The sequence below is a fragment of the Micropterus salmoides genome, unplaced genomic scaffold, assembly GCF_014851395.1.
Source record: "Micropterus salmoides isolate LMB-PRFRI ecotype aquatic unplaced genomic scaffold, ASM1485139v1 Ms_hic_scaffold_1, whole genome shotgun sequence".
NCBI lineage: Eukaryota > Metazoa > Chordata > Actinopteri > Centrarchiformes > Centrarchidae > Micropterus > Micropterus salmoides.
In genome coordinates, this window is record NW_024040040.1 from 34,309,891 (window position 1) to 34,421,719 (window position 111,829).

The 111,829-nt window shown below is 39.5% G+C and overlaps 1 protein-coding gene across 7 annotated transcripts; it reads left to right on the plus strand.

Moving 5' to 3' along the window:
* Positions 1–979: 979 nt before the first annotated feature.
* col11a1a (collagen, type XI, alpha 1a) lies at positions 980–86,473 on the plus strand. 7 transcript variants are annotated; one of them, XM_038725001.1, is made up of 67 exons: positions 980–1,355; positions 6,352–6,516; positions 7,043–7,256; positions 9,528–9,690; positions 17,635–17,760; positions 20,185–20,277; positions 21,577–21,675; positions 23,592–23,861; positions 25,479–25,544; positions 25,877–25,918; positions 26,043–26,105; positions 27,993–28,067; positions 28,218–28,301; positions 29,285–29,341; positions 30,559–30,612; positions 30,731–30,784; positions 32,063–32,116; positions 32,256–32,309; positions 33,732–33,785; positions 34,223–34,267; positions 34,406–34,459; positions 34,558–34,602; positions 35,539–35,592; positions 36,402–36,446; positions 37,023–37,076; positions 38,614–38,658; positions 39,113–39,166; positions 39,316–39,360; positions 40,980–41,033; positions 41,153–41,260; positions 41,372–41,425; positions 45,353–45,406; positions 46,261–46,305; positions 46,505–46,558; positions 46,685–46,729; positions 49,935–49,988; positions 50,615–50,668; positions 53,693–53,746; positions 54,212–54,319; positions 58,695–58,784; positions 59,964–60,017; positions 62,559–62,666; positions 62,797–62,904; positions 63,430–63,483; positions 63,695–63,748; positions 63,887–63,994; positions 68,031–68,084; positions 68,166–68,219; positions 68,437–68,490; positions 69,057–69,110; positions 71,251–71,358; positions 71,759–71,812; positions 71,952–72,005; positions 73,013–73,066; positions 75,652–75,705; positions 77,150–77,257; positions 77,588–77,641; positions 78,099–78,152; positions 79,005–79,112; positions 80,137–80,190; positions 80,281–80,316; positions 80,409–80,462; positions 80,579–80,822; positions 81,547–81,659; positions 82,120–82,188; positions 84,075–84,308; positions 84,961–86,473. In XM_038725001.1, the coding sequence occupies exons 1-67, from the start codon at positions 1,241–1,243 to the stop codon at positions 85,105–85,107; spliced, it is 5,418 nt and encodes a 1,805-aa protein (XP_038580929.1). In that variant the 5' UTR covers positions 980–1,240; the 3' UTR covers positions 85,108–86,473. The 7 variants fall into 7 exon arrangements, with proteins under 7 accessions (XP_038580929.1, XP_038580946.1, XP_038580938.1 ...); XM_038725018.1 differs by having other exon boundaries at positions 20,215–20,277; XM_038725010.1 differs by having other exon boundaries at positions 6,355–6,516.
* Positions 86,474–111,829: the final 25,356 nt, after the last annotated feature.

A 111,829-nucleotide genomic window follows, 5' to 3' on the forward strand; every position in this document is an offset into this window, starting at 1 on the left:
TTACATGACAGGCTGATAGAAGGTGAAAATATGTGGAATATACATTCTATACATTATTAATATATCTCCAGTTCATATACTGGTGACAAACTAAAGGAAAAACCAGCATGGTGTGTCTTAGTAAAGGTTTTTGTTCACCAAAGGTCACAAGAAAATTGCCATGAGATTCTGCAAATCTCTGAAACTCAACTGGAGGGATGAAAACATTTCTTCCAAAGGATATTCCCTCAATTGGTTTTGTTATGATGGTGGTGGAAATCATTTATTCAGGTGTCTCCTTTAATTTGCTACCCGAGACCCTGTAAGATCAAAAAACTGCTTTCTATGTTCTTTCTTATTTCTGTGTATTTTTGTATTTTTTTGTATTTTGCCATTGTATTTGTTTTTGGAATAATGGCAGTTTTACTTTTAATACAAGTTATCAGCCACCTGGACTATAGCTGTCTGCCAAGTGATACACCACTGAACTGCACTGATTCCATACTACCGACATGCTAATAAAACTCATCACTGTGTTTGTTACTTGTTTACCACTTTGTTTATGTTTTGCATCAATATGTGTGGTTGTGATATTATAACCTAATTTTTTACATTTTAAAGTATATGTTTTGTTGCCAAGGAGGATTCGCGGGAGTGTAGGCCTATTATGGTAGAAATGTTCTAACAATCATTTTGCTCACTAAATACTGTATTCATGCTGCAAATAGCAGTTATCTGCACTTGCTCAAGTGGTGTAAGACTATTGGCCTGAGTCTATTATCAGTATTATAGAGAGACCCTGCATGTACAAATCCGTAATTTCATCCTTCCCAGGTCGTTCCCAACTTTGTCACAGTTTAATTTTTTCTCCTCTTTCGGGGCTCATTACAAAGCTAATGGGTGGACCCGAAGGAGAATTTCCAGCCCCGTGATTTGCTAATCGGGGGCTGGTTCACTTGTTTTTTCCCTGTAATCGTGGCTCCGGTTTGTGGAGCTTGCCCAGCCCTCCCGTCCGTGGACGCACCAAGTGTACCGACTGCACTCTGTGCGTTTTGGTTAAAGCCCGACTACCTTCACTGTGAAGGCTGGGCACTTGGAAGGAGGATCGGGGGCCTCGGTGTGGCTGAGAGAAGAGGCTAAACTCCTCACTTATGGCTTTTTTGTAGGACAGTTTCCATCATCACTCAGGATTGTGGAAGGGACGTCGTTAAAAATCACCTGAAGTCGCCCAAAAGTTTTGTTCACTTGTGGGTGCCCGGCCATGGAGATGCAAAGGTGGTCCACAAGGTGGAAAACGAAAAGGTGGCTTATGGATTCCACTATAACCGCATTCATCACTTTAATCCTGGCTCTACAGGCTACCAATGTCAGAGCAGGTAAGATTGTTAGGGACCAAACGTCTCTACTGAACTTTATGTGACCGAAAGGGGACGGAGCGGCGACCGCCTGGGAAACTCGGTAACTGATGATGGAGATTGTGGGATTAACAGATTTACCTGGACACAGCGGCGTCATGTTTGCTTTCTTTCTGATTTTCCCCGTTCCACAAACAAAGTAGTCACAAGTATATGGGGTAATGTCGCTTTACTGTAGGATTGAGCGCTGTGTGGAAGCCACCAAACAACAAGCTGCTCACTACTGTAGTGAAGTGGACAGTTAAACCCTGTTCTACAGGCAGCTTACAGTAGCTACATGCAATGGGTAATTGCTTGAGGTGCACATATTTTGTTGGCCAAAAGCACTATATTCATTAAGACAAAATTTGCCGCGGGCTACTTTTACGCATCAGTGGGAAGCGTCTGCCCAGAACATGAAACACCTTGCTTAATTAAATTCATCCTAAACCCCTGGTATGTGATTGTAGAGAATCAGGAAAACAGAGCAGCGCTCCTTGCTTTTTAAGATTCACTTAGGCAGAAAGAAAGGTCTTTGTTTGAACTGTGGTCCGCTAGGTGGATGTGGACACGGTTAGCAGGGTGGATTTCCCCTGCCTGATGACTCCGGACAGTTGTCAGTGCATGGACTTTTTATGTTACTTACAAATTCCCAATTGCACTGGACCCATCTATCCTACTCACTAACAAGTAATCATATATTTCTTGTCAGCCTGATGGGATATTGAGATGTGTGGTTTTAAAGAGTGCTGTGATTATGTTTTTTGTATGTTGACCTGATTGTCAGTATACTCCACAAGAATCCACCTCTCATAAATTAATTCAGTGGATGTAATCCTTCCATGTGAAGAGGAGCACAGACTACACAGGATGGATGGCTAATTGAAGGTTATGAGACAACCAATAATCTTTGCAGATACAATGACATTTTGTCAGCTTATACGATTGGTATGCTATTAAATATGTAGTATCCTAGTGACAAGCATTTTTACAAAGGCCTCAGTGGATCTGTCAATGCAAAGCCCCTCTGGGTATGCAGGGGGCTAAGTGGTCAGGCAGGTTCACCCTATCTCCACACTGCCCTGGTCCACACTGAAGCCCAAGAGTTGTCTTGTGCAACGCCCCCCTCCCCCCCACCCTTCCCCTTGGTGCCCAGCTCTTCCCCTCAACTTTGCACTTAGATGTTTGGTCGGCTGCAGTACAAGGCTGTGTTGTGTTGGTGGGAATGCTTCCCCTCTAAGTGCTGAGCATTCATTTGATGACGGTCCTTGTTGCACTTCCCTATGATTTCAGAGCCTTCAAAGAGCAGCCCTGCATATGGGCCTAGCCTGGAGCCACAATGGCCACAAGTCACAGGGTTCAGGATTACATAGGCCTCACACCTTGGCCTATTGACAACTTTGTGAGCATTTATTGTTGCACAGAGATTAGGGTAGAGATGCCTCTTGTATCTCCATAATGACAAATTCAGCCTTGTTTTAGTTTACGCTATGGGTTTTGGAACAGTTTCATAAACACATAGGTGTTTGGATGTCTCAACCTTTTTATCTAATGACTAGTGACGTTAAAGCAAGAAATAAAAGTGTGTCAATCTGGTGTTATTGTACAATTTATCTTTATTTTAATCCATTTCCAGCTTTAAATTTCCTCCTTTTACAGTCATTTGTTTATACCCTTATAGTTCAGATTTGAATTGTACTTCAGATTAAAACATCTCACTTTTCCAGTCTCATCAACTCTTGCCTCTTTTTTTAAAATCCTAAATATTCTGCTGCAGGCTCTGTGTTCAGCTCAGTCAGTCGAAGCAGTTTCTGCAGGGTGCCCTCTCCATCTAGCAGTGTACAGACACGTTTTCTTAGCCCCCGGGGCTCAGGCTCAGATGTGCATTCCATCAGACAAAGCTAGGATTTTCAGAGTCCTCTCCCTAACGTGGTCAACCCAGAACATCAGCTAACCAGCTCTTTGTCTTGTGTAGTTGTCACATATTTATAATCGTTGCTGGATCACACGTTTGTCTTCCTCCACACAAAACTAGAAATTGTGCTATTGCTGGGAATTCAAAACTCAGAAATAGGGATGATCACAGTGGCTTTCAAGAAATTACATCACCTGGTGTGATTTAGGAAAAAGATTCAAACACTACATGATAACATGCTCTGAAATTCATAAGGAGGCATACAGTAGAAGGAGTTAATGAGAGGAAAAGCAAGGCGGGAAGAGTGGAAGGAAAAATGCTTTGAAACACTGCATAGGTCATAAGTTTTCTGCATAAGTTTCTTTGGAATGACACCAGCATAAAGCTGTCTTGTTTTAGCCGACAGCATGGTGGAAGTTGAAGGAAGGAGAGAGTGGGGAGGGGATTGGGGGGCATTCTGGCTGAAGATATTATTAGAGTCTCAGGGAGCTGCAGGTGAAAAGGTCCTCCTCCGTTTACCAGCCAATTTCACCTTTCTGTAAAGATGTAAGGGCTGGAAATGACACAGCAGGAGGGGGATTTATGAGATCACTATGCTCAAGTCTTGCATATGATGTGGTAAAGGATGAGCTGAGACAGACTTCTTTTGGCCTCAGCCCGAAGAATGGTGTGATGTTATCTCTTGTAACACACTGTTTACATCGATTTACACCTGTGAACATGATGGAGATGATATATTTCTTATGGTAATGTGTCACACTGCCCCTCCCTTCCCCACATGCTTTCGCATAATGATGTTCGGATGATCCAACAATTGAGCAGCAGAGGCTGTTTTGCCTGGTCTTGGGGCTGGCTTGAATTGTCTCTCTTCTCCAGACTAAGGGAGGTTCGTCCCTCCATGCCACCTGAGTTCTCCCTGGTAGCTATATGGCCTGTTTGCTCAGCCTCAAGGGCAAACTCACACCAGCCCATCAGATGCACTCTTTTAAAACCTGTGCATACTCATTTGGCCACCTTAATGGATTGGCCAGTATTGACGTTTTCTCAGCACCCCTGTGTGAGGGTCGTAGCCTGGCCAAACTGCCACATCTGGAACATATGAGTCGTGGAGTTTGAACTGAAAGCAACCCTACAGGAACTCACAATGAGGTCCTCAGTTCACTGTCCAAAGTAAGTAGCTGGTTCATCCTCACAAGCTCCAAAAAAAGGCCAAGATGTTCTTAGAGATGGCATTCCTTCAGAGTAACAGTTTGCTGGTTTTGCTCTCGACTTGGAGGAGTGAGTTGGATTGTGGCAGGTAGACAGGGAGGACACTCAAGTACTCTTACTGAGCTCAATCATCCAACCCAAACTTCTCATACAGGGATAATTTCTGCCTCCAGTTTCAGGTTGCTTTTGAGCGAATAAAAGTGGTGTGCTTTTTTTGGACAGTGTACAGTTTACAGGTTTGTACTATGGACTGGAGCAGACCAGCTCTCTTTGCCATCATCATGATGGTCATCTGGTCAATCACAGGTGTTGTGCAAGGTGCCAGATGTAGAAAATACCTTCAGCATAATAAGGTGGCAGCTGAGAAAACTTAAAGATTTAATATTTATGGAAGGCAAGCAGCAAAACACATTGAATGAATAATTTGATAAGGATCAGATCACAGCAATGGGATGATTTTTGTCTAGGTCTCAATGGTGTGCTCAAATAGCAGTGTAATCAGCATTGATTATCTGGTGATCTTGGACAAACCATCTGTACAAGCAAATGCTTGCAGGACCTACCTATTCAGTCAAAATAGATTCATTTTGAAACAGGGACTTGTCCCCAAACCACATGCTTTTCTGAACAGAATGAAACAGGCTCTTAATTAGCTTTTCCTTGCCACTGCAGGAATGTTGACCAAAAAGTGTTGAAAGCAACATTTTTTTAAAGATCCCCCTGCATCAAGACGTTAAAGAAACTTTCAGAGTGATTAGACCTCTACATGCCAACCAAAACAGTGGCTTTAGAGCTGTCAGAAAAGGCTTGCTGATACTTTCAGACACCTTGGCATGCTTATTTACCCCACTAAAACGGATTAGTGTTATTACATTTAACAATCTTGCATTGTGTTTCCTGTTTTAGAGGTCTGCTCAGCTCTGTAGAGTGAAGTGAGTGACCATTTTTATTTTAATATATGGATTTCAAGCTTTCATGTGGGGCTTTATTCATAATTCCCACTTACTATGTGTATTAAACTCTTTTAGCAAAATGTCATGTAAAACAATAGAATAACATTTGCATTGTTAAGTTTGGATTGTACTGTTATGAAGTGAGGTGTGTAGATAATGTTTATGGTCTCGTTTGTGACATGAATTTGACTTTTTCTTGGACCTTGCAGAGTAAAACATCTCCCAGGAACAGGTACAACTGTCCCACCTAACAAAGGGTCAATATACTGCAGCACTTCAGTCTCTCCCCTAAAATTTTCCCAAAGCTAATGTTTTATACTGATAGGGTGTTTTGATGAAGAGGCATAATTATAAGGCTTTCCCATTGGCACCATCAGGCCACACAGGCTCCTTTATGTTAAGTGCATCAGATTGAAGAGAATGGAAAACCGGAGAGCTTCTGGTGACCCTTATCAGAGTAAACCTATCCAGGTGTTATAGAACCAGATCTCTGCACATTGTTCATTATGCTCTTTGGTTGGCCTTGACCAAGACATTTCCTGTCAGATGAGCCGGTAGAGCCACAGGAATGCAGCATTTCCTACCATAACTATTTAGACATGTTAACTGGGGGTGTTTATCACTGAGTAAATGTTATTTAAGTTAATCATAGATACTATGACAATTGTGCATAGTGCCATTTTTATTATAGGGAAACACATATCATTACTGGTATGGGTTGGTCATGATGAGGGACTCATCCACAGACTAGGCTGGGTTAATCTTTTTTTCATCTGAATCGCAAACCATATAACCAACTGAAAATAATATACGTTATGTATTACGATATGTATTTGATGAACCAAGCACACAAAAACCATTGCTATGATCTAACTGATGTTTTATTTGCTCCCCTGATCAGCAGAGCCAGTGGATGTGCTAAAAGTATTAGAATTTCAAAATTACCCCGAAGGAGTGACGAAAACATCAGGATTTTGCACAAACCGAAGAGCATCAAAGCCGGACTCAGCTTACAGAGTTGCCAAGCAGGTCCAGATTAGTGCCCCTACTACACAGTTATTCCCTGGTAAGATTTCTCTAACTTTATCCTCTTTCAACTATCATGGGTGAACTGGTGATTGTCTCGGCTCTGTGACTGCTCTGATTATTAAATAAGAGGCAAGGCTGCCTCCCCAATATCTTTTAGATAAAAATCTAGCCTATACATGCAAAGAACTGAACCTCTGTGCATGCAGCTGATCCCTGTAGCTCTAAACTAGACTCATAATTTAGATGATGCATGTTGTGCCTCACACAGAGAACAAAATTAAAAGTATGTCTCAAAATTTGCCAATGTTAAAATGAAAAAAACATTTTTATTAAGTGGCTGTAGGTCACATCAGTATTGTGTTATATATCAGTGATACAGTGTGATACAACAACAAAAAATCATTGATTATTACTTATATGAGAAAACTGAAGCTGAGGCCTCGAAATACTATATAACAAATTATATAGTTTTTAATTATTCAGTCATGTTGGAAGTGCTCTCTGTCACAATAACGCTAACTCATTCACCTATCTTTTCCACTCCTCCTCCTTTGGCCTTGTAGAAGGTGTTTTTCCGGAGGACTTCTCCATCCTGACCACAGTGCGCCCCAAATTCGGCCTCCAGTCCTTCTTGCTGTCCATTTACAACAGTCAGGGAGTCCAGCAGCTGGGCGTGGAAATGGGACGCTCGCCTGTCTTCCTGTATGAGGATCAGACTGGCAAGCCAGACCCGGAGGACTACCCTCTGTTCCGTAACCTCAACCTTGCTGACGGAAAGTATGTCAAATCTCAAACATCATTATTTTATTTTGTCATGTGATTGTCTCTGTAAACGCGGGATAGATTGTTGTGTATTTTGACTAAATTTCTCATTAGTATACATGAATATGCATTATTATTAGAGGTGGGGAGATTTCAGTGTCATTTTGATCATCTTAAAACTAGTTTAATTACCAAATCTAAAACATTCCTACACTAAACTGCTTTCCCCTGACTTGTTCTTCTTGATAAAAGCGAGAAAACAACCCAGATCTTCCCATTGTTGCACCACAGGTGCTCATGACTGGATTATCCATCCCATCAGGGGCCTGTGGGCACAGAGACAGGTCAGAGACAGGGAGACACTGGATTATTGGGGCACAGCAGGGACTGCTATGGGCAACCTGACCTCATCTATGAACTCACTGCCTCTGTTATTTTAGAGAGGGGAAAGGGGCAGTCCTAAACTTCCTCTTTACCCCCTTGGATTACCTCACCAAACCAGAAACAACGCTCCTAACCTTTTAGAATAAACCTGATTATCTGCTCCCAAGTTCAGAAATCCCAGAGTTCTCACTCAGAGCTTCAGCTAAGATGACATGAGCCTGTGTGCAGGGGCATCGGGGGGATAAATAAACAGATACGCAGCTGGGAAAAGTCATAATTTGAAATAGTAGTCCTCCTCTGTGTTATTAAACTTTTTTTCATTTGCTGAACATGCTATGTGAGGATCATTTATTATTTATAGCTTTTAAAAGAACTCATAACCTGGTCACAATATTTTTGTAACCCAAACTGGCTTAAAAGGAGATCTAGAATGTGCACAGTTATCGTGATAGAAGGGAAGCTTGGTAAATCATTCAAGAGTCTCATGTCAATAATAACTCTGCTTTGTATGCAGGTTGCAACAAAGCCAGCTTTGTGGTAGTCTCGTAGGGCTGTTTTATCCAGTATGAAGTTTTTGTGACCCACTGTCTAAGGAGCAATGTTCTCTCTAGAGGATTTTTAACTCTTGTTGGTCTGGGTGCATTCCAGCTGCAGGCCTTGTCTAAACCTTCAGTGACTACAGCTCAGGCTGCGTACGGTACGCGATCCCTGTGGATGCATTCATTGTTCCTGAGAAGCATATGCCAAGCTTGAAAAGAGAGGCACAATGATGATATTAATGAGGTGAAAAAGAGCATTATCTTTTTATTTAAAGGGAAGGTGAATGGGAGGATTTCTATTCAGTCACACCTTACTGTCAGTTTTATCTTAGTTAAGCTCTTTAAACATGCTTTTCAAAAGACTGCGTTTTCCAATACTATGTTACTCTTCTCCTTATAATAATGTACCTATTGAAATCAACATTTACCTCTCTGCCATATAAAGAGTCATACAAGTAATCCTTCTTGCTGTACTGCTAAGCTCAGAGACTGTTGCACATTTATTTTCCTCTAAGCCCCGTCGCCTGCCCTGGAATAAGTCTCTATGGTCAAAAAGGAACTGGTCATCTATCGTCTTCTGATAACAAGATTTACCAAACAGATATATAATATAATATCAGATATACATCTGTATCTGTGATAAACGCTTCTTATATTCATCTTGAGCTACAGTGGTGCCAAGTCTCATCTTCCACCTCAGAACAATGTTTTGACTGTGTGTCTCCTGCTCTGGCAAGGCAGGCCTTCCTGGATCCTGACACACACTTTCCACAATGTTCACCATGTCTGTCATGCCGAGTAACCCAGAAGGAGGATTAAGTTTGGAGTTTAATGAGTGTAATCCCGTGTTAAACAAGGCCAGAGTGTGGGGGCAAGAATGTGGTCCACCGCTGCCTGGTATGCAATAGCCCTTAAGTGCAGAGGCAAATGGACCAGAGGCGAGGGAGGGGTCAGACTCACGTGTGACCTCGGTTAACCCTTTGCATCTATGGGTGTTGTCGATGGAAATATACATGACTCTGAAGTTCATGGTTCTTAGAGCATTAAGCTTCTGTAATGCATCACACCGTACAACGGAGCATTCTGAGTTTCTTTCTCCTTGAGGTGTGTTGTGATGGATAAACTGCAGATTATAATCCTATTAGAAGTGCTGTTAAGGTTTCCATAAAATGTAATCAGTTCTCAATGTTGTCATTTTTGCATGTTTATTTTACATCATTCACTGATTTCAGTAGTTATCATACATTCACAATAAGCAGATACAATGGCTTAAGATGCCCTGTGGCATTGAGAATGATTTAATAACAGTTATTGGCCGTGGCTTCATTTATTTCTCACCTCTCCTCATTGTGTCCTTGACCAGGTGGCACCGCGTGGCCATCAGCGTGGAGAAGAAGACGGTCACCATCATCGTAGACTGTAAAAAGAAGATCACCAAACAACTCCTCAGGAGTGACCATGCTTCCATCAGCACCAATGGCATCACCGTGTTCGGCACCAGGATCCTGGATGAGGAGGTTTTCCAGGTAAAGTTTTCAGTGTGATGGACTGTGTGAACACGTCTTCTATGATTGAAAAGCTTAAGCTGCGCCATTGCTTGTTACTTATTGGCATATTGATCAGAAATGACGCAACAACCATCTTTGACTGAAACGTTGGTAGGGGTATTTACTGTGACCAGATTTCAAACGTTGCTTGAAGTGCTTTGCCTAAGGGGGTTTTAGTTTAAGTCCCATGAAGGCAGCCCTGGACCCCTTTGATGCTACCGAATGGAATGTGGAGATGATTGAAACCAGGGTGGATCTGGAGGGCTGCAATTGTTTTGATTTTATGAGGAAGTTCATATGGCTATCACAGCTATCTCTGAGATATCTGAGGCCTTTTATTTAGGCTGCTGATGCTTGAGTGTAGATTGAAAACAGTTCAGAAGAGTCCTAAAAGAAGTGTTTAGCTTTTGTTTTTGATCTACTACTTGACAACATGAGTAACTTGATCAATGAAGCTCAGGTTATATGTAGTGGTCCATAAAGCACGTTGTACAGTAGTTTTTGCTCCTTGAGCAGCCTTTCAAAATCCCACTCAACATACGTAGATTGCAAGCAAGCACAAATATGTAAAATAGTATATGATATATTACTGTACAGCTAAATAGTTCATAAAAATGAAATAATATAGAATGTGCTATTGGGATTTGGATGACTGTGAGGTTTATTTGTGACAAATGTTACTTACCTGACAAGCTCATCCACACATCAGCTGTCCATCTACACAAAAAGTTCCAGCAGGGACTAACTGTAAATAGATGGTTATAAAATGTCTTCTGAGTTTACTTCTGTTATTCATAGTTTTTTTTGTACATGATCATTGCAAGCTTTTAGTAAATTTCTCACACTTCTCAAATTCCTTTGTTAAAGCTGTAACAAAATAACTGGCCTTGTTGAAATGTTTTCTTGGATTGACTTTAATCTGATTTTATATGATGTGATCTGATTCGAATTGACTTGGAGTGAAGTGGTTGAATTAAACTAGCAATTAATGGATTTCTTGATTAGATTAATGGCAGGATGGCAGCCATGATAGTATCGAATTAATTGCACTAAACCAAGTTTTTCAATCCTCAGCTTTGGCAAAAACGGTGTCCTGTTATTTTCAAGTGGTATGTGTAATAGTAGGTATGTTGTTTTTATACTTTTTATTTTTTGAAATGTATAACACATATTGGTTGGAAAATTGACGCAATCTGACATTGTTTTTTTAAGAATAAGTGGAACTGGATTGTTAGCATGAGCACCAATAACCAATAACATACAGACCTACATCTTTCACCATCAAACTTTAAATTAATAATGCGCAACTCTCTGAGATCTGAGGTACGTTACCGCTGCACATCCTTAGTCAGTGATTAGAACCTTTTGCTTTGAGGCACAGTTCATCCAAAGGTGGAAGCTGGCATGGGGTCAGGCGAATGTAAATAATGACAGACAATGGCTGAATTGTCATGGCACTTGTGGTCTTCTCTGGTGGGAAGTAAAGGTCACTATAAGGCTGCATGGGGGCTGTGTTTGCTTGTGAGAGAGTGCTGGTATGTTTATGGGCAGCAGGAATAACTGGTCATTATTCGGATGCCGCGTTTGAATGATTGATGCTGCTCCTCTTGTTTTAAGCCTTTTTATTAGCATGCCTTGTCATCGCCGTGGGGACAGAGAGCCTTGAACGTTTTGTGTATGTGCACAAAGATTTAACATTTTTCACTCTCTGTGTTGCTCATTAAATTGTTCTTTGGACTTTTGTCTGACCTGGTGCTGCACTGAGTTCATTTGGATTATGACATGCAAGTGTTCGCTGATTTAAAAGACAAGATTATCACAAGTCAGATGACTAAATAAAATATAAATTATATTTAATAGAAAAGCATTGATAATTGTTTTAAAGGTGCTGCCATTATATAGTGCATATACGTTATATCAGTTTGATGATAGTATGATAATAAGAATATTATTTTAGTCACTTTTTTTTACCTTCATTAGGAAAAATATTAAATCTGTTTGCAGTATGGATGTTACTCAAATGTGACATTATTGTTTCATGTTACTCAGCAAAGACGTTCTAGGGACTTTTTTTAGGTGCAACTTTGCTTTCATATCTCCTCAGTTTTGAGTAGATTTATGAGAGGGCACTGAAGCCAGCATTTGTATGAAACAGTGTGTCCAGTCAGAGGGTGGCCGGTGGAGGGGCTGAAAATAGGAGCCATAAGTCAGTTAACAGGGTCTTCTCTGTGTGGTTTTTGGAACAGGTCTGCTGTCTGTTCTCTGTCCCTGCTCTCCTCAGAGATCCACAGGGCCCGATGCGTGCTGGGATATACAGGGGAAGGAAATACTTTGGCATTTAAGTCAGTGGTTATAATGAGAAAACAAAGGTGTTGGTAAAATCAGTTTTGCTCAAAGGAATGCCCAGGAAATGCTGTACCATAGCAGATTCTCCGCAGACCTCACTATATTTGATTTAATTACAGTATAACTTATGTATAAGAATGGAGGAATGTACGAAATGCAGTGACTATTTTTTACAGTTTCTCCCAAAGTTAAGTTTTTAGTCCCCTTTTGTAACCACTGTGGTTGGCCAGTTTTTTTTTCCAGGGGTAATATTTAATACATTCAATAATAATAAAACATTTGCTCCCTTTTTCAAACTCTGAAATTTGTTTTCACAAGCTGACCTGCATTTTTCATAAACGTCTATTCATGCCATACCTGCCCCAGGTTGGAGGCGACCACCGTCGCAAAGGGATCTAATTTAGATGAATGGGAGTCTTTCATTGCCCCGTTAGGCCTTCCCCATTTCCTCATCGCCTCCCCTCCCTGCATATTCTCCTCTGCTCACCACCTCCTCCCCAACTTGAGGCCTCTCTACCGTGCCAGAGCCATGAGACCGTCTATTCATGCCTGGCTGACAGTACCTGTCTTAATCGAGCTCACTCACATATGCCTCTATTTTTGGATAACAAACACTCGGCGTGTCTCACCTTTAGTTCTAGATAGGTCTGGTGTTCTATATCTCGATGCCACACCACCAGCCAGAAGATGCATCTTGTCTACAAAAAAACATATTGGTTTGTGGTGGATATTGCTATCAAAATGCTAGCCTAGATAGCTAATAACAAACCTAGAATCAATGAGGAGGGCATTCTTTTTGTGTTCTTCTCTTTTGATGGAATATGACATGGAGTTTCAGAATTTCTTTTTATCGCTGTAAACAGATTATAGTAACACAAAACAATCCAGCTGCTTTAAAGCTCTCTTAGCTGTTATATTTTAAATTAGCTTCGATCTGTCATTATCTTTTAATGTCATGTTTTGGGGAGTTGACCACCAACTGTCTGGTGTGGAAATTCCTTTTGCCTTTACTTGGTTTCTTAATTCTCGTTTCTTCTAAGGGAAACTGTACTGTATAGTCTTTGGCTAAGTGGTTAATTATTGTATGGGGATGTCTAATTACAGTTAGCTCTGGTTGGACTAAATGTATGTTGCCCTGGGCAAAGGTATGTCAAAAGGACCAATGGTGACTACTACCTGTGTTTTGATTTGGTCAGTAATGCCCTGCACCCACCCTGTAATTACAACATGTAATTGTATTTTAGTAGAGAAAATGCAAAAAAAGCTGTATCACAGCAAAACCAAACACTGCTGTATAATGACTATGCAACATGGAGGTTGTCTTCATGCAGCGCCTCTGTGGGAATCAAACATTTTCACTGTGCACTGATGTAACCTTTGACCCCTTTCATGTGTATTTATATCCCATGGTCCCCTGTGCTTAGGATGAGGTTAAGAATAGAAAAAGATGCTGTATGACGTCATGAGCTCGGTACCGTCATACCATTTATTTCTGTGCTGAAAACTGACTTTGTGGCTGTACTGGTGTATTTTAGCTGTGATGAACATCAGTAAAATTGAAAGAATTCTGTTCAGTCATTTCAGATTTAGTAGTGATGATGATTTAAGACTTCTGATTCTAAACAGACAGCAACCACTGGACCACTCAAAGCAGCTCTTTGAGTGGTCAAGCAGCTGTCAGCAGTCAAAAACTGAGAGATTCAGAAATCTCCCAAAAAATCATTTAGTTCAAAATAATGTTATAATAGACACATATTATACATTTTCACTGTGTATGCTGCGCCTCTCTTTTAGCCCCTCCCTTTTAGCCCCTCCCTTTTTTCTCGTTGGCCTCAGCTATTAACCCACAGCCTCGTGGGCCTGTCTGTTTCTCTGTGCTATGCTGTAGCCAGAAGTGGCATATTTTGGAGCTCTGGCTTTGCTCCAAGTTGCCAGGGGCTTTTATCACAGCCGTCCACAATGGAAGACAGACCCAGAGCCTCGGCATAACTCTCCCCAGGTGTTTCCAAACACAAAACATCTTTTACCATCCCAGCTGCTCTCTCTAAATCCCAGCCCGTCTGTCTCTGAATCCCACTTGGCGTTCCCTTCCTCAGTTTCTCACTTGCCTTGTCTTGGTTTTGTTAGTTGGCTCTTGTTTGTTAGGTGACTCGGCTGCAAGCTTATTTTCTGTTCTTTTTTAAAAGATTTTGTTTGGGCTTTTTGCCTTTATTTCAGATAGGACAGGTGAAGAGAGACAGGGAATGAGGGAGTGAGAGAGAGGGGAGGGCATGCATTTCTACTGGAAAGACAGTTTAATGCCCCGTTAAGCGAAGAAACTTGTACACAGAAACACCATTTATACAAGAAAAGGATTATTACTGTTAATAATAAAAAATTATGGCAACAGTAAAGAGGAGTATATGATATATATCATGCAGTAAATGATCATTTTGTCTTTTCGTGTTTCCATGTGCATTTATTATTGAATATGCCTATGTCATGTTGCTCATGTCCTCCCACGATACAGTCAGAAGTTTCCCACTTATGCTGATCTGGTCTGGGGGTTGAACACCATGTCTCCGCAGCCTATTTGTGTGCAGACGGGTGGCTCTCAGACATGGACTAATTAGAGCTGACTCTAGGCAGGGTTCAAGCATTCACTGTTGGTCTTAGGGTGACACATGAGGTAATACATGTCAACTTGACTCAGGGAAAGGCTTGATCTCTCTTTCTCTGTCAGGCCTTCCCAAGCACACACACACACACACACACACACACACACACACACACCTCACCTGAGGCCTTTCTCAGACTTGGCACCTAGGTTAGGGTTGGAAATTAGCATCAGCCACCAGCCAAATGCAGGTAGATTTCAGACACAAAATAATGATTTACTATTGAGTGGCTGGTGGATTTGAACATTTATCTGTCAGTGACTGGTAGATGGTCACATTTATAAAGGCTAATTTCCCACTCAGTGTCCCATGCCATCTTGGCAGGTCAGTTTAGTTTTTTCATTGTCAGTGTACTAAATGTGTTCAGTGGCTAACACAGAAGTTAGGTTATATTTTCATATTCTCATATCTTCCTGAAATGCTATATTTGTCTCCAAGACTTAAATGAATAAATGACCAATTACAGAGTGGTATTGATGAGAGGATTAAAATCCACTCTTGTATCTGTGTGGTAAATGTGATGCTGGAGCCATTAATTGTAAGGATTAATCAAGCCGTATATGACGTGTTAATCAGTGAGCTTTTAAGGTGCTGGTGTGTGAATTGTGTTACCATTTGACAGAGCCAGGCTAGCCCTCCAGTTTCCAGCCTTCATATTAAGCTCAGCTGCTGGCTTCATTTTTACCACACAGACTTGTGAGTGGTATTGATTTTCTCATCTAACTCTTAGCAAGAAAGCGAGTAAGCACTTTGCTGGACCTCCTTTTGGTCTTAACATGAGTGCAAGTGCAAAAATATTAGGCATTTCAACAGAAAATGGATCTGAGATGTTTTAGACAGCAGAAGTGAGATGATGCCCTGGTTACACTGCATTAACAAGGATTGTAGCTTTAAAAATGTAATACCTGCTGTAAAATTCCTTGGTATGTGCAGAAGTAGTGTTAATGACCCACTAAACTAGAAGGCTGGCATAACACTATGAAAGATCAGGTATTTGGTAAACTGAGGAATGGGCCAAAAACCCTTGAATTGTTATCCTGTTTTAAATTTGGTGTGCAGATGCAGTGTATAGCCTACACTTGTATTGTTAGAGATGCGTTCAACCAGTGAGAGAAATTAAGTAAAAGTAGCATTCCACCCCCTCAGAGGAACACAGGGACGAATCTCTGGACTGTCAAACTGAAGCTGTGCAACAAGATGTTGATGTTTACTCAGAGAAAGTTTCAAGGAGAACTGCTTTCCCATGAGACAAGCCTTAGCACACTGATGTTTATACTAAGGTACATGTTAAGGATCCATATGTTTTAACACAGTGAGCTACAAATACACATACACACACACACACACACCCACACACACACACCCACACACATTCTCTTGACAAGTTGCAGCCTGCCTCATTTCTCTTTTGTTTCACTGCCAGTCGTCCATTCTTCAACTTATAGTGTCCCTGCTGGCACAAGTGCATCAGGATTTTACCTCTGGGCTCAGGCATCAGTGTGTGCTCAGCTGCCAAACATCCTAATCAAAGACATGCCTCTTAACCTGCGCCCCCCCCCCCCCCCCCCCCCACCACCACCACCACCACCACCACCACCACCCACACAACCACCCCACGCTGTCTTTGCAATGTGTATAAAGGCTCAAAAACCAGCCTCCAGGATCTTGGTTCAAGCAATTACAGACTCAAAAGAAAAACCAGACCAGTGTTCACTGTCTTGCGGTGAGCTGTGTGCTTTTGGCTGTAGGACTGAAAACAAGGCGAGACAGTGCTGGAGTGGTCTCAAGCATCGTAGTGTCCCGTCCCAACCAGAGAGAGAACATTGTGGTTTGACTGACTTTCCCAAACCATGTCTGAGAGTTTCAAAGTTTACTCTTTTCCTGTGTGCTGTTTTAATGGTTTCCAGACAAAGCCATTGTGCATTGTTGTTTTTTAAATATAAATATAATGGATTTTCTTTTCTTTCAATTCAAATATTGAAACTCCATGTCAAGTGACATTTTTAGAGATGGCTTCATTTTAGCACAGTCCCTTTGACACTCAGTGCTCCAGACACCATTGGTAACCATGTGGTCTTGTGGGCTAAGTTTTCAAATTATAAGCTGTTAACAACCGTGTTTGGTTCAGAGTGATTGTGGGGCCAGTAACCATGTTTTAATTTTACAGAACTTTTTTTGCAAGGATTCATAAAATTGTTTGTTTAAGAGTTCAACAAAGTTATGTACTGTGGCAGGATCATTTACAGTTGAACTAAAACTTAAACATAATAAGAGGACTGCAACAGTAGATATTATATACAATAAATGTTTAATTTAATTATAATTAAGTACTGATTATTACAAAATAAAATAACACTTAAAGTAAAATGCAGTATAGGTAATTCATGTAGTATAGTTTCGAGTACATACAATAATATGAGCTCATATGCTGTACTAGTAGTACTACCATAGCACGTAGCCATGCCAGGTGTTGTTTGTCTCTTGATGATACATGTTTATATGATTTCTTGAGTTAAACCCTGGTGCTGATAATAATAATTTTCCTAGTGTCTGAACTTAGTTTCCTCCATGCACCACGTGAGTGTGGACTATGTGGCGTGTGTGCCAAGCTGTTTAATCATACAAAGGTGGGATTTACTCTGCCAGACTCAATAAGTGTATAAGAGATCACATCTGCATTTTAAGATTTACATTTGTGCCACTTTACCCGGTGTGTTAGTATGAGCAAGATGAGACATGAACTTCTTGTCAGTTTGTCTGTACAGTCCTGTCTTGTCTGTTGCTAGTGTCTAATTCAAAATAGTGATTTTTGTTTTATCTGAACTACTACTATGTTTTTTTTGCCTGTCACAGAAGATCACATGTGGGCAGTTTTGTTCCTGTGTGAACTGACTCGAGTTTCTTTTTCTGTTTTCTGCAGGGTGACATCCAGCAACTTCTGATTGTGGCTGATCCTAAAGCAGCATATGACTACTGTGAACATTACAGCGCTGACTGTGACACTCCCCACAGGCATTCCCTGCAGGCCCAGGAGCCAGAGGAAGAGGTCAGCCAACCACGGGTGGTGGGGAGATTCTACTAAGAGCCTTGAGGGTCCTGATTAATTTTAGTTTTTTAAGAGGAGCAATTGAAGAGCTTCACTATAACCTGTGTACTGCTTATTGCTCATATCCATGGCCTCTTGATGACTTATATTGTACACACAATGAACCACAGTTGTTTTATTTACACATGATAAATCTGTGTCTTCGGAGGCAGAGAGCCTTAACGAGCTTTACAGCCTTAATGACATTATTATTTAGTTGTTCAAAAGGTGTTTAATGTTGTCATTAATTAATGTAGTATTTTGATGGGTGATAAATCCCCTCCAGGGATAAATGAAGTGCGTTGATAGTTGCCTGTGTGTCTCCGTCTACACTGGCGAGGCTTTTGCCTTGTTCTGTGGATGCGTTTAACGGCTCCACTTCATTGTGTGGCTAAGCACACAATGAAGTGCACACATTTCAACAGATATCTAGAGAGTTGACACGCGTAAAACTACAGATGCAGAGTTGTTGAAATATAACATTTTTAGGAGAATTACCATACAATAGGTCATGTACTGTAACTGCTGATGTCAATGATTAAATCAGTAAAGTACTGATCATTCACTCTGTCTACACAAGTGATGGCAAAACAGTTACACAGACAAGCATCATCTATATAGATTTATTAATTTGATCCAATTATGCACAATTCATTTTATTTCAGTGGACTACAAATGTATTCAGCCAACACAACCAAGAAACGTCCTGTAGTAGCACTTACAACAGTATTTCACTTTTTTCATGTTTACACATTGGGAGACATACTATTGCACCATCTGGGTAAATATACCCTCAATCAATGGTTGAAACAAGGCATGCTGCACGTCTGGCCACACCCCTATCAGTGATGTCATAGCGGGTGTCTTCTGTCAGCTGTCAAAGGTAATATGCCTTGCTGTGTCCCTGATTGGAGGGGTGGCAGGATGTGCACCTTGCATGAACATTTTAACAGATGGTAAGCAGCAGCTGTTGTCTGACCTGTGATATTTAATGCATATTTACTATTTAACCTATCAATATAATGACAGGGTAATTTACTTATTAGAGTGCAAATGCTGAGGCGTTCAATCGGCAATGGAAAGCACCTGATTGGGCTATCTATTCTGTCTCTCTGATATTTTTCTCTGTCCCTCAGTTGTCTTTTTCAAACTTAACGATGCAGCATATAAAAGCCTATTAACACCGTTTACTTATACTTCTTATTCCTGTGAGTAAGATTTGAAAACCAGACGAAGCAGCAGCCAAGGACACCGCGCAAAATGTGTATCTATTTGTTAGTCAATAGATATTTGTAAATTGCTATTTTACCTACTCACACACTAAAATCTGCCTCAGACTTAAGTGCAACAATTTAACCAGCCTTTAATATTTGCCGATTAATAATTAATGTGATTATGAAGGGCAGGGTGAAACAATCTTGGACACTGACCAGCTATAAGATTTCCACGTGGAGCCTGAACCTAAGTCAGTGCCAGCTTTACCCCAGAGAGCAACCTATGTTTGATTAATTTGATTATTGGAAATACACATGCTACCAAACACCGTAACCTGTATTTTTTCAGGTAAGCATGGTATCATCATGTTCAGACTTCACTACCATGTTAGTGTGTGACGTGTGATGAACCTTTATTGCCAGAAGTCAGGGTTTTCCCCTTGCACTTGAGAATTATTATGTTGTATCGTTTTGATTCTGCCTCCTTGATAAGAAACTGCTAGAGGACTATAAAGATTGTGCACTTTTAAAAAAAATCTGTCCCCTTTAATCTTGCTGAATACAGAATGCCCAAAGCGTATAATTTACATGCTTGCAGTGAGAAAGTTCCATTACGATTTCCTTGAAATGCAGCTGGTACTTTTGTCTTTAAGGTTTCCACGTTGTTTTCCTTTTGTTTTATGAGCTTTTAAATGTCCCATCTGCTTACATGTTTGTAGGCTAAGACCCACATGTTTGTTCACCATATTAAGACCATTATCTAATTTAGTAACACTTGGTTTATATTATTCAAAAGTGATGATGACATTTGAATTATTAGTAGACCTCAATTGTAATGTGTTCATATGTTATAATTAATGTATTATAATACTTTGTAGTATTACACTGTGTGCCTTGTAAAATTCCATATGATGCTGTGTTTAACGCACTCGTAGTGTTCACCCTCTAACCATTTTTCAGTGCAGTCACTTGTCACGAATAATTATTAAGATTATTTGGCTTTTAAAGTTTAAACATGTAGCATGCTCAGGAGGATATGTACTATACATATCATCTTGCTGAAAGAGCGCTCTGCATTCTTGATGCTAATGCTAACCCTTAGACTTCTCTTCGCCCCCCCCCCCCCCCCCCCCCTCTCTCTTTCTCTTTCTCTTTCTCTCAACCTCTCTAGTACACTACTGATGATTTATATTACTCTCAGTTCTATGATTACTCTGAGGGAGCCACAGACATCATTCCAACCGATGAATATTCGGAACCACAGGTAAATGGAGAAAAAGGAAAAGAAATGTGTTTCCTATAATGTCTCTTTTTGTCAGTCAACCATCCCGTCCCTAATTTTGTCTTGTGTGTTGTCTGTGTGTCTCAATGTCATGTGTATGTGCACACTAATAGTCCAGTAACTGGGAGTAATCAATTATGATAATATTTTGATTAGATGTTTCTCCAAAAGTATCAGTCGTGATTTGCCCCATGTAATTGAAAGATTGATCAATAATCTAGGTGTCCTGACCTGGTAATGCCTACCCTGAGTGTGACCTTATAGTAAGGCAGTGTGCATGTAAACATATTCAGTGTGTCAGTCCTCCCTGTGTCTGTTTTATGAGGCTGCTGCCTTCTCTCACTCGGGAAATGCCATCTGCTTTGAGTATTTTCTTTTTTTGCGTTCCAGCATGTCTTTAAAACTATTTTGTACATTTTGGGATTTCAACATTTTACTTTACTTTTGCAGCAAAAGCAACTTTATCACTGAGGCTATTTTATTGTTGTAATAGCTCTAAACAGTTGCAAAAAGGCATATAGTTTTGTGTTTTGTTCTTGCATCTATCCCAGATAGATACTTAATAGGACCCAAAATTCTCATGTGTTACATGAAAGGCCCAGTCCTCGATTGTTGTACAGCACCCTTTCTGCCCACTGTCATATAATCTTAAGGTAGCATTAACATGGTCAGTGTTTTAATTTCAGCCCTTGTAGTATGTTGACCACGCAGACCAACTACTGTACATGGGCTGCTGCTGGAAAGTGGAGCACATGGGGTCTGACATCTGTATTGGGAAAGACTCTGTACAACAGTTGTGGATTGTGTCTTTACATCATTTCCACTTTTAAATGTTCCATGTTTGTCTTGGTGTTCTTTGTCGCCGCCACCTCTTCCAGAGAAAGAAACGTAGTGTCTCCATGAAAAAGAAGAGGACCAGAAAGTCCCTCATTAAAACTAAGGCCAAGCCCTTAAACGTCTTGGCTGCCAAAAAATCATCGGCTAAAAAGTTTGCCGCTAAGAAGACGCGACCGATGCCTGGCTACCAGGCCACAGCGCCAGCACGACCCAGAGGCAATTTTAGGGTAAACGCTCATGTAAAGAAACAACCAAATCCCATCAAGATCTTCCTGCCTTGAAGGGAAAATCTATGATGGCAGACGTAGAGCTCCATAACCTCTTCTGTGTAGAAGTAGCAGAGTCGGTAGCCAGCTTGAAAGGACCCCTTGCAAATAACCTCTGGTCTGAGCCTTTGTGTTAACCCTCGCTCTATATTTCTTTCCTTTTTTCAACATGACTCAGCCAAACAATGTAGAAGGAGATTACAATACAGACATTGACTACGGAACTGTAGATGGTACTCAAACTCAGTCGTCTTTTGCCACGAACGGACCCAATGAGGTAATTTTCATCTTCATTCTCACCTACTTTGAAAGACTAGTTTTAGGTTGTTTGGGAAATGTGAGCGATTTTATCCAAGGAAGTACCTGGTATGGAATGACAAAGACACAACCATTCGAAATGAATGGATGTGTCTTTTCACTTACTAAGAATTTGTGTGTGGCAGAGCCGATGGACAGGGGGAAGTTCTTTAATATTTCAAAGCTACACCATGTGGATTCTAAAGATGCTTTTCTTGCATGCTTATAAAATAATGCGGTTGACATTGTGGAGGTCATTTGAGGCTTTATGTCATGTCATACACTTTTTGGCTAAGGCTGCAGATTTTGTTCATTCTCAGCAAGTGAACACATTAGACCTAGTGACACTGCATGTTAACCTGTGGTACATGGAAGTAAATGTGACTTTAAAGTATTAGACACTATGAGCTGTGTGGATAATAGAAATTAACAAGTATAGTATGTCATACTTACTGTAGTGTATGATAATATTACGATTAGAAATAAGTATTTGTTCTATATAATATAGACACCACTCAGACTTTTAGTGAAGTAACATGTGCCCCTTTACCAAGAGCTAAAAATATGTTTTTTGATATTTAGAGACAGTGCTCTTGGCTAAGCATTGTGGTCTCAGTCACACTGGCTTGTCTGCTTTAATTGCCCACACAAAGAGTGGAGCGTTGACAAGACTTGCAGCCTTATCCAGGATTAAAAGAAGTTGATGATGGCGGAGCCTCCGTCAGCCATTGCCACTTGCAGTAAACGATACTGGAGATTATCTGTTTGACAATATATGCCCTGTCCATCACATCATGAGCTTGGTTTTGATCACTGGTTCTGCTAATTACCCTGAAAAAGAACTATGATCAACAAGGCTAAAATCTCCCCACAGCCAGCTATGAATGTGTATTGTCTACCGCAGTGTTTAACAAAATGGAAGTGATTTTACAGGCAATTTTAAATATATAATTTGGCAAGGCATACTGCCAATAGGAACCCTGTAATTGTGTCCATTTTGTTGCTCTGCAAAGCTAAATCCACAGGGATCACAGTTCAGAAGAAAAAAATGGTGCCAAGTGATTGTGGTTGTTGTACCAAATACAGGGTGTACCAGGGTAAACTCCTAGGTGGCTCAAAGCATCAAAATGGACTTCTTGACCAACAAATTTCAATTTTATTTGTATGTATCTTGATGCACTCTGTATATCTGCACAGCTACTAAAATCTGAAGATTCATTAGATGTTCATGCAAATTGCTGCTAGTGTCAAGTCAGACATCTATTTCAGCCTTTCCTTACTGTCTGTATCAGTAATATACATGTATGGTTATGTGATGAGAAAGAAAAGAAGGCTGAGATAACATCACGTCTGTCTTGACATGTATGGTTAACAAACGTGATAATGATTTTATTCAGTCATTATGGTAACATTTTATTTATTCCTTTGTATCATCCCATCTATTTACTGAACTGGGGTACGCTGTAGTGATCACTGCACTGCTGTATTTCATGAATGTGTGATTTAACAACGCAGCAGTACAGAATTTGTAACATATTCATCTTGAAAGAGGTTACTCAGTTGTTCTAGGATTGTTAATGCAGATACTTAATGGGTACACAATTAGTAACATGATTCAATAATTAAGTATAGTTTAGATTTTAGCCCCTTGTTTTTGGACCTGTGCTCAGTAACAGCCAGAAAAATTTGATTCCTCCATGATAACTTAAGATAAAGACTTGGAATAAATAAGGTGTTACCATAGCTATTTGTTTTTCTGCATATCATGCCAAATTCATTTTCTGCTTTAATAACATCTAAAAGTAGAGTATTTGCCTTAATTGCTTAACTAACATTCTTATCTCCTTGATTGCCCACCATTACTTCCTCCTTCTTCGCTTGGGTAACACCTGAAAGGCTGTGGAGGAGGATGTTGTCGGTGCGTATGTCACCGAAGCCACTCCCATTGCTCCGGAGCCCACCGTTGTCACAGAAACAGTGGACAACTTGGACACTGGAGCGGAAGCATATGACTTTAAGGAGTATGACTTGGGCGAGGTTGACAACAGGTTGTATGAATACGGGGCGTATGATGAGTATGGCACGGCTCCGTCCAAACCCACGGCAACTTACGAGGATGAGGTGGGGCCTGGGGTTGCTGCTGAAACCGACATTACTGAGAGCACCGTAAGTACCACACCCCGACGTGACTGAGGGGGTGTGTGCATGAACGGCACACGTTAGGGACTCTTTGTGTGTTATGGACTCACTCTGTCTTCCAGTGCACGCCTTTCTAGTTGGTTGCTTGGCAATGTGTCATTGACATGTTGAGTGTGGAGTCTGCTGTCTCACCGGTGTGGTTGGTGATGTAGTGATTGACAGCTATGACAGGGACAATGCATGCATCTGTGTTTCCATAGAAAGGATGTCACTGATCACTTCTTTACTTAGTTGTTCTCATTCCGACATACTGTATATACTGTGTGTGCACAAGCACAGACTTTATTCACACTCACACATTCTTTTATTCTTTCTTCCAACTTCATCTCTCTCTACACACAGTCTTCAGTCTGTGTATGTCAGCCAAACCTGCATCCCATCCATACATACCCACCAAGCAATACCGCTCCCTCCCCACCCGCTCATCTCTCAGCAGTCGGACCTTATCCCTCCCTCTCCTCCTCTGCCATTTTAGCAAGCTGCCTGTCTGCGACATATCCCTCTCTGTATGCACAGCAATTAGCCCATAACTCATAGGCAGCTGTCTGCACAGTGCACACAAATACACACACACACACACACACACACACACACACACACACACACACAATTGTAAGCAAGATGTTATGGATTCCTTTAACTTCTCTTCTTGCCCAAACTTTTGAACTCTGCCCTCAACAACCAACAGTAACAGCTTGTCACATTTTGTCTTCTGGTTAGTATCAATATTTAACATATATCCTTCCCTTGACTTCATGTTTAGCCTCAGAGCTGTTTAAATTTACCCACTGTCAGAACATCACCAAACACAATTTTGAGTTTGTGTGCCTTTGGATATTGTTACCATGCGAGGGCAAGGACTTTATTGGTCTTGTACTTGTTCTTTTTATTACCTCTGTATGCACACACAGGCACTCACACACAAACACCTCCTAATCCTTCCCATTTCACCACCTTTCTCCACCTTGCCTCCAAAACATACATACACACACACACACAACGCAGCAGAATGAATTCACTACCACTAATGAAATCATCAGCTGTGTTCAGCTGTTTATTTAGATTTAGTCATTTGCATTGGTGCCCAAAGATTAAAAAAGAAGACACTTAACTTAAATGTGAAAGTGTACATTGTAGGGCAATGTCTCTTATTGTCTCTGTCTATATGTATGTATCTCTGCTTGTGTAATTTTTTGAGGTTTGCATGACAGCAATAACCTGTTGGTGTTAAGCAATGTCTTCTTTGGTCACCATTAGCCACACTACACAATGGCAATGCAACGACAGCATTGCTCCATTTCAAGCACATAGAGGTCCGTTCTTGCTCATTGTGACTAACATTTTGCCTGATTTGTTCCATATTGTCATCTGACTTTGTGTTGTTCTTGATTCACTCTCTGCCTCTGACATAGCTACAGTAGGTGCAACTGAGTATACGGTATTCATTGATTGTGTAAACTTTGTTCAACCACTAACACACATCCCGTTTACTGGTTGAACTTGCTCATCATTGCTATTCATTCACCTGTGGATTATAGCTGCTGTGTGAAGAATGTCCCCTCTGTGCTTGCTTTGCAACTACAGGTTGCTGGTACTGGAGGAGCCTTCGGTCAGAAGGGAGAAAAGGGCGAGCCAGCTGTCATTGAACCTGTAAGGCCCAGAAAGTCACTGCTGATGTACTAAATTGACATGATCATGTCGTAGTTTAAATTATTCCTTTTACAGAGTGAGCTGTCAAATGTTTCTCAAACTTTTATTATAAATTGCAAATAATCTAAAACCAAGTGGAATTAAGTCAGCTCCTGAACCAAAGTAGTTGGTTGTTTAACTGTTTTAGAGCCTTTATAAAGCACTGGTCAAACACCCAACACTTGCAGCTGAATGTGCGCACACGTCTGTCGACTCATCCTGAACTTTTCTGTAGTTCTGCTGTTGCACGGGACAGCGTTCATGGTGTGAAACAATGTGTTTGTTTTTTAAAGGGCATGCTGATTGAAGGGCCACCAGGACCCCCTGGCCCAGCTGTGAGTATATTGTTAAAAAAGAAATATGTCAGTGTTTTGCACCTAAGCACAATTATACACCATTGTTGAAGAATTTAATGTGCTTGCCTGCTGGTTGTTTGCTGACTTAGCTTTGTCTTTTTAGGGTCTTCCAGGTCCTTCAGGCCTACAAGGACCCCCAGGCCCTGCTGGAGATCCTGGTGACAGGGTGAGTTGCCATTTATGTCCCTAAGCCAGCCACAGTTTTAAATGTGTGTGTACTATAATTATAATGTATACTACTTTCACTAGTAAGGACCACAATCAACAGATACGATTGAATGATTTATTGATAAACAAACAGAAGATGCATGATACTTGCAGTTGCTGAATAGACATTCGAAAGTGTTGTGGGGAAGCTACAATAGGGAAATCTGCCGTAGCGACCGGACACAACGGACCCCGATATAACCCTATGGAGAGGAATAGGAGATAAGGAGACTGGACAGAGAAAGGGGTGGGCGGGAGGGGTGTGGAATGCGAGAGCGAAGAAGAGGACGTGTGTTGTGTGGGAATTTATGGAAATGCCGGGAGTGATGTCATTGATTTGTGGTCCTACTCCTGCTGGTAGCACCACTAAAAGCCATTTCAGATGATGGTGCAGGGATGTCTTAATAGGCACTCATTTGACATTAGCTAGCTAGCTAGCTTAGTTATTGGACACAAATTCGGACTAGTCAATAAAGATCAAGCTATATCAAAAATTTAAGGCATACACCAACCCATTGTTTTGCTTATCTGTTAATTTGCTTATCTGTTTAGTCATAAAACATAAACACCTAAAATCAAACCAAAGTGCAACTGGTAGATCATTGACTCGGAATGATAATTGTGTAAGTCATATGTAAAAGTTTACTGAGCTCCTACTCAAAACTCCTTTACTTTGCTGTTGTTTTAAATTATTATGACGTTCTAGTATTGCTACAGTCAATATTTTCTGTCTATTGGGATCATGCTAATAGCTAATTACTGTCAAGTGTTAGCAAGCAACATCACAGCCAATAGTCTAATAGGCAAAACTGGATGATTTGAGTGTATGTGTATTTATCACTTAACTGGTAAGATGGTCTTCAAAATGTGATCTGTAGTCTTTTCTAAACAAAAATCAAAAGATTGGTATTGGGCCAGTATGTGTTACATATAGTCATCGTTTGCTGCTGCTGCATAGAGAACTTTTTACCATGATCATGTTAAATTGTATAGTGGGACTCCTCAAATATCACTTAACAGTTCATCCATCACTGTGAATCACATTGGCATTGAATCAACATTAGCAACAATATTTATGCTTTCCATGATGGGTGAAATTGAAGTAACCATGGGTTAAAATGACTACAAACAAACTCTGGGAAGTAGATGTCAGTTTTGCAACCTCCCATTAAGCACAATAATGCATTCCAAGGTGTCTCAATATAGAACAGAGGGGGGTCAAGGAGTTTTAACTTACAGTCAGTTATTGTGGTCAAACTCTTGCAGATTAAAAGATGGGGAATGATATTTGTCATGGGTTTTCCCTGGTAAAAGGTATCCATATTTAACGCCTTACTCTTCAGACTCTCTTCCAGAGACATGCAACACAGTCACACACAGACACACACACAAACATACGCACCAGAATTCGTAGAAAAGGATGTTGGTTTTGGACTGGAGACAGCAGTGTGGTTTACAGATGGATAGGCCTAGTCTATGTGTGCTGGAGGAGGAGGAGCACATGTTAATCAAACTAACAAACAGCACACATCCAGCAGTTACTGCTCCATCTGTGTGTCTGCTTGTGTGTGGTTGTGTTTGCGTTTCCTTCCATATTACTGCCACTGTTCACAGTGTATGTAATGGCACAGTTTAAGAATGTTATGACACAATTTACGAGTCAAACCCAAAAGAACTCAGGATCAGGTACAATTTTCAAAGCAATATCACAGCATATTTATGCAAGTGCTTCTGCGTGTTATAATTTTTGTCTACACTTTGTTGTACTTTAATACAACACATGTAACAGTTAATCTTATAAAGCTGATTATTTTATTATTCTGGTGTTGTCTCTTCTGTATTGCAGGGTCCTCCTGGTCGTTCTGGTCTGCCTGGTGCTGATGGTTTGGCAGGCCCCCCTGGTACTATGCTGATGCTGCCTGTAAGTGTTCAGAATAACGCAACAGAAGTACATGCCAGCCACCTTTTATCATATAATTCCGTAACCAGGCTAATTTCTAGGGTACTGAATAGTGATGACAAACATTTTGTTCAATGCTGGTGTGTGTGTGTGTGTGTGTGTGTTCAACAGTTCCGTTTTGGTGGGGATGGTGAGAAGGGTCCAGTGGTGTCGGCCCAAGAAGCCCAAGCCCAGGCCATTCTCTCCCAGGCCAGAGTAAGTAGAAAGGGACATTTGAAAAGCCACCGGGAAGCCAAAAGGCTGTGGACAAACACCCGCCCCCGCCCTGCTCCCTACACACAGCTGTAGGGTAAAAGGAGGGGAAGGATGAAGGAGACAGTATTTTAGTGGGGAGGGGAGAGGGGAACACTGCATTTCGTTGGTCTTGCAAGGCTAAAAGGGGACATGCCGAGCAGGCTGAAGAGCACCAACATAAAAAGGCCACTTCGAACAGATGGACAGACAGGAGGGACTGTTAAAAATACCCACCTGAGTGTGGGCTAAACCAACAGGTGTAGAAAATGTCTTTGTGTATGTGTGGGAATTGGCCAGTAAGAGGAATAGAGAAAATCTGGACTTGGTATTTATGAGTCTCGTTTGATTCTGCTAGTTAACTTACCATAAAACAACACAAAAAGAAAGCAATTGGAGGAAGACCCCAAATGTGTACAGTATGGAAATGGACCCAAAAGCATCATATACATTATAATGAGATGTGGTGAAATTATGAAGTGATTGTCTTTGCTGTGAATGGTTTCTTATATGTATATATAGTATGTAAGCAGAATGAGCAAGATAAGCACAGAAATTCAGATATATTCACTTACAAAATGATGGACACACCACCAAATTAAAATAATGACAACATATAATAGTAATCATACATTTTGTTGATTTGATTGTATTTTGTCATAAAAACAGTACATATCACACTGAATATATATATGAATCCAAGAAAAAAAAAAGTTTCAATCAGCATCAAGCATGAACATGCAAGGACAAACATATAATAAAAATAGCTAATATATAGCATGTAACACAAACTAGGTGTGGAGTATAAAATTAATGCCTGACAGCAGGATGAAAACAATCAAAGTGTGAAGAAATATACAAAAAGAAAATGGATTTACTGTACAGTTTTTGAATGGATTTTGTACTGAGTGGAATTTGACCTTCTTGTCTGTGTGTGTGCCCTACAGCTGGCTATGAGGGGACCCCCAGGGCCAATGGGTTTGACAGGAAGATCAGGGCCAGTGGTGAGTCTCTGCTTTTGTGCGTTTGTTTTTTTGTGGCTGTTTGTAGGAGTTTGGCTCTTTTCTTTGGCAACAAAACTTGTTTATTATTTAACCAACGTAAGTGCAGTTGTCTCATTCACACATGATATCCATTCAGACACTTTACTCAAAGCTTGATGCAAAATAGCTTTTTTGGAATTCAAATCTTAAAATCAGTGAATTTGCACTCTCATCAGTCCTGCATTGTCTAATGAAAATATCTTTTATATGTTGTTTGTATTTTTTCATATTTTAAGTACACAGGAGAAACTTGTTTTGTTACTTTTCATGTTTACATTTGTTACTTTGTTACTGTTACTTTTGTTACTTATTTTGAAATCTTGTTGCATAAGCACTTGGTGGCTCACCGCTATCATCCCCCTCTGGGGCTTGTTGATACATGATCCACTATTTATCTGTAGGAAAAGGCCCTACAAAAGACACAGAGATTTACCCTCCAAATTTGCTCTTCTAAAGGCTAAGCATATGTATGAAATGATACGGCGATAAGTAATTACAAAGAGCAGTAGCGCAATGGCTTTTATTGGCCAAATATTTTTTGATTGATTACATGTTTAAAACCCAGCTTTTCAGAAAAATCCCAGCTATATTATGTGTCTAAAATGTCTGTAATTGTCAAATCACCAGTTTTGAATCCATACTTTTCTACAGATTACAGATTACAGTAAATGCCCCCAGATCTCTGCCTAGACCAACAATTTAGCTTTGCATTTTTAGACTTAAGTATACGCCAAACGACCCCCAGTTGTGTTAATGTGCCCACATGTCTTTTAATGTTAGGCCTCAGATGTTCATTTTGAGCTATCAAGATAATTCCACATACTGTTTTAGGCTGATGCTAGTAATCGATACGCTAAAACAAACCCAAACAGAAGCGTTTGTGCCAGGTGCACATAATAAATCATTACTATTAAGAAAATCAAAAAAATCATAGTAGAGTGGGCGAGTAGATACAGTGAATAGAGTGTGTGTTCCCATGTAGTTCATGCATCTGTGGTAAAAAAAAAAGAATGTGTTGCTTCATTTGTCTTCAGATGAAGAATGTGCATATTTAGCTCAACATCACCATCTGCTGTTTACTTTGCACTTTTTTTTTACCCCTCTGTCTTGTAGCAAACTGCACGTGTCACAGTTTGAATGAAAAACTTTTAAGTTTGGTTTGTGTCCTCTCTCTTTAGGGTCTACCTGGTAATTCTGGGCTCAAAGGTGAAAGTGGAGACCCTGGTCCTCAGGTAAGTAAGAAATGATGATGTTAATAATGCGTAAAAATATCCCTCACCAGCAACTAAATGCCACTTCCCAGGTTATTAGTCCTGTTGGTCACTAAGTGGTCCTAATGTGTCTGTACAGGGCCCCCGTGGCGTCCAAGGGCCTCCAGGACAACCTGGCAAACCTGGCAAGAGGGTGAGTGAACTCAGTGACACGGTCCACTCTCACTGTGCTGTGTATGTGCTCACATGCCTCTGCGTTTGTTGTTGTGTGGTTGTTTGTACTCGTCGTGTACTCACTGCTGAGAGGCTTATTTCCAGTCCAACAAACAATTGCTTGATATGTGCTTAAAGGCCTGCGCTGCCTCTAATCCTCGGATCAATGGTTGGACAGTTAATCTGTCTGAAAATGCCAAAATGGGAAAACTTGCTATGGATGTGGGCTCGCAAATAGTGTCACAGTGCAGTCAAATGTCTTGACCTAATTAGTTTCTAATAATATAAACCAGTCATAGACAAATGAGTAATACAAGCTTGATTCATGGGTCAACCGTGTGCCATTAGCTGATTTTAATGTCACAAAATGTGAGAAAAGGTATGTTTATGTGAGTGTTAATATGTGGTTTAATGGACTACATGTTTCTTGCATCCCCTTCTCTGTCACTTCAAATAGTCCTAAAAAACAACAAGGAGAAGAGGAAATAGTTTCAAAAAAGGATTGGATAAACATCACTGCTACAGAAAATTGGAGTAGCATGAGAAAAAGACACATATTTCAGATTTGTCATTTTTTGCGTGTTCTTCTTCTTCTCCTCCACTGTTGTAAACAGCTTTGTAGATGATTCCAGTCCTTAGTTCCACCTCTTGAATGCTTAATTAATTTATTTTCTTTTTTGGATATTGCTGTTTCATATTTTGTCGTCCAGTGATTTGTGTTGGTCAGCATTATTTTTGCTCTACCTCTTGCTCTTTGGTGCCAACACATTCGACTGCTTCAGGCTGCGTACTCAGTTCTTTACTGATAAGAAAAATGAAATATTTTAAATTCTTTTGAATTACTGTCAAGACGTTGCCTAATCCGACAAACCACCTGGACCCCGGGAAGAGTAGCTGTTGCTCTGGCAACAGCTAATGGGGATCCAAGTCAATAAAGGAACAAATAAACCTGCAGGACACAGCAGTTGTATTTAAATGTGACCACAGCGGAGTCATGTCCAAAATAAAGGGCACTGTTATAAACTTTTCAGCAGTTTTCTAGACAAAGTTACAAAGTGCTTTACAGTAATACATAAAAAAGAGAGAGAATAATAGAATAACAAGAAAGTAGATGACACATAAAACAACAAAACAACAAAAATGTCTAATTATCTTAAACATAAATTTCTAGAATGCCAGGGGCGTTTTTGTTAAGTTATCTATGACCGCGGCAGTGAGTCTTATCTAGATGTATAATTTCTCTGCTGCTGTTTTCAAGGGCCGTTCCGGAGCTGACGGGGCCCGTGGAATGCCCGGAGAGCCAGGCACCAAGGTACCATTATGCCATCACGCAACCTCTCATGTTCAATGTGTATTGTTTTCATAAAGCATTGCTACGAGCATACTGCATCGCATGATGCGTTTGATGTGTGATGATGTGTGGTGACATCTCCTGCTGTGTTTCTATACAGGGTGACAGGGGCTTTGATGGACTCCCCGGACTGCCTGGTGAAAAGGGACACAGGGTGAGTACAGTATGGTGGTTGTCACAAGTTCATGTGTCAAAATGTGTGTGTGTGTGTGTGTGCGCACATACAGCGTTATAGTCTTTTTCTGTTGCAGATTCCACTTGTTGTTGGATACTTGTGAGATTTGTCTACTGAGATTAATAATGAACCAGATTTTGAAGAAATCCTGATGAACAGAGTATTGTTTTGCCTGAAAAAAACATCTGTAGATGTTTTTGAGCTTATGAGCAAAGTACTGTTTCTTCGTTTTTGCTCAGATTAGCCTATGCGTCGGCTTCTGTGGTGCTGCCACATTGTAGATCAGTATAGAGCAATAGCATCCAGTGTACCATAATAAATAAACATTTCATGAAGAACTACCATGTTGAAATTACTATAAAGACCAAAAGAGTAAATTACAATACAAAAGTGGCTGCGGATCAACTAAGTGATGGTTTCTGTTGATCTGCCCAATTTTATCTAATAGCTTGATATAGGGGAAGTTGGGTAGAGTTGGATGTGAGTGGAAGTTGAGTAGCTGTAGTTGGGGAGGAAACTTGCTATATATATGTATATATATATTTAGAGTCTGCTAGATTCCATAGTGAGATAGTCACAATATTCATCGTCAAACTAGTCACAAAACTGCCATTAAAACAAAATCCTTTAGTTATTGGGGATTATCGTCTCAGATCACTGTGATTTGCCAAAGGGTTGGGTACATTTTAGATGGCAAACACTTTGCACGAAAAGAAATATATTTGGCTGCAGTCACCAGTCATGTTTGGAATTTCAAGTTGTAATTTGTTGAATTCCTCTAATGTACCTGCCTTAATAAGACTGACATGGGAGAATTTACAGTAAGGACAGTCTTACACTGAGGCCATATTTGATGTACTTCAAGTTTGTAGAATGAACCACAATTTATGGAACAGACTGGAAAAGAGAGATTACTTCATTGTGTAGGGCTATGAAAATGTATCTGTCTTATAGTTTCAAATATGTCTCTCACCCCAATTTAATGAACACCCATACCTAAAAAAAATAGATGCCTCTAGATATCAGAACATCATAATAAAGGAAAAAATAATTAAGTGATAGATTAGAATGAAGAAACAACCAATAATTTCCACATGAGTAGAACTCATGGGAATGTGTTAGGCATGCAATACAGCATAAAGGGCAAAGTAAGTGAAAATATATTTTAGAAAAACTGAAAGAAAAACTATCACACATGTAATAAGCCTATAGCTGATTGGTCCCAATCAGCAAGGATTGAAACAAGAAGCTGTTCAGTGCACCTCTCTCTTATTTTCTTCCTTTCTTACTCTCAATTCAATTCAGTTCAATTAAAATGCTTTATTGGCATGAATGTTTAGGTTAAACAATGTTGCCAAAGCAGGTTGCAGCAAAATCACAGTCTCTCTCTCTTTATCACAGGGAGAGCCAGGGCCAATGGGGCCCACAGGTGCCCCTGGAGAGGATGGGCAGAGAGTAAGTACTTCCTCTTTTCCTCTTTTAAGACAATTGCACTCATCTGAGGTGAACCACCAACATAATCAGTTACATCAGCTGTGGTCCACCAGCTCAGCCCTCAGGCAGCGGCAGCTGGGCGGAGACTATGAACTGGGGACGAGGAAGGTTTGTGTTTAACCTCTCCTCCCCCCTTAAACTACTACCCCACCTCCACCCGCAGGCAGTCACTACATTCAACGGTGTTTGGTTAGGCTGAGATTAAGCCCTGGCTAATATAGGCTTTCGAGAGCTTACGATTATAGTTGCTGACAGCTGATGTTTAATGTTTCAAAACAAGATGCCAGCATTTACTTCATATTTTATTTGTTGAATTTAGAAAGCATGAAACACTGAACCTTTCCAATGAAGACCAATTCAATACATTTAGTCTGAATTTTCTCTTTTTCTTCCATTAGGGTGAGGATGGAGAGATCGGGCCCAGAGGATTAGCTGGCGAGAGTGTAAGTCTTGTTTTACCAGGCTATCCCACACATATGAGATTCCAACATGTTACAACAAGATCCTCTTTAAGCTTGCTCTTGAAGTTATTTCTGATGTGTATTGGGTATATAACAGTCATTGCTTCTCATTCTTCATAGGGTCCTAGAGGTTTGCTTGGACCTCGTGGTTCTCCAGGACCCCCTGGATCTCCTGTACGTACCATCGCCTTTACCACCCTTTCTTCTGATATCGCTTTTTTTGTAATTAATTTGAGGTGTATATGAGTGTTTTCTGACTTGTCCTTCTTTAGGGTGTTGCTGGAGTTGACGGGCCTCCAGGTCCCAAAGGCAACATGGTATGAACACAACTTGATCTCACTAAACTGATTAAAATGTTGTGTTTCCTTCATTGTGTAGCATTTCACTGTGTTGTCTGAGCTGTATTACTGTTCATGAGTGTGCACTGTCTACAGTGTAGGTTAGCCTGTTAAAACGCCTTTAGGATGCACAACTGCAAAGTCAAAGGTCATTCCTATGCTTCAGAGGACCTGAGAAGGAGAGGACTCTGTTTGAATGCTGCACAGGATCATATGATATGGTTCTGCCTTTTTGTGCATATTACAAGTACTGTATAATGACAGGCTAGGTGTGAAACTGAAAAACAGAGCCATACATTTGTACACTGGCAGCTGCCTAGGTAGACCACGATCCAAAGCAACTACATCATATGTGAGGAAGGGTTGCTTTTTCTTAACAATAGAATACATTAGGTTCATAGCCCTCGTTAGTTAAGAGACAATCTCAGAGGTATTTATATTGGAGTAGATGAGGGAGGGTAGTGGACAGATACACCAATAAGTACACTATAACTGCTTAATCAATTAACTTGTGTAAAGAGTTGATCCTCAAACAGCTTGTTGATGTCAGCTAGAGTAAGAAGATGCATTGCTGGACTTTATCCAAAGATATCATGTCTAACCACTTGTTTTACATAATGTATGTAGAATTATAGAAATATATTTTAAAAAGTTGCCAAGTGGATGGATAATTACTAATTGAATTAGTTATTCATATCAGTCTGTGACATATCTTCTACAAATGGAAACAGCTAAAATAAAACTTGTTTTGGGGCCATTGTACTTCATGCTGCTGATAAGCAGAAGGTTGGATGGAACCTACTGGATTGCTGACACTGAAATTGATGTGTAATTCAAGTGGCAGTATTCGGGATGGATGATTACTCTGGGACAAGTGTTTAGTGTCTAGTTTTGACAGCCTCCATCTTTTTTCAGGGACCACAAGGAGAACCAGGCCCACCCGGGCAGCAGGGAATCCCCGGAACACAGGTAAACGAATCAATCATACAACCATGACACCCATAACAAAAGCAAAGACAAAGTGCAGTGTGCACCATGATTTGTAAATACAATGAAGAGGCTTGTGTTGGTCTCCATTGCTGTCTGTGTCTTCCTCCCCAAACTCCTCACATGCAAAGAAAAGCAGCTTTACTGTGGATTCACCGTCGACAGCTTGTGAGCTCAGAGATCTATTTGCTGAATTAAACACACAGTTGGACAGCTGCATACTTACAACACGGTGGGATGTTGTTTATCTTTCCAGGTGTAAAATTAAGTTAACTTCGAGGGAACAAAATCAGAAGTTGAACTGTCAAAACAGATGATCATCTTGATTTTGATTTGGCTGCCCCTCTCTTCTGCCCACCCTTCCACTAATTCACCCAGCTCTCCCTGGAGACATAAAAAGTACACATAGCCTACACACACACACTTCCTGTACACATTTTTCTTAAATATTTTTCAGGGGTTTATCTTGGGACAGGGAATGTTTCAAGGTGGATCCATTTGAAAGCATGTTATTCATGTTGGTGGAATTCCTGCAAAGATGCCACACCTGTTGGAGCAAGCCTCAGTGCCTCAAATTACCCTGCCACACACACACACACACACAATCTTAACATTACTTCACTAACTATTTACAGCTCCAGCAAACTTCTGTTTGTCCAGCTTTTGCGTGTACGTGTATGTGTGTGTGTGTGTGTGTGTGTGTGTGTGTGTGTGTGTGTGTGTGTTTGGGCGTGCTTGCTGCTGCTATAGCAACAGCCTCTCATTTCTATCTGTGTGTCACTGTCTCATAGGGTCTTCCTGGTCCTCAAGGCCCCATCGGACCACCTGGTGAAAAAGTATGTAACCTTTTGCTGTTTTTCTGTGAAAGTGTATATTAAAAAATTGAAGATCAGTGAGAATGGCATCAAATATAAGCCCAGCTTGTGGTTTCCGTTCCAGAAACCATGGTCAACTGCAAGAACGGATTGATTAGCCAAAGATAATCAGTAACATATATTAAACAGTGTTTTCAGTATGCACCAACATGTTTAATTGCTCCACCGATAGTTATTAGTAAGGCAAGTCAGTTGTATTTGTAAAGCACAAAATTTATGATTAGTCTGAATCCTATCTATTCGAGCAGACCCAGCTGGCCATTGTGTTTTTTACAGAGTATCTTGCCTTTTAGCTTAAACTGAACATGCGTAGTTAAACACATTTAATTATTCCTGTTTAATCAGAGACATACTGCTCTCTTGAATTCAACTCCAGGTAGCAAATTGAAGGTCATAAAATGTTTTATGTTTGGCTTTTTGGAACCTGCAGACACTCTGAATGAACTCTGCACTGTGGCCTAGACAACAGAGAATTCGGAAACTTGTTTCTAACCTCTAATCTTTAACCGTTTTTGTCTTTTCCTTTGACTCATACAGGGACCTCAGGGCAGGTCGGGATTGCCTGGATTACCTGGAGCTGACGGGCCTCCTGTGCGTGCTCTTATCACCTTTATACGTACATACAGTATATCAGTATTACTAATGCACACAAGCAGAAATATGACACCACTTTACTGTTATACCACCCAATCCTCAGACACTATCATTGCTGAAACTCACTTCAGTCCAGTTCAGTTTTGCTTTATTGGCATGAGTGTCAAAAAACAATATTGCCAAAGAAAATCTCTCTGGCACTAAAAGATGTAGCTGTTTGGCAGTACATACACATGTATTTTCCTGCAGCTGTACAGAATATGGTATAAAAGCAGTAAATAATTAATGTGGTGGATGTAGAGGTGATTATATTTCGAGCAACACAAGCGCCTGTAACACAGAGCTGACCTGTGTATGACCCTTTTATACCAGATCTGATGACCTGTGAGATCCTCATCAAACCCAATATATGGGCATGCAATGTAGGTCAGGTTCTATGTGACATTGTTTACTCTGCAGCCAGTCGGTTCAGTCCATTCCCAGCATGCAAGTCGCTGAACACACCAGCTTATAGAACAGCCATGTTTATAAAAACAAAATAAAAAAATTACATTTACAAGATGCTGAAATCAATAGAAATCCCCATAACTTTAGCAGATAAATATTAATGTAATTTAAAAAAAATCTTCTTAAAGACAAACTGTACGTGTGTTTTAGATGGGCTTACCCTTTTGGTGTATGACAAGCAGTGATCCTTCTTATGAAACACTGCAGAACGGTGCCTCAGAAATATCTCAAGGCATTTCTCATGAGCAGAAATATGATAATGTGCCTTTCAGTTTTGTTATTCTAGACCTGTAGTCGGTCGTGTCATTGCTCCAACTTCAAGACGCAGTCAGCCCTTAATTGCCCTCAGGGCCCAGAGCCTGGTGATTTACAGCCTTCTGCCCCAGCCTCACACCTCAAGTTAAAAGTGCAAGTGCAGGTGTTCACAGCTATAAGTTTCCCTATGTGTGTGTATCGAGCCGTTTGTATGGGCATGTCTACCTGCCCCATCACTCTTACTCCACCACTGACCACCACAGCTATTAATCTGCCTCAAGTACTACTAAGAAAATCAGTTTACTGACAAACACAACATCGCTTGGTCTTAGTTTTCCTTGTGTGTTGCCCCAATATTCCCACAAATAGGCAAAGATGTGTCAGGTGCATTTGTGAGACCACACAACATTTTTTCACTTTCCCTTTTTCACAAGTTTTTGATTGTGTTAATGGTTTCAACACTGCTCAGCTTTGGTTTGAAAGGGCGCATACAGGTTATTCTGTGTGAGTTCATTCCTTTGCTCTCATTGTCAGGTCTGCATATGTGATGTTTTGCCATGCCATCTATATTATCTAGTAGGACAACAAAAAGGTCTCTTTTTCCTGTAGATAATACACTTCTTGTTTGCAAAGAGGCCTCACAACTATAAATTGTTGCTTCAATTAGATGAATAACAAACATTTCACACCATTCACAGTGTTGAAGGTTTAGTTTAAAAACAACCTTTTTAACAACATTTTTTTAAACACATTGTGACTTTGTATTTTATAGGGTCATCCTGGTAAGGAGGGTCCACCTGGAGAGAAAGGATCCCAGGTAGGTGTATTTAAGAAGGAATTGAGTCTTCTGTGGTGAAAAGACTACCAAAATGTCTTAGTTGAAGTACTAAGGCACTGTTTAAAAAAATATAAAATTAAAATGTACAGTAACTCATTTTAAATGTACTCCAAAGATAAGTATTAGGCATGTAAGCATGTAAGGAAACAGGATAGCCTTACATTTGTTTAAATTGACACATGAATTTGATCATTTATTTATATTACTCACATTAAATAACACAATCAGTTATTATTATTCATTACATTATTAAGAAGCACTACTTTTAGTCCTGCTCAACCAACCAGATGGTAAATTAAAAAACTAGCATGAATACAAAAAACAAATGATTATAGTGTTGTTAGAAAAAAAAAAAGCGTCATCTGATAGTCATTTTAACAAACCTTTCATACAACATATAAAACATATTTTTATATATTTTTCTTCTCTCCAGGGTCCAGCAGGTCCACAGGGTCCTATTGGTTATCCTGGCCCTCGTGGTGTCAAGGTACGGTTTCAGTTCATGCGGACATTTGTTGACCAGCTGCATTTATGCCTCACCGGTTAAGAAAGACCTCCCTTATATTCCATTGTGCACAGTTGTATTGTGTCTCTTATGTTTGTAAGGCTTATTAATCTCTCTTTCCTGTCCAATAGGGTGCCGATGGTGTCCGTGGTCTCAAGGGGTCAAAGGGAGAGAAGGTATAAACTTCTTAAAATGCTAAATTGTTTCATTTCCCATTTTACCACCCATGTTGCAAAAAAAACAGCTTATGAATCACACTGTACAGTGTATGTTAATGTAATTACAAAATAATTGATGCAGATTTCTTCAGTTTTGTCACCAAAGATAATTACAAGTAAATATTCTGACCCACGACGACACTGGAAATAATTTATTTCAAAGTCTGTACTAATGCAGCAGAGATATGCAAAATTTGATTCTCCCAACCTACAACATCAGAGTGATCCCACTAAGATTTCTACCTTATGTTGGAAGTTAAGCTAATAAATCACTTGCCAAGCTGAATCAACAGACTAAAGTCCGGCTAAATTCAGTGGGTTTATTTCTGTCAAAGACAAAGTTTCACCATTCTGTCCACATTGGCATGCCACATGTCAAGGAGTTTGGCTAAACTTTGTGATAAAGGCGAAGACAGCAAGGTAAAGTTTGGGAACAGCCTGTACATGTATTCATGTCACAGATATTCTGTCTGTAACTGAGGCTGTGCACCTGCCCTCCCAACTTTGTTTGGACTCTTTTGAGCTGGAGTGGACGGCTGCTGCAGCCTTAAAGTATCCTGTGGACAGTCGATAGCCGTCTTCAGTGGAGAGATTGTTTTGAGTGACCCTCAATCAGTTGTTGAATGTAAAGCTGTCATGCTCAAGGCTTTGGGTTTCTAAGGACATTGCAATCCATCTCAAGCACTTCTGAAGTGTTCAACTGTGTGTGGCACCATGTAGAATTTAAACTAAGCTAACTTATATGCATGACATTTATTTAAGATCGATACAGTTATGCTGCTATATAAAATCCATTATCTGACGGAGGGGTGTTGTTCTCTCTACAGTGCAAGGTATTCATATCATTTTTTTTATTGAATTATTTATTACCAAGATATTCAAAAGCCAAACCTTGAGGAGAGCGGGTTTGTTATGAATAAAGGATGTGCTTTACCTCAGGTGTATGTGAGTGTGTGTGTGTAGTTGTGTGTGTGGTTTTGTGTATATGTATCTGTGGGTGTGGTCTTTGTGATGCGAGTTGCTGGCAACAGACATGCTCAGTGCTGCATTATGCATCAGATAGGGATGAAAACATGGACAGGTGACAGACTAGAGCAGAGAAAGTGTCAAAGAACAGACAGAGGTTTGGCTGAAGTGAACAGTCTCCTTCCGCATCCACTTGATTTGGTTTCATTGTACAAAATCCTCATTGAGTGTACTGTGAATAAATTGTTATATCTGAGAATCAGATGTATATTAAATTAATGTGTTCATTTCATCAATATATCACAAATGCCTAAAATCAGTTGGTGCAGGTGCTAAACCTAGAGGAAACCGAGCTAAACGTATGGAAATCAAGCACACCTCATCTACCAACAGCTTCCTTGCTTGTGCTGTTCCACCATCTGGCCAGCAGATGGCAACATCAATCCTGTGATCCACAGAGTGGACATGAGCGAGCTGAGTAGTCAGTGAAATAAAGAAAATAGTCCATTTCAAAGTCTCTTAGTGGGAAATAAATAAATGCGTTAAACAAAAATATAATGTAATAACCAAAGATTTACTGCAATGCAATAACTTCTTTTGTCTAATTTTAGGGTGAGGATGGTTTCCCAGGATTCAAGGGAGACATGGGAATCAAAGGAGACCGGGTAAGGAGTTTTCTGTCACACAGAAAAACTTCCTACATGTCCATTCTGATCTTGATTCTTTACATTGAGGCAATTAATGTACACCTCTGTGACATTATCTGTATGTGTTTGTGTTATAGGGGGAGATTGGCATGATTGGGTCCCGTGGAGAGGATGGTCCTGAGGGTCCTAAAGGCCGAGCTGGCCCCAACGGAGAGCAAGGTCCAATTGGCCTGGCTGGAGAAAAGGTAACAGGACAGCTGATGCAAGAATCATACCTAGCTATGTTTTTATATCAGTTGCTTTTTTGTTGTGCTAACTTGTGTTGCTGGGCTGACCACTGGGCTGTTGTCTCTCAGGGTAAACTGGGCGTTCCAGGATTGCCAGGTTATCCAGGAAGACAAGGGCCTAAGGTAAGTTAGCGTCACTCTCACCACGATAAGGGATGTTTATTTTTGTTATTTCTGACTATATATGCACCAGTCTGCTGTGTTATTGGGTGTTAATGCTGCAATTTCGTTTTATTCTTCCATCACATTTTTTGGACCGTAACTAGTCCCACAGCTTTTGACGTAGAAACTCCGTTCAAAATCCAAGTTGTCCGGTTCAATGAGGAATGGGGTGCTATTACTTTTGTCATTGATACCTTTAATACTTTCCAAAATATTCAAGGTTTTCCAGGAAAATTTTCCCATTCTAAGTGAATGGAGAGACTGTCGAAATTCTCCTCATACCTACTCCACTTTGAAAGCTCACCAGTTCAGCATACTTTCAGCTACAGACTTGATTTAAACTGTAAATTGGTCACAAGAAGTTAATCTATTAATGATGTATTCAGTGTTTCGACATATTTTATGGTTTTTTCACAAGTTTTATGCTTTTTTGAGCTGCATAAGTTAGAGTGGGTTACATCATCACTGCAGTGTAGCAGGCTTGTAAAATCGTCTTAAACCTTTCTATTTAACTCGCTGGCTTGACCACAATTTTAACTCTTCATGCATAATTTTACACCAGAAAGGTAGTAAATTTTGTTGTGGTTCCTCACGTGGGCTTTTTAAATCCCTTGGACCATTGGAAGCCATTATAAGTTTGTGTCAAAATTTCTGGAGCAGAGCAGAACGTACCAGTTTTTTAACTCGCTGAAGAGCTCACTTCTTTTTATTTTATCCACACAAAAAATATATCACATCGTTCACAAATGCCTTCTGCCACTGCTGGTCACTCATTTCGCCAATATGACCTATAGTTTAGTCTCTATGGAGGTTTGTTTGACAGAAAGTTTTCCTGTCTCTATTATAGAGCTGGTTACCTTGGTGACGTAGCTTATGAAAGATCAAAGTACTGGGTCCTCTGTTCTGATTGGTGGACGGAAGTTAAGCTATTTTCTGAACACCTTGTCTGTGTCCTCTTCACTGAACACACACATACACAGTATGACATAGCACACACACACACGCACACCCCCACACACATTAAGACACTGACAGACACAATATACACACATACACATACAGAGAGTCCTCAAAACATGGAGCTTTAAACTTGAATGGGGGAACACATGTAAGCATAACTGCATGTCCCAGCAGGCGCGCATGCACATACACACACACACACACACACACATTAAAGGAGACTTCCTTTAATGTGTGTGTGTCAATAATCAACAATGTTAACAATGTCAGATGTTCATGTTAAACATGGCCAAAGCTCTACTCTTGGCTCTTAATGATGTCATACAGAGCCGGTTTTCCATATATGGTAATTTGCCTACAACCTCAAGATTGTCCAGCTGCAAACTGTTGCACCTCTCAAACCACGGCCCTCGCTCACACCACGCCCCCTGAGCTACTCACACCGCAATTTCTCCAGTCTAGTTATTATTATTATTATTATTATTATTATTATTATTATTATTATTACTGCAGAAGCAGTACAGCGTGAAATACGTGTTTTACACCCTGCCTTGACATATTTTTAAAGTGACAGCTCCTGGAAAGGAAGCTTGCCTAATATTATTTTTAAAGGCGGTACCTGTAGAAATGTTGGTCCAACTTCCTTTATTAAAGGATTATATATAATTTAATGCTTTATAGATTATTAATAATCCATTACTAAGAACAACTTTGGAGTTGCCAGGTTTGCATGGCTTTGACCTATGTTTACACTCCTCCTGTCTGACACTTGTTTTGTCTTTTCAGCTCTCTAATTTCCATTATCAGACAGATTCCTGCAATGGCCTGTTAGACCACCCTCTGGGAAGACTGCAGATCATTTTGATCAAAATACATTTGTTAACAGCATATTAATACCGTTAAACTGCAGACTTTATGGCTTCTTAGAAAGTGAGACACCTACAAGTGTTCCCAAGATTTATTACTCCATTATTACCAAATAAAAAGCATAAACAACAGGTTGGGATATTTTACAACCTGGCAACGCAAAACTTCATCTTATTAATGCCTTATAGCTGATCTGTGAATCACTAGTAAATAATGTATTAACCCTTCTTTAGTAAATAGTTATTATTTCTTAATAAAGATACAGACACTTTTAATATCGATCACTGTCATTTCATTTTTGCACAATTACAATGGCACATACATTGTAAACTAATAAGATTCTCAATCCAAAGAATTTGCTCTTGTGTTTATCAAAATGAAGGCAAGGCAAGGCAAGTTTATTTGTATAGCATATTTCAACAACAAGGTAATTCAAAGTGCTTTACATAAAACATAAAAGCAACAGGGAAATATAAAAAAAAGTTTTAAAGTTAAATAGAATATAAAAACAGGCAGGTCTCTCACCTTTGATTATTTTACTCCTTTGACAAATCCCATAAACACTCTATGTATCTGCCATTCCCCTCCCCACAAATATAGCTGTGCTGGAAAAACAGTGGCCTCTTCTGTTTTGTTTTTTTTGCTGTAGAGCTGTTTCCTGCAAAATCTGGCACACACTGAAAAATGTGTATTGGAGGCTGACAATGGTTGACCGTCATGGTCTCATTTGTTCTCTTTCAGAAGTAAATCCAAGGATTCATACCAATGTCTTACAGTTCATGCTGAAGTGATTTATTATGACCACACAACATTCTTTTTGGTTTCTTTTAAAATGTTTAACATTCTGTTAAAAGCGGTCTTTCATTCTCTGAAATTGTAAGCAGAATTGACCAGAACATAGAATTAATTAAATAATTCAGATTGCCGTAACAGCTTATTCATGCGGATGTGGATTCAAACTTACCCATATGTCTGACGATCATGTATAACCAGCTTCAGTGAGCACCTGTCAAAGTTATCATGTGTTGATGTTGAGAGATGCTGCCAGCTTGGATTCTGATTCTGAAATTCTGAAGAATTTCCCATGGGACTCACAGCCTCAGTGTACTGTGTTATTATTGCAGGGGGTTTGTACTTAATCACAATTATGCAAAGAGAAGTGTTCACACTGCTTGTTTATTTTTATGCTGATGACATGACTCTAATGTCAGCGGTTGGTAGACATGTAAAAGGGCCCAAAATCAGTATTTTATGAATGAACGAAAGGAAGACAAACTTTCAAGGGTTTTTTTTGTGGATCAGACAGCCTAAGGGTGCCAATTGCCTATTAGACATAACTGATCTGTAGTGATATGTGGAAATCCTACATTTGGATGAAGTCAAGGCTTGTCATTGATTCATTTCTATTGTTGTCCCAAATGCAATGCCTGATGAGGTGCTGCAGAATGGGTAAGCTGCTTTATAATCCCCTGGTCACAGAGTTTGACTATGGAAACCTTGTCAGCTTGTCTTGTGTTTACAGGGGTCTTGTGCTTAGCCTTTTGTTTTAAAGTCCTTCTCTCTTTCCGTATGTGTGTATGTGAGTGTGTGTGTGTGTGTGTGTGTGTGTGTGTGTGTACTGATCCTAAACTTCCTATGTTCTGCCAGTTTGATAAACATTATAGAGATAACAGACAGGAATTTGTGAAGGCAGGAATTGTTAGGTTATTTTTGTGTAAATCGTTCATGTCACAGGAATAGGTGTAAATATTTTCATTATTATTATTAAATAATAATAATTCACGCCAACTGAAGTAGAGACACTTAAAAAATAACAAACAAATTAACAAATTAACAGTAATAACAGACATGGAAGTATCAGTTTTATATTTCAAAACTTATTCTAAATTCATGGAAAAGGGCTGTGGTGTTAACCTTGTGAAACTACAATGTGCAACTGAAAATGATATCCAGCAATAATGCAAATAAATACAAGATGAGCCTTCATTATCATGCATGCCCTAACCCACCCAGCCTCTCTTTCTCTTGTTTCTCTCCTGATATCTCCTCTCTTATTGACAGGGCTCGAGTGGTTTCCCTGGGTTCCCTGGAGCTAACGGCGAGAAAGGAGCCAGGGTAAGAAAAAACACACACACACACACACATACACAGACAAACACACACACACATACACACTCATTGAATACACACACTGTGCCTATTTGTGTATGAAAATCATCATGCCATCATATCCCAGCACAAAAGAAAGTTGATTCCTATTATAGAGGCATCTCTACGGTGACTTGGCACAAAAAATAACAGCCACAAAATCAATGTTGGGGAGAGAACAAAAGGTGTAGAAACAATTGTGCTTTTATTGAGCCCCTCTCCCCATTTCTAGGCTTTAAAAAATAAGAAGAAATTATGAAATTACCTGGCTTATCTAGATTTACCTTAATAAAACTGTTGATTCATGAAGGTAATGATAGAAAAAGTATCCATTCCAAATGAAGAAATTAGCTATTTCCTTTGTTGAGTACATCAGACTAATTTAATGGACACTTTGAAGTACATTATCTCACTCTGGCCACCTGCCAAAATGAAACACTCAATACTTTTTTTCATAAAATCAAATTTTGTCCAGTGTTGACTTAAAGCCAGAAAGCCATTTCCAGCTATTGTAGAAATATTTTCGCTGCATTTGTTGGCAGGCTGTTTCTGCTGCTTTTATTCAGCCACCCAGTAGAAATAACATTACTTAGCAAATTGCTGTTGTCATTCAAAAAGTGCATATTGTCCCTATAAACAACCAACTCCAGTACTTTGGGTTTTTTTGAGAACTTACTTTTCTTGACAAAGATATTAGTGATGATGGTTCAAAGCTCACTTTTTTTCTCTCCAAGATTTCATGCAAGTAATATGTGTATTGAATAATGACAGGAAGTATGTATGAGTGCCTACATTTTTTTTTGCCTTTGATTATCTAACAGGGCATTGCAGGCAAACCTGGCCAAAGAGGGCAAAGAGGTCCAACGGTATGTATTTTTATTCTATGTTTTCCATGATTCATAAATCTAATTAAATAGTGTCAAATCTTGTATCGATCTTAATTAGATGCATTTTGACAGTTTCAGGATACATAATTTACATAATTCAGACTGTAGTAACTTGTACACTAGTATTAGTATTACTAGACTTCCGGGTTGACTCTTGAGTTTTATTTACTCTCTGTAGGGTCCTCGTGGGGCTCGAGGAGCCAGAGGTCCAACAGGAAAACCAGGTCCCAAGGTACACCAACATTATTAATCACAACCAACCATAACACTCACACTGATTTTACCGGGTAGTACATCACTGTATGTAAAATAAAAATGAAACCTATTAAAAGATGATAATTTGTTGTTGTGGTTGCAGGGCACAGCAGGCAACGATGGTCCTCCAGGGCCGCCCGGTGAGAGAGTAAGTCCATACACACTGAGTCTGGGATGGCTTTAAAACACATAAATATAAACAAGCGTCATATCTTTGTATCATTTTGTCAATATTGTCTTTGCATTGTGCTTAGGCCATATAGTGTCATCCACTTAGACATGTTGTAAACTGTAAGGACTTAATGGGAAATGATTCTAATTGTTTAATCTAATAGTTGGTCAGTATTGACCCTTAAGTCTTGTCAAACTGGTAAAAATGATCCACGGTTCTAAGAATAATGATAAGATAAGGATTTGGGGGGAAAAAATCTACATAGATTACATACTTGACCACCACGAGGTCTGACTGGCTACTACAGAAGAGGACAGTGTTTTACTTGCAAAAAACGTTTGCTAGAAGGACAAGAAAATCAGTAAGATTTAACTGTAAATAATGAAGAAATGATAGATTCAAATCTATGACCCTTTAAGGGTAAGGCTTTTGACTTAATGTGTGCTTATGTATTCCATTTTATCAACGTAAAATTAATAATAATAAAGTAATAAAGTAATCTGGTTAGGGCAACATAGACAACACACTGTACACATACGGCCATGTCACGGCTTATTTGAGGTGTTGTCATTACCATGTTCCTGTTCCTACCTTCATCTAACATACAGCAGTATTTCTGCTTTTTTATCTTGCCATTGATTCTCAGAGTTATAATAGTACATTTTCAAATCATCAATGTGAGCAACTCACTCTCATTGTGCACCCCTGTCCTAGAATCAACTTGAATCAATCACATTTTCAGTTTGGGATTTGGGTGTCAGCGGTTAAATTTAAAGGAACAACTCCAATGACTCAGTGTTCTCTACTGTTAAATATTAATTACAGATCTAATCAACGGTCTGAAGCAGATGTTGATGGGTGGCTCTGGACTTTCGAAACACATATACAATCCTGAGAGGTTCAAAGTTGTGAAGTTCCAGCTAGACAAATTGTAATATTGTGAACCCTGTCTTTATTGCTTAACAGCTTCGCCAGTCCATTTTTCTTTCAATAAAAAATATTTCAAAATCAAAATCAAAATGAGATATCTTAACCAGCCCCTAGACAGGGCAAGTAAGCTAAAGTAAACCCAAATCTGATGTATGGATATGATTTAACGATAAACTGAAATGTCAGCTAAGAAGCATGTTAAATCCCAAGCACTTATGTTTCCTCAATATACTGTAAAGTAGCTTTCCAAAAACCAATTTCCACTTCATCAATATATTTCACTGTAACAAACTTGAACACACATCTTTTGAACATGCTGCACATCTCTGTCAGTCACGTTCTCTAAGTGGCACACTTAGAAAAAAAAAAAAAAAAAAAAGATGCTGATCAGACAGACAACATGGGTACTGCACAGGTGTGCCTTAGGGCCCGTGTCCACCAACAAGTTTTTTTCTGACGCCAGCGTCTATTTTCAATTCATTGCAATGGGAGTGCTGCGTTTTTACTAGCTGGTAAAAACGGCAGGAGCGTGATGAGGCGCTGAGCATCTTTTCCGCGTTGGGCGCTGAGTGTTTTTTTTCCGGTCACAGAGAGTTGAAAAATGAAGGGCGGGACTACTCGCCGAGGTGTTTCCTCGCCTGCAAAATCTCATGAATCCACGTACGGACAGTCTGTGCTCTCATGTTTCAGCTTTCTCTTCATGCAGAGCAAGGGCCAGAGCAAGTTGGCCAACATACTTTGTGGTGACATTTTTACATTCACTAAAATTAAGTAGGCTACCCTACTTGCAGCACATCACCTCCACGTAAATTATGTATCATAGCAACCACAGCGTCTTGAAAAAAAAACACTGCGCTCCGTTTTCAGAACAGCAGGTGACGTTTTCAGCTGACAAAAAACGCTTTGGTGGACACGGGCCCTTAGGCTGGCCACAATAAATGGATGCTGAGAGGTGGCGCTTGGAAGGTCTAGGTCTCTCTCCAGAGGTGGTGTGCACCATCCAAGGGTCGAGAGCTGCCTCAACTCAGTCATCTTACTCCTCCAAATGGCCGGCGATCCTACGCTGGTGTTTGGACCAGAGGTTGGACCCGGTGGCCTGTCTGCTGCCTGATGGACAGAGGTCTGTCATTCAGTACAGTTAAGACCTACGCTGCCGCCATCTCGTCCTGTCATGAAGGGTTCGGTGATAGGACGGTGTTCGCTCACCCGTGGATGTAGTGTTTCCTAAAGGGGTGCTAAGGCAGAGATGCTCAAAAGTCTTTGAGCTAGAGTCCAAGTCAAGTCTCTCGTGGTTATTACGAATGTTGTATCGTCTGCTGCGTTCAATCCAGGTTGCTAATAAACCTTCATAGCTAAAAAAATTTAAAAAAATAAAAATAAAATAAAATAAGTGGCACACTGACGGATGTGTGTCTGATTTTTTTTCTTCAGTGTTTGCAGCTGTGGGTCGAATCATACTTTCCTGTCTTTATTTGTCTCATTTTTTAAAATTTCTGCTATCAACCTGTTGGTTAATATACCAATCAAATATATATGCAGTTCAACTGTAGGGGGTACATACACTTAATAAAATATATAATAAAATATTAATTAAACATCTAATTGATAGTCTCGAGACACTTGTCACAACCAGTTTTGTTCCTCCGGATAAGGGAAACTATATGCTCGTTCATCTAATGGCTTCAGCTAAAGTAATACAAACAGTAAAAACACTTCCCTATCTTATAAAAGTATTACTACCCTTTTCCCTGTGAAGACTGTTTGATATTTGACAGGAATCTTACTTATTCTACCATGTTTAAGCACTTACCCAGAATCTATATTTTATTTAGAATATATATATATCACCCCAGAAATGCTCCCTTTCAAGAAATATCACTACTCAAACCTTAGATTACATTCTAAGATTTAGACTAGTCGGACTACTAAAAAGTCAGAGCACCATGTAATACCACACTCACTAGTTTTCTCTTTGGCTGGATAATGGAGGGTGACCAAAGGCTTTTTTTAAGGATTTTGCCACTCAAATGTGCACGCTACAATGCACGCGTGAACAATGGCTCGCCTGCCAGGGATAATTTTTTGATATTGATGCTTTCTCAAGCTGCTCTGGAAAAAGGTTTATGTCCACATGATATCCTTCCAAATTGTTATTGTTTTGTTTTTCCTTTTGCATAATGCAGTGAGCCACCTTATAAATTTGTTCTTTGTGCATCTCTTATCAACCTGACTGTTTGTTTGTCTACTGCAGGGGCCTCAAGGACCTCAGGGACCAGTTGGCTTCCCTGGACCAAAGGGCCCCCCTGTAAGTATTTCACTTTCCTGGACACTTGAGGCGCTTGACAGCTCAACATGCTGTTAAACCTACAGTACGTTTACATGGTTTGCAGCGAGATCCTGAGGTTCACTGTCTCATCCTTTCCTCTTCTACTGTCTCAATGGCAAATTAGCTCAGTTTGCAAACATTATAAGTCACAATTGATTCGATTTGAGGAGTTCATGGGGTGCAGTAATACATAGCAATATCCCTAATTCCGTGCAGGGGTCATTAGTCTAACTGTTATTGAAGCAGAACCCATTTTCTCACTCCCCAGTCTGGGCAGGAGACAAGTGGTAATTTCCACCTATCGATTCAGGTTTTATTCATAGCTGGCTCTTAGCCCTCAGCCAGTGATGTTGTTCTTTTCAATAAAAGATAGATGTTATTTTTTCATTATTGTTCCAGTAGTCTAACTTGGACTTTGCCAGTCTGAAAATGATCTCTGTCTTTTGTTCCTACAACGCATTTGCACTATACTGCAACAAGAAGTATCTTTCATTCCAGCAATAGAGCCAGTTTTGTAGTGCCACTATTCACAACACATATGAATGTGATGATGATGAATGTACTAGGTTACCTAGTTAGTGTTTGTCTTGATTTCTTCCTAACAGGGACCAGCTGGAAAGGATGGCCTGCCCGGACACCCTGGTCAGCGTGGAGAGACGGTGAGTCCTAAAGATGTGATATCCTGTTTGAGCTTTTCAGACCTGAGTGGCTCCGTTTAGACTATGACTTCCTGCTGAGCGTAGAAGCAGAAGATCTCACATCGAGCTGGAACTCTGGAAAAGACAACTTTCGAGATTTGGAGTATTTCTACTGCAAGAGCTAATGCAAGAGTATGGCTTCTCATAACCTTTTCAGTTTTTCAGAAATGTTTCATCAGGAATCTCCTCTCAGATCTCAGTCCAATCTTGTTTTAATCCAGCTAGAATTAGTTTTGTTGCACGTTTGCTTCTGGTAGTGTGGATACTCATTGCCATTTAGTAAAAGTCGCCAACGGGAGCTTTTTAGCTCTCATTCTTCAAATTGCCTCTCAATTGCAGGACAGATCTGATCCTCCCAATCAGTGCGCTGCACTTTAATTGAATCTCCCCACTCTTTCTCCTCCACACTTTATCTTTGTTGCTCTTGGATGCAGGGGATTACAATCAGTGATACAACATCTCAGTGGGATGCCAAAAGGGCAGACATGTCTCTTAAAGCAAAACTCTAAAGACATAGCCCTTGTGAACATTGTCTGAGTCGGACAGTCTGCTTGCTCCATTCACACACACACACACACACACACACACACACACGTTGCAATCTGTCTGAGTAAATCCAGATGGCTCAGACTCCTATCTTATAGAGGTGGACACCAGAGAGCTGGGAAACCATCCTTTTCTGCATCTTCAATCTAACTTTGGCAAGTTTGCAAATATCAAATGGAAGGATATTCACGTCAGGATAGGATATTCATGTTTAAATACATTGTCCAGTTGCAACAAGGTGTCTTTATGTAGCATTGCCAGCTTTAAAATAATTGAGCATTGATAACTGAGGTATAACTAAACCAGCAAATATATAAATTGTTGCAGAAGCCTTCAACGATCATTCATGTAGTTTTTTTTTTTTTAATGTGGGTATGGGCTTAATGAGAAATGGCTGTACTGAGGATGTATTGATTCATAGATGCTGAATCCCATGGGATGTAAGAGTTATCTGACAATGAAAAACAAAACAAAGCAGAGTTTGACTTGATCACATCTAGTTGCAATCTCCCGCTCTCACCTTCGATTCCTCCGCACTTGGTATGCATCAGTGCACCTTGGTTTGACGAGGCTCAGAGGGCAATACATTCTACTAAAAGCTTGACAGATCATCGCCTCTATCATTAAAGCTTCCCTTTCCGCCTGCCTCTTTCCTATAGATAACGTAATACACCACACACAAGTGCTTCCCTGCCTGCTTTCGCTGCTATTGAAGCGTCAACGATAGAGTCTTCATTAAGGTGTTTATGGCTGTAGATTTATGCGCTGATGAACAGGCTCCACAAGCACCCAGTATGAGAATAGATCACAGCAATAAAGATGTTCATAAGCAGCCAGCCCCGGCAACACAAGTTGCATTTGAGGAAGTGCAAATTGAGATTTGAGTCAGTGTCTCTGAGTCAGGGCCGATGCAGTAACAGCATGGCCTGAGGGTTTCCAATGAATAATACATCACCATAAATCACAACACATAGGGATCAATAGGCCCAGAGTCATAAGTCAGCCAGGATTGGCTTTCTAGGAGCTTGGATTCGAAAACTTTGTTTGGTTGTAGGATAATAAGTTACAAATGAAATGAGTTATAAATGCAATAGGGAAAATTGGTTATGTATGGAGGACTGAGGGATTCAGAGATCAAATGGAAATCAGTGGAAAAGTCAGCGTGCACCCAATACCCTGCCCTTGGAGTTTGATATGTTTGCTTTATAATAATCACTCGGTGGCATAAATAGAGTTTTTCTACACACCAGCATTTAGCGATTCAGATAGACGTGGCAGATATATCTCTGTTAGATTAGAAACACGTCACATTGGGTTGGTATTTGGTGAATATAGAGTACTTGGAAGACGAGACAAGCCAATGCAGATTGGATTGTTCCTCTCCCTGAAGACAGAAGTTCATCTGATTTGTGCTGCACTGTTGGGAGTCACTGCTTGAGATGTTGAATTTCTATCTTTTTTTGGCTCGTCCTGTAAGCACACCCACAGGGAATACTGCAGTGCAAATCAACCACACACTGTGAATGTAAACTCATGCATCAAGTTTACTACAACTAATTGGACTGAATCCCTTCAGAGAACAGTGTGTGCTAACTTCAAGGATGATTCCTGTTTTTTTATTATTATTATTATTATTATATTTGAAATGGCTATTGAGTCCAAGAAACAAAATGCATGGTGTAGGTATTTCTGCAGGCACAAGCAAAATTAAACATTGGCTAATTTAAATAGGTTAATTGAAAAAGTGGATTATTTTTTCTCTTACATTTCTCATACACTGTTGACAACTACCAAGCCAGAAAACTCAAAATCCACTGCGGAATGATTATACCATCGGCTTATGAAGTTGTGGCTAATGTTATAGGTAGCAAATGCCTAATTAAACATTCAGCAGACTTAGAGTGACATTATCATCCCTTTAGAGTCACATGCCTTGCTACCGGACGAAAGTAAGTTTCGCTCATCAACTCTTTGAGCAACGTAAAGAAGTATTTTGCTATTAGATGCTTCATTTTTGTACTAGGCATGTTCAAAAAAATCTAATGAAAGGTTCAGTATAATGGGCATAAATGAGTCTGGTAGCCTTGTTGCTTTTCATCTCCCGCTCCCTGTCCTTTTTGTGTCTATGAAATCTTATCATGCAATCTTAGCATCTACTTAATGAAGAGCTCAGTGTCTACAGTATATCAAAGGATCATACATTTGCTTTACTGTCCAGCAGTGTCATATAAAAGATTCTATCCTTGATAGTGAATGTAACCTGAGAAACCCTTATTCCTATATATACACCAAGGCAATACCAAGCCAAAACCTAAATCTCTGCTTAAGAGCTGGACAATTCAAAAGTGATTATTATGGTTTACATACTTGCTTTTTAATAGATAAGCTGTGTGTTTCATTGTTATTATAAACCAATAAGGCTTTGTAATCTTTTTTCAGGGTTTCCAAGGAAAAACTGGCCCACCAGGTCCAGGAGGTGTTGTCGGGCCCCAGGTAATAGACATGTAATATTAAAGAATGAACTTATTATTAAAGAATACGTGGCACTGCATCTGTAGTAAGCTTGCTATCTGGTAGATTTCTGTGATCAACAAAAAATAGCAACTGTAGAAGCTATTCAAGGCAACTCTGAGATTATTATTAATGTATGTAGATGTAAAGCAAACGACGCATCAGTGGTATCGAGGGCCAAGAAAGGAAAGGAAATACTGTAGGTAACTAAAAGACAATAATACAGGTAGATATTTGGGTCCTTAAACAAAATACGGTAGCTGTATTGTAGATCTGTTTGTAACAGCTTTTATTTTTGAAATAGATCATTCATTTACTTGGATTTTAGACACCTACTGCCACTGGCTCTGAATTGGAATGGAACATGCTTAATAAACAACTGTATCACATGCTTTTTAAAGCTGTATTGGCCATATTGTATTATTATGCTCTATGATGACATCTTAGGGACCAACTGGAGAGACTGGTCCTGTTGGTGAGAGAGGCCACCCTGGTCCCCCTGGGCCACCAGGAGAGCAGGGTCTTCCAGGTGCTGCTGGCAAGGAGGGAGCGAAGGTATGTGTCCAGTATAACTGTACTGAAACAAATGATCACCATCAATCATTTGTTTTTCTATAGTAGCACAACATGCTAGAAATGTCCCCATTGCTCCCCATCCTATGGTATACTTCGTAATTTGTTCAAATGAGTTGGCCCTGCATTTCTCGTGGACTGTATCAGTTTTGTGTTAGTTACACTGAAGAGAGGAAGGCGGAGAGGTTGATAGAGAGACCAACAGTATGGTGGTGGGCTGCAAATTGAACTTATGCAGTTGCAATTATTGGACACAATTTGATTTTGCAGATTGAGCCAGCTGCATTCACAAGCAATTTGATTCCTGGAGGGCATGCAAAGCTCAATAGACTACTGGACTGCTTAAAAATACTGTGAGAAAGCAGAAATAAATCTATAGCAATAAATTCACCCAGAAACACACCCCAGCAAACACCAAAGTCTCACCATTACTCTCTGCCTATATGAGACTCTGGCAAGTGACTGCTGAAGAAACAGTGGCTGAGATTTGGGGAGCGTCTGGCCACATTCCATCCCTGGAAATTGAGTGCCTATTAGGAACAGACAGTAGCCATTTTGTAGAAGTATAGGCCGCTCCTAACCAACCCCCTGACTCTAAAGACCAATCAGCATCCCCTGCTCCCCATCTTCACCCTCATACCCCCACGTCTTCTGCTTTCATTTTCTCCCTGTCTTCCCCAAGCAGACAGTTTAATCAAGTCCGTCGGCTACCTCCATACCCCTCTGCCACTCACAGCCCCACTTTCCTCCCCACTCCACTCAGGCCTGTGCATCTGTATGCCAGGAGGTCTTTGCAGCAGTGCCCAAATCCTCTTATGACTCTCAAGCCCGCTCTTCTGTGCCTCCCTGTTTGTAGATAAAGTCAGCTTTCCAATAAAAAAGAAAAGAGAACAAAGTCAGAAGTAACTTTTTTTCTGAAATCAAACGTCCTTGTTTTAGAGATGTGTTGTACAAAATCAACTGGAAGTAAATGAGGTTGCTCTGCAAATATTTCCACTGTTCACAAGGGAACCTTTAGAGTTAGATCAGTGTCTGAGGTGAGGGTTAGGGCAGGGGGGCGAGCATGCAAACAGTTACAGAAGCTGAACACATTTTTGCTTGTACATTTATATTATCTTTCCTTATAGCAAGCACTCTGCTCATTTCAGTTTTGGATACTTTTTAACCTTTTAGCATTTTTTTTTTTATTATATAACCTTTTCTACAAAAACTCTCCAAATTTTCCAAATTGCATTAACTGAAATCTTTGTGTTTCATGATGTGGCTGATTACTTTCAAGCTAATGTATTGACTGTGTGGTGACAGTGCTAATTAATCCACAGAATACATATATTTTTCAAACTAATAGCAGCTAATGGCCTTTAAATAAAGATGTCAGGTATAAAAAATGTACACTTCTGTTCCTGGTGGGATGTACAAAGCCATTAGTGTATACTGTATTTGCTTTTCATATGCTTTTCAGTCTTTTTACTTTTTTTGTTTAGAGCTGTCTCTTGGTCAGCTGCAAGCTGTATAGTGTAGTGCTTTATTTTAATACATAAATGCTGAAACATACCTGCATGTACACATTTTACCAGAGGGTTCAGACGAGGAGGATTTTAAGCATCTTTAAGTTCTGATTTACAAGGTCCTGTTTGAGTTTGCAGTGCACTTCTAAAATACAAAGATTTATCTGTCATGTGCTTTGCATCTCCAAACCAATATCGACACCATGCCAACACCAATTCAACATAAGCAATAACGTTACACTAGAAGTTGTGATGTGGATAACTCAATTTTGAATTAAAAAAAAGAAAGTCTTCAAAAAAAAGTAAAGTTCAAAGCTTTTCAATTTGTTGCGACTGAGTATGTGTGAAGCTCACTGCCCTGTCAGACTGACAGTATAAGGAGAAGGGCTGTAAGAAACATTTGTTTTGTACTTTTCTATGTAATTGTTCTATGTAAGTTATTCTGTGTAAATGCAGTCTTGAATCTATGTAAATGGTGACCGGTGATTCACAGAGGTCTCAGATGAAAGGGTCAAAGGTTGAACTCCTTCAGTAAAGCTCATCATACACCAGGGACGTTTCCAGGCTCTTGAAACATTGGGGGCTTAGCCCAGCCCAGAAATCTTTCATGTTTTCAACTTTTTTATATACAGTCTATGCTTTTCACTTGTTTTCATCCCCAGCCCCTGTTGCCGCCCAAAGTACGTCTGTAAAGCAACAGTAAATGACCTCTACACAGTAACCCAAACATCTGTCCCATTTTCTGATAATAATGAACACTGATAATATCAACTAGGGGGGGTCTGGGGGTCCTCCCCCTGAAAAATTTGTGCTTTAAATACTTAATTTCCTGCATTCTGGTGAATTTTTTTGCACTAATTTATTGAGGAAATGTCTGAGGTGACAATTCAAAATAAAATAATTTAGTTTAATATAATGCAGTAACGCTGCTGTAGATACACTTTTCTCTTTAAATTTAATGCCAGCTGAGTCTACATACATGCAGGCATGCTTGAAGTAGCCTAAAGTCTTTGTGCATGTGGCACCTTTTCACCTTAATGATAAATTAGCTTAATTAATTTGAATTTAGTTTAAAAAGAAAAATTGATGAAATGTTCAATGAACATTTCTTGGTGCAAGCTATTTTTCAGTGGCCAAGGCTCTCCTTTACTCCTTCAAGTGCTCTATGCAGGGTAGGCTATGCAGCTGATGATGAAGCTACTGCAGCTCCAGTGCCAAACATAAGACGATTATTTTATTTGGCCCACAAGAAACAGCTCGAGCAAAGGGGGAGGGAGTGGGCCGATCATTGGGCCATTTTTTAAAATCAGTTAGCCCTATATATATGCCAGATTACCAGTCCACCCCTGAGGCTAACCCCCCTTAGACCGTCTGACAGACACAGAGCCTGTCTGGGACTGTAGCCTATGAGACGAGCGCACTGATCTTCATCAGAGGATGAAAAACGAAACTGAAAACACTTGTGATCAGACAGAAATATCACCATAATTCTACACAAATGTTCACTTCAGCAACTCTGATAAAGTGCCGCTCACAGCCGTTTTAGAGGGGACGAAGCATCCTGGGACAGAGACAGCAGGACACAGAGCGACAGGTGTCAGTGTCACGGTCAGGTGTGATATTCTCTCATTACTGTGCGGCGACTGTTAACCGTTTGTGTTGAATGAATGGTTTATTTCGGTTTACAAAACACAGAAACAACTAACTATTTGTGTAAATATGCAATTTACAAGAATCTTATATTTGCTTACAACAATTCATTCACACAAAATTACTCGCAACATTTGCAACCGAAAAGAATAGGCTGAAGCCCAAGGCTTATATTTGCCTGTGTGTTAACACATTGAATAGACACTGACCGACAACATTTATGTTTGATTACAATTTTGCAATTCAGAAGTCGCGGACTCTCTATCTCTCTCTCTCGCTCTCGTGCTCTCTCTAAATGGAGTTTTAGTAACGGTGGTGGGGTGGTCACATACGTCAACTTCAAATAAAATGTATCAATTATTGCGAATAGCCTCCGCTACTGAAGCGAAGATTATCGCATATTAGCATGGAAAATATTTTGTTGCTTTTGTTGAGTTACATTCGGGGCTACACTCAAAATGACCTGGCGACGCCGTTGTCATACACCAGTTTTCTGTATACAAAGCTATAAAGCTTTTTTGTCATGGGGATACTTAAAATATGTCCCAACCTGCCTGAGGAAGTAGGCTAGCACTTCGATTTTGAAATATAACTTTGGGAGTCTGGCTAAGTTGTCAATTTGCTTTGATTGGCATAATTTCTGATAGGCAGCAGAATAGATGACAGCACTCTCCTTCACCAAGACACCTGATTGGATGAATGCAACCATTGTTGGGCTGTTATTAATCTGTGCTTCTAATTTTTTCAAACTGGAAAAACACAAGTGCTGAGAAACACTGTCAACGTTCTCCTACTCATGACCAGAATCTTAATAAATTTGAAGTGAGCAATAGGCAGAATCCATGTTCATTTCCTACAACAGTCTAACACCATTCTAAGAGCTAGTAAATAGTTGTTCATCAGGTTTGGGAATTTGAAAGACAAGTCTCTCTTCATCTGTCATCATCTCTTCTCACAGTTTGGTCCAAAACATATCTGGTCAGACTAAGTCAGTTCTTGAAAGATGTTTTCCTGACTTGAATCTTGTGGTGAAAACTGTGCTTGTGAGGAAAAGATCTGTCTGCAATAAGCATTTTTCTTTATGAAGCAAAGCATGGTCAGAAAAAAATATTTCAAAAAAGTTTATAATTGTTGTATTTATGCAACACATTATGAACTCCATTAATGCTAAACCAAACATGTGGGACTGTGTGCATTAGGGAGACCCTGGACCGCAAGGATCCTCCGGCAAAGACGGTCCCCCTGGCCTTCGAGGCTTCCCCGGAGAAAGAGGTCTACCTGGCGCCACGGTAAGAGCTCCACTCCACCTGCACCTGTTTATCATAGCTTCCCTTTACTTTTGCTAGTAGAAAGTGACAGAGCATGGCTACATGACAAATGAACCAGCATCTATCTAGAGCTATTCACTTCATTAGAGACACCAGCCTTGGAATTCACTCCTAGCAATCAATCCAGTGCAGAGGAAATCCAAAGCGACATCTTACAAATTAACAGGCGTGCCTCTGCATTGCTTCAGAGCCACTGACACTACTGTTTTATCTGCCGCAATGCATTATGGGCCTCTAGTATAGTAGAAGGGAATTGTTGTTTAGGGATCCATTTGTAAGATCTTTCTCTGTCTTAACTCAAGAACTTGAATTGTTGTTCATATTTCAGTGCCAGCATTTTTGGGGGGGCAGGCAAGTTATTTGTTTATATCTGTATGCATTATTTACTCAATAAATTATTAAGTGGGAAATGTTGGCAATTAGACTGGCTGGGAATGGATATTCCATGGGGAGAGGAAGTGTTTTGCCGCCTGCATCCTCAAGGTCAGTCAGACTCTGCAGGCCAGCAGCACCACTGATTGTTTTCTGCCATTGTAATTTACTCCAGCACACAGCCAGAGCCAGCAGAGACTCATTACCCATACTGCCATGTGCTCTTTTGTAGCCCACTAGGGAGCTGCAAACACACACAGACACGCATTTCATACACACCCCTGCATGTGCAAAACTACATTCACAAACTTGCATGTTTAGAATGAACGCACACGCACGCACACTGCCATGTGTACTTACAACTTATGTATCCAAATACATTATGCGCAAAAAAAATTCCACCACTTTCTGTAGTATCCACAGGGGCTCTGATTTATGTACCTATTATGGATGTTGGATTTTTTTCTCACGTCCTGTATTTTTGCCCTTGATTCATGCTGGTGGTCTACCAGGATGAAATTGTCAATAGCAATGATATTTCTTAGAGCGGTGCTCTGAGGTTAAATGCACAAAAAAAGCACATTTCAAGTGCTGACTGGATGACAAACCTGTAAACAAAGGCAGACAGTCCTGACTGGGTTGGCATCTGATGATGGAGGTGTTGAAATACAAGGCAGTAGAGCACATGCATAGGCTGATTTAAAGTTACACAGGGTTTAAGTGTTATGTCAAGGAAGTCTTGACATGTTTTTTCCTTCTTTTCCTCAGGGCCCAGCAGGTCTGAAGGGAGGCGAGGGGCCCCAAGGTCCACCTGGTCCTGTTGTAAGTATGAAGTTAATTGACATCAAAGTACCTTTTGGAAGATCACATTGATGATGGTGTCTTTCCTCTCTGTATTGGATTTTTCTAATGACATTTTAAATTTGATTTGCATTATTGATTACTGGCTTGTATAGTATATTTCATGCATTGCCAAGCACATTTGGATCGGAAAAGCTTTAATAATGGGTTCAATTTACCTTGGCTAACTACTAGGCCATCTTTATACTTGCTTTCCTTTTGACAGCATCACCAGGGCATCACCAGGGCAGGAAGTTCTGAAACTTATAAAAGAAAGTTAACATTTAGCTATTTGTTTTAACTTTTTTTATGGTGTGATGAGTAGTATGCTCTTTTCAGCTAGGCAGTGCTGCACATTCATGAATATATATACACTCACACATTCTAGTGATGTCCAGTGTGTAAATCCACTGAAGCAGCTAGGTTATGTGCCTTGCTCAAGGATATCACAACTGTAGCTACAGAAAAAGGAGAGCTTATGTTTTCTCAAACACATCAGCAATTACACATGGTGAAGCTAACTCTTGTAGTGCAGTCACAGAGATATTAAAGGCAGACATGAGAGGAAATCACACAGTAAATTAATTATTTTGCAAACTAAACTAAACTAAGTAGATGTGCAATACGTGTAAACTCATTAAGCCATCATGGCCCCAACATCAGTGTTTTTATTTATAAATTTTCCAATGAAAGCATCACCAAATTTCATCTCATCCCACTGCACACGGCGATTTGTCATGGGAGCGATCATGCACTAGAGTAGCTGGGTATCAAGACTGTTTGCTCCATTGCTTCCTGGCACACAGAGACAGACCCAAACAAACAAACACACACACACACACACACAACAAAACCACACAGGAGAGCATCCATATGGTGAGTCACAGTATCTAGTCATCCTGGGCCTTGCTCCTACATATCCCTCATCTGTCCCAAAGGTTGCATCCCGGCACTGATGTGTTCTTCTTACATTCTTGTCAGATTGCCACAGAGACTCTAGAGCTTCTTCGTAAAACTCAGTGGTAGGGTTACCGTAATGTGATGGGCTGCTGTATCCAGCCCTGTTTTTGCTTATTCCTAATTATGCATTTTGCACCCACTTGTGTTTTTGTATTAAATCAATATAATCACAAAACACCAGCTGCTAAAAAAAGAAACATTTTGGGGAGAAAACATCTTGAATCCTCTAATAGGCTCTTATCATTGTCTCTAGGCATTTGATGACATTGTTGAAGGAGCAGATGTTATTGATTGCAGTATAAAGTCAGGTTTCCGCATAATTTGATTATGTTCACAGCAAATATTGTGGGTTTTGGTGCCACTTCCTTTTCTCTTGAATGTGTTTTCTTTGCTCAGGAAACAGTTGACTGTCTAGTGTTCAGCACTTATGTGAGTGTGAACATCATTTGATGAGTTGATTGAACATGTTTAGAATAATGTAGCAGCAATGTGGCTTCACCACAGTAAATACAGCCTTGAGAAATTATTGCATTCACAGCTTCCTACTCAAGGAAACAACCTACAATGTTTACCAAGAACAATTCTTTTCATTGTGTCTTTAAATATGAAAGTAAAGATAATTAAAAAAAAGTCAGATAAGCTTCACGTAGACTGTACCTTTATAGTAGGAAACATGGCACTAGTATTGGGTTTTAAGGGTTGTTTTGATGTTTTTGTGTTTCCTCCAGGAGTTTTATTCTTAACATGAAAAGCCTCCAACATTTATCATGAGACACTAAAACTCACATTGTTTAAGGGTTAGCAGTGTGATTCACTCTGCTCTAAATGACAGCCAATAAATCACAACCTTTGCATGAGGAAAATGAATGGATTAGGACATTTCATTGCATAAACCCAAAAAATGTTTGCAAAGAAAATATTAATATTATCTGTTCTATAGATGATAGATTCTATATCGATGTGGTCACATAACAATCTGCAATCATATAAGAGGTGAGAAAAACACCATTAACATGACCAAAGACCAAAATCGGCACAAAATATCAATATAACAACATGGTGGTACACAGTGAGTGTGACTAGTGACTAGAGTGGACTAATGACTTCAGTGTAGCAGAGATAAAAAAAATAAAATAAACAATGTCGTTCACTGACTTTCTGTATCTGAGTACTGATACACAGCAGCAGTCTCTTTCATTCAGAGATGCATTTTCAGCAGCAGGAACGAGATGCTCAATGCTTAGACCACCAAGACGCCAGCTCACAGACAGCTTTCAAAGACTTAAACCACCTGTTACCATGTGTCGCTCCAGCTGTTTTCTCAGTGTTCCTCTTAAATAGGGTTTGTGTATGTAGGTCTGTATGTATGTGCTGACCTGTTAGCAGTGGAACTCAGCTGAGTCTTTCTTTGTAGATGGCCATGGTTATTGTTCAGCATACTCAGATTAGATTTATGGACAGGCTGACAAAGCTATAAAAGTGTGTGCCACTTTCATAAACCAAAACATGGCCCCTGCCTTTTAATTTCCAAAAATCATCTCTTTCACTTTCTCAATCTCCCAGGGTTCTCCAGGTGAGAGAGGTCCCGCTGGTGCAGCTGGTCCAATTGGCCTGTCTGGTAGACCTGGCCCTCAGGGTCCCCCAGGTCCTGCTGGAGAGAAGGGAGCACCTGTAAGTATTTTTTCTTTCCTACAGTGTCCAACACAAAATCTTTCTGTTACCTAAGTCCTTCCTTTGACCTTCAGTGCTACCCGTTTTAGTTTTGAAAATACAATTAAAACAAATGTCTTTGTTCTTCTAGGGCGAGAAAGGGCCTCAAGGTCCTGCTGGTCGTGATGGTGTCCAGGGTCCTGTTGGTCTGCCTGGGCCTGCAGGACCTCAAGGTCCACCCGGAGAGGATGGTGACAAGGTCAGTGGACCACACTCACCTCCACCCATCCCATCCTGTTGGCCCAGTTACAACTCCTCTACAATCCCAAACTGGGATATGTTTTGGGACTGAACCAGATTGCCAATCAATCTTCATCTCCGTGTTCACACTCAGGCCATCTGCATGGAAAATATGTCTCTCTCTTTTCCTCACTGTTGCCTGTTCATCTTCATAACCTAATGCGCCAGCAAATGCAGTCAGAGGAGATGTAAAAGTGAAATACTGTTGTTTGTTTCTTCTCCTGCAATCATTATGCCCTTTAAGGTTACTTTAGTGAGCTGCCAAACATACATCACTGCAGACGTTTGCTGTGCAATGAACTAGACAGTAAAAAAATCTCCATGTTTGTGCATTCATACAGTTCCGTGTCAGTATTATCGCTGCAGACAATTGTTTTTTGTGTTAAGCTGAGGGTTTTCAATTATTTTTCATTTGCTGTTAACATTTAGAGAAGAAGCTGAGCTGAGATGGTTGACTGTTTGTGTGTGTGTTTCTCTTTCCCAGGGAGAGGTTGGAGAGCCCGGTCAGAAAGGAAGCAAAGCCGACAAGGGAGAACAGGTGCGTCTTGGCAAGCGAAGTCCATTTATTCCTTACTTGTGCACACATTTACATCAATCTTTCACAGTAATAAAGGAATTGGTTCCCACATGCATAACCACACGCCAACACAATTCTCACAATAAGAGTTGCTGTGTTGCACTCACAAATCACAAAGCGATGTGACCATTTTGAGATGGTGTGATAGCAACTTTTTCTTGTTTGTGTTCAGGGTCCTCCTGGCCCAGCTGGTCTCCAAGGTCCCATAGGCGCCCCAGGTCCTGCTGTAAGTACAACTGTCCTGATAAGCATGGATGAAACCAGAGACTGATGTAATGTACTATGCACCCTATGTGAATGTGTAAAAATGGTACATTTGAGAGGAAAGGTTACAGTAAAAGTTTGTGTGTGTGTTCTTCCTCAGGGAGCTGATGGAGAGCCGGGTCCCAGGGGTCAGCAGGGTATGTTTGGACAGAAGGGAGATGAGGGTTCCAGAGGTTTCCCTGGACCCCCTGGTCCCATCGGTCTGCAGGTTAGTACCATTTACACGCGCTGCAAAGGTTTGGTAATGCCACTTGTTTCTAATGCAGTTTCAGACGAGTCAAGAGTTTTTGAGAATGAATAAACAAGTCTCATCAAATGAGACAAAATAAGACAATGAGATACCATAGTGGATGTTGCATTTTCTTGTAGAGAGGGAAATTGACCAGCTTTCAACGGCCACCCTGATTATTTTCTATATAAAGCCACACACAGATGGTGGCCGGGCACATCAGCCCGGGTGGACGTGCCACTCTGTAACTTGCTTTCACTGTACTGCTGCTGTACCTTGACTGTTTCACTTCTCAGGTGATAGCATTTCTTCTTCTGACATCTTGTAATTGTCACATTGTCTTAGGATAAGCGCACCTCTGCGGTATAAAAATATTAAGTCCACTATGAGCCACAGTCCTGGCAACATGAAGATAATGCTAAAAAAGACATTTTCCCAACCTTTTTCCCTATGTGTGGCTGGAGAGATAAGAATCCTGACTCCAAGGGATCACTTAATATTCATTTTAATGCTTTTGAATATGCATTTTATAGGATAGTTCATATTCTGTGTGGTCTGATTGACTTGCCATGTCATGCATTTGGTATGTTCTATGGGTGACACATATGGGGACTCTGAAGTAACATTGTTTGATCTTGTTTTTCTGAAGGCATTCAGAACTGCTAAATAAACTGATTGCAATACCATACTCTACAATAATCACATGTTGCTTGGAAAGGAAAAGCTGATATAGCACGCACAAGTCCGAAAAATACAATTAGTTTAATACTGCAGACTACAACAAAGTGAATGTAAAAGAATTGAGAATTCTTGTAAGTATTTATTTTTAGACCCATGGGCGTAAATTTCATTGAACATTTGGGGGGGTCAATATACATAAAAAAGAGCAACTTTTAAATGGGGATACAAATAATACAGCCAAAATTGCACTTTTATAGGATGCGTGTACACAGACGAAAGCCTTACAACTATTATTAGTGTAGCATGGAGACTGTGATGTTACCAAATTGCCTTAATATCGGAGGTTTTTGTACTTGGTTTTGGTGCACTGAAAAATTATCTTATGTCCGTTTTTCTTTTCTCAGTCATTTTATCTGGCCTTAGCGATAGTTGTGTAAATATGAGTTAGGTTCTCCATGCGGTCACATTATAATTACTAATTATCTTACGCCCTCCACATAAAATTTTAGGTTTCCTCTGGGACAGAGGACATCTCTTACTTAGATATTCAACTTCAGCAGACCCACTGATCTGCCACTTAACATCATATTGTGCAAAACCCATCAAAACAGTAGATCTACAATATTAGTATCAGTTCACAAATATCAGTGGGTGACTTTCTATCCAACAAGCTACTAAATAAACTACCAAACAAACTAGCTAACATTATAATAACTAACATAATGGACTCATGGAAAAATACATTGGTTATCTTTTTTTATTGTCATGACTATATGGCTGGGAAATATGGTTAAAAATGTAATCACTATAAAAACATTTTATACCATTCGATATCGATAATTATCATGCCAAATGTCAAATCATTATTTCTTTCAAGTTTAAAGACTGATTATTATTGCTGAGTGAAAACTGAAGAGACCAGATGGTAAATTGTGTGGCAAACTATTCTTTATGGTCAGAACGTGACAAACACTTGATGCCTTGAACAGTGGATCTCTTAAGATATCTGAGGTAGAACATTCAAGACAATTACGATAAAATCTTTTTTCAGTCCCTTTTCCTCAACAAAATAAATATCCTAATAGAAAAATTAAGTGCATTAAATCAAACATTTATTGAGGATGTATTGAACATTTCTATATTGTTATTGAGGAAAATTATATTAAAATCATTATTGTTTTATTGCCCAGCCCTACATGACTAATTTATTAATGACTCAGTATCATCTAGAAGTCCATAAAGTGAATTGTAACATATTTTCATCTACTGTCTCATCCTGCCTATAGCAGCAGCAGCAGCGTTTAGTGATGACATGCATAAGAATCTGGATCACTCAATTACCTCTCTAAACTATGTGGCATTCATCCTACACCATGCTACAATGGACACAAAGGCAGACACACAAACCCACACACATTTGCCCGTGCCCGTGCTTTAATTGGATCTGCGGCGTGTATTGTATGGTTGCCTGAGCTTTGACCGGCAATGATTACACCTCTCACCTTCATTCACTGGCAGCATCCTTCCTCCATCCTGTGTTAAGGAAGGCCTGGAAGGAATATTTCTCATCAGAACCTCTACACCTCCTCACCCATCGTAAAGAATTCACCATCAAGGCTTGTCACTGTGTTTACTACATTAGAAAAAAAGGCATTATCATCAGTGCTACATTTTGCTTTTTAATGTGAAACGTTTTATGTTGTTCGTGTGTCAGTATAGCAGACTCTACACGTCCAAGTACATGGTTTATGCCATACTGAAAATATCGGGGTCATTCAATAGGCAGATCAGGGTGATTAAAAAAATGTACACATGAACCAATCTATATTACAAATAGGCTTAATGATGTTTTGTATCACCACGATAATAATCTACCGATGTCGGACCTTCCCCTCAGTAGAAGCCCATTAGTTAGTTATCATCTTTTTTATTAGTAATCAACTTCTTACGTTAACACGTTACGAGTTTACTGCAGAGATTGGGGTCATTGTCTTGATGAAATTACATAGACTACTGCTCATCGTTCCGAGGTACTATCCCATCTCTGCAGGATTGGATTCAATGGACTTTTAATTGGGAGTTATTCACTTCCTGTTGCGATTCCATTAATTGTGTGGACTGACCTGCTCCGATAGTCAGTTCCTCATCGAGCACATTTACCATGCTGCATAATTAGTAGCACTGCTAACGATCTCAGACTAGAGGAGACCTTTACACTGATGAGATTTCTCAGCACGGCAGGAATCAGCATGCAGCTTACACACACATTTGAGCACCCACGCAAAATCCTTGCAAACAGGGGCATGAACACACACCCTCAGATGTAGGGCAACGCACACATACACAAACTTACAACAGTCAGCAAAGAGTCTGTTTTTTCCCCTGGCGTTGTGAGTATTTGAGGTTGGTGTAAGCACATGTAGAGGAAGTCATTCTTTGATCTCCATCCCTTGCAACCTTCCACCTTCCACTGATGACAAACCGCCTGTGAATCAAGAACAGACACGGACACACACACAGAAGGCAAAGTAGGGTACAGCAATTTAATCATGCAATTACCAGTAGAAATGTCAGGGTTCAAAGGCACATATGAGGTCTTGACCACACTGCTCATGAGTGAGTTGGATCTATGTCTGCACCTTTGAGGGAAAATGAACAAGACTCTGACTACAAAACGGAAAGCAAACAGAAGAGGAGTATTGTCTTACATATTTGCAGAGCGGGGGACAGATTCATCTCAAAATAAAATCATCTCCCCATCACCTGAGTATTTATAAGGAAGATTAAGCCCATGAGTTCTTCACAGCTGATCCTGGCCCTTTACACATGGAATGTTTTGATTCGCTTACCAAGTTTCATTTCGTAGCTGTTGTTTGGCATATTTGCATAAATAATTAAAATGGCTCTTTTTGATTCTGTTAGTCCTCTGTTCTGTTTGTCTACACAAGACTGACTGTTTTTGGTGGTCTCTGGTTCATCTTATAGTAGACTTGTTCTTGACCTTGTTCTGCATATATTCATGAAATATTTAATAGAACAGATAACAGTACTAGACTGCATTTGAAACATGGATTCAATGGATTGATTTATGCATGTTCTGGTCCACAGATACTTTGAATATTTTAGTGCATCACTACAATGTATTCCAGCAGTCAAATCAAATCTCAAATTAAATCTCAAGCTGTAACAGCTGTTGCGAATGCAGTTAACAGCACAGACAAATTGAAATCATTAAGAACAACATTGCTTATACGTGCAACAGCACCTTGTGCTTGTAAAATGATTATTTTCTTTTCCAATAATATAATTGTTTGTTCATTTTTGTCATCCTCAGGGGCTTCCTGGACCTCCTGGTGAGAAGGGAGAGAACGGTGACGTTGGCCCCATGGTAAGAGACACATCTCCTTCTTCTAAACACTCTTATAAATGTTTAATACACTTTACCAACACTGCATTTCTTTTTCTACAGGGCCCTCCTGGTCCCCCTGGTCCCAGAGGTCCTCAGGGTCCTAGTGGAGCTGATGTACGTATGTCTAATTGATAACAATGTGCATGCACAAAATTATATTACCTGCACATATTAAAAAGGATCTGTTCCATGTTAGACTGTGACATGAAGTTAACTACATCTTTAGTAGCTTTTGTTCGCCTATCTTACATTGCAATACCTGGGTGTCATCCAGCGTCCTCTCCCATGGTAATGGATGATGACTCATCTGTTTCTTTCTTTCCTGCTGCAGGGTCCACAAGGCCCTCCAGGCGGAGTGGGCCCCATGGGATCCGTGGGTGAGAAGGTAAGAGTCAGAACATGGCACCCCTGGGTGTTTCGCCTAACTAGCATGATGTTAGGCACTGGGATTGACATACTGCTGGGCCACCCCTTCCAGCCCACTTCAGGCCACCCAGCTACCCCCTTTGTTACCACCTGCAGTCCATTCATTTCACATGCCCAGGCTTTTGGTTTGAGTTAGTGCTTTGACACTATTAATGTCTATTTTACAACGCTTCCAACAAGATTCGACCATTTTACTGCCATTTGGCAGACGGCTGCACTATAAATACTTAATGTTGTACAACGGCTGTTAAAATGACTCTGGAATATGAAACATGAAGGGCTACCAACACTTTAAGAGGGCGCTTGGAATACAGTCACTTTGTATCAACTACAATTATAGACTTAGTTAAGTTACATTACTGGCTTTTGTTGACATTAATAACATCATTAAGTGTTAGTATGTAAGACCTATTTTGTTAGAGTGGCTGTGACTTTTTTTCAAGTGCTGCGTCTGAATTTTGGAAGCTCTCCACGTGTGAGGGTGAAGGTTTATCTGTCCAGACACTGACATTTGTCTAACCACAGGGTGAACAAGGTGAGGCCGGAAACCCAGGACAACCTGGAGAGCCTGGAACTGGGGTAAGTGAGCTCTGCTTTTGTTTTGCTAGTTTGTAAATGTGTTGCGAGAATGTCCTATGTTTATACTTACAGTACATCTTAATTATCAACATGCTTCTCATATGTAGTAGATGCTCAATCTTTAACATACCACCCAGCCTTACTAATGAAGATGTGTAGAAGAGAAATTAAACTTTACATGATTTTAATGTACACACCTCCAAGGGTGGTAAAATGTATTTTTGCTACAGCAAGGTAGGCAACAGCACCATATAATTTTAGGCTAGCCCCAAGAAAACAGTTGTTTAATGGATGGCTTTGGGCAAATATAGAACAAAATCCAATCTAACCAGAAGGGTTTTTTTCTCTAGTGGCACTGTGTATTCATCACACTGAAAGTAATTGCTCCTCACATTTAGGCTGGTAGTTCATCTCAGCATGGCTCTTCTGCCTTGCACTGCATGTCCCCATGGCCTGCCAAATTGAGTATCTTTCCAGACTCTTAAGACATAATTACCAGGAGGATACGCCTGATGCTTCTGTCCAAAAGAACAATGATTGCAGCCCCCATGAAGCAAGGTGGCATCACAACAGCAGACAGCCACTTTGCTGAGCATTGCTTTAAGCTATGATTTGCCGTGTTTTGATAGCTACAATGGGCAGTAGTGAATTATGTTATGTATAGTTTTTTATACTGAACGTCAGGTGTAAGATTTTGAAAGATTGCGTGTTAATTTACCATATCCATATGCTTACCTATGTTATTGCCAGAAAGAGATTTATGACGCTTTGATTGATGCTTATCTTTTTTCTTCCTTTTTTAAATTTTACTTTTACCAAACACCCATCATTGATGGCTCTATTAGTTCTGCTGCCTCATTTATCATTATTGAGGTAGAACAGCAGATTGAAAAGATGGCCTCTCTCCAGTGGGAGTGGCAGAGGAGCGTGATTACAAGCATTCATAATGCCCCCTGCTAGTTCCCCATCAAGCTGCTGGTGTCATTGACATTTCCAAAGTCAGTGTACAGCTTAAGTCCCCATACTAAGCACAGCCCAAACCAGTGGCTTTCAGTTCATTATCTGTCTTTTTGCATCAAAGTGGTACATTTAGTACTGATGACACAGGAACAAATAATTAATATTGTATATAGACATCACTATACATTAGTTACTACTAACAAAAATAAATGGTATTGAGACAAAAATTATTGAGTTGAATTTACTCTGAATTTTATATGGTAAAGCACCATGTACAATATTCAATGCAATTCATTTTGTATCCTTAATATAGCTAAAAGCTAGTTTTCATCTCTGTCCATCATCCATTTGAAAATACAAAATAATGATATACATTAAACAAACAGACATGATACGCAACATTAAACACATAAATGATGAATATACAATAAATGATACAAACACAATTAAGATGTGGATGTTACCAAACTTTAAAAAGAGCTTGTGTTGCACAAACATCAAATAAAATACAAAATAATAATAATAATAATATGTTGCTTTTAGCCAAATGTTTACTGGGCTTTAAAGCTATACAGCAGATGAAAGTATAGCTCTTTTTTTTGTCATCTGGTAAAGACTTCCACCAAATGGAACAGAAACAGCTGACTACCCAAAAGCAGTGCAGCAAACAAGGACATGCAGAACATCTCTTACACAGATCATCAGCAGATTTGCTGCCAAATCACAATTCAGAGAATCTGCCGAATTCCTTCACGCCACAAAGCAAAAATGCTTTATCATACAAAACAAAAAGAGTACACCAATAAATCAGAACAAATAGACCTGCAGAAGCTGGAGCTTTCAAGTTTGCTGCCTAAATACTTGCTGTACATTGTACCCTTGAGATTACTGTAAATTGTCCATTTGTATTAGGACTGTGGAGGCCCAGTAATATCATATCTAAGAGCTCATACTGCTGAAAAACACGTGGACTTTTCAGTCTTATTTCATATCAGCAATGTTGACCATCAAGAGTTGTTGTCCTCTTTTATCCACACTGAGATCAGCTTCGGATCCAGTTCCTCTCAGCCACCTCTGGCAGCACGTCAGTTTTTAGCCCCTTTGAAGTTCGATGTAGCAGTGTAAAAACAGCTGTCCTCTGTGGTATTGATGTAATGAATGCCCTCCCCTACGACTACAGGGACCTAAAGGTGAGAGAGGAGAGAAAGGAGAGGCGGGCCCCCCTGGAGCTGCTGGACCTGCTGGTGCCAAAGGACCCCCTGGAGATGACGGTCCAAAGGGCAACCCTGTAAGTCCGCCAAATGCTCTCAAAATCTGCAAAGAGTGTTTTCTGGCGCTCAGTAGGCTTAAAAGTACTGCTTTAAATGAAATGTCCCCCACCAGGCTCGAGGCGGGCAATTTCATCCTAGAACATATTCAAGAGCTAAAAAGCCTTTTTATTGAGGGAGATTATATTTTATGTGTGCATGATAATGGATTGCAGTGAGGCCTTTTCTCGTGGATTTGCAACATCATCATTAAGTGCATCAAATTGCCTTCAATGGCTGTAACCAGGTACACCAGGACTAAATCACTGTCTAAATGACTAACCATGTTCTTAATACCTGTGTTCAGGGAAATGATGTCTCAGCAGCAGCGCCTCAGGTTTCCTTTGCTATACTGATGCATCTTGTTTCTCTCCCTTAAAGGGTCCTGTCGGATTCCCTGGAGACCCTGGTCCTCCTGGAGAACCAGGTGTTGCTGTGAGTATGAAACCATATCTCTATACAGTAGATCATAAAGGTCTTGGTATTATGAATAATGTTAAAGCCATAAAATCAACGGTGGGACAGATATGTTTAATGGCAGACATGATCCAACCAGCATATCTCTCTTTTACAGGGCACTGATGGAGAACCAGGAGAGAAGGGAGAGGATGGTGAGGCCGGTCAGCCAGTAAGTTCTTGTCATTTCACAATATTTGACTGCATGATGATATATCATGCACTGTATGCAGTTCACTTGAGGGACACTTTACAAGCACATAATATAATTATCATAGCAATCAGCTACTTTGTTGCTGTGTATGAATGAGTTTGAATATCTCTTGTTTACCTTTATTTTATGTTATAATAGTCCGCCACAAGTTTGCCTGCAGTGAAAGCTGTAATTAGATCTAGTCCGTAAATAATTTACACTGCAGCATTTTAATTCATGATATTTACTGCATACTCTTGGGTGTAGGGTAAATGGACTTATCAGCTTTGCATATTCATTACGTATGATTAGAAATAAAAGCCAAACGCTAATGTGCTGGCCCTGTGTAAAGCGCAACAAATCACAACTCTTATTAATATTTAGGAATGTAAATGAGGCTTTATCATTGCCAAAGAAAAATTAGTATTAAAAAAAGTATTTTATTTACTCCATGAACATAACTTATTTGAATTTGTATTTGTATTTGTATGTTTATGAACATGCTGAAACGCTACAGCAAAAGTGATGTATAAATATAATAAACTTTGGATAATGGCTCAATGTCTATGAGAGGAAAACACATATATTGTTCTCTTAATCGTATTTCCATGTAACTGTGTACTTAAATGAAACAGCTGAATAACTCACGTTTCACTGCTGCAAAAATATTTACCAATGCAAATGATTGCCTGCAATTAACTCAGCGATAATTGGATGAAAGTGTCTCAGGGAGCACAGTATGTATAATTTCAGGCATTGCGGCGTCCATCCAACTTGGAGTTTTGGCTTAACTCTTCTAGACTATCCTGGGGTTAAATATTCCCTAAATGTGCTCTCTGTGTTATTGTCCTTCAGGCAGACAGATTGAGTGACGCATGCCGCCCTCTCATCAAAATTCACATCAGTTCTGACTGATTTGTTAATACAGCTTATTTTATTGTATTTTAATAGTATCCTGCATCTCTTCTTTCCTTGTTTGTTTTCAGGGACCTCCAGGTCCATCAGGAGAAGCTGGCCCACCTGGCCCACCTGGCAAGAGAGTAAGTCTGTGGCCATAAAACTAACATTACTACAGTATTTTTATTTGTGCACGCATCACTGGCAAGCATCCGGCATTTACTCCAAGAAAGGCTAGTCTGATAGTTCCTGCTGCTGGCATTTCAATATTGCAAGAGTGGGTTGTTTTGATATGAAATGTGTTGCTGACCAAAGCATTTGTCCATTTTAAAACCATGACTCAACAAGCCCATGTCAAATTTCTTACCTATCTTAAAATGGATGAAAGCAGTGTGGTTCTGTTGGCATTGTACTCTGGCTCCTTAGACTGGTATCCCTCCTCGCTTTGTAACAACTCCCCCTCAACAACACAGTCTTGGCAGTAAAGCAGGGAGAGATTCATTTTCATTAGAAGTAGAGTGGGGAAAACAAAGTGGGAGATTTAAGGGGTCAAGGTGTTGTGCTGTCTGCAAAGAAATCCCCCTCAAAGCCTACTGAGAAATGAATGGCAGGATGTGAAAATCATGAAGCTTTTTTCTTTCTTAGCAAGAAATTGAAAAGGCTTACCAAAAAATAGCTGAAAAAAAGGAGCCATGGGTTACAAACTAATTTACGCCCTTGTGGCAGTAAGAAGAAAGCGAGAGAGAGATATAGCAAGTTTGACACACATTGATTCGTGGCTGCCTGACTGACAGCCAGAGCAAAACAACGGCATAACATGGACATGGCAAAGATGTTAAGAGGTTTTTAGAAGAAGGATTGGCTTTTGGCCCACCAAAAAAAAAGATATATAATAAAACCTTTAATCATTTAAGGTGTTAACTGTGATGTGGCTATCATCGTTGAGACTTTTGTCAGTCTATAAAAGAGGAACTGTGTCTTTACTTAATTTAAAAGTTCATTGCTCTGTGCCGTCAGTTCTTACTCTATCCAATAAGGAAAGCTCCTTCATGCACCCTATAGTATGAGGAGATATGTGAGTGTGAATTATAAAAGGCAATAAGCAGCTTTTTGAATGCACACATTTGAGATGGAACATTAACATATTTTCAATATGATGTGAAGCTCAAAGTCCACATGAAAATGAGCAACTATTCTCCTGAATTTGAAAGAAAAGTCACAATCTGAAGTGACTGAGCGCATTTCAAAGAGACTCTGAGGCTCTGTCCAATGGGTGGAAGAAAAACATGTCATGCATTTTTAAACCAGGGTTGATTGCTTTTCTAATGGGCCCAATGAAATTTACATTTGGAGTATTTAGCATGGTATCAGCATATGCTGCACCTAAATGGCCCAGGGATTATGGTAAGGGAATGGCTATTTTATCACACACAGGTCTTTTAATCACTTGGAAAAAAGGGGGACCTGAGATGATCCCTGCTACTCCCCGACAGGTTGCCCCTGTGAATACCTAATTCCACAGCAAGAGTTGTTTAGGATATGTTGGTCCTTTTTGTGTCTCCTCAGCATTTGGCCAGTAGAAAATTTCAACAATCCTTAAATCTCTCTCTTGCATGGCCTTTGATTCTAAATAAGTCAGTTTAGCATTGAAGCAAATTTAGTTTCATGTGTTTTGCAGATGCCTTAATACTGGAAATGTATTCACCTTTGCTTCTTGAAGAAAGAAAAATGGCTTTAATTCTTTTTTTTTTTTTTTTACTTCATTTAATCTCATTTGGGTTCAGGTCACTGCTTAATTTCTTTGCCCTTTTCTCCTGTCTCGGTAACTGGTAGCAATTTTATTCCATTAAGAACAGTAACAATGTTTCATTCTGATGCTGCAGAGCCAACAAGAAGGTGCTCTGGCAACCTTGCCTAGAACAGCACACCTACATATTGACTCTAGCCGCTATGTATATCGTGCTACAATTGAAATGGCTCTCTGTGCTGATCAAGAGCCTGCCTCTTTGCCATCAGTAAGAGGTACACATCGTGAGAAGATGAAAGCTCCAAGACAGGAGGCAAGCTCACATTCTAGGCTCTCAGTCAATAGCACTCAGGCTTCAGTCGGCTAGATGAGAGTGGAATTTGGATGGAGAGTGTTTTTTGAAGAGGGACGACTGGAGGTGGAGTTGAAAGAAATCGCTGTGGGCCTGAGAGATCCTGACCTGAAAGAAAAGGCAACCTGCCAACCTTTACCATGACTGAAGAAGGCTGTGTGTGTTTTCTGTGTGCATCCGTACATGGCTCCATGATTGTATGTTTTCCTGGGCAGACAAAGGCACGTCCAAGTCACTCCAATAGATCCTGACATAAGGGAAGTAGTGCACATTCAAGGGCATTGGATTATCATCCTGGTTTGAAGATCCACTAAGGATTTATCAGGCAGGACATTTGTTCAATATGAAATCTAATAAAAGTAAACTGAAATGTCAAGCGATAACCTGACAGAGTCTCTGGTGGTGATGATCATTCCTTGTTGTTTAAGCACACATGATGCAACATACAGACAGATACACAGCTGATTGTGTATCTGTCTGTAGGCATTTGATTGTCATTTTTGCTTGGCTTATGAAATAATGTGAACGGTCAATGATGAACATTCAACGCTCATTTGTACAGTCCTGTTGTACAGTGTGTGTTGATGTTGTGCTGAAATGCTAAATCAGTGTCCTGTCATCCTCCGCAGGGACCTCCGGGGGCTGCTGGTGCAGAGGGCAGACAAGGAGAGAAGGGCGCTAAGGTAACAAAATCAATTCATGCTTTACACAGTAGAGCCGTTCCTGCACCAACACCCACTCACTGTAACCACATTGTTCCTATTCTTGAAGTGAAAGCACAAAAACACAGAAGTCATTTCCACTATGGATTAGATGGAAATTTATGGACGCAACCTATTTGAGTAAAACTTAGATCCACGTGTTTCTTGCATTGTGCTGTGGCTTAATTTCAAGACTGGCAAAGGAGTAAATGCTTTTTATGTCTGGCCCCCAGGTTTTTGGTTATCATGCTTTTCTCTTTTAGTGTGAATCAGGGCCCAATGAAGTTCTCTGTGATGTCTCTGAGAATTTTTCAACACCAGTCTCATAGTTTTATCACTATCTAAGTGAGAATCAATTAACATCAGCTGGTGCATGCTTAATATAAATCAAATTTACTATATAAAGATAACTCTTCTTCTCAGCTAATCCTCTGGTTACATAAGTATGGATGCAAAACATTAATTTCCAGTACACTATAACATGTTTTATCCCATTAGTATTATGAACTGTCGATATATAATGCTTTTTCTTTTTAAATATTTGAATGATGATCACCTTTAATGAAGCACATTATATTTTTTATCATGTTCTTCAAAGGGGATGTCGGCCTTGATTGTGTTTAAATTCCAAAATAAATGGTTATAAATTCAGTAAAGTAGTTCAGACCCCTTTGCTATAAGCCTGTAATCTGTAAATAGCTTAAAGCAAAAACTTGAAATCTTATTTCCATGAGTCCATCTGTCTGGTCTCTGTGCATATTGATGTATTTCAGATTACAGGTGGACAGCTGTGGCACACTTTGATCTTGAGGCCATGCACATTTTCTGGATGCAGGATGTAGGACAATATATTGCTTCTGCACCTCATTTGGAGGAACAGGAACCCTTTGGCTCATTTGATAACTCCGACTCTTGTTTACGTGTCCCCATTTATCCAGCCTACACACTGCATACTGTCTCAGCATAATTTAAAGCTAAAAGCAGCCTGCAGCTGAATTCTGATGAAAATACTCTCTGTGAGATACAGAGAGGCTCCAAAGAAAACCTGACAACAAGGTATCAAGTGTTGCTGCAGATTTTAGACATTTGTTGCACATGTAGAATTTTTTGTTCTATACCCTTAACAAACATTACAAATTATTTAGATTTTTATAAAGAACCAGATATGCAGTTACCTAAAGCAGTGTGCACAACATAGATCTAAACTAGTTTTTTATTTAATTTAGTTTATTTGACTGATGGTTTGTTCTGAATTTCTTTTCCTGCCATCATGGAAGAAAAACTGAATGCGTTTTTGACATGAATTTGGTTCTAAAAATATCAGTAAAATATCAGCATCTGTAATCCAAAACACTTATACATCGGGTGAACCCTACTTTCAGCCATGTACAGAAGGCTTGAATCCCTAAATTGTGTTATATTTTAGGGGGAGGCAGGTGCCGAGGGTCCAGCGGGTAAAACAGGACCGGTTGGACCCCAGGGACCATCAGGAAAGCCCGGCCCAGAGGGTCTGCGTGGAATCCCTGGCCCCGTTGTAAGTCTGAGCTAAAACAATGATCTTTCCCTGTGATACACTTCATATACATTCAGCTCTACTCGCAAGCAAACTCAAATGCATACTCAAACACAGACACACACCCACAGTGTACACACATAAAAAAGTACTGCTAAGGCATGATGATAGACTTCATGGAATAATCAATACACCCATTTGGCTTATACTTCAGTTTCACTTGTTTATTCCAGCACATTTTCTTCCCTGTTTGGGCTATTAATCATTGGGCTGAGCACAGAAAATCAATGGCAGGCCAGAGAAAATACAGCAGGCTATAATGCTCACTACAATTGAATGGTTTTTTCACAGGGTGAACAAGGACTGCCCGGCTCCCCAGGACAAGATGGTCCACCTGGTCCCATGGTTAGTATGCACAATATCTCCTTCACTATTTATCTATCTAGCTAGAGTTGGAGGTGTTTTTCACTTTTGCAGAGTTTGACTAAAAGTTTCCCCTCGCCTCCAGTCAGGTTAAAACATATCCAAAGCTACAGTCTCACTGTATTAAACATACACAGATTAAGTTGCTGTTAAACATCTCACCTGTCTCCGGATTTACATATTTCCCTAAAATTTTAACTGTCCCCATAAGTCACCTCTGTAATGCATGGATGGTGTTCATCTGTTCGACAGCTTTTTCTCTCTGTATAATGATGCTTTTCCTGCCTCCTCTTTTGTCTTTTGTTTCTTTCACGTTTTTGTATTCTTTATTGCCTTATTTTCTGCTCCCTGGTTTCTGCCTCACTAGTTTTCCTTTTCCGATTATCTTTTTGTCTTTTCTCTGCGAAATTGATTTGTTACTTCTGCTTTTGTTGTTTAGGGTCCTCCTGGTCTTCCCGGTCTGAAAGGTGACCCTGGTTCTAAAGGCGAAAAGGTGAGTGTCACCCTTTTTCTTGTGTTTGACTCCACGCTGGTTTCATTTCCCAGGTTCCAGATAGGCTGGAAGAAAAACAGTTAAAGGGACCTTAGGACGGTGATCTAGGTTCAGACTTCAGTCACGACTCCTCATCACTTGCACACCCACAACTTTGCAACTGATCAAATGCAACACATCATTTAAAACACACAAAGCGGTGTTAATACCAATGTGGGCTTAGATTAACATTTAGGAAACTAAATTAGTTTTGCCATTGCAGCTGTGAGAGAAAAACTCATGCAGGATTGAATATACGGCTGAATGTGATGTATCACTCTAATCAGAATAATCTTGCTTTTTTTTTTTCTTTGCTGCCACTGTCAAATCTGCCGGTGAAATATAACTGCAAAGGAAATTCAGACAGCACACATTACTCTATCTAAATTGCCGCCCACACACTGACATGATGGCTTGAGAAAGAACAGTTTAAAAGCACACAATAGAGGCAGCGTGTTGCATGGTGTGCGGTTTTAACGCCGTCAAATCATTGGGTCCGATTAGAGCTTGTCTACTTCATATAAGTCATCAGTTGGCCTTGGTTACCTCATAAGATAGAAAACACACTTTGATTTTTATTTTGTTTTGGGGGATTTTTTTGTCTATTGCAGAGACATTTAAATTATAATGCCTGAGGATTTGTACTGTAATGAAATTTCACTCCTCATAGCCGCCCATGTGCATTGCAAAGCTGCTAGAGTTTTTGCCCTTGTCAAACATGCATACAAAACCTTTAAAGTTTGAGTACACAAAGGGACACTGCTTTCATCTTTGACTGTTCTTTGTGTGTGCACATTTGTTTTCGTCCTGCAGGGTCACCCAGGTTTGATTGGCCTGATCGGACCCCCCGGTGAGCAAGGAGAGAAGGGAGACCGAGGTTTGCCCGGGCCCCAAGGGTCTCCTGGTAGCAAGGGCGACGGTGTAAGTAATTGATGACTCCTTTTCCATGTTGGTCCTCTTGGCCATTTTTTAGCCCCTTTGCCATTACACTGTGACACACAGGTGTTGCCACAGTCACTTGCTGTTGACTAAAACCCAAAAAGGCACTGCACTGATACTGAGCAGATGTGATTACTTTTCACATGGTGATGGGGCATGTTGTTAAATGTTTTGAATTCTCTTTTTGGTCTCGCCTTCACTGTTTATGGAGAGTCTTGTAATTCTTCATGCTGCGAACTGAGTACTGCGAACAGATTTTCTTTTAACCACTCCATTGTGGTCAGTTTCTGTGGATCTGATGAATACTGTAAACCACACCATTAAACACCATTAAAATGAAAACATTTTTTGTCAACCACTGAGCCATCCACTTAAACAGGAAGCAGGACTGAAAGAAGGTTAAAGCTTGGTCTCGATAAAGAACTGATGACAGCCTTCATCCATTTTTAAATAAACAGTGTAGCATGACTGAATGTGCTATTCTGTCCTGCTGTGGCCGTCTGCCTGCCCCGGCTTAGTGATTTAAGGTGATGGGTTAGATTAACTATCCAGAGATTAAGCCTAATGAAATCGTAATGTCCCCTTGTGTCAGAGCACAAGGGTTTCAAAAAGTTTTCACTCTGTTTACCCCTTCTATTTTTATTTTGGCAATAGGCTTTATATTGTTTGGCTTTATTTCCTCACAAAATTTAGCTATTATTGTGAATTGCAGGGTTCAAATAAATGGCATCCCACAAGTGCAGTGATTGGTCTTCTCTTGATGAAATAAAGACATCTCTTTCTCAGTTAATAAAACAACTCTATAATTCCATGTGACAGCTTCCTACCATCATGCATCTGTTCAGCTTGTAAACTAAGTATTCCTTCCATGTCTCTGGTCCTGTGCCATTATATTCTAGCTTTTTCATTCCACTCATTATTCAAGCCTCACAATAATACTTTCGTCTTTTGTCCAATGATTCTTTAATATATATCTGACTTATGCTTTCATCTCATCTTATCACAGGGTATTGGCGGAGCTGCCGGTCCTCTCGGTCCCCCAGGTCCCCCTGGTCTGCCTGTAAGTCCTTTACTGATCCAGTCATTCATTTAGATTCTGCCCTGATGATAGAATGACTTTGCCAAATTGCTGTGCTTATGTCTCATGCAGGGTCCTCAAGGTCCCAAGGGAGCCAAGGGTTCAACTGTGAGTACTATCAGTGTTTTTAAAAGCATATTGTCACTGTGTGAATCTTAGATTTATCTCGAATAACATATTTGTATTCATGTTTTTCCCAGGGTCCTGCTGGTGCAAAAGGAGACACTGGTGTTATCGGTCCTCCTGGTCCTCCTGTGAGTATTTAAGACCACTACTGTTGCCTGTTATACCATTAAGTTAAAACTGTCAAAATACTGTGGCATTGTACAAAATCTAAGCTCGGTCTTCTTTTCCTCACTACACCCTACAGGGCCCACCAGGTGAAGTTGTCCAGCCCCTGCCCATCCACTCACCCAAGAAGACCAAGCGTTCCAGTGACATGCAGTCAGACGCAGCCAATACCATGGACTACGGCGAGGGCATGGAGGACATCTTTGGCTCACTCAACAACCTCAAACAGGACATCGAACGCATGAAGTACCCCATGGGCACACAAAACAACCCCGCCAGAACATGCAAAGATCTGCAGCTCTGCCACCCAGAGTTCTTTGACGGTAAGCTGAATAAAAGCACAAGTGTTTAACGTAAAAGTAAAGAAATGCTGAAGGAGATTTTATATAAAAACACACCCCTCTTATTGGTGTAAATCACAAAGTAAGGCTGCAGCGGTGACGTGTCTACCCTATGCAAATGAGACACTGCAGATTGTCCCCATTTTCTCAAATTTTGTTGTTGGTCAAGACACCTGTTTTTCTGACAAACTGACACTGAAAACATTTTTGTTGAAAATAATGATTGAGAACGCTGCCTAGAGGAAATTGCTCATCAGTGTTGGAACATTATCCTTTTTTTTTCTTTGGTATGTTTTGGTAAATATGTGCCTACTGCAGTTTCATTAAGGAATTTTACAAGATTTCAGGGCCCTCCTCAGTAACATAAAGGGTTATCAACGTGCAAAGTGGAGCAATAAGTGAGTTGTCATTTACAGCAGTATGATTGGTTTAGTTTTTTTATTACTCATCTTACTTCTGGTGAGGGAAACATTTTGTCAAAACGGTTGCACAGAAATTATACCTTGCTTCAGGCATAACAATAAGATTTTATCTAGCAGTGTATAAGCTATGAAAGTGAGCAGTAAATTGCTTTAAAGCATTTCACATAGGACCAAGGAATCTAGCACATTTAATTTAGCAAAACATTTGGAGAAAAAATAGTTTCAAGCCTTTTTCTGTGGACATTAGTAGAACAGGATGTTTGAGTGTGCATGGTTCTCCTTAGGCGAATACTGGATTGATCCCAATCAAGGCTGCTCGGGGGATTCCTTCAAAGTCTACTGTAACTTCACTGCTGGGGGCGAAACCTGCATCTATCCAGATAAGAAGTCTAATGGAGTAAGTGACTTTGGCTCTGTACCCACAAGATTCATAACTGCCCATTTCTAATCTGCCTATCCATCATTTCTCATCAAATATTAAGCCATCATGTTAAACCAACACATCGACAAATAGCACAACGCTAGGCTGAAGTTGTTAAAGGAAGACATTTGATTTGCTTCAGGGCTACGCTTGTACAGACTTGATATTCACTTTTGTGCAAACAACACAAAAACCACCAAAAGGCAAATACTAATGAATGATGTTACTCTATGAAGTTTATGAAAACTATATTTCAGAGATATTAAAATAACAAACAGGTTTATCTCCTGCTCCCAGATGATAACTAACTTTGATGCTGCCCTTGAGGCTGTGCTTTATACAACAAGCATTTTTCTTGTTCTCTGCATCATTCAAAACAAAATATAATGCCCATGAAAATGTATTAATATGCTCCATCTGGTTTTGTTTTCCACAGGTCAAAATATCTTCATGGCCTAAAGAACTCCCTGGGTCATGGTTCAGTAACTTTAAGCGTGGTAAAATGGTAAGTCCATAGTGCTATGCTAAATGGATTGCTCCATCTATCCTATTTTCCTGCGTTCTCCTACCATGTACCTGTGCACAGACTAAAAATGGCAAGCAGCTGCTAATAGACTCAAATAGCAACACCACCCATGAAATTGCGAGGCATTGACCTAAAGTTCCTCCCCATAAAGAAATCCCAAACTACCTAATGGTTTTAGTGCGTTCATATTTTAGGCAAAGCCGGAGCAGATTTGTGCAAGTGCAAGGGATATGCTTTCATCATGAACAAGACTGGCTTTAAGTTAAAATAATCTATATCCTTTTGAAATAGTGCCTCATTTTCTGATATTTTCAGAAAATTTAAATTCTTAGACTGTTCCATATGAAGGACAGGGCATCAATAAAACATTACAGAGGATTCAAGCAGAATGCCTCAGACTTTTTTGCATTCCAGAGTCCCCACTCTGCCCTTGAATAGTTAAACATCGTCTCAGAAAACATCAGCTGCCATTTCTTGTAGTCATAAATGAAAGAAACAAGTTTATCCTGCTCCATCAAACTGGTATCATGCTGATGGATTTCCACAGATAAAGACTGTGGTGGAACCTTATACTGCTTTTTGGGATTAGAAGTACAGTACATCTCCTGAGGGCTCTTTGAATGCACATGTTCAGACTAAGTTCACACAAAGTTAATGTTCCAGTCAGGGTCGTGTGCCTTCTGAAGACCTATTGTTTCGAAGCTTTGTCAAAGAGCCGGAAGGACATTTATTAAATCGAGACTCTATATATTGTTAAATTTGTCATGCATGCATGTGCTATTAAACTACCATAAACTATGCTAGTTAACCTAATGACGCCAAATTTAACACAGTAATTAATGTAAGTACTGTAAGACCAATTGATGGTTAAAAACTAGAAATCCTTGCGTAGCTGTGTCTCCCCTGGCTGGCTGTGAAATAGTGTTCTTCTGGGTTGGGGATGTTGACGGGAGACTTGAATGCATGCGAGCAGAAGTCAGTCTGGCCTGATTGAGCCAACATGACTTTGTTTTACAGAGGGCTGTTAGGTGATGTAACATGTCTTCTAGTGACCATATTTGAACTCCTCAGCAGGTGACTTGGATGAAAAACACTGTTGCTCCATTCAGTAGTGTGTTAAAAGTAATAGTGACAAAGCAAGTGGTGTTAATGTTATCATGCAACTATTAGCCACATGCCTTGCAAAAGCTGTTTCGTGAATTAGATGGTTTGCCGTATCAATTGGAAAACCTCTGTTTAATTGCTACAGGTATTTTTACATCTGCCACTTTGTTATATTCTAATCGCCCCTTTCATAAATGACCTCTATATTATATGAGCCAGTACATGCTCTTCATACCTTAATAAAGTCATTACTAATAAAGGAAATGTGTTAAATGTGCCTTCAGCATTAATAAACTACAGACTTAATCTTATTTTAAAAATTCTATTTCAATTTGCCCAGGCCCCCAAAACATTTCTGAATTAATTTTGCACTTGTTCATTTATTCACATATACTCTACCAGGCAGTGTCAGTACCTTCATCTTGCTTTATATTCAGGCTAATGTTCATGGTGATACAAAGCTGACTATTGGAGATTAAACATCATCTTTGTCTATTCATGAAAACATGTTAAACAAGATCTGGGTATTTCCCAGTAGCAATGTGGATTATTGTATAGTTTTTTACCATTTTCTTTTATTGTTGTTGTATCCTAATTGCTTTATTATTATGCATTCGTTTTTCTTTTATTATATTTATTTTTTTTACAAATAAAAAATCATATACATATTTTTAATACATAAATCCAACTGTTGCGTGAAAATGTAGGCTCATGTTTGCTTCTTACCGTTAACCTGTGTTTCTCTGTTTGCCTACCACCAGTTTTTCTACGTTGACGCAGATGGAAACTCAATAAACATGGTACAAATGACCTTCCTCAGACTACTGACAGCCTCGGCCAGGCAAAACTTCACCTACAGCTGTCACCAGTCTGTAGCGTGGTACGACGCTACCAGCGACAGCTACGACAAGTCGCTGCGCTTCATGGGCGCCAACGATGAGGAGATGTCCTATGACAATAACCCTTACTTCAAGGCCCTCTCAGACGGATGTGCGGTAAGCCCTGTCCATAGATACTGTTTGTCTGAATGAGCAGGGAGTGGATGAGTTCAGTCTGGCACTGGCACAACTCAAAATGGATGTTTTAGTAATCCAAGAGATTCAAAAGGCAAATTACAGTGTTCACATTTTGTTGCTTTGATTTTGGCTCTTTGTCATTTAAGTTTGATTTCTTGGATGAGTTAACCTAGCTAGTGCTATTCAGTATTCAGTATTCAGAAAAAAAAAACTTTATAAGAGGCTACTACCCAGCAAAAATCAAGCGTGATTCTTGACATATTTACTCCTGCGGTGGTTCCAATAAAACTGTCTAGCTTTGAATGGTTGTAATCAGGATCTCATCTATTTGGCACTTGCTGAACAGAACTATTACTCCTGAAATGAAATCACATTAGTAGTGAAACAAGGAACAGTGCAAAGCTGCGATTGTAGCTGATGAATGTGAAAAGCCCAAGTCTTCTCAGACACACTTTCCCAATAGCTCTGGTCTAAAGGAAATCAATCGACTGACATACTGTAATGATAAGCATGAACACGCAGTAAAAGGTTTTATGCAGTTAGAAACGTGACAAAATTTGTGTATTTTTCTGTGGTTTGCTTGTCTAATTGGTTCCTCTGTATCTCTGTGTTCGTGTCTTTGTTGTTGCAGACGAGGAAGGGCTATGGAAAGACTGTGATGGAGATTAATACTCCCAAAATCGATCAGGTTCCAATCATCGATGTCATGTTGACTGACTTTGGGGACCCTAACCAGAAGTTTGGGTTTGAAGTTGGGCCCGTCTGCTTCCTTGGCTAAATAAAAATGAAAAGAAAAAAAAAAAGGACTTGATGGGGCCAGCAAAGAAAGTCAAGTTGAGACGTTTTGGGTACCACCAAACCCCATTTCTAGCCCCCCACCCTTTTCTATGCCACATGCAAGTTTTGAATAAGAGATGGTGTAGCAAACATGTCTTTCCATGTATGTACATGTAACCCAGGAAAATACTTGTTGCCCTTGTAGGGCTCGAACCACATGACTTAACCACGTTATGGAGCAAAGGTGAAGGACATTTGAACGCGTGGCAGAGGAGGGTGAATCGGAGGTAACCAAGAGAGGGGGTCAGGCGACATGAGGGGACACAGACCTCCTCTCTGGATTCTCCAGGTGCTGTATGAAAACGACTACAATGGTGCTTGTTCAAAAAACACAAAAAGTATAAAGAGGTGCTAAGAAAGAAGGTGTATTTTGATAATTATAAAAATACTGTAATTATTATTTTGTACAATACTGTTATTTCTGAATCCACTTTCAAAACTTGCATGTGTATCAGATTCTGCTTCTGGCTCTTTAATTTCAATGTTGGTTCAAAGATAAACAGTGTAAGTTAAACACAACAAACATCATCCAATCAAATAAATTTATAATTCTGGTATTATTTTTGTTGAACACATACTGTGTACCTGTCATAAAGCAAATAAAGTGAGCATTCAAACAATTCTCTATTGCTAAATTAGACTGTATGCCCTTTGTATATATTGACAGTCCAAAGCTTGAGGTTATTTGCTGTTTTGCCCTTGTGACCAGAGGTGAAACAACTGGAAGTATCACACCAGCACGTATACAGCAACATCTCCCACTAATGTTGTGATCCTGTGCTAGTAGGAAGCAATCATGGCATTCATTTTTCCTTTATTTAATTCTATTTGTTGTTTTTCTGTTTTGTTTTCTGACAGGCTTTTTATTTTGGTTGTATACCTCAAACTTTCTTGATAACCTGTAAGATGCAAGGATGTTATGCCCTGTATATACCTTGGTTAAGCAATTAAGTTTATATATTTTGGGTGGGGATTTTTTTAAGAGAGAATACATTAACTGTTAGACATCCACTGTTCAAATCCTTCTGTGAATGCAATAAGAAGCCCTTTAGGTGACCCATTTTTGTAACTAAAATGAGAAAGTGTTTTAATGTGCTTTTTATAGTTCATTTAAATATTAAAAACTGGATTCTAAACAACAGTGAACTTGGTTTTTGGTCTGTGTAAGATGACTTTGGAGTAGATCTACCTACTGTACAAATGCCAATGTCAAATGCTTCAAATCAAGGATATGTTAATTCAACTAAGACTCTGGGCTGGTGCAATTCCATCTCTCTTGAAACCAATAAAGTACCATCTTACAATAACTTCCCTTCATTCTGAGTACGTGAATGGAAACGTGAATAAAATGTCTGCTTTTGTTTGTCATAGGAAGAGAATTGCTGCTTATTTAAATGTTCCTATATTTGCTGCTCATTCCCATGTGCTTCTGAGAAGGATTAGCGATGGACTTAAACTATATTTCACTGTGTATCTGAGCGAAATAAGTGTTTGATTATTCAAGAGGCACACGAACAGACACACAAACCCAAGTGTTTATTCATACAGATAGAGGAAACATCAAGGCTCATTATACTCAAAGGATATAATAGAGTGGTGACTGATTTTTGCACATTAATCCTAGCATATGTGTTATACAGCTGCATGTCTGACAAAAACCTTTCAACCAAATCTGAATTTGAGTTAGGGCCATAGAGCTATATGGGATTATTCATCATCCTCTTGGAATTACTTGTAAGTGTTTTGATTGTTTCTACAAAGAGGAACTGTGTGTGTGAGAGACTTTTGAGTCAGAAACTTGTGTATGAAATTGTGTGTGACAGTTTTGTGTGGCTCAATAGTCTCAATACTCTCTGCAAGAAAGCCCGAAGTGTCAAACTACTGCCTTAAGTTTCTAAATCTCTGTCCCTTAATATTTCTGATTATGATGCTATTACAACAGAATGTTGCAGCCAGACACTGCAATCCTGCAACTCTTCTTCTTTCCTTGAAATTAAGAGGGGAGAAAATTGGTCTAATTAGTATTCAGTCCTCCGGAGCTTCCTTCAAACAAATGTTAGTGATGGCCTGTGTCACTTCAAAAGCCTGACCACCGCCAAACCTTTTATTTTCTTCTCGAAGAGTGCAAAAGAAATCCACATAATAGCAACTGACAAGTCTGTGCTGAGCAGCAAACGTGGACTTTCTATTTTCTTTTTATCTTTCTTTCTTTGGAGTGTGGGTCTTTGTAGAGAAGCAACCAAAGAGAATACTCATGTGGAACCGCACACACAAGGAAAACAATCAAGAAATGCGCCCCATGGCTTCAGAGGAGAATTCAGCTCCACACTCATGTTTCTTTCAACTTGCTTTTGAGCCCTTTAACAAATACGGTATTTATCTCAGGAGATTACTTGCATTCTTAATAGGTATTTTTACATATTCAAGATGCACAGTTTATTTAAATGAAGCAATCAAACTTATTTGAGTTGTTATTAATAATCTCCCACATTATCATATAAATAAGTGTTGCTTTTACTATTCTCGATCACTGATTGACAAAACCCCATAGTGATTCAGAGCATATCTACTTTGTACATTTGCAATTGTAGACATTGTGGGGTGGGCTCTTTCCAAGAAAAACCCTCTGTGATATTGTTTTTACAGAATAGAGGAAGAAGAGAAGAAAATGAAGCCAACATGAGTGAACGGACAAACCGGTGCCACCAACAGAAACGCAACAGGAAATTGATGGGGAAAAAATCATCAAACTACCATCACACTCTTTGTCTGATAGATGGTTGCTGAGATGTGTGGTGCAAAAATGCAGCAACAATAGCCTGTTAGCAACAAAACATGCCACTATAAAGTTACAATATTAAATGGCAAAAACACACTTTGAAAATTTCACATCCATCTCAAAAGATGTTCTTTTAGTTGCCCCTAACTCTCTCTAGTGTCTCCAGAAGCTCTGTTTCTTTTATACCGTATAGTATCCCTCCCTAATTCTCAGTTTTGTGTCCCTTAATTGTTACCATCCAGATCAAGGTGATCAATTTAAGGAAATTAAACCAAACAAAAGCTACAGCACTATTGTAGGCAGTTTATACATTTTCAAAGTTTTTCTAATTCTTGCACTGACTCTATCGAGTTCTTTTATATCAACTATAACCAGTTATTGTTTGTTTTATTTAAGTGTACAGTATTTACACATAATTACAAGGACATCATTCATGTGGACCATTTAGTCTTCAGCAACACTCCCTGTTACCCTCAACGTTGATGAGAGAAAAACTATTTGTGGCTGTCCAAATTGCACTTCAATTCCCCTGGATCAGAGGATGTGAAGAGATTACGCAGCTCCCCAGGGATCACTCAGGGGCCTGACAATCACAGTGGGCTTTAAGTGTAACTAAGATACTCATCTGAGACAAGATTCCAGTTGGACTCACCAAGGAACAATCAAAGTCACCGTACATTACCTTGAGACATAGCTGGAGGCCTTTTTTACAGAAACTGTCTGAGGTCAAAGTTGATTTCACACGTGCACATGTAGGTGACTGTGTCAGTTTGATTATGTTTTAGTGATGTAGGTGTAGATTTACATTACTTCACATATGTAAATGAAAGAAAAGCACGTCATACAGTAAATACAGTGGAAAGATTGCAATTGACAAAAACAGTTAAAAATATAGCTGCAAGCGACAATGATCGGGATTTCAAGCATGGTCACGAAAAATGCAACATTTGACATTTCCAGAGGAGAAGACCAGATGCAAATGGCTGAAGAGATTAAAGTAATGCAATAATGTGGATACAGAGCCATGCATTTTTTGTGGTTATTGCAGAAACACAAACTTGATTATTACAGCATCAACTTGAGGTCAATGAGTGTCATTATACTTTATGTGCCTCAACAGTGGATGAAATTGGCAACCTACCTGCCAATTGCTGTTTCCAAGTTTTAAGGTTTTTGCTGCACAAACACTTCATAGCAGAGAAAAAATATGTAAAATTTTCAAAGGATTGTAGTTGAACAGGAAAACTTTGACTCAGTGAGTAATGAAAAAACACCACTATATAAATAATTAATACCCAATAAAATACCCATCATTATAACTGAATCTTTGTCAACTAGGGATTTGAACTCTGAAACTTCCATGAGTAGGTGTCTTGCTTACTGAGCCACTGGTGTGCGTGAGAGTGTTTTTGCTTACCTTTGAGGCAATGAAATCATGTCTTAGATATTTTTATTTATTGTTTATTTGAAATGTAAATGTATCCGAGTTAGCCACAGGCTAGTTTTCATTGGCAGTCCCAAAACTAAAACGTTCCAAAAACGTAAAGTTGATTGTTATAGCACCACCATGAGGTCAATGAGTGTCATTTTTTGCCTGAGCAGTGGGCAGAACCATCCTGCCAATTTTCGTGCCAGTTTTCATCCAGCAGAATTTGCTGCACCAGCACTTTTAACAGAGAAAATTAAGAAAGAAAGAAGCAAAAACAATGCTTATATATATATATATATAAAATCGCCCAGATATTAGGTTTTACTGTATAAGGTTTGCAGGTGAGGGCCCTTTAACTCTGTCTATGCTTACTTTTGCACAGCTTACATTTTGGGTAGAGATTGACAGACAGAGACAGAGACAACTATTTCAGAGCTCTTTGTTGAGCACGTGTGGGTACTTTTGGTGGTAAAAACAGGTTAATAATTCACATTCTGCAGAAAGAAGATTTTCTTGACTTTTTCTTAGGATTCTTTTCAGGTCTAATGTTTGCAGGGTCATGTTGGTATGGTGAGATCACTGTCACCTTTCTATTTTTAAAGTTTCAGTATTATAATGTGACCTTTTCAAAAGGTAATTTTGGCTATTTTGAAAACAGTCACAAAGAGAGGCTAAAAACATGCCGAATATCAGCAGCAAAAACAGAGCCTGGAGTGCTTATGGAGCCACACCAACGAAGTATATTGGAAAATTAATTAAATGTTTTGTATTACTCAATTATCATAATTTTGTTTTCAAGTAGAGCAAGAATAATGTTCTTTATGACGCTCCACAAATAAATGCAATTAAGTTAAAAGGACTTTAATTGAATTTAATTTTAAAGACTGGGAGTTGTCAGAGTCAGAACTACAGTGGGCTCTGATTGGCCATCCACAGCAGTTGCTCCTCTGGTTTAATTTTGGTTAAACAAGCTTAGTGGATGCTTCCAGGACCTTAATACAAACCATATTATCTAGTGGCTATCAGGACCAATGTTCAATTGTAAGGCTGCTGACCAGAGCTGAAAAAGCCTTGAAAATCTCCCTTAATGGACCCTTAATTTTGCCTAAAAAGCCCACAACCCCCAAACCCTTTCCCCATCCGTACAATAGATATCTATATAATCAAATCACAAACTGATGTACAGTATACCGCTTTCTGTACCAGATTTCAAAAAGTCCATGTATGCTTGAAAGATTGATTCCCCTAGACATTTGCTGCAGAACATATACAGTAGGGAGCTTCTCTACATGAAAGATGGATTATCGCCACATGGACACTTCATTTTTACTATTCCTATATGGCTCACCAGACTCAAAGTAGTCCATTAAACATGCAGACACAGTGCCCGGTCAGCACAAATACGGATTGAGTGAGAATCATTTTAAAGCATCATCCTGGCTCTTGCAGTCTTCAGAAAGGAACCTGGGAAATCTGCTTAATACACTGAATGGCTGGAAAACCTAAGAGAATGATCTTACTTCTTGACTCCAACCACTCGTCACCTTAGTAAACTTTGTGTTTGGATGTAACATGCTCTAAGCTATTTTTGTGATTCAGTTAATTAGCAACCCCAGTGGCTTGATGTTATTGTATTCTCTGTAGAAGAGATGAAGGGGCTGATCAACTACTGTACAAAGCCAGACAGCTGAAATTACTTTTAAAATAAACATGTGTATTATGTCAGTGCCACACATCTGCCCTGGGACTGTATAGAATTTCTGCTGTTCAAGCTCTTTGAAGGGCTTTAGTCAGAGTCGTGATAGAGCAAGCCTCTAATCAGGCAACTGAAAAGCAGATCTGGGAGTTATTTATACACCTTTCTCTAAAAACCTTTTAAAAAATCCCAAACAAGTTCTAAACTCTGTGAGGTAGGTGTCAAAAACACTGTTATAGTCACTTTACCATTCTTATCACATTCTGGGGGGCATCTGCAGCAAAACAGTGGATAAAAGTCTGTCAAACTCAAAGGTATTTGGGATTTTCTAGGATTTAAGTGGATATGCAATTTTGCTAGAACAATTTCCCTCTTGGTAAATCAGCCACCTCACATATAATAAGGTGAGCTTTTGTTTTAAATGGAAAACAATTCTTTTAACTTAAAACACCACAAATGAATGTTTATCTGTGTGACAGTCCTCATCGAACATCTCTAAAACATAAAACTCTAAAATATAGATGTCTATGAGGTGTGCTGCCTCGTGTCTGTCAATATACCAATAACATAATTTGTGTGATTATCAGTGTGTGTACATACAACAAAGGCACTATATTCTGTTGACTATGATCTGTGTGAATTTTTGCTTAACAGTTTACAGCAGTTTGTTACCTGCATCTGTGTGGATACTGAATATTTCAAATGCATATGCAGGTACAGTATAGCCCTGAGGTTATAAAGTATTAAGCTGCATGCTCACAGAATCTCACAAACTGTTTAAACTTAGTGTATCACATGAGATGGACTGTCCTTTGGATAATTTCTGATAAGAATTGCTTATTTAATGTACTGTGTGGCTTTTTGTAACTTTTATTTGTGCCACTTCTTAAAGTGACAGTATGGGACAGAAGTACAACTTTAAACATTAACTTTATTTTTCCCAATTGGCAATTGGTTTTTCAGCAAGACATACAGGCCAGACATAGATACAAGACTAGGAAATATATAAAATACTGAATGTTACAGATTCTGTGTGACCAACACTGGAATAAAGGAATAAATTGCTTAATTAAAGTGCTAAATTTTGGAATATCAGTTACATAATCAACATGACAATCTTAAATACAACATGGATATATAAATAGGCCTACAGTTCAACAGTCGTATGTAAAAACATAGCCAACAATGTCCATCATTGACAACAAAATCGTTAGCCAAGGTCACCACCATCTCCAACATCATCATCATCATCATGATGGTTTCAGGTCTTTATGCAAAGCTAAGCTAACCACCTCCTGACTTTAATAGTAATAGTTCCCTGTTTCTCATTGGTATTATGTCTTCCTGCAGTACATCATCAAGTAGTAATATTAATATCCCAGGCCCTGCAGTGGTACCCATATGATGGATAGTGACTGTCAGAAAGGAGGAATGTAAGAGTTTTCTGAATCCATTGTTGCAGTCAGAGTGGATTCATGGCATCAGTCACTCTCAGAATCTCCTTAGAGAAAACCTTGGACTGCAATTAATGATTCAGTGGACAAAATTACACTCCTGTGTTAGCTTCCTAGCGTACAGGATCTTGTTCTGTGTTTGCCTTTCAAAATCCTCAAGTGGATTTCAAGGCCATGTTTAAAAGGGGAGATAAAGAAGTGGAGGAAGTGATCAGAGAGGCACACCAAGTGATTGTGAACAAGCCCTAAGGCACATGTCAGAGCTCCCCTCGTTAGAAAACCTGAGAGACTGTCAACAGCAGATCCACTGGGACCCATAACAAAGCTCACCCCATGCAGTGCTTCAAAGACACGTTCTCATTTGAATAAGTTCAGATGAGCCCTGTTCTGCACTCTCCCATCCTGTGCATGAGGTGTCGTAGCCGTGCATGGTAATGAATCCCAAACAAGACAACAGGCTCTCTGACCTCCCCACCAATAAATTCTAGTGCATCTCCGGGGAGGTAGTGAGCCAGAGCGCTCTTAAATAGCAGGTAAGGGACAAGCGTGAAGATTGTGTTTACCAGCCAAGGACAAGGGAGGCAAATCTCACAGGGCGGGGAAGACACCGCAGAATAGGTCTTGGCAGAACCTGTTAAAACATTTAACAGGTAGACTTTTCAAAAGCCATTTCTTTACTTGAAAGGGTAAGCTAAGATCTCAGGAATATGAAAGTAGAGGAGGATGAAGGGGCAACACAAGGAGTTCATGTTCATGTTTAATTAATAATGTTGGACTAAGGATTAATTGAGACAAATCTGACCATGGAGAATAGCTGCATCACACTAAAACAACACCTTAAATTCATTCTCTTAATAATTATTTACCAATACTGCTTTGGTTAAACTGGCAGCTGTCTAGTGTGGGTGTATTATAAGCGAAAATATGTTGAATGACGGTTGTTTTATGTTGACCTTGTCTTTCTCTGTGTGAATGGCTGCATAATTGATTCTGTGAATTATTAATTCTCTGAAAATGCAGTGGGTAGTTGCTTGGGCAGTTATCAATGTATGTGTGTACAGGGTGTATAAGTGTGTAGTATTTTAATGTTCAATTTCCTTTCAGTTGCTCTTTCAGTTTGTGTTTCATAGTTTTAGGCAAGATAAATCCAGGATTCAATCAGTAAATACTTCATGAGCAGTGAAACGCATTTGTGGTTGGTTTAGTAACAACAATGTAAGTCTTCATGTCACTGTTTAAATCCACACTACTTGTTATTTACAAATCCTTGTACTGTACTACTGACATGTTCAACTGTTTCAGCTGTCAAATTCCATCACTTTTCAGCATGAGGGGTTTTGCAAAGAGCTTATGGTTACGTCATTGTATCTACTTTCTCTGGTGGTTAAGTTACTCATGTTCTCTGATATGATACACAGTAAAATGTTTCCATCCACCTGTTCTCATGAGAATTTTTTTAATTTGCATATTATAAAAGAGTGGTAATTCAAAATGTTTTATGCTTCACTGAGGTGGAAAAGTCACTGTCTTAATATTTACTTTACAGTACTGGATGGAAACGCAAACTGATTTGCATTTGCACTGAGGGAATGACTTTCTGGAAATCTGGCTAAAATTTGCTCTACAATGGATGGAAAGTTACTAGTTTTTAAAATTGTCAGTTTAAGATTTTACCTAAAATACATATAAACTGTAATTCATTATTAAAGATTAAACCAATGGTTCCCAATCGTTTCAATCTGACGTGAATCATAAGATTCATTTTGTGGCCCTTTTGAGAGGAGGTAACCCCTAAATTGGGAACCACTGGATTAAACTACCTAACTGTAGCCTATAGAAAGTAGTTAAAACTAACTCCACCTTAACCAGCCACTATACAAAAGTTAAATGCTGTTTGCGCATTGATGCATCAGTATAAACAATCTATTATCTATAATTATCAGTCGTAGGGACCATTGCATAATAATTACTTTTATTTTTTATACTTTAAGCAAATGTTGCTAATAATACTTCTGCTTCTATGTGAGAAAGGGTTTGAATTCACAACCTTTACTTGTAATGGAGTATTTTTGCAATGTAGCAATGGTACTTTTATTCAAGTAAAATATCTGAACACTTCTTTCTTTGCTGGATGGCTGACAAGAATAGGGGAAAGCCAAAAAAATCAAAGACGAATATATCCCATCCTTCATCCTAAAACGATGTTCTTCTGTTGTAACAGAAATGTGTTCCCTCCAAGACAAGTTAGGAAGAATGTTCGATACACACCTAACGACCCTCCTCTGATGATTTTGATATTTAGCCCACAAATTCGCTGCAGCCTTGTTCACATCACATCAACATTTGAAAGTCCTGTCATACTTAAAGGGAAATATTCTTCCTGAAAGATTGGCATTTTCATTTGGAAAGAAGCTATGCACTAGCAACAACGTGCTGTTGTAATTTTTGGCTCTCACATAGTGTCCAGACTGTCTTAATTTTCAACACTGTTCAAAATGATTAACATCTGTGGTTCCCATTACTATTGTTTTTCAGCATCAAAAATGTGTTGATCTGCAGGACAGGTGACCGTAGCAACAAATTCTGAAATAATAACATACTCATTACATACCACATTATTACATTGCAGCTTCACTCGGCTTCAACTTCTAAATTAGCTCACTTCACTCACTCACATTAAGAATCCATAGATTTCCACAAAGCAGTCGGCACTGGCATCAGATGTAGCTGGACGCAATTGTTGTGCACTTCTATTTGACCAGGCAATGGAATACAGCAGTGGTTTAATCCTTTGAGTTGAAAAAACCCTCCAAGGCAGACGGTGTGGTCTGTATCCCATGCTGCCTGATTGTATGCTCTAATGTATGTGGCCTGATATGTGCAGTCTACAGTCTACTGGAAGTTTAGGCACCTACTGTCTGTGTCAATTGCTAATATTGTCACAAAAACAAGTGGCTGTTTTTCTGATTTGAAATGCCCACAAAATGAAACAATGTAATCTAATCTATTATCCTCATTTATCTTTACTCCCTCGCATAAGTAATTTATCTAGGACATACAGCTCAGTACTTGTGGCGAGAAAAAACCCAGACTTGATTTTAGAGGACATTAATGTTCTGGAATATGGAGCCATTTTTGTTCCTGCCTTCAAGTGCTCTTCACATTTTATATCCATCCAAAAGTTAAAAAGTGAAGGCGTTGGGCTTCTTCCCACATTGCAAATTTCATTTAACAGCCTCATCACTACAGCCCATATTGATTAAAGACTGCTGTAAAGAACGGGAGATCCTTCTACCTCTGACTGTAACTGTATTTATTGACAATAAATTCCAGTAAATGAAGACTGCAGATGGGAGCAGAGAATATTTCTGCATTTAAATTTGAAAAACTCGGGAGGCAATTTCCCATTGAGATAGGAAATTAAAACACTCAGACGGTGGTGAATTGCAAGCTTCAGCTGTAGATTGACAAATTGGCTATTATTGAGCATTTGACCATGAGCCAGCCAGGCTGACATTTTAATGACACATTTCTGTTGCAATTTTACATGTGTGTGGCTTGGTCACAGTCACAGCACTTTTCTTCTAAGGGCTTTTGAGAGAATGAACTGACCCTCACCCTAATCACACACACACAGATTTACAACTCAAATTCTTAGTGATTTTTATAACAATGGGTGATTTATTTCACACAGAGGTAGACAAAAGTAGACTTCTTATTTCTCACAAATACCATTACACAGTGGACTTTTCTTGTCGTGATTGGGCCACTTATGTTATACAATCTGTAACCACACAAAATACTGTAGTATGAAATGCCCCTGGCCTTTGACATAATATTAGGTTACTGTTGTATTCAGTAATTAGCCACCAGTGTTAGGCAAGTTACTTTGAAAATGTGATACATTATTAGTAGTTACTAGTAGTAGTGGTAGTTACTAGTTACTAGTAGTAGTAGTTACTACTAGTTAGTCATTTGATACTAATTTGTTATTTTACAATATTACTGTTTCTGAATTGTAATGCTTTACACTACTTGAGAGAGTGGGATTAAAGGCACCCACAAAAACAAAATATGGAAAAGATGCCTTGGAAGACGGAATCTGCTCATCAGCCATTCATCTGATTCATTCAGAAGATCTTGCCTATTGTGAAATACTCTTTCTCTTCTCAAGGGCGCATATGCGTCTTGTAAAAGCGCCAGGTCAGCCATCATTGAAAATTGGTGTACAGTGAAAATCCAGTTTAAATAGCTGTTTGGATGAGCAAATGACCTATCACAGTGCATTATACATATATATATATATACAGCAGGTGTTTTGAAACAATTAGGGGTGTACAATAGTGACGATGATGTGATGTGGAGTACCATTCATTCACATTAATAATTGCATGACAATTTGTAATATTCTTATTACTTTTATTATGATTTTTATTATTAATGACGCCTACTGTTATTTAGAAGAAGAATGTCGTTATTATTATTTAAAAGAAGAAGAATGTCATTTTTATAATTTTGTCAGTCTGAATTATTTTTTGTTCATTGAAAGCCTTTCATTACTGAACCCAGTCTGTGTGCACCTGCCGGGCCTAACCCTGAAACATCAGGTAAAGCGCACAGGCTCCACTGGGTATAGCTGAGGCCTGAGTACAGATTTATCCTAACTGTCATCCATCATTCTGTTTAAGTGCAGTTATAGTTTTTGCGTTGAAGTGGCTACAATTTCTACTATTGCGACATCAAGGGATGATGCTTACATTTTGTTTAATGCAAGATATTAGTCAAACGCTGAGCAAGAAAAACATAAACAAACCAATCTCGTGTTGCTTTAGAAACATTTTATTATTCTCTTCAAAGTGTCGAGAAAAGCAAAACACTGCGAAAATAAATAAATAAATAACCTTAGATGGCATTTTGAATGCGCATTTGGGTGCTGACTTGTGACTGGTTCTGTGAATCTGCAGCGTGCATTTTTCCATTTTTTGATTATACAAAATATTTTATATAATAAATATTTAATATTATATAATATAATATAGTCAGTTTGACCTGCTTGACCTGTTTGGATATACACTGAAATAAAAGCAACCCCAAATAAACTACAAATGAAGGAATACATATGCCTACAAATCAAATGCTTTGGTAAAGTCACACCAATTAAGCATTGAAGTCCATGTTGCACAAAAATAAACACTGAAGTTTATAATTACTGTGTTGTTTGTTTTTTTTACAGCGGGTCATAATGTTTGTCAGTGCGTTTTGTGGTGTTAGGAACTGTTTTTCGGCGCATTTCCGAACTAACTCAAAACTTGCGTACATGTACACCACCTCCTGAGCTGGCGTAGGATTTGATATTGATATTGATATATCTCAAAGTCACCGTGGTTTTGGGTGTACACCAGGTGTACGCTGGAAATTCGGTGTGTGCACTTTTCATAAATGAGGGCCATGGAGTTCATGAAAACTGAGAAACAGGTAGGCCCATTCTCAGCTCAAATACGTACTGGTTGCAAGCTCAAAATAAACACAAATTTAGAAAGTTCAGTTGCTCCTGCTGTGTGAATTAAAGACTCACAAATGTATTATAGGTGTGGAAAATAGAGCAAATGTTCAGGAACATTAACAGAGATGGGAGTTTTGATTAACATGAAGAGTAGCTGTTAATAACAATTCCATGTTCACCTTGTTGACCTCATTCTTAACAACTATGACCCTAATCTCCATATGAAGATGGTGGTTTCAATAAATCCACCAATATCAGTATTTCCCTAAATCACTCTTAATGGAAACATCAAGCCTTGAATAACCTTAGGCTTTGAGATTTGATCAGTACATGATAATAAAAAGTCAAATTGGATGAAATTTTGTAATTTACTCTGCTGTTGTCCGTCATCGGTGCCCTGTTCTCTTCACGGATGAGAACAGGTTCACACTCAACGCATGTGACAGATGTAAAAGAGTCTGAAAACACGTTATGCTACCAGCAACATCATTCTGCATGACCTCTTTGGTGGTGGATCAGAGATTGTCTGGGGAGGCATATCCTTGATAGGCCACAGACCTCCACATGCTAGCCAACATTAGCCCGACTGCTGTTCCTTCTGGTGCAGGACAATGCCCGGCCTCGTGTGGCCAGAGTGTGTAGGCAATTCCTAAATGACAAAGGCAGTGATGCCATTGATTGGTCATGTTTCCCAGTCCTGAAACCAATTTAGAACCTCTGGGACGTTATGTATCGTGTATCCGACGCTGCCAAGTAGCACCATAAACTGTCCAGGACTTTACTGGTACCCTGATCCAGGTCTGGGAGGAAAACCCTGGACACCATCCACCGTCTGACAAATTTCTCAGGGGGGGCAATTGTTGCGATGATGGCTAAGGTGATCAGTTCAATGGTCTAAGTCTGCTATAAGACAAGGATTGTTCCTTAGGCTACATACTGTACAGTATTTGTGAATAGCTACATCCTGAAGTTCATTGTCAATGTCTACAATGAATGAACAGTCCACAGTTAAGATCAACAGATCTTTACACCTTTGGATGTAAAGGCAACTACTTTAGCAATAATGAAAAAAAGAATGACTCTCACAATCATCTGATTTAGCTGTGATAAACCTTTTATTTAGGAACAATAAATCCAGAATAAAGCGCAGTATTTACACATAAACAACAAGGCATGTAAGGGGAAATATAAAAGGTATATTCTATTGTTTTTGGTTTATTTTTTGTGTTGCTTTCCTACTTCTTCTTCTTTTTACCCTCATCTGACAAGATGCCAGTGATGGCCACATCATGCCACCTCTTCTTTCTTTTTCGGTTTCCGGCAATAAAAGAAAAAACAACACATAAAATAATTGTTACTGGTTAAGTGCAGCTAACTTTAAATTGACTCCACCAACACATATAAAACATGGCTTAAGAACAATCACATTTAACATAAGCATAAAATTCGGCTTAATAACAACAACTATCAAGATTATTAGCTTAGCCTATGGCATTTTACGGAGCATAAATTAGCCTAGTGGCTAGCGGACTTTTCTTCTCCTCATAGCTTAACAAATTACATGTATTATTTAAACTGTGTCTTACTCACCGCTGGTAAAGTTGCTGCATATCCCGACACCACGGTTGAATTTTCAGCCTGAACATACGTTTTCTACAGCAGCTGGTCGTAGTGAGAGCAACAAGCTGGCTGTAAGCTAGCTCCGCTGCTGGACGCGTGACGTAAACACGTAAGTGCGATCCCTCCCGGAACCCATAGCGATTACATTGCAGCATCCGCAGTTCGAAAAAAAACTGCCTTTACATGAAAGTCTATGAGAGAGATCTGGGCGATTTACAACCAGACTGAAAAGACCAAAAGAGGCGGGACTCCCCGAACACGATTTGACGCTGATTGGACAGCGATATTCAGAGACAAACTGTCTGTCAAAAACAGTCACAGCTAACTAAAATAAATATCCCCTGCCTTTCCTGGCTTGGCGGTGCGTCGCCCGGTCACCCTAATGAACAAGCCGCCCCTGGTAGGGAGTGTATACAGGCATGTGAAAGTCACACAAGTTGGATCAACCTGTAGTTACAGTTTTTTTACTTTGATTTACTCAGTGATTTTGAATCCAGCCCTCGGTAGGTGATTTTGGTTTCCATTGACCGTTGTTAAGTCATTTAGTTAAATTAAAGATCTTGTAGTTGGAACAATTTTGTTCATTGAGATCAGATGTGTGATTTAAGTTAAGTTTTTTTTTCAGCAGTGTACATTAGTGTTAGACTGTTATATTGGGCCAAGATTGGTCCATTAACTGCTGCTTCTGAGTCAGTTATTTAGAGTCATCAGTGAGTGTCACTGAAGGCTAAAAGTAGCTTCAACACAGAAATGTTAGTAATTTCCAAAATATGAACTTTAGCTGAACGAGCAGCATGATTCAGCTGTGGTTCAGCATGGGCAAGCTGACATTTACATTTTTTCAGTGATGCAAGAAGGTAAAAGGATCCAGGCACTTCTGCAGCATACAGTTTATCATGTCAAGCAGAGGAAAATGATTAAAGAAAGACAAGCATTTGCTGAAAGCATCCAGTCTATAATGACTCATGCAGCACCACCCAATCGGGGGGAAAAATCAGTGAAATAATTCTCCCATTTCATTATCAGTCGTCAGTGTGTTCTTCTATAATAAGAGCCCTGCTTGGCATGAAAGACTGAACAGCAGGTTTTCAGGCCCATACAGGAGTTTTTTAGTGTTTGTCAGAATGCTCCTTGGGCTGAAGGCAGAAGGCAGTGCTTAGCTCCCCGAAAGAAGTACCAGTGTCACATGGGTGTTGATTCAATTCTTGGTATTTTGGAGGCTGTAGTTGGTGGTGAGATTGAATTGTACATCATACATTGGACATCATGCCATTAACATCTGTCCGATTCAGTGTCGCCTTCTGTGGATGAAACCATCCTCATCAGACCCCCTGAACCCAGCATGCTTGTCCCCTTTTTATGGGGTTCATATTGGCCGGGTCAGCCCAGGTTGGCTGGCTGAGTGCCCATTATGCAAATTACACTGTGTTCACACTCTGAATGAGGTTAAACCCACAGAGCACTGTTAGAAGTCTGTGCTTGTGTCCATTGAAGTTGAATTATAAAACATAATGGTAACACATTAAGTCCCCCAATTTAGCATTTATAAGCAGTTTACAAATATTTAATTCATGGTTTATAACATAGCCTACTGTAATGTAGTTGTCAGCACATATAAGGACATTTTATGAGTTTATTAATGTACAGTATTTGGTACATAATTTGTGTCTCCTATGATGATATATTTGTATGTTGCCAACATAATTGTCATTTCCAGTCTGTCTTACAAATATATACTATGGTTCTAGCTAAGATCCAGTAACAATAGGAACAATAAGATTTTTCCACAGAAAATGATAAAACTGTGGTAATTCTCTTGATTAAAGCATCAACTCTACTTAAATTGCATATTATCATAATTATTTGCATATTTGGTGCAATGTGAATCTTTTCACATGTATTCCTCATGTGTGACTGCAATTTCTGTGCATTGTATTGCGCTGCAGATAGTCATTTATAGGAAATCCAGAGAGAGAATCCTGTGTTTCCTCCCAGACATACACAGAAATTCATTACAGTAGCTTAAAGTAGAAGGGAGAAAGGCTTGTTTGGTTTTCAGTTAATTGCTCTAACCCGTTGGCTAAATTAGCATAATCCTGTATGTACCAGATGCAAAGGCAGGATGCATTTAACTTCCTAGTCAGATCACAACTTGACCAATACTTTTTTAGATATCAAATGTGACTAATAAGTAATTAAGGCATATTTTATTGTGGAAGATAATAAAGAGATCTTTATTTGGTTCAAACAAAGGAGGAGTCATACTCCAGAGGCCACTCAACTTCCAGAATTCAAGAGGCAATTATATAAGAGCTAATTGGTGCACTGGTGCACTGTCATTAGCTGTACACATTGGGATCAATGTTGTTGTTGAAAGTTCTTGAGCTGTATTTGAAGAGGCAACACCATGTCAAGGAGATTATTTTATACCCTAATGTCATAAATAAATAATAAATGATTACAATACACTTACTTTACTTTACTCTAAAGTAGAGTCAGGGAAATGAGCAAGTTATCTTATTAGAACAGAGATCCAGCAAAATATCCAGTGAAGAGATTATATAATGGGCCGTGAAAAATTATAAAAACTGCTAAGTCATCAGCATTTTGTTTTGTCAACATAAAATGTGCACGTCATCATCCTCCATCTTTGTGTATAGTTGAAAGTCAAAGTCCAGTGGAGAGAGAAGTGTTGGTACGCAATCATGTTTTCAAGTTCTCCTGGTGAACTGGCACAAAGTGGCGCTGTGCTGCCGGGGTTTTGGGAACACATCCATTTTTATTAGTAGTTGAAGTCTGGCAACATAACTGCAGCATATCTCTGCCCAACTTCAACTAGGGCTGGGTGATATTAAAAATGATAAATATAATTATCGCAATATAATTTCCCTCAATAACAATATAACTAATGTTTCATAAATGTTCAATTGTATTAATTTGCAGCACTTCATTTGTCTATTAGGATATATATCTTTTTGAGGAAACAACACTGAAAATGATTTCATTTTACTTATGCATATTTGTTGAAAAACGTTTTTATTATTATAATTGTTTTGAATGTTTTAAATCAGATAGGTGAAATGATCCACTGTCTGGCAAGTGTTTGTCATGTTCTGACCATAAAGAATAGTTTAAAACACATTTTACCATCTGGTTTCTTCAACTTTCACCCAGGAGCAAAAACGAGTCTTTAAACTTGCTGTGATATTTATCATGACAATTATTGATATCGATTCCCAACTCATTGAGGGACTGACCTCACCTGCTTGGAGTATATATCAGCTAAGTGGTGTCAAGATGAATCCCTCCCTCCCTCCTGGAAGGTTGGTGCTTTTTAGGAACCCAAATTGTTGTTTTTTTTGGTTTAGTTTATCCTTTGTTCATCTTACATGTTCAATAGTTTTAGATTAGCACCCACAGTTTCATAGCATCCAATAGCCACACTTCACCACTGACTTCACATCTATCTTGTAATACATTATTGTGGACCTCTCTTCTTTGTTATGCTCCTGAACAAGCCGGGCATTATAACTGCCACCAGCTGTTGATAGCCATTACTGATGTCAGCAGTCTTCAGAAATGTGCATCACTCCTGTGGTCATAGCCTGCATGTAAGTCTTTGCACAATAAAAGAAAAGCAATGCAGGGAACCGCCCATCAAAAAAATCCACACTACAGCACCAGACATGGTCAAAAACTCCACAGGGTACAATTAATTAGCTCCATTTAAAAATATAATGTGTTTTTACAAAATTACAAATAGCAGAACTGTTAAATCAGTCAATGAAAGCCTTAGTAGAGGTCCACTCAAAAAGCCAAGTGCTTTCAGACCCAACGGCTCTGCAGATTGACAAAAGACCCCTCACATTGAATGTGATGTTTCTTCCCCTATATTTTTTCTGTACCACGAAATACTACTTGATGTTGCCGAGCAACTAATGCCAGAAAAGAGCAAGGGAGAGAATAAAAAAGGAATAACACAGCAGAAGGAATGACATCGGAAGGACAGTACACCAATAAGGCTTTTTAGATGAGTTGAGCAAAAGTGCAGGAATGCAATTTAGAACAAAATGCTAAGGAGACAGTGAAAAGAGGAAAGGGGAAGTAAGCAGCAATGGAATGATTTTAATAAAAACTACATATTGGTCTGTCAGTGTTGTCAAGCTCTAACATGAAAAACACGAAACATGCATAGCTTTTTTCTAAGGAGCTATGGGTGGCAACTGGCTAACTGGTGTGTGTGTAATCCAAACAGATATTGCTGTGATCAGTGCTTTGAAAAAATTACACATAACAAAACACACACTAACATATACTGTATATAGGGCATATATTTCAAATAAAAATTATACCTGTTTATTTTTATTCTTATACAGAAGACGTATATGGATGTGGTTTGAAAGTCTTGGATGTTTGTTTAGTGCCATTGCAGGGGATTTTCTGTGTGTGTGTGTGTGTGTGTGTGTGTGTGTGTGTGTAATGTGCCAGGTGTCAGTGCTCTGCTTCTTTTGTGGTTTTCTGCAGGGATGATTGTTCATTGTTGTCCTGATGCATTTTAGTGCTAGTGCTTGATGCTGTTGTCTTATCACCTGAATGTCATTATGATGTGAATGTAACGACAAATGTAAGATGGTTTTGGAAACGGTGTGGAGACAGAGTGTCTGAAGAGTGTCAGATGCAGGTAGACGGTTAGACCTTCAACTGAGATTCATCTGTGGTTTGCTTTTTGTTCCACGATTATAATCTATAGTACGTAGGCTAATTAAGTACAGTGCTTTGGAATATATAACCGAATAGCTCATAATGTTGACATTCGAATTCTAAATCATCTTTTGAATGCTGCTCATACAATAAAAACTATAAAAAAACAATAACGTAATAAAATATTTTAACTTTTTGCCGTCCTCTGCAACAAAATTTATAACCAGATGTTACCTAGCTCCCTCACACATGGAGAAAACATGGGGCGATCTGGACAAAAGAAGCTAATAATTTTAGCACAACAATACCCAGGCAGGCAATCTGAGCTGGGTGGAATACCAGGTAGGCAATATGGAAAAGTGTGCAATGCTATATTAGCTTAGAGCACTACCTGGCTTGCTATAACTTTGTGAAGCCGACATCACCATAGCAACATATCATGCATGTTCGTTTTGCCGTCATGCCATTCCGTCTGACTGTTAATTTTTCCTGTGCCATCCAGAATTTGTTGTCGGTCTTCCCTCTACCGTCTTTCTCGAATTCATGTGTATGAAACAAATGCAACAAAAAAGTTTCAGTATCAGCCACAGACCAGTTTTGTTTTTCCACCGCCATGTTTCTGTCCCTCCCCAAAACTTGTTCACTTTACCACTTTCACGTGGTGCAAACATGTGCAGAAAGAATATATGTTGTCCAAGCAGAGAGAACCAGTCTGATCGCAACGGTGTGGGCCAGTCACTTCCAACTGAGGTGGTTACATGAGTCATTTTTATTCTGATTCTGATTAATAGTGGAATATTAGGATCTATGTAAAGTGTTTGTCCGAGGACGGGGCCAAGCCACACACACAGCAGAGAGGCAGAGCAGACAGGGGACAGGAGGAAGCGCTTTGGCTGCATTAACACAAAATCCCTCCCATAGGACTGTGCGTGTTCAATTACAATGAACGAAACAATCAGAAAACAGCACTCTATTTCTCTGACTTTGCTCTCGCCAACACCGCTCGATCTCCCCATTTCATCTCAAGCTCACTCGACCATTGCTGCCCTCTGGACAACTTTGAATGGCATGTCCACAAAGGGCAACCTACTCAGTGTGCCTGTAAGCCATTACAAAAAAGATCTTATCACTATTCAAATTGAGGATCCTATGGAGCTTTGTTCCAAAGGGTGATCTTTTTAATCAATTCAATTCAATTCAAATTAGCTTTATTGGCATGAATGTGTAACAACAATATTGCCAAAGCATCATACATACAACATAAGAACAATCAACCCCATAACCCCATTCATCTTGTGCACACCAGTTAATTATCTTGTGGAAAAAGAATAATAACTTCTTTGCACAAGATAATAACTTGTTTGCACAAGTTAATAACTTATTCCCACAAGACAAATATGATGACGTCATAAAATATGAGGACAGATATTCTAAGCTTCATTCCAAAGACAATCCACAAATGTAAAAGAAAACAAACAGACATTTGTACAGCCCTGTTAGTGCAGAAGTGCTCCTTTAAAACATGAATTTATTTAGGGTGCAACTTAGCTGATAATCATGGCACAGATTTTAATCCAGACAAATTGCTGGATAATATCAGGTAGAACTAAAATTGACAGGACACAGTTTATAAAAACCGTGTGACTCCACAGCTAGTCTCTTCCTCTCTTTCTGGTTCACAGCATAAAGGCCTTTTCACACGGGAAGCGATTTACGCGCCTCGTAATTCATTTTCAATGAGAGGTGAGCGTGTAGGAAGGGAGGCGCCAGCATTGCGACAGGCGTAGCTACAAGTGGGCGTGTTCCTGTGAAACTGTCGCGGTCGTGCTCGTCTCACGCACACGCCCGCCCCTGCCAAAGTTGAATTGACTTGAATTGATCCTCGCTGTCTGTGTCTTCCCTGAAATATATAAGTGTTCATTGAACAGTTATCGGGACATTAACAGGAGGGCGTTTACATGACTAGATTTATCAGCTATATGAACATGAATAATAGGCTATATATAATATAATAATATAGCCTATCAACTAACGTTACTTATAGTTTTACTTTAAGCTAGGCTATGAAGGAATAGGCCTACAGTAGAAAATGAAGAAGGATGAGAGAATTATCCTCTCCGTCTGTGACTTCCCTGAAATATATTAACAGGACATTAACAGGAGGGCGTTTACATGACTAGATTTATCAGCTATATGAATATACATAATATAGCCTATCAGCTAACGTTACTTAGCCTATAGTTTCACTTTAAGCTAGGCTATGAAGGAATACAGTAGCGCACAGAAGCCGTTGCCGTGGTTACTATCTACTGTATAGGGCGCCTTCCGTTTGCTCGTGGAGCGCTTGACTCGGTGTCTGTTCACATGAGAAGCGCAGAGCGGCCCCGCAGGGCCAGGCGGAGTGTCACTTCCGGTGTGAAAAGGCCTTAAATCTGCGAGAGCCTCTCTTAAAGGAACGGTACAAAATTACCAACAACAAACATGAACGTAATAACCTGTTTTACATCCATAACATTAAACTAAAATAACTTAGTCAAGTGCAATGCAAAACACACTTACACACGCCATAATGATTGATTAACTTTTAATATGCATGTATTTTAATAGGCTATGTTTTTCAAAGTTCTAACTCAAAATGTACATCTCACATAGTAAAAGAAAACTATGAGAAAAATAATAAGCTCACTTGCTGCATACATAGGGTAGGTTTGTTCCCTACTGGGATATTGCCATGCTTTTCGTCACTCAAGTGCAAACCTCCAATTTAACCACCTCAAAGTCCAAATGCCTACCAGATGCTTATTTGGTCCAAATACCTGTTGCGCTGACATGACCTTTTGCCAAAAGTTCATAGCATATGAGACCCTTAATTTTTCATCTGAGGGGGCATCCTGAAGGGACTTTTAGTTCATGCTTCAGTTTTGCCATAATGTCATGAGGAACATGTTTTTCACATATTTATTTGTGTGTAATTATCTGTATGTGCATGTACATCTACATATGTCTTGAGTGTGTACAATAATCAGCCTATACACACACTCTGTCCCAAATCAGGGACCCCCCCCCCCCCCAACCCTTTTCCATTTTTGCCCATGCCCCTTACAGACTGTGCACGCCACTGTTATCTAAGTATTTAGTGACTTTTTTGAACACTTTTTCAATGTCAAAATACATTGCCTGTTTTTTGTTTTGTTTTGTTTTTCCTTATCGTGGATGTCTGTGGTAGCCCATTGCTTTCAAATCATTATTTTTTAAATCATTATTATTATTATTTTGGGGGAGATTAAAGCAGGATGCATGAAGGGGGTGACACTGCACAATAAGACTGGCTGATCTGCTGGGGCAGATGATTGATATTGAGTTTTGTATTGTTCAGCTATCTGTTTAGCATTACATGTTTCCTGTTGGTGATGGTGATTCTTACTAGTGCTTGGATAAGAAGTGATTTAATTGTGACTGGTGATATATTGGAGATATTATTCCTTCTTTAACTTTGTTGGGGATTTGTTAAGCATGGTAGAGACATGTTGCTTCTAGCTCAACCTCTAGGACGGTGGCTATCGGGGTGACATTTTTCTTTTATGTTTGTTCTGTATTTGTCACAATAAAATATTTTGTAATTTTGTGTGTGTTCCTTGAGATTTACCAATTTTGATGAAAACATCTAGTGGTGAACATCTTTGACTGATATTTTACATGTAAAAAAATAAAAGGCTGAATATTTCATCTTAATTGTGACTTTTTATGCAACCTTAGGGCCCTACCTTGTTTGATCCGGACTTTCTGACTTTATAGCTTGATCAGAGCCAAAATGACAGGTGTGAAATGTCCCCTGGACTACGGTCTGGAGCAAACAGCGAAACATTGGGCTGACAAAAAATTGTGGTCTTGGCCTGATAAAATTTAACCATGGTTCAATTTGATCTGTTTGGACTTTTGGAGTTCTGGCAGGCTAAAAAGGGAGGGAAAAAAAGGCAAATTCGAACTAGACATGAGTACAGAGCTTGAAGTTGGTGCTGCTAGTAATAATACCATAATAATATTATTATAGCGGCAATGCAATGAATCTGGTCGTTCATTTCTCTCCATTCATGCAAACTGCAATAGAAGGCTACCCACGGAATTGACAACACACTGACATCAGACACACGGCCATCCACAAACCAATCAATTTCAAGTATAGGGAGACGCAGCTCATGTTGCGATGACGACAGGATACAGTAATGTCACAGTTCTTTAGTGTGCTTGCATAATGTGAAACTTAAACTCTGTGTTTTGGACTTTCTGGCGTAAGAATGCCCTTAGTTTTATCACCAATAATCAGTAATAAAGCTGTTAAAGGCTACTCATTAGATGACCTCTGGGCAAATTAATGCAGATGGAAATGCACATGCCACATTCATTCACACACATGCTTATCCCTCAGCGATGCATTAACCTTTAACCATCAGCTTGTGAATGATAATCTGTTAAACACAGACACATGTGCAAACATTCCAACATGTGTGCACAGAATCTGGTCTTGTATGTAAACATCTCTTTCGTTGATTTATGCATTACGCACCTCAGTTCTCTCATACTGTACAGTCTTTGCTAAGTCCAAATAAGACTGATAGCTCTTAAGGACACCAGAATAGAGTTAGATGACACAGAAAGAGAGAGTGAGAGTCTGAGCTGTTTCAAGGTGTAAAAGAGCAGAGATGAGATGAACCCTTTTAATTTGCAAAACAAATTGCATTGTCCATTAAATGGCCTCTAATGGAGTGGTGAATAATGCAGAAGCATTATATGTGATATATGTTAACAGCATTACACATGACAAACAGCAGAACATGCAGTTCCCAAACACAATCTTCTAAAAGAATATAGAAATAAGCCTATTGTTCTCCTCCAGAAGAAGGTCTGTTTGATTTTAATTACTCCAACTTAACTGTCTGAACTAGCTCTATTAAAACCTGCTCATTTAAGACTCCATACAGGTGTAAACAGACATTGCATCACTCCCAGATAGTTTTTTCCCTAATCTACTTCATACATTGGATTTAATCCCTTCTATCATTTCACCCAAGAAGTAGGGGTCACACTTGTCTGATTAACATGCAAATATATATGAAATCCTTTTTCCTTTTCAGTGTCAGAGATTCGTCTTTAAACAAATTAGGGCTGAGAATGGCTCTGCAGAGCTCATTGGTAGGGAGCGCTTAAAGTGGTGTATTGAAAAGCAGTTTCATTCTTTGTTGCTTTAAACTATGACAGGAGATTTTTTCCTGCCACAGAGGGAACACTGTGTTGCAGTCGGAACACAGCATGCCCCCTAAAACACCAGACTGCTCAAAACATACCAGATAAATTGTATGAAATCAGAACCAAAAAATCAGACCCAAAACTGGGGGCCATGGGTAAAATGGGGATGACTAAGTAAAAATGCAGAAAATAATCCTGCTAATTTAAATGTTTAGAAACAATATTTTCCCTCACTTACTGCATATAAAGGTTGATGGGATCTTACAAGAATCTTAAGTGGATCTTACACATTGAGAAGGCTTCCCTGGCGTCCCAGGTTTCACAAAGACAGAGTACAGTAAAAGAAAGTTTGGTTATCACTTCAGTCTGCTCTTCCCACACAGAATTTGTGTGTTTGTGAGTGCATTCCCCAGTGAAGCCAGAATGTTTCTACAGAAAAATGTGTAATCCAACACACCTCCAGTGGACAGCTTGTACGTAAGTAGGATTTTCTATTCACTTTTCTATTCCTTACACATCTCCTCTACACAATTGCATTCTGTAAAAAAAATTGTTTTTACTGGAGACGAGTTGTATTGAAAGACTGATCTTTTCCTAAAAGAGATTCATGCTAATGTCGGCATGCTAACATGCTCACATGCTCACAATGACAATGCCAACATCTCTGATGTTTAGCAGGTAATGTTTACCATGTTCACCATCATAGTTTAGTGCGTTAGCATGTTAACAGTTGCTAATTAGCACTAATCACAAGGTACAGTTAAGGCAGATAGGAATGTCACTAGTTTTGCAGGTATTTGGTCATAAACCAGACTATAGGGGAAAAGAATTCCCCCTGGTGGTGCTACATGAAACGTTACGGGATTGAAGTAGGAGTTAAAATCACAAATGTGAATTTAATGGTGATAATAGATGAAATTTCAGGTGAACATCAAAGTCATTAGGATCCATCCTCTGGAGACCATGGATATCTGTACCAAATTTCATAGCGATCCATTCAAACCTTTATGAGATATTTTGCTAAATTCAAATATGTCGCTAGAGGAAAAGTCAGGAGATCAACAAAATCAGTAGACTTCCTCCTCTGAGAAACATGAGTTTCTAGAGAACATTTCATGACCATCCATTTTTGGCTAGCAGTTTTCATTTAGTGCGCACTTGAATATAAAACATACAGCTGTGTGTCATTTAAAATGTACGTAGGTGTGCGTTTTTGCGTTAATCTGTCTGTATTTCTAATGATTCCTAAGACCTCAAGCAATGACTTTTGAGAGGCGTGTCACTGAATATAAGGGGTTACTAACCAGAAAGTGGGAAATGCATCATTGCTGCAATGTAAACATGCAACAGATTCAGAGCCTTGAAAATAGACCTTATAAACTTTGGTGGCAGCTTGTTGTCTTGTCTGCTTAAGCAAGATCACAAAAACATAAAGACAGGAATAAGTTGAAAGGAGAAGCAAAAGACGAGGCAAATATAACCAAACTGAGGAGAAAATGCACATGAACACAGAAAAGAGGAGGAGGATGTAGACTGTGTAGAGCGACTCTTCTTCACGACACTTGGATGAGAACCCTCACAGCAAAGTGTCACATAGGTGATGACTAGATTATGAAAACTGCGACTGCCAGAACTGCATCTCATGGCACTGTACCGCTGCTTTTCTAAAGGTAGCGTCGTCACACTAGCGTGCACTGGCTCATCATCTCCCCACTGCTGCTACACTGATGAATAGTTTCATGATTAGCTCATGCTTGAGCTATTCATGAAACTACTGTATATGAAGGTGACCACAGATGTGTGCAGAACCCATTTGTCGACCTTGTAAATAAAAACCTCTCGGCTCTGGCTCTGAATGAGAGTCATATAAGAAAACAGGCTCTCTCGATTGCTTCCCTCACCTCCTAAGGAAAATGTGAGGAGCCACAGTCTTTTTTTGGTGATGGCTTTTTGTTATTGCTAAGCCTGTTTAATATCTGCTTTTTTCCCCTGATGACCTGCTGTGAATCCCTCCCAGCACTATGCCCATTGTGACATGTTGAACTGTGAAAGCCAGTTCTTATGACATATGGGCAGATAGCAGATAATTAGAGCAAATATTAACACTTCGTTGTTTAGGAATACCCAATGGAAAAGGGACTAATATTTTAGTTTTGATGGAATTTAGCCCTGTAGTTCTTTATCATCCATTCATAGCTGTTTGAGTGGAAACTAAATGTCAAACAGTCACAAGAGAG

Bases quoted from the DNA above. Each gene is read 5' to 3' on its own strand.
- col11a1a (XM_038725001.1), top strand. From the start codon at position 1,241: ATGGAGATGCAAAGGTGGTCCACAAGGTGGAAAACGAAAAGGTGGCTT. The intron at 25,545-25,876 runs GTAAGGCCCAGA...TGTTTTTTAAAG, and splicing joins AGCCAGCTGTCATTGAACCT to GGCATGCTGATTGAAGGGCC. The intron at 45,407-46,260 runs GTAAGAAAAAAC...ATTATCTAACAG, and splicing joins ACGGCGAGAAAGGAGCCAGG to GGCATTGCAGGCAAACCTGG.